This window comes from Helicoverpa armigera, chromosome 5 (genome assembly GCF_030705265.1).
Source record: "Helicoverpa armigera isolate CAAS_96S chromosome 5, ASM3070526v1, whole genome shotgun sequence".
NCBI lineage: Eukaryota > Metazoa > Arthropoda > Insecta > Lepidoptera > Noctuidae > Helicoverpa > Helicoverpa armigera.
This window is the reverse complement of record NC_087124.1, coordinates 1,778,484-1,922,662: the sequence shown is the minus strand read 5'-3', so window position 1 is coordinate 1,922,662 and position 144,179 is coordinate 1,778,484. Positions and strand designations below refer to the sequence as shown.

At 34.6% G+C, this 144,179-nt stretch overlaps 2 protein-coding genes across 3 annotated transcripts; both read right to left on the bottom strand.

Annotated features, from left to right (window-relative positions):
• Nucleotides 1–54,808: 54,808 nt before the first annotated feature.
• On the bottom strand, nucleotides 54,809–138,672 carry LOC110381031 (neuroligin-4, Y-linked). Of its 2 annotated transcripts, none has more exons than XM_049842153.2 (11): nucleotides 138,446–138,672; nucleotides 84,989–85,499; nucleotides 81,113–81,330; nucleotides 70,435–70,587; nucleotides 69,480–69,680; nucleotides 68,045–68,543; nucleotides 65,980–66,070; nucleotides 59,580–59,747; nucleotides 59,012–59,163; nucleotides 57,045–57,163; nucleotides 54,809–56,591 (listed from the first exon to the last, which is right to left on the bottom strand). In XM_049842153.2, exons 2-11 carry the CDS (start codon nucleotides 85,354–85,356, stop codon nucleotides 55,576–55,578), a joined length of 2,985 nt encoding a protein of 994 aa, XP_049698110.2. In that variant the 5' UTR covers nucleotides 85,357–85,499; nucleotides 138,446–138,672; the 3' UTR covers nucleotides 54,809–55,575. The 2 variants fall into 2 exon arrangements, with proteins under 2 accessions (XP_049698110.2, XP_021196885.3); XM_021341210.3 differs by having other exon boundaries at nucleotides 59,586–59,747.
• LOC126055402 (uncharacterized) lies at nucleotides 113,021–119,340 on the bottom strand. The gene is made up of 3 exons (XM_064034964.1): nucleotides 119,264–119,340; nucleotides 114,206–116,952; nucleotides 113,021–113,070 (listed from the first exon to the last, which is right to left on the bottom strand). Exons 1-3 carry the CDS (start codon nucleotides 119,338–119,340, stop codon nucleotides 113,021–113,023), a joined length of 2,874 nt encoding a protein of 957 aa, XP_063891034.1.
• Nucleotides 138,673–144,179: the final 5,507 nt, after the last annotated feature.

Here is a 144,179-nt window from a genome sequence, read left to right as displayed (position 1 = left end):
ACCATAGACACATAACAACAAACCTGCAATATAAATGGTTTCTAACTCAACTAATACTGTAACAAGCATTCACCAGCATCAAACAAGACAGTGCAATCAGTTGTGCCACTTAAAATTCCACCTTACCCCATTAGGAACAAGTAACAAATTGGAGTAATTCGACCGAGGTCGGGTACACCGCGCCATTACGAGATATGTGAGACGAGCGAATTTGTCAAACGTTTTGAGACGACTTTGTTGTATTATTTTAGAGTATTTTGTAAAATGATAAAGATTTGAGAAATATACTCTAATACCTACTTGTAATTAATGATTATTATGAATCCTTCCATTAATTTCCTCTCCAGTTGCACACGACCGGAAAGAGATCAGGCGCAGGACCGACATTTACGTGCCCTCCGATGCACGGGTGAATCAATCACCAACTTCCAGGCTACAGGCTGCTTTGTGAAAGTTCAAGAAAACCCACAAAACAATTTTGGCCCGACCCGGGAATCAAACCCGAGACCCCGAGCCCCGACCTAGTTAACTGCGGAGATGCGTGGAACTGCGGAAAGCATCTAATCATTAAATAAGTTAATTATAACAAAACAATAAAATAGGCAAGTAGCTGTTTGCATTTTTAATTGCAAAAAATTCTGTCAAGTAAATCCTACACCGTAACAAAACCGTGGCATCAAACAGCCAAAATATAATTTTAATCACTCACGATTCTCGTATGACACAGAATTATGTGTAACAAATGTTGCTCATTGTGCGGTCTCGAACATCGCGGCGCTACTGTAATGTGCGGTACAATCGTATTTATCAAACGCCAACTGAATAACTGAATACATGGATCTTTTGGCATGAATTGTTAGGAGTTTATGATTTGTAGTGTGTAAGCAATGTTAAAGTTAGTTCAGGATTGGATGATGAATCAATTTTGACGATCAATTTTTGCAAGTTTTATATAAAAATAGGCAAGGATTTTGTTCAATAAAATGTTAATAGGCGCGATGTTGTTGATTCATTTTTGTAATACCAAAATAGGTAAGAATACTAATAAGATGTAAATTAAAGCATGTAAAATAAAACTATATAGATTCAAAATGTACGTAGCGTGTATATTGGATCCTAAATAACAAACTTGAAAAATGAAATAAAAATATACTGAATAGACGACGTGTCTACCCGAGGCTGGGATTGCCGGACAGCGAAAATCTGACCAGATAAAATGCTAAGAAGATCTGAACATACGTCTTCCATCTTCAGAGTGATAAATAATTGCCCTACTTGACATCACCCCATGCATTATCACCATCACTTACGTTCCCCATTACCAAAATTTCCCAGAAACAAATTGCACTCATTCAAGTGCGGTTAAGAGTACTATACATGTGTACTTTAAGTACGTACATTGTAATGTGCGGTGTGAACGCATTTGTCAAACACGGGCGAGGTTGCCGTTGAGTGGTTCAAAAATGGAACGTTATTTTATGCATTAATTTTTATATTTTCTATACAATTTGATGATGGACATTCTATTGCTTTGAATGTTGTTTTTTATTAAAATTCAAAAGAGGAACAGTGGCGTACCTACATGTGTACTTTAAGTACGTACATTGTAATGTGCGGTGTGAACGCATTTGTCAAACACGAGCGAGGTTGCTGTCGAGTGGTTCAAAAATGGAACGTTATTTTATGCATTAATTTTTGGTGTTTTTTTATTCGAGCTTCTATATACATTTAGAATTGGGTGATTGACCTTCTTTTATTTTGAATATTAGTTCTATGAATATTAAAAAAAGGAGTAGAGTATAAATAAACAAACCCTATTGGCAGTTTTTCAAATCCACATGACTGAATTAGAATTATAAGGACCACTGCTAAGTAGCATTCGAGATTTCGGCATCACGTATCCTTACAGACACAACATATAGCACCGCCCATTTCCAGACTCTGAGCTGCTTTTTGAAAGTTTCTAAAATCATCACAGCCATTTCGGCCCACTCCAGTAATAGAACCCCGTGAACGCAGTTAGTCCACTGGTCAACAAGGCAGTGAAAACAACAAAAGACTACCAATTAAAACAAAATAGTAACGAAAAAAAACAAAACACAAAATATAATTACAACAAAGCATTCATTCATAACACATGTTTCACCACACGAAGATTAGACAGCAAGCCTTTATTTAATATTAATGTAGCTTTGTAAAATGTAATCCTCTGAGCTGGATTAATTTGTACATAACGAAACATCACTGTCGAAATAGCCTGATCCGGAGATGTGTGAGCTAAATCTGGGTGAAACTGCCCATTTGTAATGACTACAGAGTCTTCTACATAAATATGTGTTGCATAGATAGGAATTACAAAAAACAATGCTCAATTCTTCTCTGTGTGAGAGGAGGCCTGTGCCCTGCCCAGCAGTGGGATGACGAAAAGGTTGATAATAAACATGAAACCAAAAAGAAAACTATGTCACGTTAATAAAATAATTGAAATTTCAATGTGTGCATATTTGTAATTTTTTGCATAAATGGATGTTGATGGAAATTCGCAGTAATACTATTATAATAGATGTGATTTCTAGGAAACTGACAGTTTAATAAAAATCATCATTATTGGATTTTTTTGAAACGTTACTTGATATCATAGGCTCGAATGAACTGGGTCTAGGAAATTCTAGGAAACATTTTTTTGCGAAATCACATGGTAGACAATCGCGAACAAACATAACATACGTATGGGTCACTTTGCCCCCTGTCCTTATTTTTTTTTCGTTTGAAAATAATACCAACAGACCAATATTCTAGCCACCCGATGATGGCCAGCCTAAAAAAAAACAAAAACACATCGGCAACGTTTCTACCACATAAACTATCTACATACAAATTCTACTAACTACACAAACCACGTCGTTTACATGACAACTCACGTTTTCCCTAATACTCAATCCTGAAGACTGTGCTTCCTCAATTAAATGTTACGGCCCTTAACATACCATACACAGATTACCCAATCGCATTCGTTTTGGCCAGGGGTGGTCAAACTTTGGCTCGTATAAGAAACATAAGTGGTGAGTTCATAAAATATTATACCTGGGTCGTTTTCAAAAAATTTGTAAAAAACAGATATGAAACAGATAGGAAAGCTATATTGTTATAACGGAGAAGTAACAGAGACGAATTATTAGGGTCAGTATATAACGACGCACTTTTAAAAGAAAATAAGTAGATAGTAGTATTCGAATTGTTCTCTATAATTTCGCTGTCGTCCACCTGGTGGTGGCATATTGCCTGTGAAGAAAAGAAAACCTTAATACATAAATATTAAATATTCTAAAACAAACCCCACAGCAATTCTTATACCCGAACTAAAGCCATTCGTAGGTAGGTAACTATCCCAAACTTATCCCAATATAATACATGATGTTACCTGCAAATATCGATTGTAAAAATGTATATCGATAGAAAACATTTTCGAGTTTTATATTTTATTAGTGGATTGATTTTTATTTACTCTGTTCATGTCGACTTTTCGTAAAGATACCTTTATAAAATTATAAAATAAAAAGAAAAGTGGTAGGTTTGATTAAATACGTTTTTATCTCGGTACGTACACTGTGAACAAACCTTAACCGTTCATATCTGTTACGTCACAGAAAAAAGTAATCGATATGATAACCGAAATGAATAAATTGCTTGTGTCTAATCTAAAAAAATCTCTTTTTCAATGCTAATTCTTACTTTATACGAAACTTGTATAGTACAGTGATAGTGTCAATATACATTTATTCTAAGCTGAGTTATAAAACAGTAAAAGTACTTACCGATACTTTAAAAGTCTCACAGTAATAAGTAACTTTTATCTGTCGAATAATCACTGCACCACAATATTTCGTGCTTGTTGCGCTTAACAAAATTACCGAACATTTTTGATTCGTCGATTCTTTTGACAGTTCAGTTGCTAATGTTTTAGGTAAAATAATTTTGATAACTACTACAAAAATATTAAAATTACTAATGTAACAGACAGGAATAACAGAAATGAAGTGAAATCAAGACTTGCTTTAATTAATTATTCCTGAATTCTGCGTGTTATATTTCATGATAATTTTAGCAAATTCCTTCAGGTTCCACAATGCTCTGCTAAGAAATCAATTATTTGTCAGTTAAAATACTAATATTGAATAATAAAATGTTTTCTAAATGTGGCGCCAAGAATGTGGACATGCATTGCTTATATGAAAACAAATGTTCTACGTTGTAGTTTTCTTTTAAAATTAATCATTCATTGAGGATTATGGGGCGTTATTTTTGTTTTTCATAATGCTGAAATAAATGTTTATTCTGTTTTAAGAGTAATTAGCTAGTAGCTATTCTTTAAAAAAGAATAACTCTGTTGGACGTTTTAATATACAATTTTTTTGAATATGACCCACCTAGGTATGTTTCGACAAAAAAAGATTGTGTTTCTAAACCGTTCACATTTTAATACTTTGGTAAATTGATATTGTTCAGTTCCCCTACTTTAAAATTGCAATATTGAGCTTATATTTTTCCATGATGGTGAATTAAGTATAACTTACCTGTACATAGCCAAAAGGGGTATTTAAAAAATGATCAGTAGTTAGCATTGATATTATGTATATCGATTTGTTCAGTGTTTACAAGTGGTGAGGAAGATATTTATTTTTGCAGACACAGCGTAGGTAATTTATGTGCTTGTTCGGAGCAGGGTACATTTTTTCAACCATCAACGATATGCCTATTATATGCCGATATATGTATTAACTTATTTTTTCATTTTATAAAGCGAAGATATTTACACAATTAAGTACCTACACACAAAACAATTATCATCATTCATTCACAAAAGTTGACCACCCCTAAAACAAGATACACAAACAAACGAAAAAAAAATCTCCTACAATAATACTTGTAAGAGCAATTGGGTCAATGCTCACATTTGGTCAGACACACGCGATTCCACACTAATGCTGACATTATGCTGATTGCTAGCTCTTTCCACGTTGAATAAAAACTTCGTATTTCTAAAGGAATATATATTTTTTTCGTACGTAAAACGGAATGGTGGACAGCTGTTGCCGTAGGGACTGGGATTCGGGTACATATTATTAACTTATTTAAGCTGACCTAGGTTCTGATTTTGATTTTCAGGACGGAAAGATTAAAGATTCATTTTGCCATATACATATGTACATATAGAACGTTAAAAATATGTATCTAATCATACTTTTGCAACTGTATCTGAAAAAATAATTTAAAAATCTTAATTGAGGTCATTAGTAAAATTAATTAAATATAAATATTATACAACGGTTATCTGAAAAATTGTCTCGTAGCATAATACCAAATTATCTTCTATTGAACTAATAAGAGCAAGGTCTCGAAATTGCTAACATTCAAATCTTTTCACCGTGACATTCATTTATATCTCATTTTCAGTAATCAGGTCAAAAATTGTCCTTCAATTATCTAAAGGATTCATCAGTTGACCTTGAAATTATAATCAAAAAATAACTTCTGAATTCCATATTCTGATTAGAAAAATATACCTATTCAATACGAGTGAAATTAGCTTACACAAAAAGTAATCAAACTTGATTATACAGGAAACCAATATTTCAATCACGATCAGAAAACAAAAATAATCATAACATTTATTATATTGTGAATGCCATAGTGATTTTGTTGTGAATGTCAAAGTTGATTTTTGGGTATTTTTCCTTTGCCAAAATGTTTTGTGTAAACATCATTATTAATTAGAATGTTTTTTGTAAACATTTACGCGAAAGGTTGAAGTTACTCCCACATTATTGTTCTTTTCATCAAAAAATATTTATTCAAATCAAAAATTATTTTTCTTTTTTTCTATCAACATATTTATTTATTTGAATCAGGCATCTAAGGCCTACAGAAAAATACAATACTTACATGGTTCTGTCATAACAGAGAGGCTAGAGGAGCTATATTATTAACTTTTAGAGGTTAGTTAATCTCAAGAATTTTGTCATAAAATAACTAAAACGACATTTTTACCGGTTCGTAATTAAATGGTTTCTACAAAAATCTGTAAACAAACTAAGCCGCGTTCCTAATACTTTCCACTTTGATTAACAAAAATTATTCCATCCATTTAATCTGAACATTTCCTAAGAAAACGTGATCCAAATACCAAAATGTTTGATGCCTTGACGACGCTGATATTTAATATCAATGATCAAAGCGTTGATAAGTGCTCGTTAAATGTAAATTGTAATTAATTAGCGTAAGAACGTTCTAGAAGCGGATCGAATGTTCTCCAAGTGGGTAATGTTTGATCAAGCGAGAACTTAAGGCGTGTCAAATGCTGGCTAATTGCTTTGAAGATTAACGTTTAGATAAATTGGTAATTATCAATAAAGGTAATAATGAGTTGAGTATATAGAAGTCGTTTCCCTTATGAATAGATTTCGATTTAAACAGAGTATTTAAGCAAATCTATTTTAATTTGTTGAAAGACATTTTATCGTAGTATTTTACAGTGAAAAATCAATTAATGTTACATTGTATTTTATCTTCAGATATATTTATTTCTGTCCACTCTAATAAATAATCAAATAAACGAATAACAATGCGACCATACAAAGAGACAGATCAATATTTTACTATCACTGAAAAACAAGTTTTTTCATCACATGATTTCATTTCTTTTTCAGAAAATGTAGGTACTACTACAATCCTAATCAAAATGTTGACTTCGGAATTAGAATTCCTTGAAGCTGTGAATGCGAGCGGTTAACTGAGTGTGTGTACCAGGCTCTCAGAAATAGCTAGGAGCAAAACATTTCGTGTCGCTCTAAATGCCTAAGGGCCGCACTATGTTAGCACCATACCGGAGTCAGTCACACCGTATTGTAACATCAGTTTTATAGAGTAAACAGATTTAAAGTGACAAAGTAATAATTTAGTGTTGGTTCACTGAAGATATAACCTGTTACGACTGAGGTAATAGTATTATTGCTGACAAACATATTGGCCAGATTCAGCTAAGATTTAAAATGCAGTGATAAACTTTTAGAAAGTGATAAAAACTCCTAATAATACCAAGAAAGACTTTGTAATTGAAGCGTAAGCTTGTTTCGTACTATCAATTGAAACCACAAGACTGAAGAGACAATCAATTTTAGAATACAGTGAAACTTTATATCTATTTGTTTATTGCTTAACCCCTACACCCAAAAACAAAGTCAGAAGGTCATGACATAAGACGATCAACTAACTAAAAGATTCCTCAGGTTAGACCTTTTTTCGGGAAATCATCAAATGACTCCTCCCGCTGTGGGTTAGCAGCGTGAGGAAGTGTCAGTCTTACTGACTAAAACTCATCATATTCTTTCGTAGGCATTTTATGTACCAGTAACCAGGGCCGCGGTAACTCCGTCAGGTTAGGTCTTAGATGGGTGATCAGCGGGCGACAGGCGCGGGGGCGCCACCGCCTGCATCACAAGGATCAACCCCTGCGCTCCGGCCATTATAAGGATCCATCCCCACTAGGGGGAGGAATGAGGGGCCTGCCGTAAGGCGGGCAATCGCCGGTGGGGGACTGGACGCCATAGATTCCCAGACCCCCTCCACTCAGGCGAGGTCGGAGTGCCGCTGGGCCTTTTTAGTGAGTATACCGAGAACGTTTTTACCGGGGAGTCCCACATACCCCTCTCCTGTCCCCCGACGGGAAGGGATGCGTAATAGCATTTTTAGCCCAGCGACAACAAAAAAAAAGTTAGGTCTTAGATAACAGTGACGATTATTCTTGCTGACAAAAACTCAGTATATTTTCTACATAACAAGAAGTTTTTAATGTTACACTACATTACAAAAGCATCCAAACAGTCCCAGTTTGCGTGGTCGCCATCCGACGCGCGGTGAAAGCGTTTCATTCATTGCTATCGTCTGATGAACGTCATTCCCTTTACTACACTTCTCGCTATCACACAATAGTTTACTAGTTTTCAGTTTTTTTTTTTGTATATCATAAAAGTATGAAAAATATAAAATGTGAAAAACTGTCTTTTTATGACTGCTATGAAATGCTCTGCTTTTAGTTTGTGAAAAATATGAGTTTAAAGTTATGATATTTTTTGTTAAAGAGGTTTTTCAATGTTTAAGGTGTAGACCTATCATGAAAGCTATGTATGTCAGCTCTGCGGCCATTACCATTTTATACCTCTCTTACATGTGGGTGATTGAATTTCTCAAACTGTCAAACTTAAGCAATTATTTTGGCCAACTGCACAAATAGCTTGGTGTGTATATTTGTATTTATGTAATAAATATATCGATAGCGATTGGGAAGATAGTTTACAAACTTCATTATGTTATACAACCTTATGTGCACATTTTGGAAGCACGTTACAGCAAATATTACGAGTAATTTAAAATAATATTTCTGATTGATTTACCAACGATTACATTTAATCTAAATGTTCAAAGTACGTAACAATATATTATTATAAGCCTGTAACACGCCAAACGAAGGTCAAAGTTGAATGAAGCTTAAAATACAATGTGGTAAGTTAAACTAAATTTAGGTGAAACCCTACTCTTGAAGTTGAAGCCAATACGTACTTAACTTAGATTAGAAAATTAATGGTTAAACCTTATATATATTTAGAAACTAGATTTTACACACGGTTCCACCCACATACCGAGGGAACTACTTTCCGCATCAGGATAACACGTAGCCTGGCTTATCGTTTCTGAGGCTCTCTTAACTATTTGTGTACCCATGTAAATCGGTTCAGTAGTTTCGACGTGAAAGCGCGACAGACAGACAGACCTATTGTCGTATTTACAGTATTAATAAATTATTACTACTCTCTTCTGAAATGGACCCAACTTTATTTATTCTACAGCTTCAGTATATAAATTGAAAATATAATATGAAAAACAGAATATAAATGTATCCGCTGGCTATTAATGATTGTCTATTTATAGAATTTCTTATTGAATAAGTTTAATCGCTACTTAACGAAATGCGGTAAAATTGGCCATTAGCGTATCTTTACAAAATTATCCAACAACTTATTGGGAATCCTGTAACACGAATCTTTCTCTTCGTGTGTGGGTAGTAACCCGACACATGACTGCGTGGGTTACTTGACGTCATAGATGTGACAGTCGTTTGAATGTGTGCACTTTTGTGTCTTTTGTCATTTGTTTATCTGTACCTACTTATGTTCTACAGCACTTTGATACTGGTGCATTTTTGTTGTGTGTAGTGAAACCTACTAAAGGTAATGTACTAGACTGGGAGACTGTGTAGACTGGGAGAAAACTCCTAAAGCGTTAAGTCCGCCATTGTACAAACTTGTGCATAAACTTTTAAATAAATAAATATACAAACCGAGCGGTGTTGCGTGTTGCGAAAATCGAGCATAAAATCCGCTAGTGTAAAAGCACTGTTGAGTCGGTGTAAAGAGTTTATGTATTTGTTTTTGTGAATTAATTAGTGTTGAACCTCCTAAGAACTATAGCTAGTTTCCTCACTTATCGAGGAAGATCCAGCTATTTTCCTCTCCTATTGTACTGGTTAATTCAAGATATGTGTCGAAGATAGCACAAAACGTCTAATATTATATGTAGCAGTGTAATAATGATCTCATATCAATAGGCAATCAAAGTTAATAGCACGATCATACAAGTCTAAACTGGGCTAATAACAATGTATTGTTATTGCTATAATTTGATATCGTATCTTAGGTATTAATAATAACCTTGTCCTGATCATCACCTTTAAAATGTGTTAAGTTTTATGAATAGTTATATTTATAGAAAAGTTGAGTATTATTGCTTTTACAGTTAAATAAAGTTAACTTTCCTTGTTTCCCTGCACAATTTAAAGTAGTCAATTTAAATGCATAAAAAGCTAAGCTAATTCACCTGATTCACAAAATTAAGTTCTATGAAATTACTCTAATAAGGCCTCTATTTATCTTTTAATCACCACTATTAAGAGTTAACAGCTATTTTACGTAAATTAAAGTCCTCCAATGGTTGAATAATAAGATTTATTTCATAAAAAAATACGATTCATAAAAACAATGCATTACCAAAGAAAGGTAGAACGAACATTCCCGCTCCTACTTTATAAAAAGGTAGCATTTAATAGACCAATTACGTAATCAACTATTCCTTAATGGACCCTTAGCCCCTTTCAATATTACACCTATAAAACTTTCTCCCAACTTCCTAAAACTAACATTAACTTCTAAAAGATCAACCCACAAATCAATTATAATTACCGATAACAAGACTAACGCCATTGTAAGAAGATCTCTTATATCGTCTTACCAATTATGGAGCAAGGAAACCATGGAGGAAGGAAATATGGCGGAGATGCCTTAAGGAAGGTAGATCAGGCGCTTTCTTGTAGGTCTAGTAACTTACGGTAGGCGTGATGATCAATTAATATCTTTATAATTCTGGAGGGTAGCAATTAGGTAGCAACTCTGGGTGAAAAAAAAAACTCAATACCTTTGTGCCGTTTCTTCACACTGATAAAAGTGACAGTCATCCTGATATCAGAATGGCTGTCACCTTTAGATGCTGAATATCTTCAAAACCACGAGGGTAGCAATTGGTAGGAACTAACGGTAGCTGGTAGCAATTAGGTAGCAACCCTTTATATGTATTTCGAGAGGATTGAAGAGTTGTGAAAGCGATCCTCACGCAGACCGCATTTTGTTGAGCTACTTTCTTAGAAGATTTTGTGTTATGACATGTCCGCCAGTCATTTGTTCTCTATGAGGAAAACTGTCTCAAAAATAATAACAAGTGAAGAACAGTTGGATATACGACTCTCACCAAAGGGAAGATATTAAAAGGAACCCTTGGGTTTTATTGTCACATGTTTGATATAAGGAATGTTGGAGCTTGACGACTTAGAAGGAGATTTTGCTAACCATTTATCAAAGAGATGAGGTGTGCTTTTATAATAATAAAGGGATAAAGCCACATTTAATTAAGGTGTGTTGATTTCGCAGTGAAAACAAAATTATATTCTGTAGAACTTTACCTGCATAAAATTGAGCTTAAATTAGTATAACTTTAAACATCAATTAAAACGAGCAAAAAAGAATATAAAAATACTCGTATGTATATCTCTCGCTGCTTTTTCCAAAATAAAAAAAGCATTATATTAAATAGGTAATAAATTATGCAAACAACAACTATGTATATTATGAGTATAAAATAAATTATCCTCTTTAAAGTGTAAAAGATTTAAAAAATTTTGTTTATTTATATTTTCTATGAACTGCGATTATTTTCCTACTTCACAGACAATCGTTCGTTTACAAACGGCCTTATGGAAGGATAACCCTTCAATCCTTGTACAGTTTTGGGTGTGTGAACGAACATGGAAGATTTCCTTTAATATGTGACGGGTTGAGCCGGGTGTGGGATCATTGTGGATGTTTTCACATGCACAATGTCTTGTTTTGGGTGAAAACATTTTATATTTATGGAAAGTTTTTATGTGAGTCAAATCTATAGATACAGTTACACCTTCAGAATAAGTAAGTATCTATAACTTGTAACTAACACTGACGTGTAGCTATAAGAACAAATCACGGGAAAGCGAGTGGATAGATGGAAATTCTTATATGATCATGGAAGCAAGACTTTATTTGAGACGCAGGTAAATCGGGGAAAAGAGCTAGTATTGAATGAAAACTATACTCATTTGTTTTGAAGTTTGAGAGCACACACAATTTGAAATTCGTCAAAAATGTGTCATTTAATCAGTAAACGCCTAAATTCAAAATACCTTTATTTAGCAACAGCCTCCCAAAACCGGTACTTCAAAGTTATACGCATATAAATATGACTGAGACCCATAAAATTTGACACCAATAACTCTGAGTTAGCCACATCGAATATTTGCCATAAATCTGCCATCAGATGGCGTGTGGTTGCTCCTAAATTATGACTGCGGTCCATGGAGGATTAATTTCACATTTTAAAATTAGATCCTGGGCCTTACTAGGCAGATTCTGCTTTAAGCAAATGAGGTATGTGAGAATGAAAGTGTCGTGGTTTTAGTGACGAAAAGTACATATATGTTAAAATTCATGTCAAGAATTGCAATTATTTTTAACGGCTTTGTTTTGGGCCTTATGATTCGTTCAAGATCAATCATGAAAGTATACATTTCAGAATTGTTAATATGAAAGAAAAACCTTTTTAAAGAAACATATTATGTAGATCGTTAAAGGGGATATTTTTTTAATGAATCGGCTCCTTTCATATTTAACTCAAAAACTTACCTAAATCGATTTCCTAAGTTCTTTCTTCATTACAATACTTAATGCAGTATTCCTCACGAACATAGGCACTTCTATCGGATCGGATGCAGCAAGTAGTTCACACGGAAAGTGGTTGAACTACAACCAGCTTGTTAAAAATAACAGTGATATGAAGACATAATATTACACTCATTTAAACCAACAAAATATAACTTCCAAGTGAAGGGGTATCCGAAGATTTTTTCCAAGAAATTTGACGTTGCCCGTAAAATCGACGACTGATTTATGAACTGTGAAGTTATTGGCAGAAAATGAGGGGTGAAGTGTGTAGAAAACATTAAGTGTCATAAACTTTAGCTTGTTAGTTTTCAAGAAGCTGAGTCAGATTTTCTGTAGTATAGTGTACTTAATTTATATAATGACTAGCCGTTTCCCCACGGTTTTAGACATGTCCTGAGGGAGATACTTTTCATAGGCGCATAAAAGTGGTGTAGAAGTCTTTTAAATCGCTTTAGCAGTTTTAGTATAAAAACGTGACAGACATACATAGTTACTTTCGAGTTTATAATATCAGTAAGAATTATGTACCTACATAAATATTGAACCTCGTCAAAATCTTTGGGAATAAATCTCTCTCGTCATTTTAACTAAAATTATTTCATTTTCAAGGCAATCTGAAACACTAATTAATAAATCTGTAAAATAATTGCGATAACTTAACTTCTAAGTTACAACACTTGTTTCCATTACTGTTAAATTGTTTTAGAAATACGAAACGAGCCTAAATTAATGGACAACTAAGCTGAAATGTATCATACGAATTCAAGTAATCCTAAGATTGTTATACAGTACAATGACAAAACAATGCTTGAATTTAATAAAACGATACAAAATAATCTTTATCCATACAAAATTGAACTTTAAGTTCCATAATATAAGGTTGATATTTCGTTAGGGATGTACCGAAATTCCGCGCATACTCCTTGATCCAGATAATTCTCTAAACTTATTCGAAGTCAGATTAAGGAAGGCGAGAATTCGAAATTCTTAGTGTGGTCTCAGTACAAGTCTTGGGCGTATTTCACACTGTACAAAAGCGGGTTGAGCGCAAACGAGACGTTTTATTACCACCATTCAATTCCCAACTTTATGTTCAAGGAGATAAGGTACAAAATGCAATAGTACTAAGTAATATCCTGTATGATATTGAAGCAGACGCTAGTTACCACGATGTTCGCCGCGGATTTTAATTTTGGAACAGTATTTAAAGTTGAAATGAGTTATGATTTTTAAGCCAGTGTTCGGAAAATGTGTGGAGTTTCAATGCAATTTGAAATGAGTTTGATTTTCGAACGTGGAACTTCATGCATACTTCTACATTTTATTTGGATGAATATGGAAGGTGTCTTGAGGCGTATAAATCGCTTCAAAAATTTTAAAAAATAATGAGGGTATTCAATATGGCTATGGACACAAATAGATATATTGAATCCCTATTGATGAGATTCCATAAGACAAAAGTACACACTGCAACTATTTTTAGCAATAAAGCCCACGTACCTTGAAAATCCACTCATAACCAGGGAGATGGGAAAGGGAGAAAAGAAAAGCAATAACTTTATGAAAGGCTATTTTATAATTCTCTCAATTTCAAATATAATATTGTTAAAAAATTAATCTGCTTTGCTTTAGCCACTATGTAACCACCCTAACCCAGTGGCTGTCTGAAAACTATTAAGGTTTGTAACCGAATCAAGTTTTTGAAAGTTTTGAAGAGGCTCACTACGTGCGAAGTAGTACGGTCTGCGGAAATACCGCGTTAAACGTCAGACGCGACGAGACGAGAAGGAATGCGCTGTTAAATTTTGTGCTACATAGTTTCAATTAGGGAGGAAAGTTGAGGAAAGGAGACTGACACCGACCATCAGTCAGACTTTAAACATAATATATAAGGTCATACTAGACATAGTCTTATCTGTATACATACAACAAAAGCAAATAATGTTACACGTGAGATGATAGCAGGTAAAAGAGTATGGAAGGAGAAAACATAATGCACCGATCCCAAATAAAATAGGGATAATGGCAGGAGGATGACGCAAAAAGCGACAAAAAAAAAGAAATTCCTTGTACGCTTTTACAGACTGATACGACCAATTCGTCACAGTTTATTTTTATCTATGACCACAATTTACAATTTTATATGCATCTAATTTCTATCTACAAGATTGAGCGAAACGATGCTCTCTAGATCTCTAAGCATCGTATCGCCTGAGAATCTCTTTTACCCCCTAACACTACACATGAGTGGGGGGACCACCTAATGTGTATGACTGATCACCGTCATTTGTGGACAAAAATGCAATAAGGAATGCCAAACGCAAGTCGCAGGTGCGTTGCCAAAATAGATTACCTGTGCGGGTCATTATAACTTCATAATAGGCTAGCAACAAGATAAAGAACTGGTATGGTTTACATCATTGTCATTTTTTGCTAATTAATCCGATCTTCTAATGCCATCGTTTGGATAGTAGGTATTTTACAACTATGTGGTGTTTGACGTCTAGTCTAATCAGATGCGTTTGAGTACCAGTGTTTTACATACAGCGACTGTTTGTTCGAACACCTCAAGCCAAATAAAAAATTCAGTCTTCTGAAATATCTTTGCTATATTATAATCTTTATCAAGAACACAGTCATTACTTTCTTCTACAAACAGTCAATAATTGAATTGTATTTTTTAGGTCTCCAGTGCATTTTTCCTTTGAATTTATTTAAATAGTGAACAACCACACCCAATCCAGGTTAAACAAAAACCATTACGAGTAACTTACACAAAATCGCAGCATCCCTTCACCCCATTGGACACATAAATTTTACGATTGAAACGTAAAGCGGAGTTTACGATACACGATCTGACTTTCCTGTACGAACGATCGTAAACAAAGATGGATGTCACCTGGCATGTAAGGTGGGGCGGAGTGGGGCGGTAAGGAAATTAGGTGGGGCGGGAATTTAAATTGGAGAGAATGTTTAGAGGGGAATTTTATAATTAACTTTTAATTAATTGAGATAAAGCGAGGCTAAGTTGTTGGCTGCATGGCGCAGGTTATTTGTTTTAGTATGAGTTCATTTGTTTTTTTTAGTCTTCGTGTCTTGTTTCTGTTTGCATAAAGTATGGTCTAAATGCAAGTTTAATTAAAGACTTGTGCAGACTAGTCTAATGCATTTCGTTATAACTATTGGTATGATATGCTTTATATTTGAGCATAAGCAAACTAAATACAATTCTTAAAAGACTAGGTACTCTTCTTACTAATACCTATTATAAATGCAAAAATAGTTCTGCTTGAATGTTTGAAGATGCTATACAAGTGGCTTAGTAAATAATAATATTTCACTTTTAAGAGCGTGTACGCTCGGCGCGCGATGTCAACTTTAGGTAATTCAACGCAAAAAACCGCGCAGACTAGCGTCGCGGCTGTGTGCGTGCCTATCATACTTCACGTATAGTCACACAAACCATTTTGATCCTTTCGAGTGAAATTGGTGGAACAAAAAATATATTATTTAGTAAATAGTTAATAGCGGGAAAATAGTGTAAGTCTATGGATGTCTAAAATATAAAAGCATGAAAATAAGTCGTTAATACTTACACTCTTTTGCAAAAAAATCGGGCACCTATGAAAACCTTGGTTTTGAGGACTTTCTGTATATTACATACAATTTTCAACAGTACTAAATAGTCGACTGATGATTAATGACAATGTTAAGAGTTTCTGTATTTTAACCGATTTCAAAAAAAGAAAGGAGGAGGTTTCAATTAGATTGTTTTGTGATTGTTCTCAATTTGATTGTTCTCGATTTCTCAAAGACGCCTGGACCGATTTGAAAAATTGATTGTTTATATGAATGGTCCAGTCCATCCAGACCGAAAAATTGTGGTCAAATAACAACAATTGCCGGAAAGCCAAATATTGGTGAAGAGCTTGGGTTTACCATTGCAAATAAAGTTTTAAGTTATCTATCCTATATGCTTCAAAAGTTATTCGAGATCAAAAGTCAAAATTTGGGTACATCCAAAATGAAAAAAGAAAATATAGCTCGATTGGTAACAGACATCTGCAATATGTGATTTCTAGCCTAAGGAGTCCGCCATATTGGATTTAGACTCGCGACACATATTTTTTCGAGTTATTCATAGCAAGCCCTTTCATTTGATACCCATATCGTAGGAATGCATTAAAAACATTTTTTTCTCCATCTTGGGTATACCGCCACATTGGATATAGAATCATACATTGTCATTAAAACTGAACATTCAAACAAAATTTCAACTCAATCGATAAAAAAAATATGCTTCAAAATTGAGCTTTAAATAAAATAGTAATGTATCAAGATTTGTTGGTCGCGCTTGAAATGTACTCTATTCTCGGTATCCACGGCAGAGGTTATTCACCCTACGCGATGTGACGGAGCGACACGTCCTCTCTCTGTGAAGCCTTGCGGCGGTCTGGTTTGAGTTGACTCGCGTGCAGCGTTTTATAGTAGTTTTAAATAATTTATAAAAAATAAAACGAGAGATTAAATTATAATATAAAGTTTATGTTTTAAAGAAAGAGTTATATTACTATAGTAAATAATTGTTATATTAAATTAAGTAAGATAGATAGGTAAAAAAAGCATTTGAAATTCTCAATTTTTCACATTGTTAAAATATTTTTTTCTGAAAGATAGAGACCTAAATCAAAAAATGTTTTCAACTAACTATAGGCATGGGGATTTCGTCTATGAGTAAAAAAATAAATATGATTAGATTTGCCACTGTTTTCACATGAATTTAAGCTTCGAAATAGACGCTGAACGGGCATTTTATAAAACATCTGTTACGTTATAGGGGTTTTAAGTATTTAAACTACACAAATTGAAATTTATGTTCAATTAACTATATAGACAGTGAAATTACCTTGCGTTATTAAAAAATAACATAGTTATAGGATAAGTAGTTACTGAGAAACAGTGGTTTGAAAAGTACCATTTTAGGCCAAATGGCGCGCGGTTGACGTACACGCTCTTAAATCAAAAGTTCAGGTCATTGGTGTCCAATATATGCGCAAATGGTAGCTCTATATATTGGAACCATGATCTGTGTCATATCAAAACTATGACAGATCAAACAAACAACACCTTTTCATATTATTATAAGTGCAGATATAACACTATACTATCATATAGCAAGTGGGCCAATAAAAAACTTTTATTTACAAACGCCATATTGCGAAATAAAACACGAAGGATAAAGTCGTGGTAGTAAAATAAATTTTGTGAAAGTATTTTTACTGAATGGAAAATATACAAGGGCTTTTTTTTCTGTAATGAATATCGGGATACAATTTGTTCCATAGACTATGTGGTCCGGATTTTTCCGGGTAAAATTTATCCGTATGAAAGTTAATTAGTAGCCAATATTGAGGCTGCAAAAGACTTATTACGTATCTTTTTAAGTCGGCTTTCATTTTTATTTTATGTGTTTCCTTGTAACCTCAATGTTTGATACTCATCAAATTGTACAAAAGAATTGTCACGACATTGTTGATTGATATTTCTAGCTAAGATTTCCAATTGGTTGAAAGTTCATAATATAACATGTTTTAAGAGTGACCTACAAATTTTGTTAAAAGTTGACAAAAAAAGTATCAAACAATAATAAAAAAGGAAGTGGTTAGCTATTAACCTGCATGTTTAAAGTCCCCTTAAAATCCCACCAATCTCAATAGAAAAATACTTTAGAACCAAATTGCTTGACAACCCAAAATGCAGTACCGAGAGAATTTCCGAACACGACTCACAAAAGACCCGAACCTTCGTAAAAGTAAATGTCAATCCCAGCAAAGTAAGCAAGGAAAGTAAATAGATCTTATACACGTAAATCCCGAGTAAACCCGGGTCGGTCACCAAGTAAACATGTCTTCGTAATGAAGTAATTACCCTTAACTACTAGGTTAAGAAACTTATAACGAGTAAGAGTAGCCAGACTGAAAACTTTTAGTCGGCCGATAGTTTGTTTGGGGTCATAAATCAGTATGAAGATTTATGGAAGTACGCACGTAACAACGGTCAGGTAACAGACCCACTAAAAACTTTGATTGAATTGAATTTACTATTTTCTTACAAAAAAGATCCAATCAACGTTTTCAGTTGCTCAGATACCGGCTTAATATTCGATATGATCTTGATCGTGCTATCTGTGTAACGTATTCATACTGGTTTTTGAACCTAAAAAAACTATCGGCCGACTAAAAGTTTGCAGTGTGTCTCTAAGGAACTATGAACTGCAACTTTTAGAGTTTGCAACATCGATTAAAGTTAGCTAGCCCTGTTCAGGAAATATTTTCTGAGGCGTGAAAACTCGTTTCGAACGCTGTTTAGGTGAGAAATTTCGTTTGGAGTTCTTAATAGTAGTTATTAAGGTTGCTAATAGATTTTGAGTTGTTCTGACCTGTTTTTGGGAGTACCTAAATATTAATGGGTTATTTGGAGCACTGTAGGTAGGCTACTTCAACTAAAATGTAGACCATAATTTTTAATAACTAGCGGTTTACCAAAGGTTTTTTTGCTTTTTTACTAAGGAAGCGTTATGTCCGGATATAAATTGCTCAGTGTATAAATGGCTGACTATACGCACCGCTCGCAAAAAGTTCGCAAGTGACCCATTACACACAAAAAAACTGTCATTTTCAATAGGTATTGACAAGGATTAGATATGGCGTGCAGTACTGTAAAAAATATAATTGACGCATCCATTTTTATAGTAGGTACTTTTAAATATTTATCGTAAAATGCACTTCATATTTCCCTTTAAAATTTTATTGCTCAGTCATGTGAAAATGGGGCAGAGTATTAATAAAAATACATTGTTAATTGACGCTACAATATTTAAAACAAATTGACTCCTAAATAAGGATTGTAAAATAGTTGTAGTTTTTGCCAACTAAGCAATTAAATCTGCAAATCTGAATAACAGTTAACTTTGAAATTGGGTCGCTGATTTTTATATTGTTAGGTAGGTATATACTGGCTGTTGTGGTGTACCAGCAGCCTAAAGGATCTATGTCACACTCCCAAATTAAAAGGAGCATAAAGCATTTGTCGATAAAAGAGTTGCTCAGACTGTTTACTACGAAATCCCTTCATTCCTACTTTTATTCATCAAAAAATGTGCATCCCCTTTATATTTTATTTGCCCTCAACTCACTCAGCGATCTATATTTTTACGTCAAAAATCTAAATCTGTATCAACCAGAAACGTCATAACATCAACATTTTATGTAAACCGAGACACAAAAGGAGAAACTTCCACGATGTCGTTAAAAACTTCTAGTAGCAGTTCCGTCTCTAGAGAAATAAAAGTAATACACGTTACATTTCTAACTTCTAACTATTCAGTTAAGCGGAGCTTGGTTTTCTTACCTCTCTTGGAAAAAGGCTCATTAAACATTAAATAGATTTTAATGATTTGTTTTCAAAAGGTTGCTTGCCTTAAAATAAATAGCATGTATCTTAAAAGGACAGAAGTATGTTTAAAAAAATAAGGGCTCAAAATCATCATTTCAGCAGCTTGCCCGGCACTGCTGAACGTAGGCCTACACTAATGCGCCTCAACTATCCTGGTTTTGGGAAGCCTGTATCCATCTTCAAATCTTAGGTAGATTGTATGAAGGACAGCCTACACTCGACACTACGTTTGAATAAACGCGATCTCCACTGTAGAACACAATCTGCTCCAGCTGTCTTTTAGCTTTAGCTAAACGCACGGTATTTTGTTGGATTTTTTTGACGGTGAATTTAGAAATTGATGTTCGGAAAGTAAGAGTTGAAAATTGAATGGAACTATGTTTTAAGAAAAAATTATTGAGGAACGCAAGTCTGTCATGTAGGCTACATTTTAGCTCTAAGTAGGTACTACGAGTATGATTATAATAGTGTGATTACAAAAAAAAACATTTGATATTGCCTATAAGACGTTTTTATGGAAAATTAAAACTCTATAAAAATCTTTATCAAACTATTTATACCAAAATTGCTCCCAAAAAATCACTATTACATACAAAACTCACCCACGTGTATGAAAACGCGAAAAAAGCCTAACAACCGTACGTTTCCGAATCCGTATTAGTATTCGATACACGTCGTATTTATGCGGCATTAAAATTGGGGGTGGCTTTTTTGAAAAAAAAAGGATTACTCCCTCCCCCTGGCTGAGCACGTTGCCGACTAGAAATTGAATATTATTATGCCTTTATATACAATTTTTGCTAGATTTGCTTGATAAATTGAAGACGCTAATGTTTATTTCTGCATTTCCATAGGTGCAGATTAGAGTATTAGTAGTTATTGTGAGAAAAGAGAAAAAAATAATTTATATGACTCATTTTCGTGGGTTTTTCTTTACTTTTGACATTATAAGATTTTTTTTAAAATCCTACCTGTAGGTACAAATGAAGATGGAGACACGTAGATAAGTTAGTCTTTGAGTTAACTAAACGTTATTGAAAACTCATATAATATTTATTAATGAGCTCGTTTATATAAAATTCAATTATTAATCTTCCTTCCAGCAATTCCCTATATCTCTGAATTTCTCCATATCAGCTTTTTTTCTCTTTTGAATAAGTTGGTCGCCGGTTCCGAGACAGTTTAGCATTTCCTCAAACTTTTCGTCGCAGTTATTATTTAATGTTTATTGGTCACCATGGAAGATGTTGAATTATTTATATACTAGCTACACCACATCCTAAGGGAACTACTTCCCCCACCAGGATAGCCTTATGTTATTCTAGTATATAAATTATATGATTGCCTAGTTTCATCTAAATCCGTAGAGCTGTTTGTGCCTGAAGAAATAACATTGTGATAGTGTGATTGGCGATTGTATATGAACACATACATATACACATGTACCTACATGTATGTATGTGTGTGTGTTACACATATGCAACATACATAATTATACATATACATGTATGTATACAGACGAAACTTATCTGGACCTCGTAATTTAAGAAGTGCAGTGGATCTTTAAAAGAATGAGGGGGACAAATCCTTTTTTTTTGTTGTTTCATTAGTTTTTACAGCAATTTATTTAACTACAAGTCTCTGCGAAACCTTAGTCAGGTCATTAGATACGTATCATGACGCGGATGGAACTAAAGGAAACAGCTTGTACCTATACCTATAATAATATTATTTTAAACATGAATTATCCTTCCATTAAAGGTACTTCAACAACATCCCATCAAACACATCCAACGTTAAAATTAAACCGCATTTTGCTTCCCCATCCATCCAAAGGGCTTAAGGCATAATCAAATAGCGTTGCTATTCTAACCATTTACAGCCAACGGCTATCATTATCATTCATCATGACTATGTACATAATTCCCTGGGGCTGGAGATAAGCGATCCATTGGATTAGATAATGGGATCTGGTGTACCGGTATTGTTCTAATTGTGTCTTCAAAATTAGTTGGAGGAAGTGTGTTTGTGTAATTTGTGGGTAATAATAATCATTTGAGTATGATTTTGATGTTGATTTCCGTCATGAAATGTATGCGGTTGGCATTTGTAGGGCTTTGAAAGTAGTTACAATTAGCTAGAGGTAAGAGAAAGTCTGACAACCAGTCTGAGGGAAAAGATAGGAGACCTACAAAACTATTGGTGAAATGTGTGTATGTATGTGGTTGAAGAACATACCACTACTGCTTCATCATCGTCATCATCCTTCTGCCCTTATCCCCATTTTATTTGGTGTTGACGCAGCATGTTTTCTTCATCCATACTCTTCTGTCACCCGTATGTATCGTTACTGGTTAACATCTTAAAATATAATTTTCAGAAATTGTTAAAATAAAACTTAAAGTAACTCACCACTCGAAAGGAAAGTAGGTATGTTCATGCTATTAAGACTTTTAATCTCAACAAATGTAACATCTCAAAGTCAGAATTAAAAGTGGCGACCACTGGAAAAGAGCAGAATCAATTAAGCTCAACGGTTCTCGGAGAAAAGATTCAACTGTCTTGAAACTTGCAACAAGATTAATCAGAAAAAGACAACGAAGATATAAAAAGTTATACAGAGGAACTGTCATTGTTTTTTTACATACTGTTTAATTTTAGGCGGGCCAAATTAGTTTTTACGTAAATATACACCTACTAATATTATACAGCTACTTAAAGAGTTTTTTTTGTTTGCTTGAAAGCGCTAAACTCAAAAACTACAAATCCTATCTGATAAAATCTTTTAGATATATCCTATCCGACTATCCGTGAGACTGTAGTAGTTTCGAAGGATCGCGGATGAAACTGCTGACGGAAGTTAGACGATTTATATTTTTGACTATTTTTCATTAATCAATCTGGGTAGGTAAAAACCACATGAACATCTTTTCTGTACTTCTTGATTCTATCGACCGCAAACACAGATACACCGAAACACTTTGTTTTATTATACCGAAGATGTACCAATAGTATGGGCTGATTAACATGTTCTACGAAGCTTATAGGGGTCATAGTGTGTATCGGTCCTTCATCTATCGAATGTCAGCGGCAAGGGCGTCTTAATCTTCGTTATCGATCGCTTTAGCTGTTATCTACAAGTCCCTTAAGAAAGGACTATGGAAAATGTCATCCTACTCGCTCCATTGGATTTTGAGCAAATTGGTTGCTTGCATTAAAGGGACAGATAGGCATATGGCTGTATTTCAGTGTATGACAATATCTTTTAAGGACTGGAAGTTGACGGGGCTATTAGAAAAATGTATAGTTAGTACCATCCCTTTGCAATTGGGTATAAATACATTAGGTTCTCGCTATGTTTTCTATTTTGAAATGTACATAATTGGTTGGTTAGAAGACATGTTTTTCTTATTATGAGGCTCGAACTTTCGTGGCACCTACTTCTGTTGCAATTTTGCTTTGGGAATCAATATTTTACGGATCCTAAATTCCTTTATTTATAACAAACAAGTGTTTACCGGATATTTATCTTCTTGCTACAATTGACATAATAACTAAACACAACACAATAACCTTAAATCAGCACCAACAATTTACTAGAATCACGTACCTCGCATCGGGCGTCAAAATTCTTTGATAGGCAACTCAAACGGCCTCAAAATTAACATTAGAAACGTGATCTACCCGACTATGAATAAATCAGACCTGTTCTATGTTAATGCGTACTCCGCTGTGGTTGAAGATATTAGGAGTAAAGGGCTCTAAATCTGGGAAGGCGGAAATTGTATGTAGGCTCGTGTCTTAGTAATGGTCGTATAGGTTTAGTTTTGGTGTACCTTGAACGGAGTAAGTATGAATATGGTTTGGGGAAGGAAAATTATCAAATAAGTGTGGAGTCAAAGGGAGCGGCGGACTGTTACTCACTGAAACTCACCCATGTCACAAGAGCTTTTTTAAGTTCCAAGGTCGAGAACCTCTTTTGAACACTCTGCCGAAATAAATGCATTTGACATATTTATTTGTCTTCATCACTGAATAAATGCTTTTAGTTAAATCTTCTTTATATTATTTTATTTTCTATGAAATAAAAGCTTTTGAATTTAATCCCTCTTTCTCTCAAATCAAGCTCAAAACAGTTTCTAATAACAGCAATACTCACTCATACCACAAAATCCATAGGCATTGAAATTCTAACCCAATGAAATCCCCTATCCAAACGGTATTTGGTATGCAAATGACTGCCTACTGCATCCTCAGTACAAATCATGCGAGTAACGGGCCCACGGCGAATCAGATCTGTATGTGCTTCGAATAATGTGACGTGTGTTTATTTCTTGGCTTTTTAGGCTTCGTGTACATTGACGACTTATTTGTGGTAATATTTCCAAGTCAAACATTTTATTTGCTTGATTATTTGATTGTAATTTTGGCAGTTTCTAGTAGTATTAACTCGCGCTCCATCAGAATTACTTCGTAAATCTGGATAAAAGTAGCCGATGTTTTTGTCTCATGTTCAGGACTATCTATGTATTTTTCTTTCAAATCGCGTCAGTAGTTTTGACGCAAAAACACGATACACAGACAGACAAAGTTACTATCAGCTTGTAATGATAGCCTACTGCATCCTCAGTACAAATCATGCTAGTAACGGGCCCACGGCGAATCAGATCTGTATGTGCTTCGAATAATGTGACGTGTGTTTATTTCTTGGCTTTTTAGGCTTCGTGTACATTGACGGTTTATATAGATGTCCAAGATGGAATTTTAATTTGTTTTTTTGCTTATATTTTTCTAGTTGTTCCCAGTGGTTTGACTCACGTTTCATGGTAATTACTCCAAAAACCCGCCTACTTTTAAGCCGGTGGTTTTTATCAGATTCTAGACTATTTGTGTACAATTATCATTTGAATGGGGTCTCTAGTTTTGACGCAATAACGCGATACGCAGAATAATAATTGTGAGACAGTATAATGATTCTCAGTTGCAGTTTTGGTATCCAGCTAAGAGAAATCTTCTCAAAATAAAAGCTCTATCAAAACAAGAAATACATTAAAAGTCTTGCAAAAGCTCTGTATCGTTAACAGTCTTACGTCATAACTGACATTTCACTTTCATAAAATAAAAATAAACCTAACAAACTCTCGCATTCAACGACCCTAACGAACTTAATAAGAAAATTCAAGATCCAAGCAGAAGGCATTTACGCGATATGACAAGCAACTAATGTGCTCGGCGTCTCTCAATTACAAATAAGAAACATTTTTACTCGTAACACTCTAGAAATTCAGTTTCCCAACAAAATGTAGGTATATTAAACGAAGCTCCTTCGTGTCATACGAAATTTTCAGCAACATTTTTTATTTATTAAGAGTCTCAATGTGTTCTTATGAGGAAAATGTTATTTTATTAGGGTTCCGTTGTCAGAGGGAAGAACGGATCCTTTTACTAAGACTCCGCTGTCCTTCTGGCCGTCTATCCGTCCGCTTGTTACTAAAGTGTATCTCATGAACCGTGATAGTTAGACAATTTACATTTTCACCGATGATGTCTTATAGATACCACTAATAAATTAAATATTTTAGAAGTCTCCCGTACAACATCCCATACAACGTAATTTTTTTTGATCGATTTTATACGGAACCTCGCGCGCATTTTTCACTCGGCCGTGGCAATTTTTTTTATATTCATATCTTCAAGCTGCGTATAATTATGTGTCTCAATCTTAAAGTAAGGCCGTGAAACGGAATGTAATCAAACAATTTTATTATAACAACAACGGTTGTTATGAGAACGGAATTTGTTCTTATTTTCGCTTGAAATGCTGTTGCTATGTGTCGTATGGGAATATGACAATTTGTGAACGTACTTTAAAAATGTATTTATATTATGATAGACATGTTTATGGAGTGCATAAAAATATATTAATTTCCCTTTCCCTAAAAGAGTGAAGTTAAGACAACTAACTTTTAGTTATACGTAAGTTGGTTAACGAACAATACTTTTATTTTGTGTATCCTCAAAAACTAAGCATGCCTTTAACAAAAAAAAAAATAGGAAAAAAACTGAATCCAAATCAGTTCAGCCATTTAAGAGGTATGGTGCCACTAAGACACAAACACAGGTGTTTCGCTCTTTTTGTGTCGAGAATAAAACAACGAACAATATTGTTGAACTTATTTCTATATGCGTCATGTCTTTCCACTAAGAAAAATAAACTCAATTATTGTTCAAATATCAATCGAATTCAATATAAATATCGTTCCTGTATCCGTTACCGGAAACTTTCAATAAGAGGAATAAATAAAAAGAAATCAAGGCGAATAAAACCAATAGAAGTTCTGCGAGACTCTTGTTGTAATATTGACGAGTTATGCCCGATTCGTCATTTTAGTGATTTGGCATCCATAAAAAACGTGTCCCAGTTGGTCATTCAATAAAATATTTTATTTTGCTTAGTCCCAATTGGTCATCCGTACTTTATTTTGTAAAAAGTACTGTCAACAAGATAAGCTTTACAATATTGTAATATGTTTTTTTTTTATTTATTTTGGTTATGTTTTTTCCGAATATGGCAAGACGCTATTAATAAAAGCGTCACACACCGCACGGCCAAAACCAAAATACCAGGATCGCATAAATCAGATGAGTAATATACCAATCAACGAGTGTCCATGGAACTGCCCACCGTGTACTAGGACCGCATAACTTAAAGGAGTATAGCAGTCAAGAGTGTCAGGATTTTACGTTTTTTTCCTAATTGTAGATAAACATACCAATTTACACCATCATTCATCATTTTTATGTATACAATCTCTTTGCTAGTTATGGGCCCCTGGTACTTTTGTTACCGACACAAAAAGTATCGAGTCACATTTTCGGGTTTATAAAATGCCCAAGTTGTGTTCACCTGTGTTTTAATGTAAATTTTATTATATTTATATGAGAGCTATACCTTTACCTACATCGAAGCTTTTCATTTAAAATTTCTTCTAACACTTTTATTTCTGACGGTACTCTGATACGTGAAATTTTATGCGGGGGACGAATCGGAACTCAAAATTTAAATATTAAATTATTTATTTTGCTCGAATGGCCAATTGGGACTTGGTGTATGGAAAAAATAGTTGGTGACCAATCGGTACCAATGACAAATTGGGAATAACTCATATTGACAGTTTTTGTACTTTCTATTTATTGTACATTTCGAAGTAATCACTATGATATTTTACTTCTACATCTTTAGTAGACTTTGGAGTGTTTATTTTGCCAGTACCTATATCATTAAAAATGATGCTAAAAGATAAGATAAAGATAAAAAGTCATTTATTCAAAGTAGGCTGAAAATCAGCACTTTTTGAAGGTCTTTACAAAAGACAGCCCCAAAACGCCCACCCTTCACCACTTCCTATGTGTTTTTGCTAGGAAAAAGAAGTGGTGGCACCCCAGCAACACAATTCTGTCTGTATGCTTTTAAGAACCGTTTACAAAATATTAAAATATCATTATACAAAATGGTATACATAAATTTGGAATATATATTAAAAAAAAACAAATGAACAGTTGATCATGTTGATATAGTACCTTATTTATACCTATTATTCAAGCAGCTACAAAAAAAATGCTGTAAATAAAAATAAGTAAGTAAGACTTAAGTATCTTGTGTTTATTGGAGATCTTTGGTTCTTAGAGGCTTTAGCTTTTCCACCAGAGGACGGCAATTATCGAGGATTATGGAGAATTTCGCATCATCCTCCCGCCCTGTTGCCATTTTACCTTTTTCACTTTCGTTTGGGAGCGTCATAGTAAATTTTTTTTTTACATACTTTTCTGTTAACTTCGCTTCTAAAGTTGGCATTATTTCTAGCCTCTCATTTCTAGCCAGAGGATCTTAAAACTGGGTATAATTAATCCGGAGACCACCACTTACAATTTTGAAGAATCGATACGTATCTCTGTTCGTTCGGTTGCAGTTTAACCAACTATTCAATAGCTTTCAGACTAAAACTAGTATGTATTCAGTTCTAGCTTTCAATCACCATTTCCAGCCAAAATCTCTTCCCCTTTATTAAAATATCCTTTGTAAACAAAATAACAAAAATCCTATACACCAAAAAGCAAGCGACAGGCCTATTTACACACACCAAGCGGCGCCATTGTGAAAGTTGTTCGGATCTCCACAATCGTGAAGTTCGAACAAAAGAGAACAGGCCGACACGACAGAACTTATTCGTTGGCAGAACTAAATGCGAGAATCCTTCTAAAAGTTGTGCATTATCATAATGTTGGGGGATGTTGGGTACAGGGGGGGTCTTGTGTTTGGTCGGGTTTTAGACGGTTTTTGTATTTTTTAAGATCGCGGCGGTGGTTTGTTTTGTAAATGCTTACAAGGCCAAAACATAAACAATAGAGGACAGGGTACGTTGAAACATGGGGTAACTTGAATCACTTTGTAAAATGCTGATGGAACAAAATTATAAAAGATTCTATATTACAAGAAAATGATCATAAAAACAGATAAAAATAATTTGCCTAACACTGGCAGATTTAAATGAAAATATACAGGTCTTGCTCTGTCGTTTAAACCCTATACGATATCACACTCAGTCAGATTATTTTTTTTTTGTTGTCAGTGAAAAAAATAACCATAAACCAAAAGGAACCATATTGTTGTTTATTCAGTTAATATTGTTTTTCTCTCAATTCATTTGTTTTAATTCAGCCTGTATCTCTCAGCCTATTGACCTTTGTCAGATCTTCAGTGTAATGAGCGGTATTGTTCCAAAATCAACTTGTTCAACTCATTATTTGTATAACTCTTTGCTCAAGTTTTTGAGTTCAAGATAAGCGTATCGGCTTTGTTGGTCTTTTAATAGATTTTGGAAATAGTATTATATGTTAGGGCCATTGTATAAGCCGGGAAATCTAGATTCCTCATGCTTTCGGATATATCCTCATGTAAGTCTAGCGATTTTTTGTGGATTAGGAATGATATGTTCTGTTTTTCATTTTATTTGATTGACATATTTCTAGGCTTTCATATTAGTTTTGCCCTGTTCTGTTAAGATATGCAATCTATTTTTTTTTCATAGTTACAGTTTTCGCCATAGGTTAAAGTCGTCTAAAGTTTAACTAAAGGGAGACCATCAAATATTATTTAAAGCCATATTTTAGAATAATTAACTTCTGAATTATTTTAAGTAAATTCTTACGATGAAAGCGTCTAAGTTTCGTGTTGGCTCAGTTTTTTTTTTTCCATTTCACCTATAAATACTTTTTTATGAAATCCGTATGTGATCCCAACAAACGACATCACAAGCAAAAGCTAACAGCACTTACCCCTTTTTGTAAATATTACGGTAAGTATATCGTTGGCAATTTTAGAAAGGGCTCCCATATACCAAGAAACTACACATCAAATAATCGTAAAATGAAATCAGACGGAATAAATAAGTTTTGATCAGATATTTTACGAGCTTTCTTTACTATTATAGCGTAGTTTTATATTGCGTTTGTATGTAATAACGGAATGTATGGATGAGCAGAATTCTCGTATATTTGTCGTCATGTTAACCTTTGGATGTAAACCTGGTTTTTGCGTTTTACTGTTAGTGAGCAGTAAGAATGAGTGCAGATAAAATATATGTTTTAGCAAAGATAACGTAAGTTGTTACAGCTATATATTTAAAAGCTACTGAACTTGTTGTTTCTATATTAAATCCGCTTATATGTGTAGAACACTGTTTTCTGTGGTTTCACCAGTGTCTCGGCGAAACTCCTTCCCGTATGTGGATAAAATATGGATGTCTCCAAGATGTCTTTTAAGAAGATTATTTAACAATCGTTCTATTAAGTATGTTTTCACGACACTCTTCGATTTAGGATCCTCTCACTTATCCACAGTTGGTTAAACTTATATCGATTGAGATAAAATAGTAATAAATGGCTTCAGAACAATACTCAGTAAGCTGATTTCGCAATGTGCAATTTGCAACCATCTCACAAACAAATAGGTCACATTTTTCTATGTATTGACCAATAACCAGTCCTCGTTCAAAACTAGAATTACATTTACTACCTAAAGGTACAAGTACAGTAATCATTTAGCTTTCACAACTTAAGTACATACTTGGGACATGGACGGTATAAAATAGTCATACATTACAGTTTGTGACGTAGAAATACGTATTGGTCGTATTTATTTTGTATAGATTAAGTTTTGTGTTACAGAATTGACAGTTATAATGCGACTCAATTTTTGCCTAATCTAAGAAGAAAATCTTGGACAGAAACAGTAACGTAATTGAAAAATTAAAAGAACTTCATACCTAGGTTTTTATTATTCACTTACTCTCATGAACTTTGAAGTTTGTTTGTGTGCTTCAACGCGCTAACCTCAATAACTACTGAACTGATTTGAAAAATTATTTCAGTATCAGATAGCCCATTTATCGGGAAATGCCTCAGGTTAATTTTTATCCGGTTGCGAGCTACTCGCTCCCCACAGGATATATGTAAAACCTCTAGCAGAAATTACTAATTTACAAATTGTCCTTTCTTCGAAATCATAAATATTCTATGTTCACACCTTCGTTAGATTATATCTGAGATATAGCCACTCGGTCTGATTGCAATCGAGTTCACATTTCTGTCTTGGCTTGTGTCCAGTAATTTTGCATTCAGTTAATTTTCTTCTATGTTATAGGACACGATAGCGATCTAGCATTTGAGGTTATATTCAGCCATTCTTTATGCTTAATAATAGTTTGGTTAAAGTTGTTAACCCTATTGAGGCTACTAGCATAAAAAAAATTGTATGTGTGATTCTATATGATTATACTAGGAAACTTGAATCTTTTAAATAAACAACTTAAGAGCTTTTAAGAACGATATTTTATATATTTCCTAGAGTCGAAAGTTTAACGTTTTTAATTAGATTTTGCTGTACCTATCCAATTTTTAAATCCTGATACTTTATTCAAGTCCAGCTTAACGCATCGATTAATTTCAATTCTTGTCGCATCTATCAATTAATCTATGTCCACATGCTGTTAGAATATCTGACGAATGTTTCCACGAATGGGTATGATTGCGTTTACAATTCTCTTTTGGCTTTCGTCCAGTCTAAGACATCCATATTTGTTTGATTGCTTAGCTCATATCCGATTACTGATAACTTGTATGCAAGATCCGTTCAGTAATCTATGACATGGTTTTTCCTCTTGAAACTATATCTTTAGCAAAGAATTTGAAATTCCAAGTGTGAGTACTGTATGTACATGCATGAATAGGTTAACACATTGGATCTCGCAATGTTTCGCGATAATAAAAAAAAATTGCCAGTGGGAACTATCTGCATTAAAACTTACAAAAAGATATTTATTAAAACAGAGAACATTAACATTTTTCCAAGATTTTCTTTGGAAAGTTCCGAGACATTAGTGCGAAGACTTAATGGGAAAGTTGTAACTTCATAACTTAGATGGAACTTATGTGACCGACTTGAAAACTGTTTTGCTTTTAGCTAATCATATCTAACGATCTAGGAAGATTAGTTCTATTCCACTTACGCTTAACAGGAAACCCTGATTTATATGAAAGTTTGGAAATACTGAATGTTTTTGATGGTAATACTAATTATAACATAAATGAGAAAAATATTAAAAATTATTTATACAATGTGTCCCGGGGATAAGTGACCGCCCGAAATGTTTTGAATATTTGTACAAAATTAAGGATAATTTCTTTTATATTTTTGAAAAAATAATTAAAAAAAAATATTGTCAGGCCTGTTAATAACAGGCTTTGCTCTTTTTTTACCGAGTAGGAGTCAAATTTCAACTGACTGTATTTTTGCATTTGTTTGAAATAGCAGCAAACATTGTTCTGAGCTATTGTAGGAAATATCACGTAGTTTATTAATAAATTAAAAGAAAGTGATATTAAGGGGGCATTTATTGGACTTATTTTGGAAAAACTGAAAAAAGGCGTTATTTTCTTTGAATTTTTATTTTCTTTTTTTTCTAATAAATGTTTTATTACATTTTTGTTATGTTTGATAATTTTAATTGATAAACTATGATGTCGGCTAGTCAATAAAGAAAAAATAATTTAAAAAGATGTAAAAACTTAGGAAATATCTTAAAAAAACTGCAGCACGTCACAGTATTTACTAAAAAAAATAAAAAAATCATTAAAAAAAAAACCAAAGGCGGTAAGTCCCAAATATAAAGGAAATTATCCTTAATTTTGTACAAATATTCAAAACATTTCGGGCGGTCACTTATCCCCGGGACACATTGTATATGTCCAAGTCCGATTTCGGCCACGGCGGCTGTTCTCATATATGGAGATCAGCCAGCTGTGCAGGACATATTGTAGGGCACAATCATTTGCGTAGACGCAAGTGCACTCACTATTCCTTCACTCCAATAGCCCAATGGGACGGTAATCCGACATGACCGGATGGAGATCTGACGCAGGACCGACATTTACGTGCTCTCCGATGTACGGAATAATTATTGTAAACTTACTATTTACCTACGGTTTCAACTGAATTCCGAGGGAACTATGTCCTGAACTAGGGTAAAGAGTAGCTGTTTCCTTTCTCCGGTTTTAGGTTCTCTGTGTAGGTACTAAATTCAACGTAAATGTATCTATCATTAGATTGATAATTATGTAACTTTTATCTTTAACCAATGTTTTATAATGCTGTAGGTATAAACACACACAAAGCAAATACCCTCGTCAAAATAAAACAAACATACTTACTAATTAAACAATTTCATACACATCAAAAATTTAAAATAAAGAGTTAATCAGAACATTTAAATAAATGTTTAATAATCCGAATGCTGTAAAGGGTTAAAATCAACCCGTTCCAGTGAACTAATTAATTTTTGTTGACACAACTTGACCTCAAATCGAATTTGTGATCCCGGCTTTTTGAAGTCGTATTTAAAAGGAAGTTTCGACTTTCGAAGCAATGACCCCATATATTTGCTTATTTCCTAAACCTTTTAGTAACACACTGCAGACTAAACAGTCCCCCGAAAGTTGACCCGATGCGATGGTAGGCAATTTTTTTGTTAAAGAAAATTTTGATTCCATTCAAATCAGTCGGTCTGATGCCGGCTAAATTCCTGATCGTTGTAATGTGCGTACTGCCATTCATCTTCATACTGATTTACGAGCCCAAAAAAGCTATCGGCCGACTAAAAGTTTGCAGTGTGTGGGTATTCTTAATCATTCCAGTCTTTAAATTTTCGTACTTTTGACATAGTTTCCATTTTCAGCCTTACAGGCTTTCCTAATTAAATATTGGATTGGGAAGCGTTTTAGAATTGTTAATTAATCCATTGAAATCTACAAATACGGGCTACAGAATATTTCATTTAAGAATTTTACAGAGTACCTATGAGAGTTTGATGTTAAAGTTTTTAAAAGATTTTCAATTTTCTCCCAACTTCTTCAAAAACTAGAAAAAAGTTGTCTATATTCCGATAGTTATAAATTCATTAATTTACAAGTTTATGTGTAAGAGAAAACGAAAAACCTACATTTCTAAATATACATGACATGTGTGGTTGTGAATATAAAAGCTTATTGGTACAGTTGTCACTTCATTAGCATTTTTGTCTGTACTTTGAACTTATGTACAAAATAAGATTTTTATTTATTTTCTAAACAATACTCAAAGTTTACTATTTTGGCAGACCAACAAGAAGTTATCCGTTATCGAAAATGAGCTAAGCAATCAAACAATATGGAGATATAAAAACCTTGGGTATTTGCCAGAAGAAGTTTGCTACTAGTATATAAGCGAAGAATCTTATCTATCAGGATCCTTTATTAAAATATTTTCGAAGTTCTCGAATAAGAAACTTTCAAGTTCCTTCGATGAATTGAGGAAATCAGTGTAAAGTGAATATTATGTAATCATTATTACATGGAAATGAATTGTTTTCTTGAAGCCTTTATTATTATCAGTTAATGTTAAAAGGGCTTAGGAAAACTGGAAGAAGTAAAAGGAAAAATTACAGCTAGGATTAGGTTTCTTTAATTGCACTACTTGAGATTCAGCACTTTCAATTTCGGTGGTTTTTGAACTACATAGTAATTTTTATTACCTACAGGATTTTTGATCATTATTATTGGATTTGACAATAAGCAAATCTTGATAAATTAAAAAAGGAAATATCAGCAACTTCATATATTTACTCACAACTCACATACATTATTTCGCATTACAACACAAAGCTAGCTTCCACTACTCTTGATGACGTAACAAATTACCCAAGAGATTTGAACACAAGACTAAATATTTGAACGAACACAACTTTTACAAAGCTAAAAGGCTTTTAAACAATACGTATATCTGTCCATTAGCCGCTGAATGCCGTAAAAGCGAATAGAAGAAAAAATAAAACTTGTTTTTACGCCTGGCGTGGGCTGCAGATCGATTTGGCAGCCTGAAACAAATGTGTAGCTGAAATAGAATTGTGCAGGTGGTGGATTTAGCAAATCCTCCGTGCATATTTCAGGTGTTTTTAAGTGAAAATTAAAAACCTGCATGGAATAAAAACCTTTTAAAAATGGTCTACAAAGCTTCAGAGATATTTAAATTCAAATCATGCTCGAGTTCATGTAAAATTAAAGGTCAAATTGACGTTAGCTTCTAAAAATAGCTTACAATATCACATTTCAAACGTACCAAAGCAGCCGACATGTTATTCTTTTACCACATCATTAAAAATTTCTGCGTTATTCCACCTAAAAGCTAATAGGCTAGCGAAAACAGGCAACATCATGACCTGGCATTTAAATTCATGCAAATAATGATATGAACCGCAGCTCTACACAACTCTTAGAGCACTCAACTAACTGGAACCACCGTAGGTAGAAATCTATATTGAAAAAAGTCTGCCAATATACGCGCAGGGGTGTGGCAATGCAACAAATACTGATAGCTCACTCACGCACACGACAATATTGGTAACCACTCATTACATAGGTATCGTATCTTTAGCAAAAGGGAATGCATGGCGTGTCCAGTTGATTGAATATTCTAAGATAGGACCTAAACAAAAACCGTATATTCATTTGATAAAATAATTACTTACAATGGTGGGTTTCACGCTTGCGGCTTTAATGAACTTCAAAGAGGAATAATTTTAATAGAAATAATATTTTAATGTGTGGAGTTAAAAATAAATGATTATTTTTGATCCTCATTAAATAATTAGTAACGAGTAAGTAATTTAATTTCATATCCAGCTTCTTCCATGACGTTTACCGGAGTTTGTTGTAAAATTCGAACTCAATTGTTTTACTTCTAAAAGTAATGGGTTGTTGTATGTGAACTATGGCAATACCCCTGAAATAAAATTATATGTTCTAGTCATACAAACAGTGTATAGTTATCGGCACGGATATTGAGCTCTCGGCGGAAGAGTGGGGATCGCTTTGCGCACTGTACACTTAAGGCAATAAAATAATAAATCACTTCTGCGCAGGTGAAGGTCAGGGCTCAATATCCTTGCCGATGATTATACTTCGTAATAGTTGAGTTACAGTACTATCATTGTGATGCAGCTGTTTGGCAAGAGTTCACCATTTTTTTTTAATTTAGTTATTAAAAGCTATTAACAAATCTTACACACATTATTTTTACCATAATATGCTAACAGTTAAAGCTACAGATCAGACTTAATTAAGTTAGGAATAGATTTCCACAGAAACATGCTCAATTCTATAATTTCAACTTTCTAAAAACACTTCATTTACTTTTTATAATCTTCTCACGAGTTCCTAACTTCGAGAAAATTACATTTCTCGCCTAAAATGTTCGTACACAAGTTAATAATTCTCTGTAATGTAATACAATTAATTATTAAATTCAGACTTTTTCCAGTGATGTAGGAAATTGCTAATTATTTCATGTTTGAAGGCGATTTCGGCCATCTGTTTCTTGAAACTCGTGTTTAAATTAGAGTAGTCGCACACTGCAAACTTTTAGTCGGCCGATAGTTTTTTTGGGCTCGTAAATCAGTATGAAGATGAATAGTAGTAGACGCACATTACAATTATTGACTGACAATTTTGATAGGAAACAAGACTTAATTTTTTTGAAATTTGCCACCTATCGGGTCAACGTCATTTTTTTTAAATTTCATTTGGCCTTCACAAGCACTTATTCATATGAACGTCAAAAATATAAACTGCATATTTACTCTTTTTAAAAATAGTAGGTATAACAGTTGTCTAGTAAGTATTAATCATACAAAAATGGCATGCAAAGATCATATAGGTACAATTACAATTAAAGAAATCTATACATATAATAAAATGATAGGAAAGTCAAAACTGTACATTGAATATTTTTTTAAAAGAATACTTGGGGGGTGATCTATTATCGATTCTGAACCCAAATATATAGTTTTTAGAATTTTTGTCTGTTTGTCTGTTTGTCTGTATGTCTGTTTGTCTGTTTGTCTGTTTGTCTGTATGTTTGGTCTCACTGAACTCGAAAAGTACTGCATAGATTTAAATCAAATTTTGCATGAATATTACCTGGGGGCCGGTTCAACATATAGGATATATATTATCACGCTATCACCTACGGGGGATGAGCAATGAACGATAATTTCTGTTAACGTTTCTGCAACAGCGGGTGCAATAATGACACATATTTGAATGTTGAACTTTGTAAGTTTATCGGCCTATTATCAATCTTTACATAGAAAATAACGCTTTTATAAGTAACTTGAGCAAAAAACTGAATTTAAAGAAATGATATCCTAAAATTATAGATGAAGAAAATCATGCAGAAACAGATGTGCCATAAAACTGGTAGTAGGTAAAATATCAATGAAAACAGACTTCACTTTGTCATGGTATGTTCTTACTTTCAAGAAAAAATTATATGACAACGTGTGTATTTCGCTACTATAAAAACACTACAAGAAATATCAGCGCATCATCAGGGACATTTTCATAATTCTTTCACTATTAGAAAGCTACATTATCTGCGAGTAACATAGGGTATATTTTATCCCGGTGCGGGCAGTAGTTCCCATGGGAAGCGGCACCCACGTCCCGAAGAAATTATGAACTTCCCCACATTCTTAAAAAGTCTACATATGTTGTTCTGACATAATATAAGCTATACCTCTCATAAACATGAATATCCATTCATTTCATCCAATAACAAACATGCATCACACTGAAAGTGCATTGCGAGTCTAAGATTTTATTATTATAAAAAAAAAATTGAAATTAATATTCAAACATCCTTAAAAATAAGTTCCTGGTTTTAATATATTACATTACTAGCTGTTGCCCGCAACTTCGTCTGCGTGGGCAATTTGGAATTGTTAAAATACTACTTATGCCGTAGCGTAGGTGTATTCTTTTACATAACAATATAATTAGGATTACCACTTAGCAGCAGCACGGGTTGATCAATCAAGGTGGTGTCGACGATGTGTGACTATTTATCTAAACAAAGAAGTAAAGTTTGTGACGTTGAGGAAATCTCTGGATCTAGTCAACCGATTTGGAAAATTATTACGTAATTCTCACATAAAACAAAGGTCTGACAAAGTTGTCATTTGTACATTTTCTGCAGCAGCTGCGACAAATCAGGAGCCAGAAAGTCTGTCAAACAGTTTTACTTACCATGGATAACGCGGTGTCTAGTTCACTGGGTTGAAGAGATCAGATAGGCACTCCAAGTAAACATTGGTACTCAAAAAGATTCGGTTTGACTGGAAGCCAACACCACACAATTGAGGAATAGCTGGGTGGATGATGACTGAGTCATCAGGCAAGCGCATAGTTTCACTACTTGTATTTCGGGGATTTCTGTGCACTCACTCACTATGTTATGTTGGAATTCCACCGAAATGTTTGCATTAGTTCACGATCAGGTAAAGTATACGTCCGAGAGAGTAAGTCCAATTCGTGTGTTGGCACTTGAAGCTGCAGTTCTTCCAAGATTTTCAAAATGTACGCTCGCAATTTGTCATTTCTTGGTGGAGCCAGCAGATCAGAAGAAACATAAGTGCTGTGTATACTGTGCGTCACTACTGCACAACGGTAAAATTTCGTTCGCTCTCTTGCGGAGGACGTTTAAATACCATATAATGTGTCACACGTAGGTAAACAGGACAACAGTATATTATCATCGAACCGCTTTCAAAGATCTGATGAGCGAACAGACCAGAACTGACTTGATCCTACTGTTATTGTGGTTTCTGAAAATGTATTCAATTAACCAACGCTGAATATAATTCTTAGCTGGCCGACTATTTTGACTTCTCGAAAATCATAACGTTGGTTTTTGTGCAATGCACAAACGGAAATTCGATACATTACACTTTCGATATTCACACTTCTACAGAATTGATATTAAAGGTTTGACAACGGGCTATAGTAGCGTAGTTAAACTAACTGAAACAATTTTAGTGATCCTTCAATAAAGTTAGAGAAGCGGGTGTGCATGATGAACATTAAGAGTTGGTAAATACGTGATGAAGATGACCTAATTCATTACTATTCTAATTTGTTCATGTACCACAAAACTCAAGTTAAGGTGGAGAAAAGGATTACCAAGCTCCCGAAGGCATTTGCAACACGTTGCAAGGCATCCTGGAAAGTTACGAAATTCTCAGCCATCAGTTTGAGCAGCGTGAGGGAGTGTCAGGCTTTGGCCCTAGTGGGCCTCACAGGCGCGTGAAATAACAGGTCCCCCAGAAGCCGGAAGGTCGATGACCCACTCAAAACTAATCGCTCACGCCTACGGTGGCCGGGAGTCGTCTCTCGACATCCGGCTTTCGTGGTGTCTTACCGCAGTGGCTGGGATGAGAGTTGGGAATTTTCAGTCGCTCCGCCGCCTCATTCTTTGTCATCCCATTTCTTCTTGCTCCAGATCATGGTTTAAACCGGGGCCAGGTGCGATAGGTCGCACAGTCCGCACAGTGGTGACACCCGGGCGCCACCTCCATGAGATCAGAGTTGGAAATGTATGTTTGCAAAAACTAATAGAACATTTAGCGAAAACACGTTTGATAGTAATTCTGCCTTTGTAACTGAATAATATAAATGATATAAACGTAGCTATATAAAAGGTGTTTTTTTAGACTCAGTCCGTGGGTCTGACAGTGACTGTTCGTAATTGTAAATGGTGTATTTGTGATATAATTCTTAGCTCGATGATTTGTGATCAGAAGTTGAAAGCGAGTAGGTATGTCTCTAGCCTGCGACGCGTAATTTGTACGTTTTCAGAACGAACGAACTCTTGTCTTCTGTTGACATCTTGTTGACGTATTGTGACAGGTAGTTATTCCCATTGATGTTAATTTTAGAAGTGACACAATGTTTTCGGTCGTATTTTGCCTACATTCTTCATTACTCAAAAAGTATATTAATAAGGACCTTCTATTTATATGTAAGTGAATTCAAAATAATGTAATATATTAAAACCAGGAACTTATTTTTAAGGATGTTTGAATATTAATTTCAATTTTTTTTTTATAATAATAAAATCTTAGACTCGCAATGCACTTTCAGTGTGATGCATGTTTGTTATTGGATGAAATGAATGGATATTCATGTTTATGAGAGGTATAGCTTATATTATGTCAGAACAACATATGTAGACTTTTTAAGAATGTGGGGAAGTTCATAATTTCTTCGGGACGTGGGTGCCGCTTCCCATGGGAACTACTGCCCGCACCGGGATAAAATATACCCTATGTTACTCGCAGATAATGTAGCTTTCTAATAGTGAAAGAATTATGAAAATGTCCCTGATGATGCGCTGATATTTCTTGTAGTGTTTTTATAGTAGCGAAATACACACGTTGTCATATAATTTTTTCTTGAAAGTAAGAACATACCATGACAAAGTGAAGTCTGTTTTCATTGATATTTTACCTACTACCAGTTTTATGGCACATCTGTTTCTGCATGATTTTCTTCATCTATAATTTTAGGATATCATTTCTTTAAATTCAGTTTTTTGCTCAAGTTACTTATAAAAGCGTTATTTTCTATGTAAAGATTGATAATAGGCCGATAAACTTACAAAGTTCAACATTCAAATATGTGTCATTATTGCACCCGCTGTTGCAGAAACGTTAACAGAAATTATCGTTCATTGCTCATCCCCCGTAGGTGATAGCGTGATAATATATATCCTATATGTTGAACCGGCCCCCAGGTAATATTCATGCAAAATTTGATTTAAATCTATGCAGTACTTTTCGAGTTCAGTGAGACCAAACATACAGACAAACAGACAAACAGACAAACAGACATACAGACAAACAGACAAACAGACAAAAATTCTAAAAACTATATATTTGGGTTCAGAATCGATAATAGATCACCCCCCAAGTATTCTTTTAAAAAAATATTCAATGTACAGTTTTGACTTTCCTATCATTTTATTATATGTATAGATTTTGAATTCACTTACATATAAATAGAAGGTCCTTATTAATATACTTTTTGAGTAATGAAGAATGTAGGCAAAATACGACCGAAAACATTGTGTCACTTCTAAAATTAACATCAATGGGAATAACTACCTGTCACAATACGTCAACAAGATGTCAACAGAAGACAAGAGTTCGTTCGTTCTGAAAACGTACAAATTACGCGTCGCAGGCTAGAGACATACCTACTCGCTTTCAACTTCTGATCACAAATCATCGAGCTAAGAATTATATCACAAATACACCATTTACAATTACGAACAGTCACTGTCAGACCCACGGACTGAGTCTAAAAAAACACCTTTTATATAGCTACGTTTATATCATTTATATTATTCAGTTACAAAGGCAGAATTACTATCAAACGTGTTTTCGCTAAATGTTCTATTAGTTTTTGCAAACATACATTTCCAACTCTGATCTCATGGAGGTGGCGCCCGGGTGTCACCACTGTGCGGACTGTGCGACCTATCGCACCTGGCCCCGGTTTAAACCATGATCTGGAGCAAGAAGAAATGGGATGACAAAGAATGAGGCGGCGGAGCGACTGAAAATTCCCAACTCTCATCCCAGCCACTGCGGTAAGACACCACGAAAGCCGGATGTCGAGAGACGACTCCCGGCCACCGTAGGCGTGAGCGATTAGTTTTGAGTGGGTCATCGACCTTCCGGCTTCTGGGGGACCTGTTATTTCACGCGCCTGTGAGGCCCACTAGGGCCAAAGCCTGACACTCCCTCACGCTGCTCAAACTGATGGCTGAGAATTTCGTAACTTTCCAGGATGCCTTGCAACGTGTTGCAAATGCCTTCGGGAGCTTGGTAATCCTTTTCTCCACCTTAACTTGAGTTTTGTGGTACATGAACAAATTAGAATAGTAATGAATTAGGTCATCTTCATCACGTATTTACCAACTCTTAATGTTCATCATGCACACCCGCTTCTCTAACTTTATTGAAGGATCACTAAAATTGTTTCAGTTAGTTTAACTACGCTACTATAGCCCGTTGTCAAACCTTTTAATATCAATTCTGTAGAAGTGTGAATATCGAAAGTGTAATGTATCGAATTTCCGTTTGTGCATTGCACAAAAACCAACGTTATGATTTTCGAGAAGTCAAAATAGTCGGCCAGCTAAGAATTATATTCAGCGTTGGTTAATTGAATACATTTTCAGAAACCACAATAACAGTAGGATCAAGTCAGTTCTGGTCTGTTCGCTCATCAGATCTTTGAAAGCGGTTCGATGATAATATACTGTTGTCCTGTTTACCTACGTGTGACACATTATATGGTATTTAAACGTCCTCCGCAAGAGAGCGAACGAAATTTTACCGTTGTGCAGTAGTGACGCACAGTATACACAGCACTTATGTTTCTTCTGATCTGCTGGCTCCACCAAGAAATGACAAATTGCGAGCGTACATTTTGAAAATCTTGGAAGAACTGCAGCTTCAAGTGCCAACACACGAATTGGACTTACTCTCTCGGACGTATACTTTACCTGATCGTGAACTAATGCAAACATTTCGGTGGAATTCCAACATAACATAGTGAGTGAGTGCACAGAAATCCCCGAAATACAAGTAGTGAAACTATGCGCTTGCCTGATGACTCAGTCATCATCCACCCAGCTATTCCTCAATTGTGTGGGTGTTGGCTTCCAGTCAAACCGAATCTTTTTGAGTACCAATGTTTACTTGGAGTGCCTATCTGATCTCTTCAACCCAGTGAACTAGACACCGCGTTATCCATGGTAAGTAAAACTGTTTGACAGACTTTCTGGCTCCTGATTTGTCGCAGCTGCTGCAGAAAATGTACAAATGACAACTTTGTCAGACCTTTGTTTTATGTGAGAATTACGTAATAATTTTCCAAATCGGTTGACTAGATCCAGAGATTTCCTCAACGTCACAAACTTTACTTCTTTTGTTTAGATAAATAGTCACACATCGTCGACACCACCTTGATTGATCAACCCGTGCTGCTGCTAAGTGGTAATCCTAATTATATTGTTATGTAAAAGAATACACCTACGCTACGGCATAAGTAGTATTTTAACAATTCCAAATTGCCCACGCAGACGAAGTTGCGGGCAACAGCTAGTATGAGAATAAAATGACAGAATAAAAATTCTAATGGTATTCGCATTCAACTGTCAGTCGACTGTTTAATCTGTAGTGTGCGTATATTCTTAGAGAAGGGGAGACTTAAAATGTCATTACTACTATTGTAAGGAGAATGGGGAACAAGAATTGATTCGACATAAATATGTAAGTCAAATTATAAAAGCAATTATGATAAAGTCCAATTTATAAGTGGGTTATGGATTTGTAATTAAAACTGTGATTGGGTTGATGTTTAATTTGAATCGATTTTATGACGAAAGTTTTGAAAGAAATCGCATTTTTCTTGAATACACTCACGTTCAAATTGCCTTTTTTATATTATTTTCCTCAAAATATGTTTTTATCTTTTTGCCTGTCCCAGTAAAAATCAATTTATGTATGGTGTACATACATCTATGCTATGTTTAATTTTTTATACAGCGTGGTGGCATTACTAAAAATAATTTCATATAAAAAGCTATATTATCTTGTTTTATTTTACCGTCACATACATTGATAAGCTACACATTAACGTCCACAACTCAATTAAAAGTAAAATATAAACAGGTAGGTATGCTCAAACTTTATATTATATGAGTGTAATATATTTATTCAGGATTTTAACTCGCCAAAACAATGCCAGTATAAGTAAATATTAACAAGCTTGTTAATTATCTTGTTTAGTATAATCAGCATATTGTTATTAATATTATAAATGTGAACATTCAAAACTACTGAACCGTTTTAAATGTTTTCATTCACAAAGATAGGCTAAAGCTTGAGAAAATACATTTTTTTTGAGATTTAGACAGTTTAGCCTAGTTATCGAGAAAGTCTTGCTGCTTTTTATCCAGTTTTGAGAAGTAGTTCTCTAATCCTAATTGTAAAAACCAGCAAAACCAACCGAGAAAAATATAATATTCTGTAAACCCAAAAGAATATTAATTTTCCCGTTTTAATATTACACTTTTTAAACAAATGTTCGTCCTAATCTTCTCATTACTTAAAGCGTAATAAAAATATTCTCAGAGTTCAGTTACTTTGTATAAAAATTCATTCTGACCGTTTCATTAAGAAATTTTGTAAGACCTTAAGTAAATTAAGGTGCGGTGTACTGAGTGACCTTAAATACTAAGAACATAGATATGAATAATTGCTTGGTTTGTTTGTGTGTAGAGGTCATCTTTGGAAGAACTTTAATAGTTTAATTCACTGCATTAGTTTCATAAATATATTACTTATGATGATGTACTGCTTTCTGCTTCAGATAATGTTTGTTCTATTCAATGTCACTGTTATCTATATTTTTGTATCATTTGATTTAGTTCATGATATGGAATGGATCTTCAATAGTGTCAATTTTAATACAAAGATGTTTGCTCTTGGTAAGAAGACTCAGCTTCATATGGTCCGGCTGGTATTCTGCATGCTTTTAACAGTACCATAAAAACGCACTTAAGCCCAAAAAATATTAATCAAATTCTTAAAGCCAAAACCGCGGTAACAGCCATACAAAGTGATAAAACAAGAAATTGGAGCAAGGAGGTTTACTACCCCATAACGCTGGATGGATCGTATTTTTTATTCCTGAACATTGAATAGAACAATTTTGTTCTGCCCACCATTGCTACCTTGGATTTGTATGAAGCTATAACATTTTGTCCTGGCTTCACGTGTGAAGGATTTATGCTATTACTAAGATTGTATAAACTGGGTACATAAAACTAGCGAATTGGTCGTAGGTTTCCTTATGAGCAAGTGCCCTCTGAGTTTTAGTGCGCACAGATTTTTGGGGATATAATCTTGTAATATTATTAGGTGTACTTATGAGTGTACTTTTCTTACAGCATAAATGCAGGATATGTACTAACATGACGTAGTATTGTATCACTAGTGCCGGCTCTAGACTGTTACAGCTAGAGACTCAGACTACTTTTTATCTAGCTGCGGAAAATAGTTACCTCGGGAAGCGGCAGAAACCGTGGGAAACAGCCAGCATTAGTATGGATTACGAATGTTGTGGTTTGATAGATACTCGAACTAGCTTTAAGAAATCAACTATTAACATTTTAGGAGGCTTTTACGAGCATTCCACCATTTTAAATGTCAATGTAATTAGTCCAATTAAAATAATTATCTTTAAAAACAAAATATAAAAAAGTCCAAGTGTTGTGACCTCAAATAGTCAGAAGTACACTCAAATGTCAACATGACCCAATAGTGTCGAGCCTACTTTTTACAACTCAAGCTCCACGAAAAAGTTAAAAATAAAATTTCACATTTCGTTTTCCAGTCCCTAATTAGGCTGCTACTTAAGCTTTACTTTCTTCCATTGGCAAACTGTCTCAACGAAAAAAAAAATGCCTAGACACAGAATTTGGAGCAAACTAAAAAAAACACGACGGGTAAGTTTTTAAGAGTAGGAACGACGGAGTAGTACAGGAACAGAGATAGAGAACGTTAGGAGGCACATGAATCACAAATACATAAATATAACGATGTCATGCCTACATTACGTATATTCAAATAGTTATAGGTAGACATGTCGTGAATAGGCAAGATTTTTGTGAATTTATACACATAACAATATTTTTTTCATGCTTATTGAAAGTTACTGCATCTTAGTTTACCAATTTCTAACTGAGATTCCTTTAAGCCATTTTAGGGATCTCGGTTGCAATTGCATCACAGCTCCCCAAATCATTATACCAATGATTTGCCATCCCTAGCCTAGAGGAGAGAGATAGGGACGTTGACATAAGTTAGTCAGATGTTTTTATTTTATTACTCAAATAGTTAGTTCAGTGTTTGTGAAACTGTAATGAGCGTAACTCAGTTGAGACTCTAATGAATTTTACTTGGACATTGTAGTGTACTTTGCTATTACTAGCATAAGACCAGTACATAAAGGGAGTATATACAACCCTTAAACAATCCCTACGGTAGTAGGTACATAGAAATTATTAAACTATGGACTTCCTTATATACTGCCACTGACTCCGAATTTCGGAAGGCACGTTAAATTGATCTCATTTTAACATCTTTGGCAGTCAGCAGAGAAGCCAGAAAGTCTGACAATCATTCTTACCAAGGGGTGTCGATTTCCCCAGCTACCCTCAAGTCACATAATACCTAAATAGGCCTTACTGCAAATACATTTTATCCCAAAACCTACTACAAACAGAATACATAAATTAATCACTAAACACTAAACTACCGGTACAAATTTATGATAATGTCGGGCAAGTCGCTAATGTCCTATGTGGGCTATGTGTGACGAATTGCCGACTGAACGTTAGACACGGTAAGTGCTGAAATGACTCTTGCAGACCCCTTTCATATTCTTAGGGTTGGCAGAACATTTTAGGGTTAATAAGCTTTTATGAAATTTATTAAATGTTTTAGGAAAGAGTGGTTGGTGAAAAGTAGTAGATGAAGAGTACAGGGAATACAAAAGTGTGTCTTATTTGAAAAAGTCACATATTGTGCCTATTTTTAAACAAAAAAAAACAGCCGATCATTAAATCAAAATATATTTAAAGCTGAGTCAGTAACCATGGAAACCGGAATTTATATAAAATGTTGATATACGTTGACACAGAACATTTAGCGAAAACAGTTAAGAAAGTCAGAAATAAAAAAGCCAAAAGAAAAATGCTTTCTCTAGCAAACGTCTCATACCTTTATAGTACGCGATATATTATCGCGATTAGATCCTGGTTATGTATAAATATATCTTACCAAAACACGTAGTAATCCTTTCACACGAACCATATACACAAGTAATAACAAGTTAATTGCTTGTATATGATAATATTGTTGGTTTATTACTTCCTTCCCGGCTTTCTAGTAACAATTATGGCGGCGAGCCGATGTGGCTGGAAGTCTTATTATGATTAGTCAAGATTGTTGGTAGATGTTTCGGATCGTTTGTAGAAGTGTTTTGTTTTTTGCAGTAGAAGAAATAGGTGGGATTACTTTGTGTACCATTATTCTTATAGGTTATTTGAAGCCCTCTCCAGTAGCACCCTAAATAATGTTGGTAGATAGACCTAAGATATTTTCATGAATCACTGCATTAATTGGTGAAAATTACATAAAAATGCAGTTTTTGATTTTAAAGTTTATAGGGATGGTTTATAAGCGGCAGTGAACTTTATATTACAAACTATCTGATTCCGTAAACTTTGTGTGATACTAAAATAAGCAAAATCGGTTAAGCCACTCTCGAGTTTTAGTGAGACTAAAGAACAACAATTCATTTATATACATAAAAAGATTTTAGCGACTGCATTAAAAAGATCCAGAACAGTAGGTTATCCAAAATACAGAAAACAATACTAATTTCACAATCTGCAAATTACTGCAAGCAAAAATATTTCCCTCACAATATCCCAACAATTTTATTCAAAGTCCTTCATCCACAAAAAGCCTAAGATCGGCTTACACGAAGCTATTTTCGCTGACCTTTTCTTCGCCTCGTATTTAATAAGTCTTTGGTGCAACCCGATCCTTAGCCAGCCCTATCGGATGTTGCATACGCTGTGGCGATGGTAAGGGCCCTTCATGCGCCCTCGGGGCCCGTAATTTGGGTCAGCAGACGCAAAAGTTTCTGTCTAGCGAAATTTTTAATTTGATTAGGCTCCATTTTTGGTGTTTTTTAGTTAGTTAGTGCTGTTGTGATTGGGGTTAAGAGGTTTGAAGATGAGATGTTTTTAGTTTTGTACTATTGTTGATTGTAAGATACATTTTTTTCTTGTAAAAAGCTCTCATATTTTTTGATAGTTTTATTTAAAAAATCACAATAACTAAAAAAAATATATTGAGAACAAAATGGTGCCTAATAATAAAGAAAGCAATTTAAAGCTAAAGTAAGTGAAAGTCTTATAATAATTTTTATCGTGAAAATTCAACGTCTAAACTGAATCATTATCATTTTGAACACAACATTGACAGCGCAAAAATTCATAGTTTGCTAGATACGAGTTACAAAAAAACGCTATTAAATTTTAAAATGGTGGCCATAAAGATAAGTTTGAAAATCATAACTCTGTACGATGACAGTTTAGTAGCCTATCACTTAAAGGCTATGACCCATTTCTTCAGAAGCTATCCTAGTTTGCAGATTTTTATCGGCCATTAAAATCTTTAGCGAGCTTTTTCACTATGCGAGTAACATACACTTAACTTACTTATTAAAAGAGTGTAGTATGAATACTTGCTTAGTCAAAATATATTATTTTATTATCGTGAACTACTAGTATAGACTATTTTGTAAATGATGGCACTAAGCACCACCTATCATATGCTTCGGTTTTTGATATGTTTTCGTAGAGCAACCGATTGCCATGTAGACAATTGATGATTTAGGGAGGGAATATATGAGATTTTATGATTCAAGTCAAACTCTCTATAAAAGCCTTATATATTTTATGTTTTATAATCAACATTAGCATTTCTACTCATACGTAGCAAAAATCTATTTCTATACCAAAATTTATTTGACTCTAAAAACATCACACATTCTACTTCACATTTCTATACAACATTATTCTTTATCCAAGGCATACTTCCTAAATACTCTACTCAACAAAGCATCCATAAACACAGGCACGTGTCGATCCATATCTGAGTCGATCATAAGGAAATGCATCCGATGCGACCTAAATAAGTCGGATAAATATCGTCGGCATGCAACCGGCCTTACTCCCTCCCATCAAAGTCGGTATGACCTAAATTTCTCTCATCAACGAAATGTACGAGCCGTTTTCGCGTCACCATGCAAAAAATTAACACCACATTTCACATAACGTTATAAAAATAAAAGGGGAAAATGGTGCCGGTATATTCCTCGCCAAAACCATGGTAGGGGTAGTATTATGTGAACCATGAAAAAGATGACTGGAGATAACTTTGTCAAAGGCGCTTTATGGAGATACGTAGGTATCCTTTGCTGCTAAAAAGCATCAGAGTGCCTTTCAAAAGAAAATGGCTACTCGCTTTTAGTCGACCTTTTACATTTTTACAACGGTTAGTAAGTGTTCTAACTAATGTTTTGGGTATTTCTCAAAGTGCTTTCGGATTTTTTGGGCTGGTCTCGAATATGTCTTTTGTAATGGCAGTTTGGGGGTTAAGTGGTCGAATCTTGTTTTGTCATTGTCTGACCTTGTCATTGCGATACATATGTAGGTACAGTTTAAATATTAAAATATTACTTATATGTTGAGCCAACAATGCTTTGGCTTTTCAAGCTATTATTCGTCTGTACATTGGATTGGTAATAAAAAAAAACAGATAAAGACGTAAAATAATGACCACTAAACGAACGGTACAGCTGCTTATCATGCATTACGTATTCTTAGTGGCAGAAGTTTATATTCTTACTATACATTAGGAAAACATTACAGTTCCGAGTTTCATTTCACTTCAATTTAGAACATCAGAGCCATCATAAACATATCAACTGCAAGATGCATTATATTCTACCTTAACGTTCAAGGCAGCTCACACATTACCACGCAGCAGTGCTGGTCTACTCGTGTTTTACTATATATGAAAGTCTTATATTATAATGTTTTGGCTATTTAGCTGTTCTGAGAGGTTTTAATTGAAAGTATGACAACCCAACTCACACTCTAATTAATTTGTATCCGTTTTGTTTTTATTGCATCTTATGCCTATGTTGGTATTGGCGGTCATAATGATACCATACACATTTTTTGTCAAGAATCGTTCCAGCTCAAGGCTTCTCGTGGGTCACGAGAAACTTTTTCCTGAACTCAAATAAAGTAGGCATTGTTATTATGTTGTATGATGTAACAGCAATATTTTTACATACTACTTCTGTAGTAAAATTAAGCATATAGGTACTTGCAAATACTCGCGATGTACCCGTTAGTGTGAAAGCGTTCTTAACATGAGAACTATCAAACTTCGTTTTAAAATATGTGATACACACAACTGTGTTGTGACGCTACCCTAATCGACTTTTAAGCTTGTCTAGTTTACTTTCATATATAATTTTAGTAGGTATAGTTGTACAAAATTACATTATGTTTTCCTTTTTAAACTATTTACCTTTCCATGTTGTGTTTTAGGACACCGGCCGCTGTTTCTGATGAACTTCAAAATACTGCTGACAAAAGAAGGCAGACGGCTTCAGAACATAATGTTTATATTGAATACTGCTGACAACTTTTCTAAGAATTATAAAGGTCATAGTAACGGACTAATATTTTATTTCATAGCAACAGTAACATCACAGATTTCTTAGTATCAACCCACACTAAAAATACCAAAGAAATGAGATCCATCAACTATAATAAATAACACTGCTCTTAAACCACTCAAAAATATTTAGGTCCCACAAAAACATTTGGAATTTCAATACACATTACTTGTAGTACTTTCACTAATAAAATAGAATGACAAGCAGTATGTTTGTATATTTGGGACTATCTTTTATACCTAGTAGATATTGTACTGTTACTATTTGTTAAAGTATTGTGTTGGGGTCTGGATATCTGTAGAAGTTATCGAAAGGTCTAGAAGGGATCGGTATCGATATGAAACTATTTGTGTAATGTTTGGAATATAAATGGATTGGTGTACTTAAGTTTTGGTTAGTATTTGAAAATAAATGTTGGAATTGTCTTGTTCAAATATAGATTCTTTGTATTATGTAGCGAAATATAGAAAAATCTTGATAAATTAATCTATGGCTCTCAGTTTCGTAATAAAACCACAACATACTCACCAACATCCCCCATAAGTACTAAGCGTATTTGATCTAATACTTGCACAACTTTACTCTGCATTGCAATTTGAATACTATCATACCAGCAATAAAGTTCACTTTGCAATCAGAAAATAACACCAATATTCGACGCCAATACGCCAACTTGGCACAAGCTTCAACCTCATTTAGTATTGAAAATCATAAAACAAATGAGCGTCATATTTTTACGGGCTCTGAGTGAAAATCGACTGGGTTCACGGTCGGTCATCGGGCAAATCGATCCTAAACGGTTAAGAGTACCTAGACTGCAGAATAAAACGTCGGCCAACAGTTGACCTGAATGTTAGCAAAAATCTTTTCCTAAAGAAAACTTTGATTCTAATTAAAGTTTTCAGTCGGTCTGAGATCGGCTCAAAACCTGATCTTTGTAATGTGCGTACTGCCATTCATATTCATACTGAATTATGAGCCCGAACAAACTATCGGCCGACTAAAAGTTTGCAGTGTGTGGGTACTTATACGGTTATGGGTTTCTAACAATGCCGATTATGCATAGTGCATAACTGGCTTTTTACAACTGGTGATTACCTACTAGTAGTAGGTATGCAGTTGTTTTTGGTGTTTATTTATACCCAGAAGATTTTTTCTACGCCTTTTTTTATTGAGGTTATTTTACTCACATTAATTTATGATAACAAAGAACATACAGAGTGCTGATTCCGAGTTTTGTGACTTAACCACTCGATCCGTAATTATAACTCAGCTGAAATAAAAAGTCATAGGCTACTTCACATGATTTAAATATTTAATTTTTCCGGATAATAAGGTTTACTATTTCGTGAGTGAGCGCGTTTATAATACGACCAAGATTCGATAATAGTTCTATTGAATAAAGAGTTCTAAAGCCAATTAAGTTGTATGATAATTTTCCCATCGAGAATCTTAACTGGCAAAACTCAGATTAGGCACTCTGACTGGTAGCCAATTTCACAGTTCATACAGAACATAAAACACTTACCTTATTTCAAATACACACACCACTGAGCACTAATTACACCTTAATGATAGTCATTGTTCGGTCTACTTGACTTCCGTACGTCATTGTAGGGATCCTACCTGACACATGCTGAGCTGGACATTCGGTGCAAACTTAAGACACACTGAATCGCGTTTCCTTCTACCTCACTACCCGTCTGATATGTAATTTCATATCTGTATTTAATGTCGTGGTAATTTGTATTGTGTACTCACTTACTTTTTTTATTTTTGGTCTGTTATTGTTTCTGCTGAATAAATGTATTCTCTATCTATCTATCAGTTCAAGCTCCAGAAATGCTACCAATATAAACAGAGAACTTTAGAAGAAACATGGTGGGTTTTAGTCAGTAAGAATCTTACATTTGATGATTGCCCAGCAGAATAAAATATCAGTTCTAGGTATATAACCTATGAAACATTTCGTTGAAAATAAATCCAAAAACGCCTATGCAGTTAGAATTCCGAAAAACTATTGCAGAAATTCAGCAAAATCTCACTATTTTTGACATACCGTTTTTGATGAGTACGCAATCCACGCGTGTGTTCTAGCCAGTTGGCAGACATGGATATTTTTTTTTGTTTCTTTATTTTTGCCAGTTACAAATTCAGTGGCGAGAGAATCTCTTACATTGCAGTTCTGTTAAAAGGTAGTGGTCCGAAAGCTTATACCTCGTTACCTTCGTTGAAAAAGCATAGGTCACGTCAATTTTTAAATTGAAAATGTTAAGTTTAAAAATTTATTCTTAACAAATGTTTTTTTATCTATGTTTATCACTATCAACATACTCTTACTCTGCAGGTAAAGATAAGATTGATACCGAAATAAAAATAATGTATTGTTTTTCTTTTCAGTTTACTTACCAATAAGACTTTTCGAGCGTTTACCCTAATCAACAGCTTCACACCCCCACATTTGACAAGTTTGACGCTTACAGCCTTCTTTACAAAATATTTGATTTAATTCCAAAGAGGTTTCCCAAATAAACAAACCTTTTTTCCCTCACTCTCTTCCTCTCATCAATTTTTGTTTTGTAAAAGATTCAAAGAATTGTTAACAAGACAATCAGGCCGTCAAGGAAAAATAAATTAAAACGACAACAAAAAGGTTTTCTCACGAATTTTATTCTGTCTTATTTTTTTAAATTTTGATACTTGTCATAAGATTTCATAGTAACGGTTAGATAACTTGTTATCTTATAAATTTCCAACATATTAATGATAATTACCAAGTTAATAATAATAATTAATAATGATTTTTACACAAATAATTATTTTGATGAAAACATTCGATACAAAACTTACAGTTAACAGAAATTGAGGTTACTGCATCCTTGCCTATTAAGATTAATAACTTCTTGGAAAAAAAAATACAACACTTAAGTTTGACGAAGACCTCAAATAAAATAAGTCCAACATTATAGGGTTAGGTATTTACTCAAATTTTGAAATCTTAATAGGCAAGGAGCCAGTAACCCGCGAGACGCATGATATTATAGTACAAGAGACCAACAGTCACACATCATAAAAACACATCAATATAAAAATGTACGGAACACGACTTTAAAATAACACGACTATTTTGAGACCATATGACACAGATTAATAAAAAAAATATTTACGTAGAAAAATGCAACGTCAGAAAAGTTATTATGAATATTTTTTGGGAACAAAAACGGTGTGAGTACATACATAATTTTTTTTTGAGTTCGTATACTGGTTTTAAAATGTTTAATTATTTTATAATACCGGTCAAAATAATCCTGAGTATGTTTCAAACAAAAGACTATTGACCCCTCCCGCTGTGAGTGCAGCGTGAGGGAGTGTCAGACTCTTACTTAGTAAAACCCACCATGTTCCTTCTGAAGCTTTTTATGTACCAGGGCCGTCGTATTTTTTTCGAACAATCCTGCAGCCTTTCAAACAAAAGATTTGACTATTCAATTTTCATTTTACACTAAGTATGCAATAAAACCAATTAATAGATTATTGAAAAAGTCTTTGTAGTATTATCCGAAGAGCGCTTTCTCTTGTTTTATATTTTGTTGAAATATTCTGTATTTACAAACATTTTAGTTTATTACAAAGGTTCTCCTCTATATTTAATTTATTTTGATGAGCGTTGCAATTTGTTCAGCAACAAAGTAAGTATTTAGGTACGTAGTATTGTAACATTTTTACTTTTCCCAATTTAAATTAATCACAATTTAAAACTGGTATGTAGTGAAAACTAGCTGAGTTTCTACAAAGTAATTTCGGGGAATGAGCAAGGAAAAAGCTGGTTATTTTACCATAAACATTCATTTTACAAAATAGAACATAATGTAGATCAAAACGAATAGGAGCATGGCTGATAAGTAAGTATGCGAAGTTAAGAGAATCAATAATAATATCAAGCCTTAAGCCAACCACATATAACAAAACACTGACCAAACACAACATTCGTGACAAAGTAAAATTTTACAATAACATGGAAGCAGTAACTCAACCAAAAATTGGTCGTGCGTAAGCCCTAAATCGCTCGAATGTATGTAGCATGTACATACGACCTCGAACCTCACACTCTCCCCCATTCAACGGGCTCCACGAAGCTAGTTTATAGCTAGATTTCCTGACCTCATAAACCCAGCGTGTTGATATTAAAGCCTCTCTGATTCGCAGCACAAAATATTTTTTCATATATTTTTTCACTGATCCGGGTATGTATGAAAATGTGTTCAGGTTTTTTGCTGAAAATACTGGTGAGCGTACTAATATTCGTGTTAAGCCTGCGTACACTGATTTGGTTGTGATAGTAGATTTGACGCAGTTTGTATGAAAAGTTAAATTACTTTTCCGTAGCCTATCAGGGAAGCTGCATATAGGGGGTAACTAGTGACAGAATTAATTGCATTAACATGTTGAAGTGAATTATGGTGTCAAATCTGCTGAATTTGAGGACAAAATTGCTGATAGAGATTCTAAAAAGCTTTTGGCTCGATGAGAATGACTATCAAAAACTATCGTTATTTAGAAAGTTCTTCCTAACACTAAGCTCATTATATAGAAACCAATTTGTTTCCTAATCTGCACAAAATCTATCACATAATTGCGTCAAAATTTCGTAAGCCGCTGCACACGAGAAAAACAAAATGGCTGCCAACTCTCAGACTTGCGAACACTTTTACATTGATGACAATAATACTGATGTACTTTTCCCGTTTGACGATTTTCTTTTATTCGAAATTGTAAATACGTTTCAGAGACATTTTAATCATGTATTGTTTGAGAACGATTCTTTTAAAGAGAATGCGAATGTTATAAATGGGGATTGTACTTTGAGAGATTTTATTTATGCATGAATTGAAGGACTCTTGTGTTCGTTGTAAGTAGATGTTACTTATTGATTTTGTTGTTATTTTGTGGTACATAAAACATGTGGGTTTAAGAATGTGCTTGATTTTATACGAAATGTTTTTAACATAAAATAAGAACAGCGCGTAGGTTTGAAGTAATAAATGTTTGCTTGGACAAAGCTAATACTAAACATTCATAAAAAGAAAGAACTAAATACATTTTAGCGTCTTCAACAAATTCAAGAATGATATCCTTCAAACATTCTCCTTTGTGTTTTATTATACCTTTTTTTCTAGGCCCTCAATTTAATACTCTGTTAGGTTCGTCGTATAAATGAAATAAAATTCCTTTTTTACTCAAGAAAGTTCCAAGCACGTACTTAGACAGGAAAATAAGGATAATTCGCCGTTTTAAAAACTTCCTAATGCTGACACTTTGGCATTCTAAAGAAAGTACGCAAAAAACGAAGTTAATGGTCTGTGTCACATGGCCCTTTAAACTGAGATTATCTTATTGTAAGTATACAGTCTTTAAGATTCTAATTTATTTACAATAGTCATTTTCAATGACGGTACTAAGTGAAGTAACAATATGTATGTTATTTTTGCTGCATGATTTGATTTGCCCAACACACAGTTCGTGATTAGAACTCATTTCAAAATTTTCATATTTAATTGCATTGTTATCCATAATGAGATTGAAGACTTTATCATTTTTTTCTCCTCTGTCATCCATTTTGAATGGCGATGATATTACAATAATTATATTTACATGATCAACGAAAATGACAAAATTTACAGATTCGTTTATTTCGATTTCTGAAAAATTGGATTATCCTTTTAAAAAAATTACAATTTATTCAGAAACCTATAATTACAATAATTACACCTATGAATACTTAAAACGTTACCTGTATTACATAATTATTACATAAAGTTAACATCGTATATACACTGCTTTAGTTCGATATTTACAACCATGGCTTGTCCCGTGACACTCACTCAATGTTCCGATCGTCACTTTACACATAATTGTAAATATCTTCCATGTCTCATACGTTCATTTCAGACATCGCCGCCTGCGGAACCCGAGACTGCGAGAAGTGCTGGGAGGGGGGCGAAGACGGCGGGGGGAGCACGGACCCGTTGCCGGGCCCTTGAGACTGCCCCGTCTGAGCTTGCACGTCAGGCAAATTCCCCGCACTGCTCATAAAAGTCGCGTTCTTAGGTAGCGTCATACAATTGGACGCATTACATATCTGATTCTGCTGATAACTGAACCCCACTTTCCTCGGCAACGTCGTACATTGTCCCCTATTTGTTGGCGGGCTCGATTTCTGCGACAAATTCGACATTTGTATCCCGGTGTGACAAACGTTCGGGCAGTTCGCTGTAGTGAAGTGGGGAACTCGATTTGTCATTGCGATTATCGCGTTTTTGTCCTGATGATCGATGTCTACAATCGTGCTCGAGCTTTGCGAGTGTCCGACGAAGTAATGGGGATGCTTCGACGATACGCTATCGAACGTTGAGTTATGGTTCCTTTTCTGTTGTTGCTGGAGTGCTTTTACTTGCAGTCTTGTTTTATCTCTTTGGTAGTAGACACCGGCGAATATTAGGACGTTTAGAATAAGAAGTGAGCATCCTATAGCTATGGTGACGCTTAGAGCTGTGGAGTATGCGGTGTAGCCCGCCACCTCTAAGTTAGAGACGTCTTGCGTGTGTGTGTTGTTGGGTACTTGGCTCTGTGTGACAGCGGACCCTGGTCGCGCGGACATCACACTAATGCAGGTCGTGACGTAAGTGTCCATCGTAGTGGACGGTATGTCTAATGTGAGGTTGTAGGTCGGTTTGCGGTACAGCTCCATCGTAGGGTCGAAGTAGTTCGCCCGTGTGAGTGGGTCCGGCCTCACGAGCCCGTCGTACAACTCAGGGTCGTTGTGGTTCCTAAAAAGGTTGTGTTTAGCGACCACGTCTTTCATCCCGGCGCGGTGGATTTCCGGGATCAAGCGTAACCACACGGACAGCTGATGTGCCCTATAATGGTTTTTCATCCGCGGTTTCATACCTGCAATGGAATTTTTGATTGTGTAACGGGTTAAGGTATTTGTAGGGTCAAATTCGTGTGGCGGATTAATGAAAAAGGTCGACGTAATTAACTTTCGGAATTGATATTACCGCGCGTGAGGTGAGCGAGATTAAATTCAGTGTTTTGTAGATTAATTTAATGATAACGTTCTGTTTTTTACAAGTACGTTTCTACCTTCACTTAATTAAATTAAAATTAGAAACTGAATTTGCAATTCAATTTGCACCTAGGTACAGAAAAAAAACTTTATTAGTTTCTAGAATACAATTTACAATAAAGTATCAATTTAATTAAAACTTGCATAGTGCTCGAAGTTTGTAATTACTTTTAAATTAAGTTTAAACTTCTGCGAATATAATAATATCGTGTATTTTCTGGAAATTGAAAAGCATAATGAGTATACGCCACGCGAATGACGTCACAGTTTCTTACCGATTTCCAAATACTTTTGGTAAAGTGTGTCATACTCGTCCCACAGTATGCTCTTGTACTTATTCCTCTCCCGTGATATTGGCAGCACTGATTCTTGCCGATGAACTTCATTTGGGTTCCTAAAGGAAAAAAACATAGTTTGTAAATAATTTTACCTCAAAATACTTCAACATACTGAGTAAATGTTAAGCATTTACGTCAGTTAACTGCAAGTTCCAAGAACGAAAACATTATCACATTATAAAATAAACATGATCATGGAATTAAATAATTTTTTCTATCAAATATATCGACAATAAGTATTGAAAGCTTAAGCTATATCTTTGTATAAAATACTCTTCGAATAAAAACTCATTAAAGCTAACCTCGCTGCAATTCACAATAACAGCATAATCCTCTTTATCATAACTATCAACTTTGCTCAAAATTTAAATTAATTATTCTACAAAAACATGAAGCATGGACTATAAGTTTTAAAATTTTCAACCGTCTGTCTCGAAATAGTGAAAACAATAAAATTATTTCAGCAAAAACTTTGTTGACTGACTAGTTGAGAACTAAAACTGTTATTTCAATTAAAATTGAAAACTAACAAATGGCACTGACAACAAACTTTCGTGCGGTAGAATATTTGAAATAAACTGAGTGTTTTTTGAAATGTAAATCTCGTGACATTTTTAATTTGATCACTATCTAAGTGGCATTAGAATCCTTTATTTTGTCAGATCTAGCTAAATGTTTAATAGCTAGAAAGAGACTATGACCCTTGAGTTTTTTTCGGCGTTTGTTCTCAGAGATCAGTCAGTTAGGAAATGCCGACCCCAGCGTTCTTAAAATGACGTGTAAAAGTGATGTAATATCCAACTTGCAAAGTAAACGATTTAATTTAATTTCAGCATTTGCTCCCAATAAAAAAACTATATTTAGCTCATAAATCCAAGATTACTATAGAATAAATTATGTCAAAAGAACTATACAACATTTTTCACTCATAATGAACAAAAATGGCAACACTCCCCATAATGTTGCCACCTAAAAAGATACACGTGCCACCTTCATAATATTTTCTCTAGGTCAAAGGAAAGTACCTTAGTCCCCTACTCATAAACTGATTCGAGAAAATAATGATACGCCATTTTGTTTTACCTCTGATTAATGCGCCGTCGTGAGAAATAATGTTCACGCTTAAGTGGTGCGACGGATATGAATTTGTTACACACGCAATTCTGATTTACGTGGCGTAAGCTAAAGATGTTATTGATTTTCTTTTAAGTGGGTAAATGGTTGGTTTAAGAGATTTGGTTTAATTGTTCGAGGCGAATCACGTTGTAATTTTTAAGTTTCGGCAATACAATTTATCAGTTAAACATACCGATAGATAGTCTTGAATTGCAACGTTTTTAATTACAAACTGTACTCTTATGACAAAAAGTGTTGAAACAGAAATAATCTTTTGAAGTCTGCTGTGTTATTATTTTGATTGTCTACTATCTATTCTATAGTAGCAGAGTATGGTCACATTACCTACTTAGGAGGCAGTAACCGCTGTGACTGACAGTCCATTAAGTGCATACTGACTAAATAGCCACTCTGTTATATTATCTACCAGTTTGTAGACTAATCGACTAACTAGTTTAGTGAAAAATCCTTTGCTTCTTACTCCCTAAGTTCCGTATAGTTTTCTTAATTTTAAGATAACTTCAAGACGTCGAAGAGATTTATTTATTTCAATTTTCTTACTTTATTTTTCTGAGCAACTATTCCCTATTTACGAACTATCTATGAGGTAACAAATAGGTAATAAAAAGAAGCTAACACCATTTACTCCTAAATTATAAATTGTCAATACTCAGAATCTACACTGTTCAACACTAAACTAGAAAAGGCATCCAAAAACAAGAAACAACTGACACTCAAACATAGCTCAAACAAGAACAATAAATTGAACAGAACATTTGACCACTCACCCGGTCCTCGCAAAATTAGCCATATACAGTATGAAAGCCTCAGACAGGGCCACTTCAGATTTCGTATAGTTCCTTGGAAAATGGCCTAAACCCTCCACTAATGGGGCCCCGAATAAGTACGGTAACTCTTCGCCGTGTACTGATCCCATACGCTGCAAAGGAAAATGGTATTAGTATCAATGAGCATAAGGTTGAAGATAGATAGAAGATATTTCTTGTCATATCTACTTATTTTTTGATACTTTCTAAAGCAAAAACTACTAAAGATTTTATTGGGAACGATCAATTCAATTGTTGCTGTAGTAAAATTTTGACCAAGCGATGATGTACTAAACTCCATAATAACTAAGATCAAGAGATTGAAAATGGAGCAATACTACAAATATCTCAAAATAATCTAATATCATTAACGCGAAAGATTGTATGTGAATGGATATTTGTTCCTCTTTCACACAAAAACTATTCAATAGATCAAACTTCGCAATAATATAGCTCTCAAAATTGAAATAACATAAGAGTTTTTTTATATGTTCGGCTAGTACTAGTAGGTAATAAAAAATATTCTAACCCTCACCTGAGGATAATCCCCATCTTTGGTCTGGTAGTCGAACACGTAGAAGAAGGTCCTGGGCGAGGTGTCTGGCGAGCTGAGGAAGTCTCCTGTCTGGACCAGAGGAGCCACGTATTGAGCATCTGAGAGAGCTAATACTGCTGCGTCTCTGGTGTTTATTGGATGCTGGTGGACAAAAGAAATTGAAGCTTGGGTAAGTATTGTGTTTCTCGGAATTTGGATTGTATTCGTAAAAGCTAAAAAAATGGGAAAAGGGTAAGTTGGTAATAAAGGAAGCGAACCTGTTGTGTAACTGAAACTAATGTCTTTTGGTTTATATTATGTAAATTGTTGGTAAATATATTGAACAAAGGCTCAAAATGACCATGGTTTTAACTTATGACTGTGAATAGATAATGATGACTAATGATAAACCTAAGTATTACAAATTACGCTTCCAAAGGGTATTTACATGAAACCACGCTGATGTACTTTTATCTTTGAAAACTAGAACATCGTAAGCAAATTCATGTGAAGACAAGCCTTTAAACAAGATCAAGTTTTCCACCAAAGCTTTACTACAATAAATGCTAACAAAACTCGAACTTATCTCGTATACGTGATGTGTGTCTGAAATTACATTCAGACAAGTTAAACTATGAGCAAAGTCTAACGGGTTTCACTGGTCGGCGAAGCTTTAGCCAATCCTACAACTCGTCGGAGCAAAAATCAATATTAACGAGGTCCATTATTAAAATTCCTTTGGAATACTTCAGCTAGATGTTTGCCAGACTGCCACAATCATTAACAGGGTTGTATTTGAACCGGTGACCTTTCGATAGCGGTCAGCACCCCACCGTTTGTGCTATATTTATAATTCATTCACTCGTTATGATGGGCCTTTGGACATGTTGAAAGGGTTTCAACAATGACTGTTTGAAAGCCAGCGATTAGGTCTAGCAATAGAGAAATTTGTTGATGAACTATTTACTAAATAAGCTCTATTTTAGGTATTTGATTAGCTACTTATTCCATGTATAGCTTACGATAATTTCACGTTGCATTGACATCATTGTTTTAGTATAACCAATTAGATGTTATATTTGACTAAGATTGAAATCATATGACTTTAATGGGCCAAAATAATATTAAGCAACTTGATATAATATTCCTTTCTGATGGTAATGATGAAATAAAACTAGCACAAGGAATTAAAGCAACAACAATAAACAATGTAGCAATCAAACATGAAAACTACAATATTAAAGCGAAGCATGCAAATGAAATCGCAGTAACACGAGCAGAAGAATTCCGGCAAACAATAGCAGACGAAAATCATAATGAAAATGAAACGCCATAAATCGTTGAGTATTCAGCAAACTACAAACTTATCCTATAAAATATATCCGGGACACTCGATACGAAGTTGGAGTCGAAAACAGTGGGATTTTGGCAGCGGCAGGAATTTAGAGGCAAGTGCCAAATGGTCCTTTTGGTGCTCCTGCCAAGTCGTCATAAACGTGTGTCGTAGGAACGTGGGATTTGGGTCAAGTTGATGCTAGTTTGGCTAATGTATCATGGAGTTCGATGTTCGAAAATGTATTAGGAGGGTAAGTGCACTTCAAAATCTGAGCAACAATTAATCACCTCCATGGCACCGGTGTCTCAACCGGTTGACACTCTCCCATGTAATCCTCCAACATCTGAGTTGCAGTTAGTCACCAGCATGGCTCCAGTGTGTCAAGTAGTAGATTCCATTGCAAATATTAATTTAAATAATAATAAAAATATTAATTACATATTTTCAGATCATTTTGGTCAAGGTTTTGGTAGCATTTTTAATCAGTGTTCGCATCATAAGGTAATTAATCATTGTGTACCTGGTGCCAGTTTTAGCCACTTAATTAGAAATATTAAATCATCACAGCTTAATCCCATTTCAACTGTTATATTGCTTTATGGGGATAGCCTGGCTGTTACAAAGAAAGACATATTAGAATGTGTTTCCTTGATGACACATTTAAATGAAACTAAAAAAATCAAATTCATACTGTGTGCTTTGCCTTATTCTGACAGTTTATCAATGGAACAAAATAGGCACATATTTGATTTAAATATGTTAATTTATAATAGGACATGTCGTCTTGATAATGCGATTTTATTTTTTGATATAAACCAATTTACAAGTAGATTTAAATTAACTGAATACTCAATGTATTTGCCACCTAGCTGTAGAAGACACATTGCTAATCTTTTAGCATATAATATACACATTGACACTGGTACTTATTACATACCTACGGATACTGTTAGTAGTACTACTAACATAATTATTGATTCGCCCAGTAGTTTAAACTATTAGGCGCGACAAAGGATGGACCGCATGTATTGAATGTTGTACATCAAAACATGCAGGGCCTGTCTGGCAAAGAATTAGAATTAAGTTTATTTATGGAAACCCACAATGTTCATGTTTTGTGTTTAACTGAACATTGGTTAAAAGAGCATGAGTTATTGTTTATTAATGATAACAATTACACAATACAAAGTGCGTTTGTAAGAAATAAGGCTATTCGAGGCGGCTCCTTGATTCTAGTTTCAAATAATTTAAAATGTAAACAACGCCTGGATATAGTTAAACTTTCTATCGAGCGCACTATAGAGTTGTCCTGTGTGGAACTTGAGCGTTATATTATAATCTGCGTTTACCGCCCCCCCCAAGGAGATTTCAATATATTCGAATCGGTAATTGAAGATTCACTTAATAAATTAAAATCAAGTCACAAACGTAAAATTGTATGTGGTGATTTCAATGTTAATATCTTGGAGGCCTCGCCATTAACTACTAGAATTTTGAACTTATTTAAGTCTTTCAATTTAGTGAATTTATTTTATGAACCAACGAGAATAACGGCTTCTTCTTCTACTTGTCTCGATAATATATTTACCGATTCCGATGAATCAAATAATAATTTAGTCTTCAACGCCCTCACGTCTGACCACTGTGGCCAAAAAGTGAGTTTTCCCATGATTATCCATACGAGTCCACTAAAAATTGAATGCAGGCCCCATTCAGCTAGTCGTTGTAACAGATTTAAATGTAATGTAGCTAAAAAAATTAATCCCAAAATTATTAACAACGAGGATCCTAATGCCATCTATGGATCACTTTTCAGTATTGTTCAGAATGAATTTGATTCTACATTTAAAACTAAAACTTTGGAAATTAAAAGTACCTCGGCTAACTTTAATCAATGGGCCACGACAGGTATTTATAAAAGTAGAGCGAGGCTGTATGAGCTATATGAAATAAAAACGTATCAATTTGATGATGCGTTTGTTAGTTATGTTAAGCAATATTCAAAATTATTCAAAAAGGTTTGTAATATGGCAAAATCTAAATTCATAAGCGATACAATTAAAAAGTCTAATAATAAAGTTAAAACTACATGGAAAATAATAAATAACGAAACTGGTAAATCGGTCAGTCATGAAAAGAAGTTTGAAATCCTAGTCGATAACAAACTTGTTAGTCATGCGGACGACGTAGCAAAAGCCTTTAACGAGTTCTTTGCCGATATACCCATAGCTACAACTCGCTCCTTAAATTCTTCTTCGACTGATGCTGAGAAGCTTTTGCGTAGTAGTGTACCCAAGTGTGACTTCTTGTTCAAGTTTAAGCATGTAACGCCGCATGACGTCATCAATGTCTTCAAAACTCTTAAGTCAAAAAACACCGGTGATTACTGGGGTATTTCCACTAAACTTTTAAGTAATATCATTGACATTGTTGCTCCCTATCTAGCTGTTACATTCAATAAATGCGTTGATGCGGGTGTATTTCCGGACCTCATGAAACAAAGTAAAGTCGTTCCCTTGTTTAAATCAGGAACCAAGTCGGATATTGGTAACTTTAGACCAATTTCAATTCTACCTGCGTTTAGTAAAATATTTGAAAAGTTAATACTCAAGCAGTTGCTCAGTTATTTTAATGTAAATTGCCTCCTCCATAGCGAACAATATGGCTTTACTAGAGGCCGTTCGACTACTGATGCTGGTGTTGCTCTTTTAAAACATATTTTTAATGCATGGGAAAACTCTCAAAACGCAATTGGAGTCTTTGCGACCTCTCCAAAGCATTTGATTGCGTTCAACATGACACACTTTTACGCAAGTTACGTTATTACGGCGTTCAAAACGGAGCTTTAAACGTCATAGAATCATATTTAAATCATAGATTGCAATGCGTAGACATCAACGGTGTCAAATCTTCAGGCCTACCAGTTCAATTAGGCGTGCCGCAGGGTTCTATTCTAGGTCCTTTCTTATTCTTAGTGTATATAAATGATTTACCATTCCATTTAAAAAATATATGTGATGTAGTATTATTTGCAGATGATACATCTCTCATTTTCAAAGTTGATAGGAATAGGCAGCAGTTTGATGACGTGAACAATGCACTCTCCTTAGTTACGCACTGGTTTACAGCAAATAATTTAGTTCTTAATGCTAAAAAAACCAAATGTGTTAAGTTCACTTTGCCTAATGTAAAACACTTAGGACCTAAGATAATCCTAAATAATGAAGTTCTTGAAACTGTGAAGTCAACAGTGTTTCTGGGAATAACAGTTGATGCAAAGCTACAGTGGGGCTCACATATATCTAGCCTCGCGGGTAGACTTAGTTCTGCTGCCTACGCCGTCAGAAAAGTAAGACAATTCACTGACGTAGACACAGCTCGACTAGTCTATTTTAGTTATTTTCATTGCGTTATGTCCTACGGTATTCTACTGTGGGGCAAAGCTGCAGATATAGAAAACATTTTCGTATTACAGAAACGAGCTGTTCGTGCAATATATAAGTTAGGTAGCAAGCATTCCTTAAGGGAACTTTTTAAAGAAATAGGTATCCTTACTGTGGCATCGCAATTCATCCTTGCTAACATATTATACATTAGGCAGAATATTCATCACTACACCAAGAAAAGTGATGTCCACAGTATCAACACTAGGAACAAGCATAAACTGTGCGTACCCATTCACAGGCTTCACAAGGTGCATGGAACATTTATGGGGCTTGGTATTCGATTTTATAATAAACTTCCTCAGTCGTTTTTAGAATTGCCTTTTGATAAATTTAAAGTGCAGGTCAAATCTATTCTGTCGAAGAAAGCTTATTATACAGTTAATGACTACATAAACGATAAAAATAGTTGGTCCTCATGTTAAACACTGGACAGCTTCAAAAGTTATCATTATGAGTTAATGTGATTTATATTATTTTATACGTGACATTTTTTATTTTTATGTATACTGACTAATTACCATCATCGTTCTGTTTTTACGATGAGTTGTTCCTTAATTTTGTAAATGGTCTACTAGCGACTGCGAATCTATTAGTATTAACTGTTTTCTTGTCGTGTAGCTGCAAGTCGTCATGCTCCCTTTGACGGTATTGCTTGCGGTAGCGTCGGTGGTCGGGTTGCCTCCCTCCCTCAAAAATGTGCGAGGGGGGCGATGGCTGATCCTCGCGTTATGCTCGTGAACGGGTGCTGCTTGTGGTACCAGGTCGTCTTGCTGACTACATATTTGTACACCCGTAATTTACCTAATGTATATGATTTTGGTGTGAACGGTAGTCCTAGTTCACCGTTTTCATTGTTTATGTTGTTATTTTATTTTTATTTTAATTTTTCATAAAAACTGTTTGACATGTCGGTGGGTGCACCCTAAACTATATCTATCTTCACTGAATGGAGGCTTTATATTTTTTATATATTTCACTCTTTTTTTAATAGATTTCTTTTGTAACTGCTTGAGTAATAGGTATGGGTAAGGTGTGTACTAGCCAACATGATTAACTATTTGAATTGATTTTATATACAAATTTATGTACACAATGTTGTATAGTGATATTTAAATATTTGTATACGGTTCTTCAAACCATACAGACAGAATTGTGTTGCTGGGGAGTTTGTTCCACCACTTCTTCTTCCCAGCAAAAACACATAGGAAGTGGTGAAGGGCGGGCGTTTTGGGGGCTGTCTTTTGTATTGACGTTCGAAAAGTGCTGATTTTCAGCCTACTTTGAATAAATGACTTTTGATTTTTTTTTTTTTTAGTGTTTTAAGAGTATAGTGTTTCAATAGTGGTTTTAGCATTTTTTTCTGTTTTTTTTTTTATTCGGTGGTATTATTGATTCCTAACTAACTTAACTTAGCACATCGTTTTCTTTCGTTTTTATCGTCATCTGCTGAACTGCCAAAATATTCTACCCACAGAATATTTGATAGATAAATATTGAATTATTTACCCACCAAATATAGAACATTCACAAATAAATTGAACAATAATGAGGATGAACAAGCAATAAAGTTCGCGGTGAATAAATTATTGAAGCAATAAATTATTATTATTACCTGAACGGTCCTCTCCCAGTCCGTGTACTCGTTCACGATTGTGAAGAATATTTCACTCAAATGATATGTGTATGCGTTCCTGACGTATGTCCTGAAATTATTCAAGTATTTAATTGACAGATTTATGGATTTATTTCAAATATTAAATCACTATTTATTATGTCGCCAGCTGTATGTATGGAAGTTGTAGCAGGAATTTCATTCCATATGGAGTCATTTCCCAATGATACATGGATTTTTCTAACATCAAACTATAGTAGGATGTCGTCAAAAATTGCTTCTTCAATACTACAGAACCTGTTTATGATACAAGCTTGATATATACGGTAGGTACCATATTACATTACTAAGTAGAATACCTTTTCAAGTACCAGTGATTCCGTACCTGTTATTGAACGAAATACCTGAACCAAACAGTTATTAAGTTCACGTGAAATCGGCTTAGAAGTCTATACTTCAAGCCACTTGAACGTAATGGAGCTATAACCAGTCACTGTTCATTCGTATTACTGACCCTTATACGAATCGTATCGAAATATTAGGTACATTCACAAGCAATAATATAGCAAAGTTCAATAGAGATTTTCTCGTGATGTATTGATTTACATTTTAGGTTCACTGTATTATAAAATAGGTCTCAAGTCAAAGTCTCAAATCCTCCTGCCCTTATCCATTTTCATTTGGGGTCAGCGCAGCAAGTTTTCTGGTCTCAATCCAAAGTAAGATTTCACGAAAACATCGCTTTAGAATTTAGCTAAGTGAATACGTGTTATTCTACGTGACTCAAGTTCTTGGAACAATCCTAAATATCAGACGTATAATGATATCGTTAGTCTGGTATTTTCCTCGTCATTATAATAATATATGTTTAGGTAAAATAATATTTAATATCTTGTATGTAAAATCTTTTTTTTTTTCAATATAATTTTTTTATTTCATATCTGATATATTTTTCAGCTTTTTTCGCCTCATGTAATATTTTACCCATTTCTCAGTATTTTTTACTGAAAGTAACTTTTGGGTATCGGCTTCATTAAGCCCAGTATTATTTTACAACGCACTTTTAATAACTTAAAACGGAATATTACGAGCTCATTTTTATAAAAAATTCAGAACGATACCAATAAAAAATCGAGCCGTAGGAAAACGATTGCTATCAGAAATAATATTTCAGCAAAAAAATTAAAGGAATAATTTTATTTTTGTTTAAAAAATGCGAACAAAGTGATGTCACAGAAATACATGCATTCGAAATAATTTAATTCGTCATACAAACGCCAGACGAGTTTCCATCAAAAGACTGTTTTTAATATTTTTTTTTTCAGTTTTTATATAAAAAACCTCTTTTCGCTTATGCTACGAATAAGCTAGTAATTGGCGTTTCTGTAAAAAATCAAAGGGAAAACTTGTGTTGGCGTGACATTCACGTTGAAATGAGGATTTTTAAATGTTCGTATTTTTTTAATACGCCTACAGCTTTTATGAATAATACTAGATATTTTTATGCTGTTGTGTTTTGTTTAAATTATGACCTTGCTAATTGGGTTCTATTTATAAATTGGGATATTTTAATAAACGAAAAAATACTATCGATCTTTTAACTTGTAGATGAAGTTTTAAAAAAAAAACGTGTATTTGTTATTAATAAACAAAGAATATAAATTCTCCACTCAGACATTTTCATAACAAATAAACGCCAATTTGGGTTTCATTATATTCCTCTCCATTTAAAGAAAATAAAAATAAATTTCAATTCATAAAACATGAATTCAATTATTATTTTAAAAACTGGTCTCTACCTGGACAAATATTGTAATACTTTTCATGTATTATACAATGTTTTAAATAAAGCAGTTTTTACGCAAGCAAACCATCAATTTATCAACCTTCATATCTTATAAAACAGTCATTATTTAAAAATATTGAATTGAATGCTACTAGAAGATACTTCTAGTTCATTTTCCAATACGTAAGTATATCCAATCGTCTGATTACCGCCCGTTCTCACTGAGACGTCTTATGACCGCAGTTCAAACACCAATTTGCTGAATAAACATCGACTCACCTTATTATTCTATCCCTTCTTTCACCTTCGAACCCGTTTTGTATGTCCTGAGCCGAAAATTTCCAAAGGGCTTCGCTAGTTACGACTCCGAAGAGAAGATCATACTTGTTTTGTCCTCCCCTTATGCCAAACATTCTTTCTCCGCTCCTTTTATCAGCTTTAAGGTTATTTACTCCTGATACGCTCGAAAAACCTTGAAGGTCATTTGGTATGAAGAATGTAAGAAGCTCTTTTGCATAATCGGTTTTGACTACCACACCGTCTACTGAAGGTCCAAAGGCAGTCAAGTAACTTGGGGTACTAATTTCTGCAGACATTAGTTCATCTAAGGGTACTTCTCTAAGGCAGTCTACTATGAGCTCGTGGTCTTTTACAATGTCTTCTGGAAGCGTGCAGTTAGCCTGTTTTGCTAATTGGACGGAAAAACTGACAGGGTCTTCGACTAGTGCCCAAGAACTGAGTGCTGAGCCTGATAGAAGAATTGAGCGATGGAATAGTCCTGTAAGAAATTCATACATTAATGGTCCTAAAAGCAAAGGTTTCTAAGAATTACTACTGTATCTGGTTATCAAGGTGTGTTGTTCTTAAATATTTACTTGACTTGGCAGATATTCTCAACTCCATGTTAAAAAGTTCCGTGGAAACTTGATACTTCAGTCGAAAGATGAAGTTTCAAGAATATTAAAAATGCTTTGAGAGGTATATTTTAACTACCTGGAGATTTAATTACAACATCGTTTAGTTTACATTTAGCAGCTCTTTTGATGAAGGTTTTGAGTTTTATTGCAAAGAAGAAGTTAAGCGTTGAGATTCTTTAATATAATATGAATTATGAGTCTACAGATACGCCTTCATAGTTTCCAAAAATGGCGTATTAATCACATCTCATTGAAAATTCTAGTTTGCACGTCGGAATAAATTTGGAATCCCTGAAGAGCTCTAATTGTGAAAGTACGGGAATAAATTCCGGGTTCAATTTTGCAAATTGTACACGGCAAAGCGACTGATGATTACTTTGGGAAAATGGGCAGCTCGTTGTTTAGTCTAAATCAGCATGTATCAATTTCAAATTAGAAACTTTTAGTTGATGAATAATTTTGTTCTACTATACCTGATGAATTAATAACTTTTTTATATTTCAAGAGAATTGCAAACATCGTGAAACTGATTCAAGAGCCCTTTGCATTTATGAATTTATCGTTTCATTTTATTCCTCTTCTATTTGGAATAATATTGGAATAAGATTTTTTGTACGTTTCATTTTTCTCGGAACTGTTTTCCTCCTTATTTTTATATAAGCCGATTTTGCAACGTCCCAACTATTGTGTAAAACCTTTCATACATCCTCAGAAAAATAACATATGAATTGTGAAAATTCTTTTTCAACTCAGATGTTTTAATGTTTGCTAAACTACATACATCAAAATTAACTTACCAGGCATAACAGTAGGCGAAATCATCAGAAAATTAATACAGGCGGCCCCAGAGCCATGTCCTAACATAGTGACATTGCCAGCATCACCGCCGAACAGGGCAATATTCTGTTGCACCCAATGCAAGGCTGCTATCTGATCCATCAGGCCGTAGTTCGCCACTCGAGCTTTTAGGTGAGGTATTGGATTCGCGTTTAAGAAACCTGTTGGAGAAATGTTTGTGTTATTGTTGAAGTCTTGTTTTACAGCCTGGTACATCTTAAGCACTATTTGAAAGTATATTTTCATCTTAGATCATCGACTAGGTTGTTAACTTTTGTAATACGTGGGTAGTAGGTGGTAGTAACAACCCTTCAAAAATAAGTTCCTACATTATAGTAGATAGTGTTAAATCAATTTAAAAAATCACACAATTACCAAAATAATTGTCTCAAAAGCAAACAGCAGCTTATGTCGTCAATATTAACGCTCATAATTCAATGAGGCAATCGCTGCGGTAACTTCCACGGCCAATGTTTAATTAGGAAGAGTGGTACGTGACGAAAGCTAAACTTTGGAGCTAGTCCTATAATTAGATTGTATGGACACAAAACTAGCTCCAAACAAGGAAAAATATGTTCTCTGCTCAATGAAATAGAGTCCATAAATGAACATTGCAATATTAAGTATTAATAAGAAGTATTAGAGAACTCGAGTTGTTTATGAGAACTCTTTGTAGTCGAAGAGGCTAGAGAAAAGATCAAAGAAAGATGTTTTTGCTTGAATATTTTCCTTTTGGCAGATATCATGAATAGTAAATAGCGTCCAATATAAAAGAAACGAACTAATTAATATTACATAAGGCATTAATGATAATGAACATAAAAGCGTTTCTGAAGTTGACTTGGACAAATATTTAGGCGTACTCTATGAAAGTTATAAAGTCTATGAAATAGATTATAATGAAGAAATGCTTACCCAAAATACCAAGCCTGTAATTAATTGTGATGACAACCATGCCGCCGTAACTGGCTAAGACAGAACCGTCGTACACGTTGCCAGAGTTCCACTCGAAAGATTCACCATGGATGAAGATGACTACTGGATACTTCGCTTGGAGTGTAGGGCCAACTGAAACAAAAGTTTATATTAGTGATCGATTTGAGGAATACTTTCATAACTGGATGTTTTTTTAGAAATATTATCTTCATGTCTATTTTCAAGACCCTGTACCGTAAATATTGACTGCATACAGTTGAAATGTTTTAAATATTTTTTTATCTTCTTTTCGAGCACAAATACAATTATATTTTTTTTTTGCTTTTTAGTGCCTTTAACCTTTATGCTTCCAAGTCAAATTAAAGCTGATTCAAATAATATTTAATAAAATCATTTACAGACCACGACGCTAAAAAAGCAACAAAATTCAAATCGTTTCTCAAAAGGCTTTCTTTTCCGCTACTTTTGTTTATGTTATCTAGTTTTCGCATGACGGCCCGTTGTGCACGGTAGATAAAGTCGGAACATTGGATATGTGCCAGCGTATATGAATTATACTTTTTTATCAATAGCGCTATGAATATTATAAACGTATTGTTTTCTAAATAAATTGCTGCCAGTTGGGTTTTTTGGACCGATGTTTGGATTATTGTGATTGGTGAACTATATGATACATTTTTAATGGGGATTTTTTTAAGCCGGCTGTTAGGGATGGTTTTTGGATATTGTACGTTTGATTTCAATAGTGGTAAGAGAAATCACAGAGTGGATCAATATTTCAATGAAGTTACTAAAACTGTTGAAAAATAAATAGTGAATTTTATAGAAATAATAAGAACTCAATCTCAATATTAGTCCACAATTATTCCAGTAGTTAAACGAGGTGAGGATACGATCTAACCTCCGCACTCCTTACGGAAACAAATTATCATAGCATGAATACAAATATGCTGCATAATTCATCGTGCATAACTTTGCCATTCAATGTTGCCGTAAGACTACCGCGAATTCCCTTTACCTAGGTAAGTGTTTCACCCGTTTTCACCATATTTTCAGAGAGCTACTGATCTTTGTAATTCTCCTAATAAGTTTTAATATCCTGCATCAAAAGCCTATGGCAAACGCAGCATAGGAAAACTACTAATGAGGTGGTCAAATGATGTGATAAAGATCACAGGCAGGTGTAAATGCAAACCGCTTCAAACCGGTCCTTTTTGAAATCAATGGGGGAAGTTTATGTTTAGTAGTGGACATCCTAATACTGGCTAAGGTAGTATTAAAATTAGCTAGTGCTAGAAATCATAAAGGATATGGCGGATTTCTGGCTTTGAAATGCTCGTATTGTGAGACAGTAAACATCCTTATTCATTTTCATTCTTAGAATCAGCTTTTGCTTAGTAAACATTTTTATAAAAGAGCTAATAACCAAGCACTTGAAACAAACTACATTCCAGTGACATCATTAAACCTTACAGCTACAACTAAAAACAAAATCACGAACCTCAATGCATTTCCAACTTAGTAACATTATACGGAGAATCGATATCAATTCGAGTTCCTCCCTATATCCTCTCGTGTTCGATTCCCGAATAACTAGTATTTTCGTATCGAATTCACAAGTCACTGGAGTAATAACATCTATAACATTTCGCTGTAACGGTCGTGCTGGATTTACAAGGTACGGAATTTATTTTATCGTGCTTAGTATTAATAAAATTGAGGAATGAACGTTTGGTAGTAATTTGAGGTTTGTGGGTATTGCAATCGATTGGGGTTAGGTCGACGAATCGGTAATTGACAATCATTTAGAAATTAAAGTTGTGATTTAAGTTAAATTAGGAATGGAAATGGTTATGACGAAAATAACACAACACGACATCTGTTGAATCAAAAGGAATTCGTGAACAGAGGTTTCAAAACATAACTAAATTTTGTTCAATCTTATCTGTCATCAAGTTACGGCTACTAAAGAAGCATAAATCTGTGGCTAAAATCGTTATCGAGATAAAGTTTTAACGAGCAAAAATCTGCCTGACATCGGATACTAGCCAATATCAGGCAGACTTTAGTAAGACATTTTGCTTAGTAGTCGAAGCAGCGGCTACCATAGCGAAAAAGGGAGTAGAGTTACTTATCCTACCATTCAACAAGAACTTTACTGCCGAAGAATATGTAAACTTTGTATAACTAAACTGCTTTGCTCATTGAAAAATGCTGCACGAATTTGTTCTACATTTCTCCGAACTCCGAATCTATTCTAAGTTAACTTTACCCAACATTTTACATCTTCAGGAAACATGCCAATACTGCTATTTATACCAAGATTGCGATTCAGACCGCACCTTCGCGTACAAATACTTACCTACATTCATTTCAGAGTATAGAAGGTTCGGGTAAAAATATTCCAGTTTAAAATAACATTATACCCATTTCACCCACTCCAAGGGTTATGGAATGCATTCAATTTTGGAATACATTAGTATAAGGTATTCAGTCGACATTCAATGGAAAGAATTTGCATTTCGCTTCCCAATATGTCAGTCGCATTGCTTCAATGAATGTTCTGAACAAATATTTGTTTTGCATTGGCTTTGGCGTTCAGCACGTTAATATGGTTAGACTGAAGTAATGTAATTTGTGAAAATATTTTCCTGTTTATAAGGTTAAAGAAAATCGTTGCTCTGTTTCCCTTTATCCCCCGCTCTTGCTGACATGCTTTCACAAAAATACACAATATTATTTGAATTCAATTTCTTGTACATCGGAGTCACACTCGAATGAAAAGTATTTGCATGGCACCGTGTCTAGCATCCGCATCGCCTTGTCTTCCAAGAAATGTATTGTACAAACATTTGGTGAACAGCCACCGATGTTACTGCGGAACTCTTTGAAACGGGGTTATATATTTTCAAACATGGCGGCTGTATTTTGTTTGGGCTATTTATCTTGGATGTCGTGGATGCAGTAAATCATCGTTTTCATGGTAAAATATTGAAGATATGTGCCGTAGACGATAAAAGAATATAAGAAAGGAATAAATGAAGTAAGCCATTATGATGCGTTTGAGTAATAAATTAAAATGTTTTTTTGGCTCAAAATAATGTTATTTTTTTCTAACATAATTCGAATTATAGGGACTCATTAAATTCATGTTTTACGGTGGGCATTTACAATTTTCCCATATTTATGTATTTCAATGTCAATTGTTAGAATTGTTGGCCGGCTTAACATGTCGCATGTTACAAAGTCATCGATATAAACTAACACCAGGTTACTTTTAATGAACTTTCTTCAATGCGTGACTTTTTTATAAAACCTAATATTACATAATTTCCATCTTAATCTCCCAAGCAATATTTCTCAAACTCTAAAGTGGAATTTCCAATAAGTTTTCGAAATTAATTTGAATACCAGGAATTTGATGGTAGTACAACGACTGCTCATAACCATAAAGTTAAACAATTTGTTATTTAACTGGCAGATAACGGAAGATAATGAACATTTGAGACAGTTTGGTGTTGAATTACTGGTAATTTGTCTGAAGTTTGAGGAATTTAGTCGATATATGAACACTTTTGAACTATTAAGGGATCTTACAATGGTTGTCGTTTCTAGCCTATCTGGAATATGCACCTCGATTTCAGTCCTAATATAAAAATCTTTGTGTGTGTATGTTGTGTCTCAAATAAGCATGACTGCCTTGTGGAGGAAAACATGATTTGGCATTAAATCGCCAATCCGCGTAAAACAAGCGGTTACAATTGCTCATGTCATAATATATCAGTATTGGAAGCATCTTGAAACAAAAACAGGATTTCTAAACCACCAAAAAAACATTCTCAAAATTTAAGTCCAAAAACAGTACACAAACCTAATTTTCCAGTAACACTCATCTTTATAACTCAATAACATTTAGAGCATCGTTTAAACTTTACTTTCATGAAGTGTATGAAAAGATAGAAGTTCCTAACTTCGGATAAAAGATAGCCTGTTTCACGTCGGCACACTTTACAAAAGGTGTATTATCTTCTTTATTTTATGAAAACTAAAAGTTAGAATAGCCGTATTGTTCGCCCTGTTGCTATCTTTGCTAATTTTATTCTTGAAATTGAATTCTTATTTATTTAGTTTGAAGTTCTTGGAGTTAGTATTTACGTATTTTTTCTTATTATTGCCCCATCAATAGATACATTTTCAATATCAAATTACTTCTGTATCATTTCGATTCAAAATCTTATATCAATATCTGCAAAACAAAAATTGTTAAGTTGTTTTTTGTAGTAGCGTTTCAACAAAATTCACTAACACGATTATACGATTCCATATTTGGGGGATATAAAATTATACTCAATTTTATTTCTGGGTTATATTGTTATATTCTTGAATGTTATAAGGAAAACGGAACAGAGATATAATAAAAAGAAAACAAACGTGCCAAACGCGATGATATGAACACAAAGGAAAGAGATTGAACAAATAAAAAAAAAGATAGCGATATCAGAATTAAATTAAGAGAGAAACAGAAAGGAATTCGGATACTGTTAACGTCAAGAATGAAATTCTATTGAAGACATTCAACCAGTGCTTTCGATGTAGCTATTATTGAAATAATCAAAATTCTTGAGTCTATATTTCAATGTCTTATGTTTGGCTTCCAGCGTAACTGGATGTTGCTGAGACTAGTTATTTAGAAATATCTTTATGAAATTGAAATAGGGTTTGGATAAGACTATTTATAGTACGAATTTTTGGCTTCTGTCCGAACAATACTAAATTAGAGTAGATAATAATGAGCTCGATAAGAAGTGTATAGAAATCCTAGAAATTAAATTGTCTGCAAATATGATTACGAAAAACAAAACCATTGATACACAAGTAATAAAATAAGCCCTTAGATAATTACATACTAAATATTTTTATGACGCTAGATAGTAAAAAGCAGAACCGTTTACAGCATTTTATCATAACCCACAAGTTGTAAATATTAACTGTGGGAAACGGTCTACTGTGTCGGTCGTAAACGATAGGTTAGTAACCCTTTTAGTACTAAAATAGTATAAACAGTATCATTTAAAATATTGCTTAGCTTAGAGGCTATATTAATATAGAGGTATTTGTAGTTGACTGGCACTTATTCATGTTCTTATTCAAACCCATGTGTGCATATCGTGAGATGTCATATAATTTGAAATATCGGATAACCCGAGAAACTGTTGTCTCAATTTAGATGACATCGGCCAACTACTGATAAATCTTTATTTGGATTTTGTGAAAAACTCTGGCATATGTACTTGTAACTGTGGATAACGCAGTGAGTTGCACACTGATGTACACTTCTTAACCATTTTGTTTGATTTCAATAAGTGTGTAATTGTTTGTTTTCCCTAATAAATAAAATAAAATAAAAACTAGAAGATATTTAAAGTACAATTAATAAGGTATCAATTAACCATTTTTCATAATGTAAATGGTAAAACTAGAAATCCATACACAGCCATCATCATAGCTTTTATTACCATAGCAGCATAAATGTGGATCGTTGAACATCGGCCCCAATCATAAACCGCTGCAATTAACAATTTTGGTAGAATATTGGTATAATGAATACGTTTTACCGCATACGACGGTATTATTATAGTGATTATTAATTTATATGCAGCTGTATTTGCTATGAAATTCACTAATTTTACTATTGTAACAGCTTTTTATGCGATTGCTGTGTTCGTTTTAATTTGTGTAAATTGTTTCTTTATATAACTAATTTTTGGTGTTAATTACGTTAGTATGAGAATCCATCAACATCATTATTAAGAGTTTTGTCGCTATAGGTTTCGCTGTCAACATTATTTTTACAATATTCAGCAAATATGCGATAGTTATTTACATATTAGGTTCATTCTTGTACCATAGAGTTTACACCAACACCTAATTTTATTACAGCCACACCTTCAAACAAGACCTCAAATAAATACCCTTTATCTTTCCTTCACCACAATCAAAAACATTCGATATCTCATTAAATTCCTAAAGCCATTCCTATATTTGTTCCGAATCTTTTATCAATATCCACAAAAGCGCAACCCGGTCTGACGTTAATAATTTCTTCAGAAATACTTTCCTTTCTCACGTGACTATTGTTGTTTGAACAAAGGACTATCGTTACAAACTATCCAGATGAAAGAGGACAAACCATCGCAAGCCGTGATTAAAATGTTCAAGTAAAACTTGAGCTTCGGTTTCGTTCGTGGTTATTGATGCAAACTGGTCTCTTGGTATCACAATGGCTTCTTTATGCTTCGGAATTTGGACTGAATGTGCTCTTTGAAATGTTAAGGCGAGATTCAACCGGTGTGTTTCGCAAAAATGTTTCTTCTGGTCTACACGCTTTAGGAAACAAAAAAGCAACATGAATTTAAAACCGAACACCGTTAAATTTTTATCGTCTCTTATTCAATTTAAAATAACCCGTGAGTCACATTACGAAACCATTGAATACAATAATATTGTGAACTCTTTCAACATGCCGCGAATGCACTTTGTGAACAAATTGCATGAAAATATGAAGTCAAACATTTTCTTTTAAAACGTGGCTCAACGTTATTGCATTTTCCTTTCATACTGGCAGAAATTCGTGGAATCAAACAGTAATTGAATGCTTGTGATTTTAAGGTCTCGTATCGTTTAAACCCACTTTTATTAAATAACGATCATTTGCATAATACATTCACCCATATTGGTTTCAAGGATAATATCTGTAGAATTTTGCTTTGCTGTTTTAATTTTGATTTTATCTGTGTCTTTAAATCATTCGAGGCTAAACTTATTAATCTGATTGAAGCGATGGCGTGGTTTTGCCGACTGCGTGAATTCAACTATCTTACAATAGAAAATAATTCTTGGTTAACGTTAAATATCAAAGACTTTTTAAGAAAGGTCTTGAAAACTATGTGCCTAGTCTTTGTATCAATCTTTGAAAAAAATTATTTCTACTACTAAAACACTCGTACATTTTCGTATATACCAAGCTATAGAGAAAGCGGTTTGGCATATCTGGTCAACTATGCGTAAGGATCGAAGCTTACATTTAGGTGCAATGAACCGATGTATAGGTGCATTGCGCGGAAATTGATTTATGACCCTCCGTGAATCCGTGATTAGTTCGCCGAGCAAGCCCGAAGATTTGATTTTAGAAGATGGACGATATGTTATTTAACTTGATTTTGTGGGAGTACAAAATTGGACCTTAATCGTAAAGCTTTTGGGTTAAGAATACAATTTTCTATGAAGGTAAGGAAAAAAATCTTTTAAAAGTCGTTCGTGTTTGGTACAGGAAGTAAAACCATGGAATTTCTTGCCCGCTCTTCTCCATAGGTAGGGCTGCCATCTCGAATTTCGCCAAACCCGGACAAAGATTAAAAAAAAAACCCGGACATTTGACGTAAATCGCATTTTTTCCCCGTACGGGTACTCTTACACTGATTGAAGTTAGTGTTTTGTATCATAATGCCGATGGATACGTAAATACAGTAAGTTGCTTTCTTACATGAAAAGTGTCCGGGTTTTCCCCGGACGCTTCTTGAAACCCCGCCCGGACGTCCCCCGGACGGGGTCAAAACGAGGACAAAACCGGGGAAACCCGGACGGATGGCAGCCCTATCCATAGGAAGCTACTTTTCAAGTGATCAAATAGAATCAAACCTATTTATAATTTTTGACGTTCATAAGTGCTTGTAAAGGCCTAAATGAAATGAATGATTTGACTTTGACTTTGAAATCCCTTTTTGCTTTTATCACAAAACATTTTACTATAATAAGACAGATTCTTCATCAGTATTCAAATCAGAGAAAAGTCGTAAATGCAGCAACCAAGGAAGATGGACTAGTTTACTTCGTAAGAGTTAACCAGTCAGCCGTAACAATTTATGTATAGTGTTGAACTTCGGAACCTATTGTACGTGAAACTTCAATCAACGGTAATGCATTCTATAGAGATGAAATGTGTTCAGGTGTGGATAAACAAAGCCAACATAAATAAGGAAATCACATAAACTTTACTGTACGTATTTTCTTGAAAGATTGAGGTAGAGATGATTACGATTTAAGCTGTGTTTAAGATACCTATTGACTGTGCAAATACATAAGGTATATAACTGTACCTACTAAGGTAGTATATAAGACAGGATCATAACATTATGGTCTTCTACAAGCAAACTTTTTTTTAAGTTCTTTTTTAAACACGACAGTGTCAAACGTCGATTTAACATTGCACATATTCTAAATAAAGTATTTTGTATTTAGAAGACCCAATAAAAGTTCACCAATCTATTTTTATTTTCAAGTACTTATTAGTAAGTAATGCGTACATAATCCAAAATTCGAGGAATGTAAATAATCCATTAACAACAGGCACTCCTAAAATATTCCTCCAATAAGCCAAATTCCTAAAGATTTTGTAGTTCATTGACTCGAGTTAAATTTTGAAACTAATCAATTTTCAGTACTTGTGTTAAATAGATTTTCAATTAATTGCTCATTTTCTATTACGCGGGATTTGCCGCGTAATTGATAAACAGTTACAAATATGTAAAACCGCTATTTTAATAACGAAATTAAATTTCATTAGCATGGAATTCTGTTCGGTAGTTTCATAATCAAAACCAGCTTTTATTTATAGATCATGCGAAACGTTATGATACTCTAATTAATAATGTTAATGAATACATTAATTGCTGTGGTCCCGATTTCATTTACAATAAGCGACGAATTTTTTCGCAAAATAATAGTTACATTAATAAAATCCTTTTTTGAGTTCGAAGTTCTAAAACTCGTAAATGGACTTCCGTTCCAAAACACGATTACAGAAATTTAGTTCAACGATAAAAATAAAACTAAAGATGTCGAACACAATTTACCGAACCTCATTGGCCACAGAACTTTCTACAATCAAATAACAATCTTAAATTATCTCAGACATTACGAAAAAAGCTTTTGTCAACGGCATTACATAAGCAATAAAGGGGAAATTGGGTCAAAACAGCGACGAACGTGATCCGAGTACTAAACATCCTTTTGGTCACATCCTCACACAAGCATGACAAAGCATTTGCACGGATGCAAGAGGAATCGTAACCAAAGGAAATTAGAACGTATGAATGGGCCTTTAAAGACGAAGATCTTGGCTCCTGAGGATTATTGCAAGAATTGTGGTAGGTCTGATGTGATATTTCCTTGTTATGCCGACTATTTCCTTTGACACAAAAAATAAATTATGCTTGCGGGAAATAGAATTGTAAGCTAGCAAAAGCCTTTTTTAGCAACGTTTTTATTTCTCAAAGGGATGTTGATAGATTTGAACCTTTTATGTTGGTGATGGCATTAGTCATCATTAATTTTATCACGTTTATTTCAAAAGTAAATAAACTCAGTATATGGGACAAAAGTAACAAAACTAACAATTCTACAATACCGTCTGGTCACTTCTACTAAAAGTATAATTTTACCGCAAATTCTAAGAAGTGCCCCACTTTAATCTTGAAATGGAAGGAAACAGAGCATATCGACCACTTACCTGCTCATGCAATTTGTAAAAGTCAACTGAGCTAAAGTTGCAGAGACGTTGACTTAGCGTAAGGATTTTACCAGCTATCTCTAGTTTGATTTGATTTCAAAGTAATCATTATTAGACAGAATAGTTAAAGTCAATCGATGAGAATAGTTAGTAAATAAAAAATAAATACGAAAATTTTTAGCATGAGAAGCAAAAAGTAATAACTTAACCTATTTTATTCAGTGGGTATACTTAGACGACCTACTAATATTCCTAAAATCGACAAGTAACAGAATCGAAATATTTACATCCAGTCGTCTAAGGCTTTCGAGAGAACTTAGTTTAAGCCATTTCCTACAGTAAGAGCTAGAAATGCAACCGACAAAGAAAAATATTACTTTTCCTTTCAAAGGACTTCCTTACAAAGTTAGTTCTGGCTGAACTGGCGTCGAACGATTGACGACAAATACGCCGTCTGGGTACCATCAATGGATATTTTCTATGATTTCCTCGAAAAAATATTTCCGTATCTAGCCGCAAGGGATCCGGTATCCGATGTTGTAATGCGATGCCGTAAACCAGGATAAAATTGGGAAAATAAGCGAAATGAAAATACCTATAGTAGGTCGTGTAGGTGGATGATTACCTCTGGTTCGGCTGTCTGAGAAATGTTAACCTTTGGGTCGAGAGATAAGCTTTTGATCTAAAGGTTACAAGATAGAAGCTTTGATAACAAATTATAACTTACAAAAGCGCGGTGAGTAATTAAAATTTTGTGAAGTACGTTTGTATTGGTACGACGTTTTTGATTAAAGTGACGGAAATGGATTTATTATGAGCTACCTTGGTATTGTTTGTGGTCAAAAACAGATGATTATAAACATGAAGTAGACAGAGATAATGCTTTTCATCTTAACAATATTAATTTAGCCTCATAGCCTTAGGGAAAACGCTTTATCACTGAAGCTTTTGCGGGACTACGACTTTTTATCACTCTCGTTTATGACAGTATTCTTAACATTTCACATCTTTTGACATCTTGCCATTTTACAGTCAGTTACAGTACCTACTTGACACAGGAAAATCTAAGAAAAAAGGTTCTAAACTTACCTTGAACTGGCGTATAGATGTTCATATACAGGCAGTCTTCACTCTGATTCTTTAGCCTGGGCAGCAGTCTTCTCAAGTACTCCAGCCTGCCTTTAGGCATCCTCTCCAAAGCCAGCGTCTCGTTGGAGATATCAGGCAGTCTTTGAGGACAGACCGGACCCATTTGGTCCACAGTCTTTACGTCATCCCAGGGAGCTGGTGCTCGCGTTGGCGCAAACCTGGTGATAAAACTTGGGTCAAATGTTTGGTCAAATGGAAAAAGTCGGATCCAATATTTGGTATTGCAATTTCAAAAAGTTTTCGGATGTAAATGGAAAATTTACTAAGTAAGATAAATCTAGTTTTATAGGATCATTTAAAAGAGAACAAAGGCGTTAAATTATAGCAAATATGAAAAGTTTTGAGTTAATTATGTACATAAATTAATACGCCACAACGCCGAATTCATAATTACTCAATTCATAAAATTATATTGTCCCGAAAATTTCATACAATAAAGGATGCCGCCTATTTGATGTTATAACAGTCTAATAATTCATGAATAACAGCTTTAAAATTAACTTATTTGCCACGTTATGTACGTCATATCATGGTTTAGCTGGAAAATAATAAATTTATTTACTAATTCACCTTGTATTTTTGCAATTAAATAGATTTTTCCTTAAATCTGAGGGCACGGCAGTGCCCCAGCCAAGACTCGAGCAAAGCGGGCACGGCCGTACCATCTTTTCTCGAAGCGTTTCGCGGCTATTTCAGCCCCCTGTATCTTCCATGTGAACAAAGCTAGGAGTTTAGGTTTTCGATGACCAAGAGTAAGTATTAGAACAAGCTCAGTCCCAAAATTACAAGAAATTTGAATAAATAATTTACGAGTTATGAGCGATCAAAGTTACACCATTTTGTCACTGACTCACTCACTGACCGATCATCAAAAGTCTAAGGTACTTCTAGCAAACTTAGAACCTCCAAATTTGGCACCAAGATAGGTTATTGGCTACATATAAAGGGAAAATTATAAAAACCTTAAAACTTAATAAAAAAATAGGAAACAAATTTATATTTGCGGTTTTTCAAGAACATTGTGTATACATTTTGACTGCATTGATAACTTTGTTATTTATTTATGTACAAAATGTTACTATTTGTTATATTGTTATTATGTATTAAATATACATACATATGAATAAAAAAGCTAGGTTAAAATAAAATGAATAATGATAAAATCTTTGTGTGCGATAAATACTGCATGCTCGCTCAATAGATGGCGTTTTCCTGGTCTAAATCGCGCTACGGTTTTTAGTTAAAAAAAAAAAACAAATAATTTCATGTGATAGCGCCATCTACCTCTGAAATAAATCTCTTTTATTCTAAAAGATATTCGATTAAAAAATTCGACAATTTCGAAATTGTTTAATTTATTTAAAAAAAAATGTTGTTTACGTGCTAATTTAGGTCTACATATTTAGTTTGTTATATATTTAGTTAGTTGCATGTAAGTTAATTTAATTTGTTATATACTTAGAGAAGAAGGAGACCTACAAAAAATAAATTAGATCCCACCAAAAACATTAAATGTAAAAAAAGCCAATCCTCTACGCAATTCCTCCACCGTAAAAAGTTTTGAGATCGCATAGAAGCCAAGTCCTGTTCAACTTTATTTGTAATAATAAATCAATATTTTGTGACTATATCAATAGTTTTGTTCACATTACAATAATATTGTCTTGGCCATGAGCACAAGTTAATAGTCGCTCCCTGAAATAATGTGTAAATACCATTGAATTGATACATTCTATATGGACATGATTTTACGATTGGACTGATTGGAATTTGAGATCACCATGGACCAAACATGCGCCATAGTAAATGTGCAGTTCATGATTTTGGATGATACTGACTGTCGGTCATTTAGTAACAATTGAAAAAACTAAAAGTATTTAATTCTGTGATATTAAACTTCATGATTGACTTTCACCTCTCCAAGATATGCTGTATTATATTTGTAGTTTATTGTGCTCATGGCCAAGTCAATATTATTGTAAAGTTAACGAAACTATTGATATGGTCACAAAATATTGATTTATTATTACAAATAAAGTTGAACAGGACTTGGCTTCTATGCGATCTCAAAACTTTTTACGGTGGAGGAATTGCGTAGAGGATTGGCTTTTTTTTACATTTAATGTTTTTGGTGGGATAAGGATATTAAGGCAACTGTTTTTAAAGGACATCAAGGCTTCCTTAAAAAGAACAGATGACCAAGCCCAAATATCTGCCTTCGTCACATTCTTAGAGACAGTGTAAAATTATCTTCAACTAACAAAATAGTACTTTACGAATCATCGCAACAGTTATTAATTTTTCAATCAGCTTTCAGATTTGCATACAATTTTCATACCAAATAAAATACACAACGAAATAAAAGATGATATTAATGCAGAGTCATTAAAATGATAATATCTTTCACTTCCGATCGGGTAATATATGAATATCCAATCCTTGTTACTGCATCAAGCTAACTAACTTTTACCAATGACGATAGAGATAGGGTTATTATATGTGTAAACAAGACCTTTGATAAAAAGTTTACAAAATACATAGTTAGAAGTAGTTTGAACAAATATAATGTTAACAAAATAGTTTGTCATCCCAAAATAACAGCAGCTAATAATTTCGTTAAGCATGACTGAGATATTGGTGTATAGATATAGACAAAATGGTGAAAATGAAAGGAGTTGTAAAAATATTTCATAAGAATCGAAATCAAATTACATAACCCTAGCTTCAAACAATTTGAGAAACAATAGACAGTAACAACACAACAACCATAAATCGTAATTTGTTTCATCTGATAATCAAACGTAAGCAATTAAAATATCATTACTGCCCTCCTTAATTGCTTTAATAGCTACACTTATAACATTTACGATGACAAAGGAAAAAACCACAGCACGTTTTTGTTTTCAAAGTTATTTAAAATCTCAACAGAATCTCACTTCGTTAATGAGTTTTCTGTTTCGACTGTGTCCCCGAAAGCTGCAACTGAAAGAAGGAGCTGTTTCCTCAAATTAATTTCCACTAATTGGACATTCGGAGTGTAATTTGAAATAGCTGTGACGTATTCAAATACGTTTTGAATAAAAATAAACGAATTAACTTGTTTTGTGATAGAGTAGTCAGTAGCACTAATAATAATGTGAAGTAACCTGAAAACAACTCGTTTTGGTTATTCATTTTTTGTTCCAATATTTTTACTGCTCATTAATAAATTCCTGGGTATGAACTTTTTTTGGCATACGTAAAGCCTATATTCGGTTTTATTATATTAACATATAAGTTTGTTTGCTAATAATTCCAGTTTACGTTGCCTCAGGGTATGTTTGCGTTTTATGTTGCTGTATTTACATATGATACAAATACACAGTTAATACCCACTACAAAAACGTATTCTATTCTCCCCTATTTACGAAAAGCTTTCTATTTATATATATAAGCATTTGCTAATTATATGAGTTACTGCCATTGCTTATATGATGCAGTCATTTAATTGAAACAACTCAACTCGCGTCTTTGAACAAATGGAATACAATATAGAATTATGTGAAACACAACAAAGCAGAATTGCAATAACATTTCTCTACGAGATCACAAAGGGACAATATAACTCCAACTATTCTAACTTCAACTACTGAAATAATAATATTCTAAACTTGTCTCATTTCCACGTAAGAGCTACATACCGCTCCCTCGTCTCCGCAAATACATTCGTTCTAAGAAACCGATCCGTACTTCGACATTTCCACTTTAGCGACACGTCGGAACCTAGCCAAGCGTTTAATAAGATGTAGTTGACCGACCATATAATAGAGAACATACCTGTTTGACCCCGTTGGTGGCGTCGCATATGGAACGCCAAGATACGCCTCCACCGGTTTCAAGTATTTATGTTGATCCATAGGTAAAATTATTCCTTGAAGCTTCCCGTAACGAGTTCCAATCACCCTTGTTCTTAGCATAGAATTTCGGCCACCAAAACCGTTGCAATCTGAATTTTGTGACATCAGTAAAATTAGTAGCACTATTATCTTTAACTTCTCCTGTAGTCCGATTTGTATCGCTAACTTTCTCTTCTGTTGGTTTATCTTTAGGAAGTGAATCTTTACTATTCTCGAAATTACATCTATGTTTACCATATACTGTTTTATTGAATTGCAAATGTGTAGTGGCAGTTTATGGGTGTCCATTTTCTGTGAATATCACCTTTGTACACCCATGTCTTTATTATGTTTCCCTTTTATTTTCTTGTGAATTCATTTGATTTGTTGTTATGACATCCTTGGTTAGGGTTTATTTTGTGGGTCTTGCGTTATAGCGGCCATTTTGGTAACTGAAACAAAAGGCATTGTTTTATTCACAACATTCACCAAACATACAGTTATAGCAGTAATGTAGATAGTAATTAGCAGGGATTTAATTAACACGTTTAATGGAAACCAATTCAGTAAAAATAAATGAGCCGATTGAACTTTTCAATATCGGTGTCGGATAAATATTTAGAGGCTTTTCTGTATAACCTTAAAAGTCAATACCATTTTCAATGATTCAAAAATATTGTTAAATTAATAACCACAGAGCATTATGTTATATGGTTCTATATTAATCTCCTCGATATTTGAAACATCAAAAGACCTAAGTAGACTAAAATCTAGGACTTAAGACATAATAAAACTTAAGACCTCAAAGTAAACGTTGGCATCAGATCTTAAACATATTTCTTCCAGACTTTATAGCACATAACTTGATTATTCTTAGAAAAGTATTCAGGCTTAAAGGCAGTACTTAACGAACTTCTGTTTTTCTGGCGAAAGAAAATATTTTTATTACCTAAACTAAGTTTCGTTTTATTTGTATTCATTAGTATTTTTCTTGGTAAAATTTCTCGTTAGGTATAGAAAATATTATAGATCCTTTAAGAGGGCTAATTGTATAGCTTTTATTTCTGAGTCATTTATTGAGCGTATTATAATTCTAATATTATAATATTATAATTCTATAGTTATAAGCATACTATAAAAGGTAATTAGTTTATTCACATAAAATAAGCATAAAAAAGAAGACTGATTAAATTCCACGGCACGGTTCAGTGTTACGAGTAAAAAATTCCAAGTTCGTGCAGTCGTTACACACAGCGATGATATTTGACCATTTTCATCCACCCGGATACACCGGATACCCTCTGCCCTACGTCTCGTTAATATGAATTAATAATACCGTCCGGAAAAATGTTACCTCTTTTCCTCTGTAGGTATAGATATTGAATATGTAGAAGGTCATTTTTTCGCATAAGACTTATGTTTACAAAACGTAATTTATATTTTTTTAGGGTTCAGTACCCAAAGGGTAAAAACGGGACCCTATTGTTTTCGCCCCTGTCCGTCCATCCGTCTGTCACCAGGCTGTATCTCAGGAACCGTGTTAGTTAGAGAGTTGAAATTCTCACAGATGAAAACTAGAATTACATAAATATTTTGGAGGTCTCCCATACAGCAAACGTAATTTTTTTGTCTGTTTTATAAATAATGGTACGGAATCCATTCGTGCGCGAGTCCGACTCGCACTTGGCCGTTTTTTTTTTGTTTGTTTGTAAGGGAATTAATTTTTCAGCCGTGAAAAATATGTTTAGTACCTTTTCATGTGCAAATGGTGTACAAATTGTTTTGTCTGTTTATAATTGGGGTGATGTCAGGAGGCAGGCCTTGTATTGTGTAGGAGAAAGGTTTCAAAGGACAGAAGACAACATGTTTAGGTTATTTGTTGTGGATGAATTAACATATTAACATATTGTATTATTTTTCCTTTCTCTTTTGGAAGTAAATTGAGGATTTGGTCATTACGTATTCAAGTCATATAATATGTAGACAATACGCTTTTGGCTATTTTAGCATACATTGTTATAGCCTTACTGGAGACGGCTTTGGGTAATTTTGGACTAACTGTAGTCTGCCTGACAATTCACGTCAAGCTGAGCGGTTAACAAACAATTTTCACGCTTCCCACTTCGGCCTAGTTTCGCAAAAACTAAAAAACACCGGTGCCCAAGCATCGTTTGACAGAAACGATAGTTTCAATATCAAAAGCACTTAAGCGCTAAAAACTGGCGTCCACAAAGCTGAATAACAAAGTACTGGATGGCGTACATTCAAGCATAAAACGATTTAGCGCTTTAACTTGCACTTGATTAGACGTCTTTATTTTCTCATCAGTACTTTAATGGTAGATTTATTGATTTATGGCAAGCATTTGCAAGGAATATGTATGTAGAATAAGTCATTTGTCATTTTTTAACGTGTCCCGAGCTTCGTTCGTTTTGATTGGAGGCTGCAGTTTGTATGTAAATTTTTGCGTATCTGGAGCGCGTTCTTCGTGAGGATTTATGGGGATGTAGGCAAAAATAGAAAGAGCCAATTAGCTTTGCCATCTGGATTTTGTAAGGATCAGGGATCACGGCTGACCCTTTTAACGAAATGACTTAGTTCTCTCTTTGGAAAATGTCATACACAATATTTAGTGCTGAGCTAGATACTTCTGTTTGTTAACAATTTCTAAATGGAATTCGAATTCGTTCGTCAATGAATTTGAATATCGAATGTGGGTATAACCTTTTGTTTCACATTTTCTTCTCATCTCAAAACAAATATGTTTACAAGATTACCTCCCATATTGATTCATACCTATATCAAGTTTTTATGTATTCAACCAATCTATATCGGTATTTGAAAAATGAGGTCTTCAAAGGTCCGTGATGTCATGAAATATTAACTGAAGGGTATAGGCTGGATGAAAAGTAGCTTTATGTATCATGTGAATATTTTATCCATGTAATTTTATATCTTGTAAAACACGATTTTTTATGCTAAACATGACCTGGTTTAGAATTTTATTTGCTTTAGTGACCGCTGAAGAATTTTGGGTTCATAATTTGTGAATAAATTATGAATCAGGTTGCTGGCATCGGTTATGGGTACCCTAATAACCTATTTTTTTCGGTCCCTTGGTGCGGACGTTGAATGATAAGTACGGCTAACAGGGTAAAGGGCTTTCTGAACACTTGTGGCTTATTGCTAAGACATGGATATTTTGCCCTTTTTATTTCTAAAAATATTGGCAAATTGGGGCGGAATTCAGAATGTAATTTTCATAAAAAACAATATAAACAACTTTGAAGCTAAAGGCAAACCAATAAAGCCAATCCATGAATCGAAAAAAATAAATAGAAAAGATTAACACCTTGATCACCGTTGTAAAATCATTCCTTTTTCATCCACCATTTACCTCACAAGACCTACACGATTTCTCACACAAAAACCTTCGAACATCACAGAAACGAAAACCAAAATGGCGTTTAATATTTGACTTATCTATTCAGGCAGCATTCATAATAGCCCGACTATATGAAAGAAACATTTACATTTCTATCGGTTTTGCATACAAAACACTGGGTACGGAATACTATGGAACGCTCAATGGATCACGTTTTGCTCATAAATCTGTAGCGAACTTATATCGGAGGGAACTATTGGAGACTAAGTTTCGCCTGCTGTGTTGCTTACTGTTTTAGAGTTTGTACTTGTAAGTACTTAAGATGTGGTTGTGGAATATTCTGGAGGCGTTATGTTCATTTGGTGCAGTTTTGAAGGGGTTTAAGATAATAGAGTGTTTGTTTCTTGCGTTAGTTCAGAAGCGTAGTGTGTTTTAGTCGACCAGTGTACAGGTGATTTTGAACGTAAGCCAGGGAAGAATTGGCATAAAGTTGAGAGAGGATTAGAAAGGATGATAGATGTATAAGAGTTTTTAAGAATTAGTCAGAATCATCAATAATCTTTAATTTATTTAATATTGTAATGTCGTTTAGTTTTGATAAAATATTCCATAAATACTCACGTCATATATTTCATAATAAACGTTGGTAGAGAAAGCAAATAAAAGAATACCATTATTTTTGTCGACTGCAAAAGCTCGTTACAATAAAATTGCTTTTAAATTCAATTCGACGTTTTTTACATTTTCGTCCGCAGGTGCAATCCTGAAAATGACTACGGACATAGCTGTATATGTGTTTATATTGTCCATTATGTAAAGTAACTGTTAGGACCATTATATTTCACCCTTTTGTCATGATAAAACGAAGTATTGCTTAAATACATTAGGAACAAGCCAAGCCAAGATAAAATATAGCAAGTAGCTTGAAAAACTGAATGAAAAAAATTGAACCAATTAGGAGAATAATTAAGTAGAAATCTTTTTCAGTTACTAATTTTTCGACTAATGTCCCAACTAACGTTCTAACCCACGCATTCGGTGTAAAAATCAATGCAAGTTTACAGCTAAAAATAGGTAGGTAAACGACATCTACACTGTTAAAAATAGAACGAAAAAACGACTTTGTGACTTAAATAATATAGTCTAAAATCACTCAGAGATCTTATTTCGAAAAGCCACGGATTCATGAATATCAAGGAATTTAATAATGTCGTTTGCAACTACTTCGGAAGTTGCTGGCTTAACTCGCGACCCTATTAGTCTAATGGATTAGCTTTCCTTAGCCGCTGATTCTGTTTCCAGATAAATGAGCACAAAAGATGAAGAAAAAATTGAACTAAATTAACGAACGAAGCAATTATCAAGAAATAGTATAACAGTATATTTATTTTAATTTAAGAAGTCTAAAAATAAATACAGTAATATCGGCACTATAAGTACTGTTATGTAGAACATGGATTCTCACTATGCGGTCAGCAGTCGACAGAAAAAGCAAGCTGTTATGATGAATTTCATCATATGCCGAGCCTTTTCCCAACTATGTTAGGGTCGGCTGATATGATGAAGTTGCACATACAAAATAGTTGACCTTGAACCAGTGACCATTTCAAGGTCGAAATAGCTCCAAATTGCATAACTAGTTCAAGTTCAACAGCTGTAAATAAGATAATACCGTTCTGTTAGATCTATGTTTAAAGGTAGATATTGAGTTTATAGTCCATTGAATTGGAATATAACTAATTTCGTCTGAAATCCGAAGCCAAGATTCCCAGTGAACAGATGAAGTGTTGCCTATTCAAGTGACATAATTATTGAATTTGGTTCGATAGGCAGCGTTATGGAAACATTCCTGAACTGTCGCTAATCAGAATCATAGAAGATAGTAGGAATTTCTACGAGTATTTATATTTACATCTGCGGTTTTTTTTTCGAGGTTTTCTTAAAATAAAATAAAAATCTTTTAAAAGACTAATTATATCATTAATATAAGAGAAAAGTTAATTTAAAGTTAAGTTTTAATACGTAATTATTTTCAGTACGTTATTGGACATGTTGATCCACGTGCCATCGCAGGTAATAAAAATAAAAATTCAATTCTGTAACGTAACGTATGGGGTTTAACGAGGGACTGCGGTCAATTAGCAACTTCGTGTATTGGCGAGGAAATATTATGTTACCTTATTGATCGATCCTCTGAGGTTAACCGCAGAGAAGGTATTGCCGTAGGAACACGGTCATTAAAATATATTTTACCTTAGCATTTCAAATAAATAATTTGGAGTTTTAATTTGTGGCTTTTGACTTGAATATGACAGCAATAAAACTTATTACATTATAAGAGACTAAAGATACAGAAAAAAAATTCAACAATTAAGTTAATTTCTTTTTGTTGAGTCTTTTGTACCTAATTTGATAAAAGTTCGAAACAACAAGGTAATAAATTACTATAAAAATAAAAATGACAAAATGTAAATACGATAGGTGTTTTATGTTAATAATTATAATCCTACCAAATCGGTGTACAAATATTGGGCTTATTATCTACTTATAATTATATAGCACTATGACTGTACTGATATCTACTTATCCATATTATGCTTATACATATATCAACAAACCTTATACACACATATAGTGGTTATACGATACACTGATTACATATGCATGTCATGTAACATTATTATTTTACGAATAGTTATACCAGTGGTTATACCCGCGGGTATTTATTATCCCTTCATAATTCAGTTGCGGCAATCAGATTACAGTTCCCTTGTTTGAATTTTTGATAACCAAACATGTAAGGGTTTGTTTTGGACCTTCATTATACGTAAGTCAGAATTAAACTTGTTACAGGATTTGATTTTTATATTCGACTGGTAAACTAGATGATTGTCGTTTCTTAGTAGGTACAAATATATCACTCGGAAGGATTGTAGTAATAATTATTGCTTAATACGCTACATGTTTGTAAAGATCGTACTGAGCATATACCTTTTTCTTATCTTGAATTACAATAAACCAAAACCTATCAAAATCAATGAGAAAGAATCCAAACCCAATTCCAAGTCCAAGATCCATTTCAACAAAATTAACTAAAGGTTAGTCGTGAAACCTTTGTCAAACTTCAAATTGCTACTTAGAACATGTCTATTGAATTGTTCATATATATACGTCAACCCTTTGTACTATATACACTCCTTATATGAGTATATACCCAAGTACTTGTGTTCCCAGATCCAATATGATAAAATTGGTCTACATACGACACAACTTCTGAGATGGGATGAAACTTTTATCGCGGAAAGGGGCGCGGAATGAGAATGGAGGGTAGGATGAAAAACAACATCTAGGGCATACACAAAGTTTCAAATACATGTTCGAAACAAATTTTAATGAACAACTCATCGTGAAATTGAGTCACGAGGACGATACATGTTTTATGAGCGGTATTGTTTTACGAAGTACTAATTTTCAACTTTGCGGAGGTAGAATTAGACAAATAACAAAATCTGGAGTTGAATCCGGGCAGTTGTTGCTTTAAATGGCACAAATATTATACACTTCACATCGATCGTATTATTAAGTCATAAACCTTTCAGATGTAATAAGAACCATTTATTTTGAACCATGCGTTAACTCATTCATACGAACCTCTTACGTAAAAAGATAAAGTTTTCCTTAAAGAAAGAATATGTTCTAAACGAAAGAACAAGAGCGTTCAGAAACTAAAATAACTTACCTGAAAGGTACATTTGCGGCAAAATTGTGAAACTTCGGAATTTAAATTAAAGTTTTTTTATAAGAAAAGAATATTACAGATGAACGATTTATTGCCAAGAGGGGCCAAATTAATGTCATTTTGAAACCGACCTTCTGAACGAGGCAGGTCACGTTTATGGACTAGTCCGTCGGGATAGAACATTACAGGTATAAAATTACACGTCCCTATTACACAGGTAATATGAGTTTCGAAGATGACCTTGACCTTTATGTCGAGTTTTATTTCAAGGTCAAATTTATTGATTCTTTGTTTTATGATGCAGTAAAATGACAAAAAAATATATAATTATTATCAATGGGTATTTTCAGTGCTCTTAAATTGTTAGTTTTACACTAAACAAAGTATATTCATACAACTGAAAATAATACATACACAATCCCAAATATACTACGTAAGTTAGATAGACCAATTGCAAATCAAGAAGCTACCCACACATGTGGGTATTCAATTTCAGTATCGTATTTCAAACGGGCAACAAGCAAACAACTCCCAACTTGCTTGTTGTTATTTGTTGTTGAAATTGACCACTGTTCCCTCGGTTTTTGGTACCTCACAAGTTTAAGGGTACTTCGGATAACTCGGGACATACACGCGATCAATTTGTCTTATTACTGAATAGTATACAACTGTGTTTTGGACACTGTTCTTCATAGGGACCGTGCGGAGTTGATATAAAACATTTTAGTGCAATTTTCTATCTTTCATAACATACAGTCTTTTCTTTTAAACATTGGGTTCGGTTGCTTTTTTCTTAAAGGTTTTTTTAATAACGAGAATTGTTGATATTGAGATGGGATTAAAAGTTTAAATGATAATATATATTCGCTCAGGCTATGCTTTAACAGCACATCGCGGGAAAATCCGCTGGTATGAAAGCGGCTTTCCCACTAGCAGTTTTTCCGCTCTAAACAACACCACACGTAAAATCTGCCAGTATGAAAGGGTTAACTGCCTTTTTTGACTGTTTTAATGTCAATTTTCTTCTTTGAATCTAAATGGCCATTAAAAATAACATTTTAACGTACATTATCTATGTATTTTAAATGCAGTATGAAATAAAAGACACGGCTTGTATTGTTTCAAAGGTATTCACAATCTTTTTATAATAGAAAGGTAAAATATATTTAATTAACTAGAAGTTCTGAGCATACAATAACCTTTTAAATATTTAGTTAATATTAGTCTTCACTTAATTGTACGATAACTTTTGGAATCTATTAGCAACTATAATAATGTCTGATAGAATTTAAATACTGAGTTCATTCTTTAACAAAATCTTGCTTGTTTAAATTAAATCATTGTTAAGTAAATTACTCTAAAGATTTTAACGAGAACTTAAGAAGTTAGGGTTTATTTAAATAATATCAGCGATCGATGATTTTATAGCTGCTGTATTTTAATTTCTTTACCTACTATAATATTTCTTCTCTTATACAAAGTTTTTACAACGCAAATACCTAGTAGCTTACTCGCTTTTCTATAGGTACTAATTTAATAAAGAAGAAACATTTTTTTGTTTGTAACCTTTAGCTCCGAAACTACTGAACTGATTTGAAAAAAAAAATCACTGTTGCCGAAAAAAGCTACACTCTTCCCGAGTAACATAGGCTATACTTTCAATATTCCGGTACGGTCAATAGTTTCCACAAAACGGGGTAAAGTCGCTTGAAAACAGCTAGTGTGAGATAAAACATGACTGTCTAGTGCAATGCACTGAGAACGCGCGTCAGCGTCTACGTGCTTATACATGCGTTACTCTTCGTACCAGACCGTGACGCACGATCGCTTTTGATCCTCTAACACTTAAAGCCTTAAGTCCTTAATGGTCATATAACATTGTCTGACACTATAACCTTTGCGCGTTCTATTCATACAACTTGAAATTGAACGCCAACTAATGGATCGATGTAATACGTCTTAGCTGAATCTTTAGCTAATGTTCGCGTGACATTTGTATTAATGGGAACTGTAATTGAGACGATTGGAATTCGAATGTGTTTAAGTTCGAGGCTTTGAGTTTAAACTATTGAGGGTTAAGCTGAAATATTGCTTAGACTTAGTTTTATCGCTAGTAAATGTTTTTATTCAGTGCAGTGACCTGTTAAACATGTGGCAATGAATTTAAGTAATAGTGTTGAGTGTTAAGCTAACTTTTTATTTTACGTTGACACCGATAGCAGATTATCCACATGATAGCAGATTTTTCCACACCTCGAACTACCATCAATACCAAGTTAGAGCGTAGCCTATTTCTACTTCCAAGGTACTTGTCACCTATCCCACATCCAAAACAGTTCAGCTGTTTTTGATTGAAGGCGTAACATACAAACCAACAAAGAAACTTACTGTCGCGTTTATAATAATATTCGTAAATGAAGTACTTAACTAAAACATTACTAATACAAGTTAGGTCAACCACCAGCGCACTAAGTCCTTGTTCCTATAATTACGATTCTATCAACACTATCCTTAGGGATGGGACACAATGCATAATATAGAGTCTGGAATGTACTAGTTTATTCTAGCCCAAAGCGTCCCCAGCGGTCAAGACCTGACTTCGTAAATAATTTCTAGGTTTAGTTCTATACTTTGTATACAAGGATGTATGAGTAAGTGTATACTAAGCTTAACTTTTTAATATGAGTGTGTTTTTGGTACAATGGCTGAGGACATCACTGGTGTCAGTTGAATTTAGTGATTTTTTTCAAATGGCCGTATGCAAAATCAAAGATTTTAACTGAAAACCACAACTACTTACAGCCAAATTTTTTATTTATTAAAAATAATTTAAATATTTTTGGTAATTATTAAACAGAGGCTTTCAAACCAAAACACTGTAGCATTTCATCAGTTTATTCTAGCCCAAAGCATCCCCAGTGGTCAGAAGTGACCTAGCTTCGTAAATTATTTCTAAGTTTAGTTCTATACCTTGTGTGCAGAGATGTGTAAACTTTTTAGTACGAAAGTGAGTGTTTCGGTATAATGGATAAGGATATTACTGGCGACAGTAATAAGTAGATTTCATCATCATCATCAGCCTATCGCAGTCCACTGCTGGACATAGGCCTCTCCAAGTGCACGCCACTGAGATCGATTTTCGGCTTCTCGCATCCAGATAAAATATATAAGTATAAGTAGATTTAGAACGATATAAAGGACTGCTAGGTGTCCGAGAGCGATGTCATAGATAGAGAGAAGTGGAGAATAAAAATAAGGAACGATGACCTTTCCATTATGAGCGATACGCAGCAGCAAAGAAAAAGAGCTATATGTAGATTTAGCGTTATTTTTTCCAAAATAAAGTGGATTTGTGTAAAATCGAAGAAAAAGCTTTTCCAATACTGCAATCGAAATTACCAAAACAGTATATTTTTGGCCATCTTGATACCAAGCCTTTCAATCCAAAACACAGTGACATTTCATCAAGGAAAATGGTCCCTCCGAAAAAAAACAACGTAAGTACCTGTCAACGTGACTTGGAAGTACAGGTGAAGTAAATTAAAAGCGATATTTTTTCCGCTATTTTACTTGGAGACGAGAAACACCGAAAGGACGAGGTTGAAGCAATCAATTGTTTTGAAGTTTTTAATTTTCCTACAGTTTTTTTTCCTTGACACCTTCCTTATAGCAACGTTCCCTCGCATTTCTAAGTTCGTCACGTTTTAATCTACTTTGAAGGAAATTTTTAAGGTAAAGGTGTACCCTGGTAAGTGTTTAATTAAGGACCCTTAAGATTTTTTATGCTTCATCGTAAAAATACTCAAATCTACTAGCGGATTTTACTTAATAAAAATTATATTCATTTGACTTATCAAAGCCTCGAAAAATAGCAATACTCTATTTCCACATTTCATTACGTTTCCACTAAAAGAAGCCAGATTTCTAATAAAAATATTCCAATAGCACAATCAAACCAAACACGAATATTAAATTCCAACCAAAAACAGAATTTTAAAAGTCCCGAAATCCTTTATTATTAACATGCACAAAGTAAAAAATGTTTCCGAAAATTCAGTTACACGGTAAATGAAATACAAGGTGCAATAACAAAAGCGAACAGAACAAAATGGTGGATACGTACATAAAACCTATCACCCTGTATTTGAGAGCAAGGGGGAATAAAAAACCTGACACCATTCCATATTTCTGTGCCTTCAAGATATATGAGTAATTGGATCGATGCATGGAATTTGGATGGTGCTATGGAAGACGATGAGCGGGAAATGAAAGCGATTGTGAGTTGAGAATAAAGATTTACTGGTTTTAGATGCCTTTAGTGGTATAAAAGAAGAATTTGGTGACGTATATGATGCTAATGACATTAATGATATAAAGGTGGTTCAAATGGTAAATGTAGCCAATGACAGTGAGAATAAAATTGCTTTAAGGAATAAAGATGGCCATCCAAAATGTGTGATCAATACTACCTAAGTTTCGTGCCACAACGTTAAAATGAATATTACCTAAAACGTTCAAAATCCGTCTAAACGCCTACCAAAAGTTCAATTTTCTTGTAAGTGGATATTAATCTTACTTATCTACCGTAATTTATGCCTTGTTCTGCTTTTCCCTCGCTTTGAGTTCGCTACCAGGCACCGTGTCCTCACCCGATCATCTATGATGTATGGAAGCAATTCTGTTTAAACGCCTTTTGTGAGCCTCCGCACCGTAAGGTATGGGAATTGTTGTGAAATTACCGAATAATTTGTTTATAGAGCTTACATGGGGATAGAAATTTAATTTGGCGATGCTCAAACAGCTATGTTTAATGACGTTGGTAACTTTGATGAAGGCAATATAATGTATGCGTCTATTATGTCTAAACTTGATTATATTGTTGTCTTCAGTTATGGATGACTTGCTGAAAGGGTCTTAAATTTATTCGAGTTTATCCAAGACTTTATTGAGGCGTTACTCCTTGGAGACAAGTGATCCAGTATCCTGTCATCTTTCTATTATAGTGGAAAAGTATTACCGTCCTATTTCAGAGTGACAAGGGTAGCTGAATTCTAAATTAGGTAAAGAATAAAGCCAAACATAATTCTGCCTTCCTTTCGAATACTATGAAAATAAAGACAAGCCCGTACACCTGAAAGTATTCCTCATTAATTAACCGTACATTTTCCTGCGGTTCCTGAAACATTTATTGAAATTGGTGAAGAAACGGACTGCGTTCAAATAACATCAACGTCAGAAACTTACATAACAGAGCATTACATTTACAACGCAGCTAAACAACCAGCGAAAATTACGTAATTCCACCCGTTTGTAAATTTATTGCGTCACAAACATCACTGAGTAACAACGACAATAAAACAAAAGCAGCATTGTAAGAAAAACAAATTCAAATCCCACAGCGTTGAACCCCTAACCTTCAAAATTTACACGCACTAGAATATTTTACGCTTCACGCACACATGGATACGGGGTCGCTGATTGGTTCGCTCACGAGGTAGTTGCCACTAAAATATTCAAACACACACAAAGCATTTTAAACTGCAATGTTCCCCGAGAGACGGGCCGTAATTTGAGGTTTGAAGCATAGTGTTAAAAGTGGTCAAGTGCGTGTCGTTACGACCGCGATTAAAATTTAATTGGAGGTATTTTATGCTGTGAATGAAATGGTGAAATATGACTGTGAGGTGTTGTTTGTTCTGTAATAGATGTATTTATGTGACCTATTTATCTATAGTAATATTATAAAGCTGAAGAATTTATTTGTTTGGTTACTGAGCTAGTTTCAGGAACTTTTGAAACGAAGAACATGTCAGTGTTAGATAGCTTTCCTCCCGAGGTGGGCTATAATCTTTTTGCACGTGCGAGCAAAACCACGAGAAACAGCCAGTTGATAGTACCTACAGTTTTTACCTACATTACTACACTACTTACTTACCTACTTACTTGATAGAAACATAATGTGGTTGTCTTTATATAATGCAATTTGAGGTACCTTTAGGTGAAGTTTAGTAGACATTAAACTTTTTATCATGTCAAACTAAGCCTCTTTATCAATCCCAAAGCCTCAGATTAACACAATGCACTAATGTATACTGCAAATGAAAATTAAACAACATTTTGGTTAATCTAAATTTCATTACTATGAAAATGAATGATTAGTCGGCAGGTCATTAGTGTGCCGTTAGGCTGGTTGCAAACTCGCGGTTGGAACGCTCGCTCCTAAATTAAATGATAGAGAACTATGGAACTATGAATATTGTTATTGTTAGTATAACGAGGACTCCGCTCCGAATTAATGCTCGGAGGATTATATTCGGACGTTTTGTTATTTTTCTTCATTGTTTTTGATGTGCGGTTTCGTGAAATTGTTTGTGCTGCGGACGGTTGTCATGGATTTTTATTTTTAGTTGGGTGCACGTTTTTTTTTTGTTCTTTTGTAGTTTACCTGCAGGTGAAACTGTAGGTTTGTGTTCAAACGTGCATGGATTAAAGAGTTTTCAGGCAGAAATATTAGTAGCAAACTTACTATGGGAAATACTGTAAATCTGATAAATGCACTCCATTTTGGACTAATTATTTTCAAAATGAAACTTTTGAACATGTGTATAAAAAATATGTTTTCTAAAAAAGGAGTTTTTACTATTATAGCCTGCTAATAATTTCATTTCAATAAACTGACTGCTTACTGCAATAACACATCATGATACAAATCTAGAAGTAATCATATACCAGTCTGGTTTCGGTTCAGAATTAATTATTGACAATAACATTTATTAATCCTCATCAATACGCGACAATTCTTCCCCAAAGCAATGAGCTAATTACACACTCGAATAAGCAAGGGAGAAGGTATAATTGCTTTGTCTCCAAAGACAATTTCCAGTAATATGTTTGGATTAAAATTGTTAACATTTTGGGAACGTAATACCTTTAGCGTGGGCACACACTGCAGACTAAAAGTCGGTCTACTATCGGGCCAATGGTAGGAAAAACGAGTGTTTTTAGTAAATCGTGTTTTTAGTAATTCACACGGAGGGTTGACGTCAGGCATAGAAATACAGCCAAATCCAGTTGCAATAATATGTCCAGAATAATAGATATGAGCGGTCGTGGTATGGGCATGTGATGAGACGGTGTGATACGCATGCTACAAAGAGTGTGCTAAGTATGAATGGGGAAGAATGGAGAGGTAGAGGTAGACCGAGGAAAGATGGATTGATTGTCTGAAAGAGGACATGACGCAGAAGGGAGTAGATGTAAGTGTGACGTCTGACAGAGAGGAATTCAAGAAAAAGACATGTTGCACCGATCCCAAATGAGTTGGGAACAGGGCAGGAAAGATGATGATGATAGGTATCGTGAATTCAATCAAAGTTTTTAGTAGGTCTGATACCGAATAAATAGCTGATCGTTGTTACGTGTGTGCTTTTATTCATCTTCACACTGATTTATGAGCCCAAATCAACTATCGGACAACTAAAAGTTTGTAGTGTGTGCGCGCTCTTATTATTGAACGTTTGAAACGTAATACCTTTATTATTGAACTGAAACCCTTTAGAGAATTAGGTACCTACCTATATAAGCGTAGATTTGTTTGTTCCCGTATATTGTAATGTTTCGTAATTTATTGTAAAGATTATGTTTTGGGTGTGTCAATGTTGAGATAAAATCTATGGGTGAATTAGTAATTTGTGTTATCTTGTTTGATTTATTATTAGAAAATATGGTTGTGATGTAAAATAGGATGATAAATTATAGGTATTTTGTGTATATTGTGTAACGTAATGTAAAGTTTTGTAACATATTTTTTTTTTCAATCGGTCGAAGTAATAAAGCTTAAATCTAACCTAATTTTGTTCGCAACAATTCTAAATTCGACTTCTTTATCAAAAGATTATATCAGTGTTTTGTTCTTAATTCATAATTATAAGCCTTAAAATAAATATAACAATGAACTTGAACCGTCAATCTGTAAGCGGCCTTAGCAATTATACAGAACATTTTTCGACAAACGTTATTGAAACTTCAGTCACGAAGCCTAATGTTTCGTAACATTCCATTTTTGTGCTTAGCTTTAGCTTACAAACTGAAATCATTCTTAGAAAAACGTTAGTAATTTTTCGCTAAACGATCGTTAATTTCATCAGAGATTGACACGAAAGCTTTTGGATTAGTCAACCTATAGGTCACACAATAAAAATAATTTTCTTAAATAGATTAACGTTAATATTTTTAAAAACTTCTTTGATTAAAAGGTAATACGGACCTAAGGTATATACAAAAGCAAATAGCAAAAATGTATTTTCTATAAGCTTAAAACTGTTGAACTGAAAATACATACGCAAAGCCATGCTCGGTGGCTGTTACAAAAAGGTCCTAGATTTCAGTCTCCAAAATAAATTAGCCATCTTCTGCAAACACATTAAAGATGCAATTACCTACCCAAAACTACTTACAACATCCAAATAATAGATGTAACCTAAGAGACGAAAATAGGACCGTTATTACCACCTACGTGGTCGTTTTATTACTACTTCTGTCCCATTACTCGCAAAGGTATCGCCTAACGTGCGTTTTTCACGTCGCGTTTCCGTCATGTAGGTAATAAAAGTAAGGTTTTGTCGACCGCACGTGTGACTCACGACTTTTGCGAAAATCGATGGTAGCTACCATTTTCGTGGATATTGGATAAGTTTTTGACTGTCGTGGGATTAGGGACTATGGAGCTGTTTCAAGTTGTTTAAAGCCAAATGTAGGAAGATTATTTGTTCTGCTGGATTTGAGGCGCAATCTGCAATCTTATACAACTTGTAACGTAATTAACGTACACCCTCAAACACCCCAATAAGAATATTATGTTATAATTATAATACATACACTGAATTTTTATTGTTGTTATTTACTAAATTAGTTATACCAATTCTTGGAGAACTTTTTGGTCACACTACTACGCACGCAAATATCGCGCCGCGCGCCGCTCGACTCGACACAACATAACGAAACTACGGAAAAAGCCGACAATACACGAAGTCTTATTACTTTGAGTAACGGTCTATTTGAATTTGTTTTGACTGTACAGGGTTAATATGACAATAATTTCCGTAGTTTTAATTATTTTTGGGATAAAAAATTACCTATATTAAAAATGATATAAATCGATTCAGTAAACGATTCTGAACAAACTAATTTCAGGATGTGCGTTAGTTAAGTTACATGTTGTATAGGCCAACGGCCTTTGCTGTCTTTAAAATTGCAGATATCCAGTCATATGGTTAATTTCATTTCTTCTAAAAAATATATATTATTTATACATATATTTAACGCTAACTAACGATCCCAGTTTCAATCAGATTTGCAAAAATACACATACTAAGATGACTTGTGTTGTCTGCGTGCAATATAATACTAACAGTTGATACTTAGTGAAATTCTTAAATAAAAGTACCTACAGATCCCAAAATACCACAATATAAATAAAACACCATCAATTTATTGATATATTATTCACAAGAGTCCATCTTTGTGCGTGTTTAATAGACGTCAAAGTTTTCAATAGGAGCCTATCAGTCAAACGATTTATATAAAAGCAGTGATTATTACCGAAAGGTCCTTCAGAAAGTTACTGAAACTGTAAGTACATATGTCCTTAGGCGTGTTATATAAAATGTAGTCAATTTAAAATTTGGTTATTGTACTCTTTGATTGCACCTCAAAATTCTAAATACTTCAACGTCATTTTGCACGCAGCATTCATAAGTGGGGCCGAGATAAAAATATGTTCGAGTAGTCGTTAACGTTTGAGTGGCATTTAAGTATTCAGTCTATAGTCTTCTGAAATCATTAGAATACTATTTTGTAAGCTTAAGTGTCCTTAAAAGGTCAAAAAACTCGAGGTCCCTGAACAAAATCTATATACTTAGGTACTAAAACAATATCACTTCAAAATTTCTCTTCAACCATTAATCAATTTCAAAACTTTCTCAATATTCTCCGACATTAAAAACTATTGTCACTTCATCGGTGATTCAGCAAGTTTTCAACTTTAATATCTGGGGAGAAAAACTCGTTGGCAGTTGTCAAGCGGCAAAAATCTGCAAAGTAATGCCTCCTCATTCTCAGCTTAAAACAGGTCAAGATGCAGACTCTAGGGCCAGAAAAAGTGAATACACTATTGAAGTGAAAGTCCCTTTCAAATGTAGCGAGAAATCTTCAAATTGACTTTTTGATGTGCGTTTTTATTTTTAGCCTAAAGGGTTGTAAAGGAATGCTGTTATCGCCCTTTCTTTTCCGGAAATAGCATCAATGAACTATCTCTTTCATTGTTTTGAGCATTTAAATGCATCCGATGAAAATGTTCAACTATGCTTAAAAATCGGGTTTATTTCGTTGTACCAATATTTTTCTACTCAAGTTGAAATCTCTACGAAATACGACTCTATATAAAACTGCTTTTAAATTATTCTCTAGATTTTTATTACTAGAAAACCAATAAAGCAATTCCTCTTAAAAGCAACACACAATAGAGAATGACGTCACTCACACATATCTTTAGAGATTATAGTCTCACTCACCCATGTGTGAGTGAGTAGTGAGTGAGTATGTGTATGTGAGTACGTGAGTGTGGGATTAACACACACTCACTCACAATGTCTCTTAAGAGAAACAAGACACGTGCAATACAAACACGTTATGCATTGTAAAGTATGTTCCATTAAACAGGCAGCTATCATATTGCTAAGAGTCCATTAGTGAACAAAGGACGTCTTTCATACTTCATGAAAAGCGGTTTTAATTGTATGTATGTATGTTATTATTATGTGCACATTATATTTGTTGTGATGATGTGAGTGTTGTATTTTCTAATGTAAATGCCTTGTAAGATTTTTTTAAGTTTTATGATGATGAATTAAAATCACATCTGAACAAAATAATTTACATAAAACATGTAAGATTAATTACATTGTTTGATATTGCAATTTTTAATTCATTGAAAAAAATGTTTATTAACAACGTAGTCTTTTTGCATAATAATTCAATCACATTGTGATAAATTCACAGGTATTTTAATCATCATCTTAATATTTATTTTTATTTTTAGCCACCATTCGTCTTCATTAAAATCAAGAATCGGTAAGAAAACCCTATATTCAATCAAACAGTAACAAAACATAAAACGTTCTACAAAGTCAAAGGTACAAAAATATTCTATCACACAGGTAATAGTAGACACAAAGGAAGAAAACCGAACACCTCTTTATATCAATCATCATTACGCATTTCGTCACGAACCGCCCCGAATTCTTCCGAACAAAAAAACCTTTAATTTAGGCGTGCCCAAGAAACTCGTAAAGAAAACGCGGCGACATTCTACGATTCTATCTTGACTGTAAAAAAGTTTGTTAAGAACGTATTATGTTGGTGTAACATGGGTTCTGTATGTTGAAAAATATAGTGTGGATGAGAATATAAACTTTTTTAAGTTTATTTGTATTCTGAAGGCTCCGAAACTAATAAACCGATTTGGAAAAATGTTTCACTCTTAGAAAGCTGTACTCTTCCCGAGTAACAAACTTTATCCCGTCATGGGCACTAATGCCCACGGGACACGGGTGATACCGCGGGAAATCGGCTAGTTACCTAATTTATCTGGTCGTGACCACAAAATAGGATAAAAACGTGAGAAATTTAAAATTAATCATTTAGTTAATATAACATTTTAAAATTGAAAAAAAAAGTAAGATTGTGTAGAATGTCGGAAATTACTTTTATACCACCACTTCAGGACCATCAAAAAATCAAGATCTTGTCTTTACAGACAGCACTATTGCCATTATATATGATTTGTGATACCTAAGGATCTCTAAAAAAGTTTTTTACACATAAAAAGCCGGCAGATCCATATCGGATGTTCTCTTTAACAAAATTGTTCTAGTTGATTGAGTTAAATTTAACTTTTCTAAGGCTCGAGCACATTAAGCTGCCTTGTTTAGCGGAATTTGTGGCTTTAAACACAGAAGGAATTTATTAGACTTTAATGGTCGAGATTAGGGGAGTTTCGTAAAAGTTTTTTTTTTCGGATAAATTATTGATGAATTATGGTTTATTTTTAGAAGGCTACTTACTATGTAGGATTTAAGGCAACATTTTCAAAAATATTACACATACATAATTTTAAAAACTTTTAATTGCAGTAAGACTTAGATTAAAACACATATCGCCTTTTTAGATTTGCAATATTTTTTCCATGATTCGAATTTAAAGATAGTGTGAAATCAAACAGTATTCAAATATAAAATAGACACAGCTACTTTGAGACTGGACTACAATCAAAGCAATTCAGTAATAACAGCTGAAACTACTTACACAAAATTTTCTTTAAAAATTATTATAACAAAAATTTCTCACATCACTTAATCTATAATAACCACAAAAAAATACTTTTACAATATTCGCTTCTACTCTAGTTTTCAAGTAAAAAATATACTCTTATTACCGTCAAATTGTTATTATACTGAAACTCTTGAATTGCCGAAACCATTACTTTGATTGACATAAGCTTTTGTTATTGGAAATATTTTTTCAAAACTGGGTAATATTTTGTGATGGCCCGTTAAAAGTTAGAGACAATCATTTGGGAATACAGGCTTTAAGTAAAATAGAAAAAATATTGAGTACTGATAAATCAAACATTTTTTATAGAGTATGATGAATGTAATATTGTAGGAATGTGTTTTTTTGTGAAGATTTTAGATGATATGAAAGGTTTATTACTAAAAATAAGTTGTTATAGACACTTTCTCAAATGAAATGTTACTTTTTATATGACAGTCATTTTCAAGTGATAACCATTGAGGGAGACCTCTTTCATTGCCCAGGCATCTAATTCTAAATTATAAAAAAACTGTATCAAAAAATGTCTACCTTTATATAAAAACTATACACGTAGATTATTTCACATAACAAAGAATTTCAGCAAAGAATTTTGGCGAGAACAAATTCTTATCTACCACATCATTCTTCGGTGAAGGTCGGAGTAAATGTCCCATTTATATTTTTGCACAACCCTTAAAACATCCCTACTATGTGACAGCTTCTCACAAATATCTCGCCTGTGTTTTATGCGAGCAAAAACGAGCTTTAGTCAAGTCCGTACAAGGGATCTGTTTTTACCTTTAAGCAGGAAAGGGTTGAGAAATGGGGTATTTTCGGCTTAATTATACGGGACTTGACCTTAATTAAAGAGTTTATTAAAATGTCAAAAAGGACTGTAGCAAAAAGTACAAATAAGATACGTGACTTTTTATAAATGTAAAGTAGGTACCCATTATATGCATAATACATTTTTCAGGTGATATAGAGTCGAGAGATATTTCCTAATGTTGACTAGATGGCCCGTGTCAAACTTTACTTGTCTCCCGATTATCATCGCTATAGGTAGGTACCTATTCAAATTCTTACCTAGGTATCTGACTATAGAATTTACAGGCTACCAGAATAACTCATAATTTTTACAACATTGGTATCAAAAATTTTATCCATCACTCAAGTACTTGGCATTTTACTCTTATAACATAAAGCAGTTTTTGGCACCACCCCAAATAAAGTCCATACCATTTTCATTGGAGAATGACTGCGAATCGTAAAAATAAAACAAAAGCCTACGTAAGCAGCAAAATTCAAAATGGCGTCATAAATTCGAGTACTCATAGTAAATTCTAAAACGTAAGAGATCCATTTTCTTTTAGCTACACAACTGAACCGCGGCAATTTTGAATGAAAAACCGCCAGCTTTTACATTGGTTAATTTATTGCTGAATTTTATCTGAACAAAGAACCAAGTGTGGACAGAAAAAAAGTAAGTACTTGTTGTGAACCAAAATGTTTTGGGATCATGTGATAGTAGGAGTGGTAATACTTGTAGGTAAAGTTAAACACATGCATGTTAATAAGTATCTCAACTTTGGTTTTGATGGATAACCAGATGATGGATAACCAGATTTAGGAGTTTCCTAAATCTGGTTGTACGGTCTGGATAGTTTACAAGATTTTTTTGACGTGTAGTATTTTGATAGGTACGGTAAAAACTACTGGTAATAAATAGGTCGATCAGTATTATATAACAATTTGACTTAAAAATCAACATTGCTTGTACACTTACTTTCTAAAATGTCAAACCAATAAACCCCAATTTCACAAGTAAACGAGCTTCATAACTTAATCCAACAACCAATCACAAATATTGCTTATTTTCCATCGAGGTCAAAAGACCTTAAATATTTTCCTATAAAAAACTATTTCCTTAAGCTTGCGTGTTACATGGTTCACGTCTAGATAATAATGTTTGTTTCTTATGGTGTTCATTTTTGTATCACGAATAGGGTCGGTTATGGGAAATCGATATGGTATGAGTGTTATGGTATATTTTGTATGGGAATTCTAGTGTGGGAGATATGGGGGTAAATTGCTTTAAAGTGCTGCATTGCTGTAAGGTAAGCCAAATTGAGTGTCGTTAACTTTTTAAATTGAGCACATACACATTATTTTTTCAAGACTTAGAACTAAAATAATTGGTAGTGTGTTTTTAAGTAAATTGACAATTCTTACTTTTTCAGTCAAATTGATTTTTCGGTACCTATATTTTACATTCACCTTTTTATTTTGTGTTTTTTTGGTACCAAAATAATGACTTTAAAGAACATATCAAATTCTAAGTTTTAGATCATCGCCATAGAAGTCGGTATTTTCAGGTTACGAGCTGTGTTTCTCTTCACAGATGTGTTTAACTTCTTGACATGAAACCTCATTATAACGCAAACTACGGAATTTTCATCCAAATTGTACACAATGTATAACTAGACATGTCACATCACTACTCCATCCCCCAAAGTCCCTTTTATCCCATGTACAGTAACGTCTTTATGGCGTAACGTGAGTGAATGGTTAACATCCTTCGTGCCTAGTAACAGCGATAAACTGGCTTTGTACGAAGAAATAGAGTATTTTGTGACTCCATCTTGTCGGTGAAGTTGAGTTCAATTGAACGTACATCACTAAATATAATGTACATATAGGCGTATGAAACTTCACACGTCAGCGACTACTTCAAAGGGTAACTATTGAACGGATTTCTATGAGGTTTTTACCAATCTGAGTCCAAAAAAGCCCACTACATTTCGCTTCTTTATATCCGGTGTATTTTTCATTAGCAATATCTAGCAACATAATAAAAATCTTTCATGCCTAAAAGAATCTGCGAAATAATTGAATTACGTTATCTGTAAGACGGATCACTTTTAATTTCGACTACGAAAAGAAAAACAAAAGGCATCGGGTACAAATTTAAATAAAAAAAAACACATCTAAAAGACATTAGCCTGTTTTCGAATAAACAAAAAAGAGATCCTTTAGACTTTTCCCTTTCATTTCTCCAAATAATCGCAGACTTGTTTTGTCAGCCAATCTTTTCTCACAAAGGTATGATTATTTGTCACGATTATTCATTCAAAGTGGAAGGATTAAAAGCATGGAAAAAGAATGGCGGAGCGAAAAGCAAAAGTGAGAAAAAAATCCTAATTTGACGATAAAAATCGACAGTGAATTTATAAGAGAATGCTTGGAAGTGAAGAAAAAAGGGGAGGGGAGGGGAGATAGACGCTTAATGGCTTCTGGATGAGTAATTGTTTTGATGCGTATTGTGAGCTAACAACTGGCATAAAAATATATTTATAAATATGCAAATTTTTGTGTCTGAAGACTAGTGGACACGAGTAAGATTAAGCACCTACTGGTACTTATAAGTACACCTACGATTTCATATGTAAACTGGAATCACAGGAATATATCAACAGCTAAGTTCCTAACACGAAATCTTAGAACTACAAAAAGAAAACTATAACTATCAGCTTAGTTTAAAGGAAATACTGAGTGACATCAAAAGTGCCTTTATACACACTACCTAAACATCTGCACTATATAGCGATTTTCATCTTGATTTAATTGTTATATTTTTACTGTAAGTGGATAGTCTAAATCCTTTCATACAGCATTACAATTAGCGTTCAAAAATTTTGTACCAGCATTTAAGCTTAAAAATCCTTCATAGGTATAAGTATGAACACAAAGCTTTCTAGAAACAAAACAATATTATAATAGAAAAACATAATCCACTAGTTTAGGTTAGTGGTCACATAACGGCGCGTCCTTGGGTACGCAGATCGCATCAATTGGACCCCTGCCAAGCGACCCTTGGTACTACTTCCCTGATGGCATGCGTGACCCCTGGATCTTGGTTATCCTATCTGATAGGTGTAAGGATAACATTATGAAATAGTTTCATTTTTAAAACAAATTAATTAAAATGCTGCTTATATTTTTGTAAGAATCTTGGCAAATTTATTTTTAGTTGTAAGCGGTTATTTTAATTCAACTATGCTGCTATTAAAACGTATTGAAATTTGAAAATATTTCATGATCTTAGAGGTACAAAATTATAGAAAAACTTGAAACAAATAACCACTTTTATTATTTGGAATAATTTGGTGTGAGTAAAATAAAAATGTTATGTAATAAAATCAATTACCAACGAATCCGAGTAAACTTGAAGTCGAAATTCCTATCTAGACACACGGCAGTGTGTCCGCCAAGTTCGAGCAAAAAAAGCGACACACCGGCCGTGGGTTATATTACACGAACCATTTCGGGCCAAATTCGAACACCCTATAACTCAAAATCTATTTTGTTCACGCATATCAAATTTCAAGTATCTGTTGAGACCCCCTCACTTATCTAAAATACAAAATTTCATTAATATACCTATTGTAGGTCTTGAGATATTGACGTCAGAAAATCGCTATTTTTACTATACACTCACTGACTGACTGACTGACTGACTGACTGACTGACTCACTCATCAAAAACCTAGACCACTTCCAATGGTCGTATTGACTTGAAATTTGGCATGGAGGTAGGTCTTTATGTCAAGGTAAAGGGAAAAATCTGAAAATGGTCAAGTGTGAGTCGGTTTTAAAATAATGAAGGTGTTTTATACCCCTAAGGAACTAAAACGAACTAAATTTATCTATATTTATATAATGTATCTTCGAATGGTCGTACCGATCTGAAATTCGTTACAAAGGTTTGTATTTAGTCAAAGTAAAGTAAAAATCTGAAAACGGCCAAGTGTGAGTCACTTTCGAAAATAACGAATGTGTAACTTTGATCCACAAACATAATATATGATAACATGTCATGTCAGTCAGTTGGTAAATCTAGTTCATTTCTTTGTAAGAAGCGTGCATATTAAAAAATCTGAAAGATAGAATAAATGAGTCATTTCCTTAACTAACTTAGTCATATGAAAAAAACCATTGTCTGTAAAGTCGTTTTACTGACGATAGTTGAACGTGACAACGTGAGTAGCTGCCGATTGTGCCTCTTTGTCGCTCGCTGCGTGCTCTCGCTTGCACTTCAAGCCTTAAACGGAACGCCTCAGAGCGAGGTAACGCCGCATGAGTCATGTTTTTTCGTGCGTGCAGCCGGCTCAAATCGATGGAGCCGGCTGCACGCACGAAAAAAAGTTTTAATAGAAAGTTTTAATAGAAAATTAAATACTTGATTCATTGCATTTAGTAGGTTTATAACAAGGTGTGTGAAAACTTGCCAAGTAGCATCATTAAAAAGTAACTATTTTTAACTGAGGTATGTGTATGGAACTTGGTACTTATTCAGATCTCACTTCTTTTATAGGCGAAGCGTTCCCATATTATCGAACTTGGCAGTCTTTCACATTTATGTTTTGGGTGGGATTAGATAAACAGTGCAATTGTCAACCTCTACAAACAAATTAAATGAACTAACTTTGCTTATACGGAATTATAGAACACGCATTACTAATTGAATCTAACAACATTAAAATAGTTCCCTAATTTTCAAACAGGATATTTTAATTACATAATCATAGCAGTACTGTTGCTATCTGGTTTTACTAAAGGATAACCTAGTTAAGACAATTATTACATTAGTATGAAAATTTGGAGTTGAGGGTGAAACTACTGGAAAGTTTAATGCTATGATTAGCCAATTAATAAATGCATGTACGGAAGTTATTTGCAAGCTGCCATTGAATTAAGCAAGCAATTTATATAGCATTTGTGACTTATGTCAGGTTCAATACTTTAGCAAAGATATGATGATAAAGCTCCTAAAGGCCAAGTTCAACTACAGTATAACGTCTGTTTTTCTTAAAACAACTTTACTCTGAAAGTTGAACGTAAATATTTATAGTAAACAGTTGTTTTTAAGAAAACTGATGTTTATGTTGTCGATGAACAAAAGACATTAATAAAAAAATATGACAACGAATAAAGACGCTTGATACTGTTACAGCCTTTTTACCGTCCCACTGCTGGGCACAGGCCTCCTCTCACACGTAGAAAGATTGAGCGTTAATCACCACTCTTGCTCAACGCGGGTTGGTGATTTCAGACTTTATAGTCCAGGTTTCCTCTAAATGTTTTCCTTCACCTTTTTATCAGCCATTGGAGTCAAAGATATACTTCGAGAGTACATACAAACTTAGAAAAGTTGCCAGAACTGGAATCGAACCCACACCCTCCTACTCGAGAGATAGATTCCTTACCCACACGGCCACCACGACTTTACTTGATACGAACTTTACAACCGTAATATAATTTCACAACAAATATGTAAATTACAACGACAAAATCACCGATCAACACAAATTAATGTTTCACCTTTCAACTCCCATATTTGGGATATACTAATCCACTTAGCAAGCATGTCCAACGATTATAGATCGCTATAATAATGTCCTGTTAATCTGTCCGGTAATAATTTACGCGGCTATACGTAGCTGCGTACATATTTGCGGTATTACCGAACTATAACTTGCGGTAATACCGCACGGTAACTTGCGGTAAACCGCGGCGCGTCCCGCCTAAACGTTATGCATTAATACAAGCATTGTTCGGTGTAATTGTAAATGTGTGATTTTGTTAGTGTTGAGATTTGTAGAGAATTTGTATGTAAAAACAGGCTAAGTTTGAGTTACTCAGGCAAGAGGGGTAGCCCTATAAATAAAAAAAAACTGATCTGAAAAAAGATTACATTCTCGGATCATTTTATTTATAGTGTACCTAATTATATCCTTTTCTAAGTATTTCTACACAATTGTTATACTGTAGTTGTGACGAATTTAACTTCGAACGACAAAATGGTTCGGATAATTACATGCTATTAAAACTACGTCAAAATATAACATTGAAATGATAGCCTCAAAATAACCTACAGGCAAAGTCGTGAGCTAAATTTAGTCTTACTCACCTCAAAACATTAGTAAGGTTACCGAATGTATTAATTGTTAGTCACTCAGGTTCCTTTTAGAAATTATAATTTGCGTTATAACTACGTGTTTCGTGGTTTTTTAAATAATATTTTGTCCACGATTTTCCAGGCTGAGGGTTTATTAAAAGTCGTGACGCACGAAAGCGTATTGTCGTCACGTGAGGCGGGAAAATCCATTACCGGCAAATGCGGTTTGTTTTGTGCGACTGATTTAGAAGCTTTAGCGGGGTTACATCGCATAGTTTTAGTCTTGAATAGATAATGAACATAATATTTTTTTTTGCTTATTTGAACTTCTCCCAGTACTGGGCTTAAAAGTAGCCCATGTCGGTCTCGTGGACACCACTTATTGCGCAAAATTTCATCTCAAACGGATAAGCTATTTTGACGGAATGTCGTAAAGCACCAAGATAATAATTTTTGCACCTATAATTTGAGTGTGATGTGTGTAGTAAAAAATATGATATTTTGGTTATGTAAAATTTTTAAGTGCTATAATTTGTTGAACCTTGAATTTTATATACTTTGTGAAAAAGCACTTTATAAAAATTTTGCAGACGACTGCAAATACAACAAAATTACCATTGGTTTGGAAATAAACGCAAAATAGTAAAAGATTTTAAGTGGACTGTATTTGGTTGGAGGATGGCTGGTTATCGCCAAGAAGAGAACGAGCGATGTGTAGGCAATTAAGGATATGCACGCGTACCTGGCTCTCCAACGTTGGGCTTCACAAGATGGCGGCAGGCGGCGGTCTTCCCGATCACAACACAATAGTCACGTTCACACCCGCGGGCGGATTTTCACAGTAGTTCGCTATCCTACAGTAGGACATGCGACACGGGAGAAGCACGAGTACTTCTTCTCGGCGATTGCGTTTACTTCCAGGCGGTTATAGCAATATGGAGCCACGGAGCGCGAGCGCGTCACTCTCACTCGCCAGGCGTGCGGAACAGAACAGTAGCGGGAAACAGGGGAGGGGGTAGCATCGCTCGTTTTGAATTTAGTCAAACGCAGTACTATTACATTATTTGGATGCGTGGACGTAGTCCGTGAGATAATAGATAGATGGCGCTACCATTTCCCCCGGCCTTAAAGGGTTGCCTTTAAGAGAAATATAACCTAGCTATGTAAGGTGTACTACCGCATAACCTATACACAGTCTAAAACAGCGTTATAACATTTTAAATTAATATGCGTTCGCGGAAGCGGAAAACTATTATAAATTAAACTAAGTACCTAAACCTAAGAGAGAGATCCAACTTCAAGCTAGATCTCACTGAGTCGGCAGCGGACAGAGACGTACAACAGGGCGCACGTAGCTACCCTTCGCGGTTTTCACCGTGACAACACGAGTTGTGCCGTCCTTTGAGGTATGTAACTTTTCAATAATACCAAGTGGCCATGAAAGCGGCGCGGAATTTTCATTTATAATAATGACCAACGTACCCTCCTGTATAGGGGATGCAGGACTATTCCATTTAGATCTAGCCTGAAGTTGGTGAAGGTATTCTGAGCGCCAGCGCCGCCAAAACGACTGCACGAGTTTATCAAGAAGAGTATGTCTCTGAAGCAAGCTAGAAGAGTCTGCTTCAGGCGCGGGAAGTGACGACAATGGCACAGTATTTAAGAAATGCGCAGGAGTTAACGCGGACGGTTCAGCAGGATCACTACTCAAGGCTGTGAGCGGGCGCGAGTTAACTAATGCCTCGATTTGAGCAAGAATAGTTAAAAGCTCTTCATAAGAAAGGATTTGTTGACCTATAACTCTGAAGAGATGCGTTTTAATTACTTTGACCATGCTTTCCCAACATCCACCGAAATGTGGTGAAGCAGGCGGAATAAACTTCCAATCAATGCGATTAATAGAAAGTTCCTGCTGAAGGCGTGAACTATACTCTTTATTGAGAAATTTATAGAGATCGCGTAGATAAGAGCTAGCACCCACGAAACAAGTGCCGTTATCCGTGTATAAACACTGTATAGGACCACGTCGCGAAAGAAATCGTTTTAGAGCAGCGAGAAATGAAACTGTGCTTAAATCCGTCGCAACCTCAATGTGCGTAGCGCGCGTTGTTAGGCATGTGAAAATACATAGCCAAGCTTTACGGGCTTCACCCCTCGACCACGAACTGGTGTATACTGCAACGGTCCTGCGTAATCACAACCGGTGTGTGTAAACGCTTTATTTACCTGATTGACACGTTGAGTAGGAAGATCAGCCATTGGAGGAAAGACCGGACGCGGACGGTATTTAAAACATGTGTTACATTTATGAATTATGTGGCGTATTATCCGCCGTGCAGCAAGTATCCAGTAATTTTGCCTAAGTAAGGACATTAGCAACTCTGGACCTGCGTGGAGATGTTTCTTGTGATAGAAATCAACAAGAAGGTTAACTACGTGATCGTGACGCGGCAAGATGCAAGGATGCTTATAGTTGTAAGGTACGTCCGAATTTGACAAACGACCGCCAACACGTAAGATGCCGTGCTCATCGAGAAACGGCTTGAGCTTAAGAACAGCGGGAGAACAAGGTGTGTTATTTCTCAAATTATGCACATCTTTGCTAAAATGAACAGCCTGTAAGGCTCGCAATAATGTATACTCTGCGACTTCAAGATCAGAGCTTGAGACACAAGTTCCACGAGGCAATTTCTTAATAAACTTACAGACATAAACGATGACACGTAGTAACTTAGACCACGATGACATGCGTAGTGCGAGTGCATAAATAGGAGATACCGGAACATCAATAGTCACGGGATGAGATACAGACTTCCGTTCAGGTATGTCTTCGATCTCTGCATTATGCGAGGGCTGTATAGGCCACTCTGATGGATCACGGGAAATCCAAGAAGGCCCATGATACCACAAAGGATGATGCGGAAGATTAGCTGGAGTAACACCACGAGACAGGCAATCAGCGGGATTCTCAATACCCGCAACGTGATGGAAACAAGCAGCAGGAATAAGTTCTATTATTTTAGTAACGCGATTGGCGACAAAGGTCTGCCAGCGGTGAGGAGAAGAATTAATCCAAGCGAGCACTACTTTGGAGTCCGTAAATGCGTATACTTTATTGATGGAGTATCGGGACGCAATTGTGTCTTGAACCTTGCGAAGCAATCGAGACAGCAACAGAGCCGCACACAGCTCCAGTCTCGCAACTGAAATGGTTTTGACCGGCGAGACTTTAGACTTGGCACAAACTAGCTGCACAGAGTAGTTAGATCCAATGCGGACTTGCAGATATATGACTCCGCCATAAGCACGTTCACTGGCATCAGCGAAACCTATTAAGTTAATAGTACATCCATCGACTAAACCTAGATGGCGCGGCACAGTTATTTGATTGAGTGCGGAAAGCTCAATACAAAACTGTCTCCAAGCAGCGACGATATGATCCGGAGGAGTGTCATCCCACTCGCACTTTGCTAACCAAAGGTCTTTAATTAAGAGCTTGGCGTACAAAATTGTAGGAGCCACAAACCCCATTATGTCCCATAAGCGAGCCACTGTGGATAGCATAATGCGTTTGGTACACTTACCATCTGGTGATGAAACGTCAAAGCGAAAGTTATCACAATGTCTGTCCCAGCGTAAGCCAAGAACCTTGTGAGGTATGGACTTCTCGAACTCAATGTCCGGAGAAGCCTTATGCGAATCAGGTATGTGCGCGAGAACCTCTTTGGAATTGCTAGTCCATTTGACTAAATCAAATTGGCCTCGTTTGAAAAGCTGAATTAGCTCTTCACAAAGCGAAACTGCTTGCGGGGCGGAGGGGACACTATAGACTATGTCATCCATATAAAGAGCGGAAGCAGCAGCAGCTGCAGCAGCGGGAAAATTGTCACCTTCATCAGCAATCAACTGGCGGACAACTCGTAAAGCATGATAAGGACTGGACTTGAGTCCAAAACAAACGCGATTAAACTGATACACAGATAAAGGTTCACTATTATCAAAACGATATAAAATTCGTTGAAACTTACGGTCAGATTCACAAACGCTAATATTAAGAAACATTTGACGGCAATCAGCTGACAAAGCAATTTTGAAAAGTCGAAACTTTATTAAAATGTTAAATAAATCACCCTGTAGATCAGGACCGGCATGCAAAATATCATTGATCGACTGACCCGATGTAGTTCGGCAACTAGCATCTAAAACCACACGAAGTTTAGTGGAGGTCTTATCTTCGCGAATCACGCCGTGATGCGGAATATAATACGCGGGAAGAGAATTGTTACCCTCGTCGTTTACAACCGGGCTTAAAAAACCTTTATTTATGTAATCACGCATGACGTCATTATAAGCGCCGCGTAATTTAAGCGACGCGTCGAGTTTGCGTTCTAAACAGTAAAAACGCCTAAGCGCAGCGGCATACGAGTCGCCTAAAGAATATGGGTCGCCACAAAACGGCAACGCCACAACATATCTACCACTGTCGTCGCGAACAGTGGTAGCGCGGAAATGTTCTTCACACTCGAGATCCTTACGGCTCAGCGAGGGCGGTGCGGAGACCTCTTCAAGCTCCCAAAATAGCTTGAGAAGAGAATTAATATTATTTTCTTGAAGAACAGAACAACAAGAGGTAGTGTAATTTGTATTATGCAGCGTAGGTACGGCACCCATAACTACATATCCAAACACCGTCTCAATAGCGGGAGGTATATTATATTGCTTACTACGTACAATATTAGGTAGTAGTAAGTGCGGAAAAACTGAAGCCCCGATCAAGACGTCGATATTACCCGGCTGAGCAAAGTGAGCATCAGCGAGCGGCAACGACTCGAGGTGCGCGAGTAAAGACACGTCCACGTGAGCGTTCGGCAGCGTGTCCGTAATACGTTCCACGATAAGCGAGGAAACGGTGAAATTAACATCTTTATTGAAACGCGAATATATTTTAATATCTACGGAACCCTTACACGATTTTTCTGAACCACCAATCCCTTTAACTACTAAGTTAGTATTTTTAAAGTTATTAAATAATCCAAGACGTTTAAAACAGTCAGAAGTAATAAAACTACTTTGCGATGCACTATCAAGTAAACAGCGAACCACGCGCGGCGTGTTGTTAACATCATAAATAATAACTTCCGCGGTCGCTAACAATATCGTTGTGGACGCGGTACATTGACGCTCGGCTTCGCGAGTATGATAAGTGCGCGCGCACTGCCTGCGAGCGGGCGCAATGGACGTCGTACACAAAGAAATCTCGGACTGAGACGCGGAGGGAGTGGGCGCAGTGGTACGTGCGGCCTGTGCCTGCGCCGGCGGTAAAGAAGACGAAACAGCTGGACTACGATTTATGTTTACGTTAAGGTCACCGGGGTCACTCAATACCGGAGACTTTTTCTCAAAATGCAATAACGTATGGTGGTGTTGATTGCATGAACGACATTTAGTTTTACTGGAACAATCGCTTGTTTTATGTTTTATACTCAAGCAATTGACACAACATTTATTTTCTTTAACACAATTAAACCGAGCGGTTGGAGTTAAATTATTAAAAGCGGGACATTTAAATAGGTGATCGTGTACAATGTTATCGCACAGACACTTGTGTGAGTTATAGGTAGATTCCGAACGAGTTACGTAAGATTGCGGGTTAGGTGCCGATTTATTGTTATTGTTGTTTCGCGATTTATCAAACTTTTGTTTATTTATGTTATTACTAGACGAGCTAGATGAACTAGGCTGCGTATTTACGAATATCCGACACTGATCTTTGATAAACGAAAGAAAACTATCGAGTGTAGGTATTTTATTATGACGTTCGGTCATTTCGAACGCACGAATAGTTTCCGTGTCAAACTTTTTTAATGCGAGTTGCAATAACATAAAGTCGGCTAGATTTTCTAATTTAAGGTTTTTAAGGGAATTAACTGCGGTAACAAAGTTATCTATAAACAGTTGGAAATTCGAAACTGACGCGGTACCGGACAATTTAAGATTTAAAGCTTGATCAAAGTAAGTAGACGCGAGTACACGAGTATCCTGATATCTATCAAGGAGTGACTGGAATATGACCTGATAATTCTCAGCACTTGGTGTGACACCTGCGAATGTAGACTGCGCTTTCGGCGACAGCTTACCTATTAAATAGTACAACCTGTCAGCATCCGTCAGCGAGGCGTTATCGTGCACTGTAGACTTGAAACTTGCATAAAATAATGGCCAGTTTCGTATATCGCCATCGAATGACACGAGTTCAATACTGGGCAGTTTCGGTGCTCGGACAGCCGGACCGGCAGCGCTGGGCTTGGCGGACTGTCTACCTTCAAACTGCGATTGTATACGTTTTATGATACAATAAAGATCTTCGAACGAGGTGTACGCCTTATAATTTGGTTTAGAATTAGGATTGATAGAAAGTAATTGTGCGTTATAAGCGTCTAATAATTTATGAAAGTCGGTTCGAATATCGTCTACTGTCATACAATAACTAAGAAATGATTCTTTGTTTACTTCGGAAACGTGGGCGGTTTTTGAACGCTCGTAAATATCTTGTATACGCTCAAACAAAATATTACGTTTAGCTTCTAAGATTGTCAACTCTGTCTCGGCAGAAGTACACAATGTCTTTGTTTCCGGCATTTTTATTTAATGTATGTAGGTATAAGTAAATAACCTATAATAAAGCGGTAGTTGTTCCTAACAAGGCAACGACTTTAAAGGCGGTGGAACTAAAAGGCGCTTGAAATATGGAATTTACAAAACGACTATGATAGTTCGAATAGGTAGTTATAATTTTAAGTCAGTAGGTAGCTACGTAAGAGTATATTACCTACCGGGGTGCGGGAAATAACCACGTAATGGGTATATTTATGAACTAGGAGTGCAGCTAGGTGCTACAACTGCCTAGGTAGGCACTTCTAGAAGATACCTACGCGAAAAGTCGAGAATACGGATATAGGTATCCGGGTCGACGAACCAAAAAATGGTTTGGAAATAAACGCAAAATAGTAAAAGATTTTAAGTGGACTGTATTTGGTTGGAGGATGGCTGGTTATCGCCAAGAAGAGAACGAGCGATGTGTAGGCAATTAAGGATATGCACGCGTACCTGGCTCTCCAACGTTGGGCTTCACAAGATGGCGGCAGGCGGCGGTCTTCCCGATCACAACACAATAGTCACGTTCACACCCGCGGGCGGATTTTCACAGTAGTTCGCTATCCTACAGTAGGACATGCGACACGGGAGAAGCACGAGTACTTCTTCTCGGCGATTGCGTTTACTTCCAGGCGGTTATAGCAATATGGAGCCACGGAGCGCGAGCGCGTCACTCTCACTCGCCAGGCGTGCGGAACAGAACAGTAGCGGGAAACAGGGGAGGGGGTAGCATCGCTCGTTTTGAATTTAGTCAAACGCAGTACTATTACATTATTTGGATGCGTGGACGTAGTCCGTGAGATAATAGATAGATGGCGCTACCAACCATAAACATCACTAATCGTCCAAGTTCAATTGAAATTCACCAATTTAATAAAATTAAACCCCCGCTACCTCTCATAAATTACAACGTCATTTAACACGCCGAACACGAATTGAAACTGGTAACGAAATTCGCCCAGGGAACTGGGAGCATCACCTAACTTGAAACTACGAAACCAAGTTAAACCTATGTAATAGTTTCCACGTTTTATCTCCGCCTAAGTTTTCTGTAAGAAACATGGAGAAGAAAATTACTAGCAGAGGTGCCATAACGGAAAATCTCTTACGAAAGTAGCGTGCTAAAATGCGTGGGGCGAGTAACGTTACTCTCTTCGTCCTTATTCGCTTCTATGGACCCGATCATTTTTTTAATACCAAAAATCGTTGACAGATGTCTCTAAGAATCCGAATGCCTTGTTAGTTCACTCATTACTGATCGTTTTTGGGCGTGCCCACCGTACGAATTTGACCTACAAGAAGGCGCCTGGCCTACATGCATTATGACATCTCTGCTCATCTTTCATTACTCCATGTCTTAGCCTAAGTTTTCTGTTAGAAAATGTTCGTGTTTTAGTTTGTTAGTAGAGATTTTATTGCTGAGTCTAGCCGCAAAAACATGGTTGAAGATGTAGTTTTTTCTTAGAGGCTATGTTTTATCTTGTTCGGAGTTTTTGATCGAATAAGGCTTATGTTAGACGACACTATTTCTTAGGGACAGTTTGTTAGAAGTCTGTATTCCATTTGTCTGGGTTCTTCGAGAAAACTTTTCGAGATTTCCGATATACGTACTAATAGAAGCTGAAAAAATGTGATCATCTAATACATTTAAAAAGTGAAAATCCTAAATACCTGATAATTTGCACCAGTTTTCCAAGGATATTTAATTTAAAGTTTCTGTGTTTAAAAAATTAATTATCAACGTTAATTCAGTCATCATCACGATTGGCCTTTTAACATCTATAAAAGATGGCTAAGTTGCATGTTGTGTGTCAAGTTGCTTGGTTTTGGCATTTATGCTGATGACTAACAAGACATATATGGGAGCGAATACAATTGTACCTATTAAAGTATTTAATCAAAAACCAGTAAAAACCGCTTCCCAAAACCAAATCAGTAGGTAAAACGTTTTAATTACTTGCTATCAATATCCAGCAAATAGCAATGACCATTAGCGAGAGTACACACCTACAGTTATCAGCTTAATCATTGATGCACAAAGCAATTATCCGCCTTGGTAAATACATTAATGAGTCATGGTCCTACTGATATATTGAAGCGGGTCGTAAGGCAAATAGTTCACTGAAATATTTATTGTTTGTGATAATTAAGATACTCTTGATCTGTTCTGCCTGCTGGGAAACCACACAGATGAAGCTAGTTAATTAGATTTTGAAAATATTTGATATGGAAATCGATTTGTATTAAAAACCTTACCTAAGGCGGAAAAGAGGTGAATACGATGATCAATTTAAAATGTATGTATTTTTCAAGAACTTGTAAGGATATTAAGAGTCAGAATAAGAATATTTGTTTGTTAAAGATAAGTGTATCACATGAGCATCGTAATATTATCCTAAGTGCGCTATGTGTTGCCGGGAAGTCGATTTAACATAGTTAAATACTACAAGACAGGTACAAAATAACACTCAAATAAATAATACATAAAGCAACGAAATATAGCTTTATAATTCAATATTTATCACAATGAGATTTAATCAACGTTTAATATTTGGCGCTGACACACAATTGGAGGCAAGATTCGTCTCTTCACAAACAAAATGGTGATTTTAAATACCCTGTTATGTCTTGCTACGAATATTATAATCAGGCTGTTGAAAATTCAATTTGAATTTTGAGGCTTGCTTCAAATCGAAGTTATTATATTTTCGTTTAAAATGTTATTCTATTTTTTGTGCCATCATAATGGCTACTTATCACGGTTCTATTTTCATCATCGCGCGTTTTAAAATCTATTTTAAATATTCTCCTGTAGAGCTTAATTTTCACTATCACCATTATTTTAAATCTAATAACAATGGAAAACTAAAGGCTGGATTAGAATTAATAGGGGTTGCGTTGCTTCTAATTTTGGTTTTAATTTTCATGCTTATTTCAAAAGCACGGCGACAACCATTGGACGCAAATTAACTGCAATTTCGTGCAAATGTTGCAAAGTTTAACCCAATTATGACCTTTATTGGAGCATTTCGTCTGAATTTCATACCTAAGTTTTTTCAGTTACCTTTTCTAATAATGTCATACTGGTAGATAATGTTATATAACATTGTCTATGAAAAAAATATGTTAAGTCTAACGTAGGATCCCATATTATGTTTGTTCCAGAAATACTGTAAATTTAAGGCTTATTATATTCCTGGTGACTAATAAATTAAAAGTCGACAAGTGTTGGCAACAAATAAAATAACTTGCCAGCGATTAAATATTTTCGCGACTATTATAGTATGTAAGGTTCAAAATTAAGGGTGTTACAAAAATTAAAAACTAGCAGCTGCGTTTGGGTAGCAAATAAACTATACTATACTATAATCTCGCATGGGACCGCCGGAGCCCCGCAGCGCCGGAGCCGTGACAGAAGCCATGCTTGCTGCATGTTGCATGCTTACTTCCATGCTATTCACCTATAATTTTGAAAATAACAGCCGCAAAATATTTTTTCTTCATGCCATTTTAGACTTTATTTAAAGCTATTAAAAAGTCGCACAATATATTTATAATATGAGCTAGTCTATATTTATTCTTCATCCAAACAATTTTAAATAAAACCTGATTTGTATTATTTATGAATGCCCATTTTCTATTTTATTGTCATCATTAAGTTTTCGCTTAAATATTAATTCAGTTGCCAAAAGAAAAACTTGATGCTAGTTTAAATTAAAACGGACCTCATAACTGATATATTAATATGCTACCTTTGACTTATTATGATACTCCTTTTTAGCTGCCAACCCATTATAAATGGTACCCACTCTATTATTTTTTGAAACTTATATTCGTTTTACTTAGTCGCCGCGTTAAATACATGCCTAAATTTAACAACCAGCTAAAAAATAAAAAAATACAATCGAAAAAAAAACATTGCTTTTTTTCGTCTTTTCTTCCGTGACCCAGTAAAAATCACAAATAGATTCACGAATGAGTTGCTCTTTGAAATTCAGACCTTTTGCTTTATTCATAGAATGATTTTATTTGTACAACAGAATAATTGAAGACGAAGTAATTCAATGACTATGGAACAAAGAAATTACTAAAAGCACCTCTTGTCGGGACGAGACTTATCGCCTACGGATTCTTCAGAGAACCTTTGAAAATAATTTAAAGTACTTTCGAGAACATTTTAAATAAAATAAGGTCACTTATTCAGCGATGAAGCCTGTTTACGAGATTATATCATTGCTAAAAAAAGGGAATTAAAGAAAAAGGTAATTTTGTTCCTAATTTAGCACATACCTTCCGAGGGTTTTATTAACACCTAAATTAAAATACTTAACTTCAAGGCAACCCTTTGCATTAAGTTCGCTCACCTATGAAATTAAAACCCACAAAATATAGAAGGAATAACAAAACGCAAGGGACAGGTCTTTCGTCATTACCCTGGCTTCTGTCATTACACTGGCTTTTGTCATTACATTGGCTGGTGTCATTACCCTGGCACAGTAAATTAACTTTATAATGGACTATTTTGACAACTGTAATAAAACGTCAATCCTCCAGCTAGTCTTTGATGTAAGCAATTAAAATGTTTTCAAGAATATCCTTTAGCAAGATATTTTAGGCTTAAAATAAACGAATTTGTTTTAATACCGTATAAATGGTAATTTAATACGTTCACATAAAAGAGCGTATAAAAATATGTGGGCTATATTAACCTCTACCTTTTAAGGGTTATGTATTTTTTTATGTGTCCAGTTCGGGTATCCCTTATCAAATACATGAAATGGACTATTTTTTATTTGTCTGATATTTTTAAAGGCGATATAAAAAGGGTTATCAAATATGACGTATTTTGGGACCAATTTTTTGTTCCGTTAATGGATATTGACCAATAAGACCTATATTTTTGTCTGATCGACAAAGAAACGTTTACTTTTGACCCCTCAGCTAAAAAGGGTTATGTTTGAGATGTATGGTGACTTAGATATATTATTTCAGCATACATTACAATAATGGGGAAATCATAATTATATTCCTAACCCAAAAAACTTCTAATTCAGAAACTAAAACAAAATAATAATTTCTTCAATCTTTCTTCATTACTTACACGAACTAAATCGAAGCGAAAACCGTCGAAAGCTATCAGCCAACTAAATCATATACGGTAAAACTTCCCCATGTCTCTGTATTAAGGTTTAACACAGTTACAAAAACTTTCCCTATAGAACCTACTTGGAGAACATATTTTTTTCTGGTCACGACATAGTATGCCAAACATGGGGTCATGGTAGCCGATTTCTGCGAAACTTTTCGATATGAAACGGGGAAAACTAAATGACTGTTGTAAGATTGGTACGGGTATACCTTTCTTTATTTGTGATCATGGGCTTAGTATGTATGATATGTAAAGACAGTTTCATCAAATGCATCGTTTTATCTATGTGTGATATAGGTATCCTGTGTGTCCCTTTCAATGCAAATGCAATAAGAAAGACAGAAGTAATGAGGTATTCAGTTCCTAGTCTTTACTTTTAGATTTTTTAGCTTAATTGTTTGCACTCAAAAGCCTTCAAAACGACTGAACCAATTTGGGAAATTCATTCACTGTTAGAAAGCTACACTCTCTCCAGGTGACATAAGCTGTATTTTATCCGGGTACGGGTAACAGTTTTTTCAGGACATGGGTAAAACCGCGATAAACAGCAAGTAATTATCAAAATATGTATATACATGGAAATTGTATGAAATACTCGTTGCTCTTATGTCATATGTATCTTATGTCATAAAGCACGAGCCTTTGTGAATTAAATTCATTCTTATTTCTGAATATTATTTGAGAAAATACATTGTTTTCGTTAAAAGCTTGTAAGCTTTGAAAGAACATAAAATAAAAGGCCTCGATAATAAGCTCTACTTAACGAGATACATTTAATATGCTCTTTGATATACATATTTAGATAAAATAATGAATTACCATTCTATGAATATTTTGTTGGTTTGATAGAATGAACTATTGACTTGTCAGGATCATCATTTATACGCAACAGGATCATAGAACTGTGTAATTTAAACTAAGATCGAAGAAACTTAGATCGTTTGAAAATAAAATTATTAGACCTGGGCTTTCGATTAGAGACATTATAAAGAATTCCATTTTCCAGAAGGTATAACCTAACATTTTTGTCTTACAAAGTTCTAGACCATCAAATAAATGACGAAACATGTCGCTTGTATCATATCGTCCCAACAACGTATGTACTGGCAAAATAAAACAAAAGACAACACGAGCTAGCCCGAAGCCGTTTCTTCCTAGAATTTACAGTATATAAACTTCACTAACTAAATATCAGACATTGTCGTTACAAAAATACACACCTTCCCCTTACACTCGCTTCGGAACATTTTCTCAGAATCAATAATGGAGTGCTCTTATTGAAAGTTCTTGTAATTTTCTAGTCTTCGAAGAGTTACGTCAATTATTTGTTACTATGGCGTAAAATTGTTACTCTAGATCCTTGTTAGGTAAGATTTTCCTTGAAGCTTTTTTTTCTTTACGCGTAGAGATTATATTTATAAGGCAAATTGTGATAAAAATAAATTATACGAGGACACCTATAGACTGAGAGTATGGTTCCATAGGACATGAAGACCAATAATGGACTAAACAGAAGTGATAGTAAAGATAAATAACGTAGAAAGCATACAAAATATCACCACAGACTTAAGATTCTACTGATCCTGTGTTGCACCACGATTCGGAATCCAGTCCTATCTGAGCAGTATTGAGCTTCGCATGTTGCAAGCGACATGATTATAGAATTACATGGTCATACTACTTAACACTATGACATCTGAGATCAAGACAATCCACCAATGGATACACCTATCTATAATAATCTATTGTCACGTATTCATAGTGATATCACCAATTAATTGATTGATCAGCTGCACTATTAATTAGACACGATCCTTTTGATTCCATCAAATGTTTTTGCAATAACTGTATTTGGGTAACCAAAACTACTTATGACTTTGGTCAAAAATCGGGATACAAATAACTCTATGTAATAGTTCAGAAGTTGGTATAACTACGTGCCAAGTTTTATCCGAATCCGTTAAGTAGTTTTTACGTGTAAGAGTAACAAACTTATGTCAGAAACTTTCATGTTAATAATATTTGTAGGATTAAGAATCAGTAGAGATGTCAACATTCGAATTTCTCGAGGTACCTAAAAATTCAAAATGGCTGCCACTTTTGTCAGTCGAGCGACACGAGGAAAAACCAAAGTGTAACCCAGTGAACCGAATGTAGCATTAACTTTTCTTGCGAAATTGATGATATCCTGAGATTTAGGGTCATCAGTTGTTACGCTACATTGACCCGGGACCACAAATTAATTTACTGACTCGGAAAATACAGCGCTTTTGTTTTAAATGTAGAAGATATTGGCCGAATGGGGGAGGAATTTTTATCTATTAGACGTAATAGACGGAAAAAATGACTCCGCTGCCTCTGAATGGGGCCTATTTGTTTCATTTCAGAGACTTAGGATGTCTGTTGTTTGGCGAATCAGCGTTTTGCTGAAGAATTTTCTTATTATGAGACTCAACGGAACTTGTGATTGTAGGTAATAGACGTCATAAATTTTTATGATGCCGTCTCCATTGGGAGTTTAGGTCTTAAATTGTGGTAAATTAAAATTTTATAAGAAGACGAGTACATAGGTATGTATTCTGCACTTTAATAATTACTTTAATCTCGCAAATTATAAATCATCACCATGGAAATGACGCTCCACATTTATGACATAATACATTGAACGTTATGGCCGTTAATTAAAAATTATCTATTGTTTAAAAACCATCCTTGGTTAATGTGCTTCGTTCGCTAATGGATTTTGTGACGTCACTGAGATGGTTTTTCGTGGTACCGTTAATTAAGCGATGTATATTGGATGTTCTATTTTTGAGAATTTCGAATTTTGAGACTTGAGTGTACATTGATAAGGTTTAAATTTTAATGTAGAAATACGTGGAAAGGGTATAAAGTGAGCAACGTTAAATATAGTATATGTGGTGCAGGGGAATGAGGATCAGGTTATGAGGAATGTTTTAAACAAGAAAATTGATGGTTATAAAAGAGGGGTATCTAAAGAAACAATGGATAGATTTGGAAAAGATGTTAAGGCTGGAAAGAATGTTACTTGTGAGATGACGTCAGATAGAAGAGTATGGAAGAAGAAAAAGGGGCCACGTCAAATAAAGTTTGGTTAGAGCAGGAAGATGATCATTATATGAGTAGAGACGAACGATGATTTACAACAAGCTACGTTAGGATTGGAGAAGCCGAAAATCGATCTCAGTGGCGTGCATTTGGAGAGGCCTATGTCCAGCAGTGGACTGCGATAGGCTGATGATGATGATGATGGTGACGTTAGGATTTAGATGTCTTTATAAATACTATTTACCTCGACTATTCACCTATTACAAAACAAAGCAATACCCTCAAAAGGCATAACTGTCGATGCTATATTACATGCTACATATGTATGTGGCATGTACTAATTATGTGTAATTAAGTAAGCAGAACGTAATAATGATAATTAATAGACATTATTATTCATAGTATTATTGTATGTTTTTACAACGCTGTTAATGATAACAATAACAAAAATGGCTATCTTGGACAATTGCCAAGCTTATACTGTGAAATGTTATTATGTCCATAGTAAATACTTGATGTTTGTTAATATTAATATTTGTATGTAGTATGCCGAATAATGCCATATATTCATGTATTATTCTCATTAGTAAAAGTACAACGTAATAACACTGGTAATTAGTAAATATTTATTGTAAGAAATATATGTTTCGCCCAAACCAACAGAAAAAGCTGGAACCCACCAAATTACTAAATTATCTGTATTATAAAAAAAAACTGATTATTAACTTTATTCTTGTGTAGATAGAATTCAATGATTTCCAGTAACTATGATTTTAAACGATAATACATACAATCTACTGACCACATTGGGTTTCGAAAATACTAGAAAAATCCAAATCAATTTCAAAAGGTCAGAATAAGCCAAATACTAGCTTCCAAAGTACCAATTCTAAAATATAAATAAATGAAATACCTAATTATCATTTTACCATCAGTCAAAATTGTTCACAACCCAACAAGAGCATTCAACAAACACAACTATTGTTAAAATACCGATACTTACAAATAACTTTGTAATTGAATTAGTGAGTGTGCCAAACAAATAACAAATGAGTAGAGCAACCACGCAATTATAAGTTTCAAGGAGTTACGCTAACTAGGGTGAGTTTAGAATATGTTGGAACTGCATTTTATGTAGGCCTTAGGTACTTACAGGTAAAATAGGTACCTATTTGAATACTTACTTAACATACTGTTGCGATAAATGTGACAGTTTTGTATGTTTGTTTCTCAATTATTGCTTTAATAACTGATGTGGATAGAAAATTGCCAGTGATATAGGTCATCTTTCATTTTATTTGGGTGCTGGAAGTCGTTCCCTAAGGATGCGGGTGGAACTGTGGGCAGAAGTGAGATCTTTTAAAATATTTGCTACACTTGCCAAAGGTTTCAAGAAAGATGATAAAGTTTGGAGAGGGGCTAAACAGGTTCAATTCATGAAAGAAAGAAATACATTATTTACTGTTACGTGTAGTCAAGAGTCAGAAGGCCTGACAGACATTCATCAATATAAGACATACCAGCAGCATACATTCTCAGGAAAAGAGTAGACATAGGTATAGATAGATAAATACCACAATTCAACAAGACCACCTAAAATACGAACTGATTATTATTCCACAGAAACAAGTAACATCTGACCTAATTCCCATCTTAAAGTACGTGTACCCACAAAGTTTCTTTGCATGACATATTCCACGATGTCAGGTTTTACAGCGGAATAAATTTCGGTGAAATTCCACCATATTGTATTTGGCAGACATATTGTTTTAGGGGCACGTTTAAAATTTTTCGTTATGCAACATGTATGAAGGTAATCGGTTATGAATTACTTTGCCTAGGTACCTGTTTATAAAAAGAAAGTCATGTTAGTTACTATAACTCAAGAATAGGTGAAAAGTTGAATCTGAAAATTAGAGGCGAGGTAGTTTAGACGAAAGACGGAGAAGGACATATGATAGCTTTTGCAACCATTTGGCTACCGTTATCTCCGGACGCGAGTGGGACCGCAGGAGAAATCTACTTAGATAAACATAGATATTAAAGTATGTTTTTTTGTTACACTTTCACGCAAAATCGGCTGAAATCATCGACGTAATATTTTGCACAGAGATAGTGTATTAGAGACAGACGTAGATTTCTTGTCCGTTGGGTACTAATTCCATTTTTTCAAATTTTGGTCCATTTGTGTTTTTTGGTGATGGGAGCAATTTCCCCTGAGCTACGAGTGAAACCTCGTGTGAAAGTTTTTAAATCAGTAGAAACACCCACAGAATTGGAATATTAAAGTCAACACAAACGCCCACATTGTTTTTAAATATGAATGGATATTTACCTATAATTATCGACAGCCAACATAGGTAATTTACGATGTTATGATTGGAGTTATTTCTAGTTTTCAATATTGTTTTGTATGTGTGTGTATTAACATAAGTTAAGGTTATGTGGTGTCTTTAACCGACACATAACAGCTGCCTACAAAGATGAATGTTTACGCTGCCTGGACTTTGCGTAGGCTTAGTATGTGTATTAATACAAAGGTATTTAGACACAGCCATAATTAAAATACAAAAACATACCTAAAGACCGGTTAACACGGCTGCACATACAAAAGAGATTATAATATTTTTCAACAACGCCACAAAGAAAGCCTTTACACTCACGCACACAGACACAGATATACTAATATATTAAACACTATGGTTATAAGCGTGAGGGATGCACATAAAGCCTTGTAAGTTTCAACCATGCAGAACAAAATGACTAGCGGAGGTGCCATAACGGAAAATCTCCTAAGAACGTAGCGCGCCAAAATGCAGGTGTACGGAGGACTAGGAACGTTCCTGTTTTCGCCTTCTTTGGGCCCGACCATTTCTTGTAAAACCAAAAATCAGGTTCAAAGAATCCGAACACCTCGTCAGTTTATTCGTAACTGTTCATTTTGATCTCACCCTCCGTACATATTTGACCTAAGAAGAGGGCGCCTGACCTACCTGCCTTATGGCAACTCTGCTCATCTTTCCTCACTCCGTGTTTTCAACCCTGCAGCGCTCGGTCGGTCCAAAGGACCGCGTGCGTGACTTTAATTATGTGCGTGTCACTAACTAGTTATACCCTACCTTACACGGCAAGGGTTATGTGCTATAATTTCTCGTACAAAACCTTAGTGTTTAATGATAGTCTTAGATTGGATAATTGTTGTTATTATATCCAGTTAAATCAATTTGAAGTGTTTAAGGATGTTATTAAGGTAAATTTGTTTGTTGAGTGAAAATGATGATTCAAAGTTGTTTAAAGTTGTTTATAGAGTGGAAATAGTATTTTTTGAGTTTATCCAAAATTGACGAGCCAGAAGACTTTGATGTACCTATAATTGTATAATAATAGTGAAGTGATTAATACTTCTAGAATGAACATCGATACCAAATGTATCAAACCATGAATCATTCGATAGCACACAAATATCTGACCTATATTTGACCTTTTCCAAACATGAAAGAGAAATTGTTCCCTAAAAACTCAGAACAGTCAAAGAAAAAATTTCACGAAGTTGGGCCACTTCACTAAGCTTTATATAGCTTCGGGGATCTTCAAAAGAACTGTAGCAAAGAGTTGCGATCTTAACAAAAACAAAACTACTACAACAAAAGTTCTTCAGAGCGAAAAACAAAAGAATAATAAAAAAGAACATCTAATTAAAATAAACAATAACAGTGAAGCAAGCTGTCTTAAGGACGGTTGTAAAAAAGACGACTAGTCAATTAGAATCTTCATTGATGAACTATCTGAAGAAAGTGCCTTTATAGAGGCAAATACTCTTTAAGATTGTAAAACGAATGGTACAAGGCAGAAATGGAATAGGGCGGTTCTCAATTTTTATTGAGTACGTACATGTGATGGCAAAGAATGAGGATCATATCTTGAGGAAGGTCCAGAATATTAATAAGGATGGGTAAAAAGTAAATATTCAAAGCGAGGAAGACCACATAACTGGAAAGAATATAATTTTTGAGTTGAAGTCAAGCAGAGAAGTGTTGAAGAATAAGACAAGCCCGTAATTAAAATTAGGAATTTTATAAAGAAATGATGATACTGGTATGATTCATCAACGTTGAACTACGCCATTTTTGAAAGCCCACGTCATTTTCAATAACGATTTTTAAACAAATAACGTTATACAATATTCAGAGCACGTAGGACTACACGCACATATTTTGTGACAGTTTTAAAAACAATAACTGCGAGTTATTGAACAAAATTTTGCATCCACGTAACATCCATTATAATAAAAATTGGTTGAAAAAAATATCGGATGATATTCGCATGTTTACTGTCCCAAATGGTTTTGAAAAGTGTGAATTCCAATATAGAAGTGTGCTTAGGGAAATTGGAATAAAAACTTTGATAGTTTGTTTAAAAAAATGTGGAAATGTACCGTTTTCATACTAACGTCGGTGTTACAAAACAATTTTAACATGAGTTTTAGTGGATTTTTCTATCTTTTGAAAACTGTTTGTAATAACGTTATTTAACTATTTTTTTTGTTCCTGAATTGTTTTATCACAGTGATCAATAGCGTTCAAGTGAGAGAACCTTTGCCCGGTTCCTACAAACAGTTGGTTTCAGGTTTATTCGATCTGTCATTTGAACATTTTTGCCAAACCCGACATAGGAAAAGAGTGGCTAGATGAACTACCGAAGTCATTTTAATAATATTATAAAGGGCTTGACGGAAGCGATCGCCTCTTCCATTTTAAACTACCCACTTTAAAAAATGATCGTTTATCACCCATGGTGGCCGGAAAATTGACTATTGCACTCGATGACACAGTCCAAATTGAAAATGATTTGATTTGTCGCCAGTGAACAAATATTAGCTTAGTCTATAGATAGTTCTGCGTTTGATTGTTTTATGCAAATGACATTTGAGCTGTGAACGCACCTACGCAGCGAATCGAGAATCGATGAATGAGAGGAACCAGTTAGATCCAAATTTATACAAGATAATAATTTAGATCCGAATATGTACAAGCATATAAAATCTTCTGGAAAGTTAAGTTATGACTATACAAAATACAATGGGATATACCATAGTAGGTATATCTACCATTTAATATATTTCTAATCCTACTATTTGTGGTACAGGACATTTTGTATGTTTGTTCCTCAATCACGCTTTAACGGCTGAACAAAATAAGCTGACATTTCGCACACACATAGATTAGTATCCAACTAAACATATAAGACTCGAATCTACATAAGTTATCTTTGAACCTAGCAGAACAAAGGCAGGTTTTATTCCAAATTCATGCTACAACACCAATTTTGTTCCGAATTAGGCTTCCAAAACTCGCGCAAAATTCAAAATTCTTGTTAATTCTCTTCGAAGTGTCTACTTTAAAGCAAGGTATTAAGAGACTGCAGATATCTCGCGCAACTTTGCATACTGATTCGAGAATGAAGGAGTACTGTGGATCAATCTCTTATCGTTTGCGCAATTTGTTTGAGTCGACTTGAAGGGGTTACGAAGTTATTTCTGATTGGACTTGAGACGTGTTTTTGTGGATCGTACTTTAGAAGTACTTATAGCAATATTATTTTTTTCCACTTTTTAAATATTTAGTTGTTATAGTGGATGGATGCGAACTGCCCAAGACCGGGATGGTTGGCGTTCGTTGGGCAAGGCTTACACCATCATCATCATCTGCCTAGCCTTTTCTCAACTATGTTGGGGTTTGCTTACAGTCTGACCGGATGCAGCAGTAAACGGCAAATAATTAACCTGATGATGATGACTCCGATTAAAAAAACTTATCTATTTCGATAACAAAGTACATGTAAAGGCAGTTTTAGTGATAAATGATTATCTAACCCCACACACCAGCGTACAAATATTCAACCAAAAATAACAATGACCATAGGTAACAATTATAAATTCAAATTATTTTCTCGAATGTTATCCTAATTTTGCGTTTGAACAATTTCATTTATTCACCGCTTTCCATTGAAATAGTAACTAAATATCGACAAACCAGTACATTTCTAAGAACTTATTTATTCAGGTACCTATAAAATGTTCGTTTTCTACAAAGTTTTGAAAGTTCAACCTGTTATTTGAATAATTTTATTAATTATTATATTTGGTAAATGAGAAACGATTTTCAATGCAAAGTAAATTATTGCGACAGTTGGAATTTAGAACTATACCTTATTTAATTTTCAGAAGGTCTTAAATCACTTTTAGTAATATTCATTTAGGCAGTATTTTCTGTAAAAATAATGTGTGCTCAGTCCAAAATAGTTTTATATTATAACATTTTCTCTCTCTCTAATTATGACGGATGCATGATATATCGTATTTAAAAAGCTTATACAAATATTTCCAAAGATCGCATAGTAACATAACAATTTCGAAGTAATTTCATAAGAGACCCTTCAAATAAAAAATAAACACCAAACAAAAATAATGAAATAACAATTCACGAAAACAATTATCAATAAAAATCAAGGTCTCGATATCAAAAACATTTAAAATAATTTCAGATTTCAATGTGCGCATTATTTCGGAGGTTAAGGTTGTACAAAAGGTCTATTCGACCCAATTAGAGACTTCTAGTGTTACGAAATGACGGTAGCAGCAAACGGGTTACATGGTAGACTTACATGTTCGAACGGTTTTGGTTGGACAAATTAATTTGCGGTTTTAGTAGGTATGTGTACGAGTGTGTATTTGAAAATAGTACATAAGATCAACATGATTGTGTGTGGGATAACTTGAAATTGATATGTATGTACCATATGTACCTAGGTATAGGTTGTCACAATATTAAAGAACGATTTGGATATACCTTTCGATTTTGATTTAAAAGTCGATAGGTACAAAACAACTTGTGTTGTACAAGTAAAAATGTTACTACATAATATTTACATATTTAGATGGTAACGATGTAACTTAAAATGTTAACAATTCGAAATTTACATTTCTAACAAATATTTTTATTCCAAAGAAAGCAACGAATAAATTCACATATCCATGGCTACTAAACTCTTAGTCGACCTTGAAAGAGCTTATACATCTATAATAAAGTATATTTGTATTGACGTCTAGCGCCAAAGAATTATTTTATTAATCTCATATTATTACTTGAAGCCGAGACAGTCTAGAAAATTCGTCTTATCCTAATAAAACTAAATGATCTTGTTCGATAGAATAGAATATTGGATTTTACTTAATATTCTTTAAGTATTCACATTAAAGAAAATAATAGGCGTCAATATTCCTCTCCATCATAAAATTAAGTAACCTTTCAACAAACAATAAACGACCAAAAAGTAGTTTATAACCTTCTGAAAATAAGTAAAAAATCAGTTTTAAAAAACTATCTCAATTTTCATGAGCCCGAAATATCCATTATGCCAATTTGGATAATCCATTCGACTGAAGTTGAAAATTTAAACTCACTTTCGAGGAATTTTAAGTATTTTTGTAAAACCACCATGTTCGCGCTGGAATTGAACTTGCCTGCCACAAAATAAAATTAAATGTTCTTTAAGACTTTTTATTTACTTTATAGAAAAAAGAACAGCAAAAATCATACGTTAATAGATGTGTATGGCAAAGATAGGCATCGACTATGTTTAAACTATGATTCTCAATTTTGAATTCGGAATCATAAAGATATTTTTAAACACAAATTATCATCTCTGATTGACATGAAAAAGTTTATAATTCAACACGTTTCCAAATTCAAATTTTTGCGTTTACATAAAATCCTCCTTTTAATAGGCCTCCTTATTTAGAGGTTCCTTCTTGGGCCCATTTCTCTAAGTTTTTATGAGCGCTTTATATAGGTTTTTGATTGCTTCTGGGCCTGCGTTAATTTATTCTTTACAGCGCCACTTTGAGTTCTCGTTTTTAGAGAGAAATTAAAATATTTTCTGTAATGACACGTGCCCGGTTGGGTGTCGTAAAATTCAGATGACTTTTGGTTCAAACAGGGAATACATTTTGTGTTACATCTACATAAAATAGTGCCTACAAAATCACCAGTTACTGTATTTCTCAACGACAAAACAATCAAGTAGGTATTCCTGTACACATTTCTAGGGCAAGTCAACATTTTCTTTCCTAACTTGTATGCTCACTATATTTCTCAGAGACCGTAATAATCAATACCACTAAAACACCCAAACCAATAAGACAAAAGGACATAATTTAGCACATAACACAAAGCCAGACCCTTACTTCGCAAATCCAAGACATTTATCATGTCATCCCTAAAGTAAGGAATTCCATTATCCAAGAAGACATACGTTCATTTGATTACGCCCAATTGAAAATCGGGAACGCACGTTTCAATTTCCTATGGGAGACATCATCGGCAAACATACGACATCTCGATTGAATGGGAGTGCTTTGAACTCCTAAATGTTCTTGAAGTTGGTTTGGACAGTGTATTTGGATGTTAATTAGTGGTAAGTAGTTCTTGTGTTTGCAAAAGTAGCTGTTGCCTACCTACCTTTTGATCCTGGTCTTAATTTTCAAGCAAGAGAATGTTGCATAATTTGAGGAGAGCAATTTTTGAGCAGACTGATCGGAACGTAAGTTTCCAACGTATTACGGACTTAACTATCCTTTTAGCAAGCTTATCGACTACTTTCAAACTTGTATTCAAAGAGAGTCATCACTATTCAGAAACACATTATACATGTGAATAGCTATCCTATTGACTGGCTAATCTTTTGATCAAGACAGCTACATATATAATTTGTACTACATGACAATAAGATAGAAGAAAATGGAAACCTTATACATAGATCAATCGGCTTAGTCGGCCACAAGACCCAAAGCCTAGCTGATAATGATTCAGTTATATATATAACGCAGCTTAAGATATCTCAAGGGAAATTTGGAGAAGTCTTAATAGCCGTGAACGCATGGCAGGTTTTCGAGGTATAACGTATTACGCACAAATTTTCCTTAATCGCTTGTTTCTAACAATAAATTTTGGCCGTGTAGACCCAAGCTTAGCTGAAGATATCCCGGTTTATCCTTTGGTGTCATAAGAAACAAGTTGGGGATTATTTGAAGCGGATTGGTGGAAAATAACGACAATATACTGGTGATGGTGGGTGATATTGTTAACACGAATGTATGTGTAGGCTAAATATAACCACGAACCATTATTACAGTTAAGTATAAAAATAATATGTACGTTGACGATGTTACATTTTGGTAACAGCCACACCCTCAAGCCGTGTGTAATTGTGTACTGTCATGTTCCATGGGTAGAACAAGACCATCATTTAGAAGTTTTTAGAAGACCGAAGAACTGACAGACCGTTTTGCATGAATATCGTACCTATCGTTACCTCACGTGCCAAATCAAAAAGGCAAAAATAAGTCCACACAATTATATCGATACCCCAGTATATCGATAGAAATGGCATGCGTGTCACCACAACATCGCGTTCCAACACACCTCAGCGATTGGCTTACAAAAACTAACATTAACTTTTATTTCCCCTTTATAGTTCAGCTTTTATTTTTCTAACTTTTCTGGTCACGGATCGGCTGTAAACGGTACAATACTGCAAAAGGCTCAAGGGAAAATAAAACTGAAAGTCTTGCTGAGAAATCTTAAATTAGATTTGTTTCTTAAGATGGTGTTAAAGGCTATCTGGATCTTAGCTTTCGTATTGCAGCGAGGAATCATAAAGTCGATGTAGACGGGTAGATATTGTAAAGTGTACTTATAACTGAAGATAATTGCTGATCCATGCCATCGTCCGCATTATTTGATGAATTCATTTTAATTGGAAATGTTGAAGTTATTACAATTGTCCGGCTGATGCCCACACCTAAAATATCTGATACACAAAGATGACAAGAGTTTTAATAACATACCTGATTAACCGAACTGATAGTTGAAAATTTAGAAGACTGCTGTTTCGTGCACATATGCACATTCCATCTCACACTAATGGGCCATGAATCGAGTACACCAAATGCAGCCTAACTTTAATTTGATCGAATGATTAGTGTACTTAACTGTGACCTCCTGGTACCCGCAGTTTTGAAACCTTGAGGTCAAAGCAATAGCGGCATCAATAATGATAACAACTCTAGTAGATTTCGTCACATTGTTACATAAATACTTTATCTGTATCTGCATTATCAAAGACTTTTTAGGACATATGATTCATTAGTATTGAAACAAACGCAAAAACTAGATCCAGAATTCAATAAAAAATGTTGTTAATACGCCATACCAGAGCCATTGCTAGGAAAACTCGAGCTAGCTTAGTGTAATTAAGTATTTCTTTCAATTAAAATCGATTAAATTACCCCATTAACTGCTATAAGCTTTGCTTTTTTGCTGTTTCATATTTAAATTCTATCGAAATACATACGTTTGTTGTAGTCGTAGAATTTATTTGTGAAATCTCACCATCCCGTATAAAAGGTGTTGAGCTTGAATGTGGATGTATGCGAAGAAGATGACCAAAGAAACGATAGATATATTGTGTAAAACACGGCATAAAGCTGCTAAGAACGTTACTTTGGAGCTAGTGTCAAATAGGTGGGTTTGAAAGAAGACGGCATGTTAAGCCGACCCCAAAAAACGTGATAAGGAATGATGAGTAGCGGCCATCATAGCATGGCGGACTCCATTTAATGAATTCATCATTCATCCAATTAATTTTTATAATTAACACGGCACGCAGCAATTGAGATGATTTTAGAGCCCTCGCAGAGGGTAGAATAAACTATAGAACAAATATCTGATCGTTCATGATGTGCGCACTCCCGTTCATTCCCAAACCTAAAAACCTGATCAAACTATCAGCTGACTAAATTTTGTAGTGAGTCTTAGATTTCCTCAGATCTCAACCTCAAAGTCACAATTATTCTCATCATGATGTTCTTCTGCGTGGGATCGATTCCAGGTCCGGCAAATACCAATGCTACTTTTCTAAGTTTGTATGTACTTTTTAAGTGTATCTTAGACACCAATGGCTGATATAAAGGTGAAGGAAAACATCTTGAGGAAACCTGAACTATAAAGTCTGAAATCACCAACCCGCATTGAGCAAGCGCGGTGACTAGCGCTCAATCCTTCTCCGCGTGAGAGGAGGCCTATGCCCAGCAGTTGGACGATACAATGGCTGTAACAGATGTTCTTCATACCATTTATTTTATTTATATTGTGCAACCAACAATACCCGATGAGCATTATGTTAAAAGGTCTTCAAAAACTGAATAGGTAAGTTGTAGTGCTCCTTGGTAAGGATGGGCAAAACTCAGTTAAAGTTTAGGCATCTTCATAGAAGAAAACCACTTCTGCTGACTACAAAGTATGTACACCTTCATAGTATGAATGCAAAAGATACGCTCGGAGGTCCTAATATATTAGTTTTTGTAGATTATAGTATTTTTGCCTACGCTGTGGTAATAATCTCGGCTATGTATTTATTTTTAATCTGAAGTACATTTAATATTTTGGAAAAAAAAATTGAAAAATTTTAGCAGTTTTCGCAAAAATGTCGGTACTATTAAAATATTCACTATTTGTGTTTAAAGCAAAAAGAAGGTTTTATTTGAAACTAATATAAATAAGAACGAATTCATGTGTGATTATTATGTATGTACCTGAACATCATGATAACTTTATTATATCCTATTTAATTAACAAATCCTCATTAAATACTCTAAAATATTTATGGAAATTATTAAGTTCTATTAATGGCAATCATATTAATTTTGCAGTTTCATATAAATATTTATTTATTTATTTGAATTTTTGATTAAAGTACGCTAGTATTTAATCACTAGCAATAAATAATGTAAAACACACATGCTTTATCACCATTTCTCTCAATTTGTGCTCTCTTTTTATAAATACTCTCTTATTTTTGACGTTTTCAACCGAATCCGTCAACACAGCTACAAATACGTCAAAAATTTAAGATGAGAAAATTCTCTTCAGATACAGATTCTAAATCAAACATTTAACGACATACATCGATGTCACAGCAAAAATCTTTACGAAAAATCCTGGAAATTACTCACATATAGTAAGCCCCGCGGGAACGAACAAATCACTGGAACACTGTTCACAAAACACTAGTTTAAACACACTAAATCAACTGTAACACTGCACTGGACTGTTTGTCCGTCACAACGATCACTATGTCTATATTTTGGCAATTTTTTCCCTCACGCACGTGCTTTTTGGGAGAAATTGCGCCGAACCGAGGGTCTCAAACGTTCGGTGTACACTGAACGGGCCGGGCCGTGCTCGACTACACCCATCTCCTTCTTACTCGTACGTTCGACGGTTTGGATAGTCCTCTTTCTCTGTCCCACAGCCTGAAAGTGTACGGAGAGTACTCGTAATACGTATAGGTCAATATGAAAGCTCCTCGGTACTGGAGGCTGCAACTAGGGTGGATATGTTTTGAGATTTTGTGAGATGTGTCAAGTTATGTCATAGGAGTTTGAGGTTCGGGGATTAGAGTAGGAATCGTGTGCTGTAGTTCCGTATATAGTTTTGGGTTAGTTCCGATATTTTAATATTTTTATTTTTTGATGTGATTGATATTACTGTGTTGTGAATTAGGAAAGATCTGATAGATTGGAACGTCATAATTTTCATTGTCAGTTTAACATTAAGCATTACTCGGTGAAATGTTTCAGTATATAAACTTCAATACGAATGTATCAATGTATTTTAACCTACTTGAGTAAAGCTACTTCTGAAGCTCTGTGATGGTGCACAGCCTACGTCAGAAATACAAACTTATACATAAAACATACACATATTTTTTATTAAACTCAAATAAAAATATAAGACATTTTATCTACATTCTCGTTTCTGAGTATCCCAACACATTTGCACAGTCCCAACCAAACAGTCCCACAAACGCCTCTCAATTTGCCCACCCTACTCAATCCGGCTGGTATCAACGGCTCTACGCATGCGCAGAACAGACATTGCCTCACGGAGGTTCGTCACACACCCCTGAAAATTAATTATTTCAAACACTAAACTGTAACAGTTTCGATGATACATTCTTCGACTGTTTATTTATTCTTTGGCAGTTTTGTAACACATTTTTTTACTATTGGTACGGTTGTAATTTTCTCACATGGCATCATTATTGTCTGCCAACATTTCCTGTCGTACTTCCAGATTTGGAGCTGTAAGTTTCCTATGTTTTAATAATTATTGCAGCTTAAAAAACCGGCCAAGTGCGAGTCGGGTTTGCGTACGAAGGGTTTCGTACAATTCTAATATAAAATATGTTTTTTTTTTCAATTTTTGATCGGCATTCTTTTGACTACTATCAATTTCCAGGTGCCAGTACCTCAGCCATTGCACAATTGCTACTGTTAACACACAGTTGCTTCCTTAAAATATTTCGTGGCATCCCATAACTAGGGACCTCACTCCGTTATAAGGATGCGTTTAGACCAAACGTGCGAACTCTCGCTCTATACGCAATTAGCTATCAATTTTATTTTAGAGACAACCACGAAATAACGCTCTGCGTCTGTTTCCATTTGTTAGTGATAAAAACTCTAAGCGCACTCTAGGATCCAATGAAAAAGCTTCTAATCCTGACTTGTCTTGAATCCTAGGCAATTATCCAATATTACATTTTGTCACCGTGAAATTCCCATTGTTATCCAAATACCGGGAATCTTCAAAGCGTTCCTTAAACTCTGTAAAGGTAAATGGACCATGGTAAGTACTGTATCTTTGATCGAAATAATGTTGCCAACATTGAAATGTCCAAAGTCCCTTTTATACTAATTGAAAACAAAATTGGTTCAGACGCTTCTTGTGTAAAGTTAATTCTTTGTTGTTTATTTTATTGATGTGGAGATTGTAAACTAGTGATATTAGGTGTTTATCAATTATTATTAGCCCTAATTTGGGTATCTAGGGTCAATCGATCATACAGTTTAGGAAGGCTTGATGCGGTCAGTCTATCGATGGGTGCCCATCTTTTCATGACTTTCATTCCCAAATAAGTGTCGATTCTTTATTGTATTCCTCAAAACAATCACATCACTGTATTTCTATAATGACTCGTTGTTGCCAATATAATTAAAGCCCATGGATTCTTCCAATTTCCATGCCAGCCCATGGATTCTATGTATCAGTAATCTATCATATTCGGCCCTTTCTGATTTGTTGTTATTATATTACACGTGGAATGTTTTCAGGTAAATTGTATTCCTAGACGAGATCAAAAAACTGAAAACAAGTTTCTCAGTATTTTGCAAATTAAATTACAATTTATTGTTGTATATTTTTGTATCCAAACTTGTAATAATTTTGATGCTACCTGATCATTGCTTAGGTATTGTACGATGTATTATTTTCTAGTATTCATATTTGATCAGTAGGTGTAGCTGCTCTTCGTCTAGCGACTAGTTATTGTAAGGGTGACTGTCGTACCCAAGGTCTCGGGTTCGATTACTAGGTCGGAGTAAAATCGCTTTGTGGGCTTTTCATAAAGCTATACGGAGTCTGGAAGTTAGTACCTAAGAGGGAACATAAAGCTCGTTTACCTGTTACCTAGTGGCAAGCGTATATTAATTCTGCGTCAGAGGCCGTCAGGTGGATTTGAAAAAAGTCTGACACCAGTAGTTTTTGCTCTATAAAAATGATCAGATCAGCTGACTTTTTGTCTGGGATTTTCTTTCTTGTTTGTATTATTTTATAACTTTTTCCGTTGATGTTATCTTATGTGGGCATTTTTATGTAAATAAATGGTTTTCCTTTCTTTCTCTGTTTGATTCCCAAATTGAATCGATTCGTGGTTTCACCAGACAAGATTTCGTCAGTATCAGCACAGTGATTTCACTAGTCAAAATATACAAAACCATATTTAATTTTTTAGTTCATCAAATAACGAAATATTTTTTCTACAGTGTGCGTGGGCTCTAACAAGGAGCAAACTCATAACACAAGACACACTTTTCGGATATCTATTTTTATAAGTAAGCCGTATAATAGCAAAGTATAAAGACGGCCAAATTAATAATGATCTTCAAACCTTGACATCGATAACGTTAACTTGTTAAACATAAAAATTGGTCTTATTTATTAAGATTTCCTTATTTTTACCTTGACTTGCGAACAAGAAACATTGATTGATCATATTTTCACCCCCATCAAATATTTGAATGGTAGCAGTATTTCTTATTTACCTCATTTAAATGATATAATAATGAGCAGGTTGGGGATGATTGATTTAAGGTGCTTAGAGAAATTTCAGGGAAATGTCAATGGGGTTTGTTTTGGCAATTCCCTTAATATTGTTTTAATGGTGTCATTTTTGTTGCTGTCTGTTTGATGCAATGGAAAATTAATTTAATGGTAGAATAAAAGTAATCAATCGTTTGTACAAAGCAGTCCAGATCTCTGTCTAGCATTTTCCCAAATATCTTGGAGTTTAATTACAGTCTAAGTAGATGCAGTTGAATACCAGTATCATACATGAAGTGTCTACCTATGAGAGCTCCTTAACCTAATTGTCTGAGCAACCCGATATCTTAGCAAGACCATTTCAGATATTCAATGAAAATAAGATCAAAATCAAAATGTAAATTGTATTCAAGCTTAAAATGAGTTATAATATTATAGTCTTAGCAGCTATAAATCAGTGAACAAGCCAAAGCACTCCACGTTCCTTTGTTCACAACAAAACTGCAAACGAGGCATCATCTTATCTCCAGTTACTTTACGACGCAACCAAAATAGCTCTTATCATTGAAAATTCAACGCCAAGATAATATAATATTTGGTAAATAAAACCGAGAATGATTTAATTTTGGAGGCAACGGCGCGGAATACTAATTTTCTTGGCGAAAAACAGGTATAAAGAAGGCGCATTGATGTTAAGTAAGGAACACTGAGTTATTATGCTTCCTTTAGTACTTGTTTAGAATTAGGAATTTTGAGGTAAGGAATTTTTGTTTTATGAAGAAGGTCTTGTGGGATTCTGGGTGTAAAGATCATCTCTTAACTTTTATATTGTACTAGTAGTGATGCGAGACTGGCATTCAGCAAAGTATCTATGGACAATTAGCAACAGAGATGAAACAACATTCTACTAAGAGTGTTTTAATCATGATTATAGTAAATGAACATCATTGACCTCTATTTTTCAAAATTAGGTTAACTTCAGAACAATCCCAACTTTACACAGATTAAATCTTTCAAATAAAGCCCTTGATTAATAAAACCCTACAGACTTAAATCTTTGTTTACATTATCAAAGGGAAATTTAAATTCAATAAGAATACCTTACAATTACCTTTAATATTCCGAACAAATATCGTAAATCTGGTTTTATTTTCTGTAAAGGTTGCTTATTATTCCGCTCGGGTGATACCCGGGACTAGTAATTAGACTTTCTTGAGGAGTATTGTCCGTGATTGTCATTGTTTCAGTTTGTATTATTTCTTTTGCCTATAAGTTATACAGGCCTTTTTATCCAGGTGCCCGAAGTAATTTGTTCCCGTAAGTGAGAACTAGTTAACATACTATAATTTAGTGAAGAGGAAATATTTTCTTGTTTGTTTGTTTGTACCCTAAAGGATACGAAACTACTGAACCGATTTGAAAAAAATCTTTTACTGTTGGAAAGCTACACCTTTCCTGAGTAACATAGGCTATTATTTTATCCCGATACGGGTAGTAGTTCCAATGGGATACGGGTGAAACCGCTAGAAATTGGATAGTTTTATCAAAAAGTTCCTTCATCTCTCAAGAAACACCATCAAATCTGACCCATAATCCCTCAAACATGGAGAGAAAAAAAAAACAAAAGTCATTCACACTCTGTTACGCAAACAAAACTGTCCTAGTTTCCAGCAAAGAGATTCAAAGTGTAGCTTTGAATGGATAGCCAAGTTTCAAAGCTAAACACGATATGATAATCTTTGATATAGACTGGATTTACAAGCTTCAGTTTTTTGTAGGATTATCATGTTCCATCAGAATGTAATCCTAGACATTTGCCACTAGTTTTAGCCTGATCTTTTTATTCATAAAAACTTTAGAGCTAGCTACAGGCTTCACACACAGGCAAAGTAGTATTTTGATGAAGATAAGCTATCCTAACGTCAAATTACATTGAAAGTCGAACTGTAGTTTTTGTGTGAAGGAGTAAGAGACACCAGACGGACACCACATCATCATCATTATCTCCCGAGCCTTTTTCCCAACTATGTTGGGGTCGGCTTCCAGTGTAACCGGATTCAGCTGAGTACCAGTGCTTTACAAGAAGCGACTGCGCCTATCTGACCACCTCAACCCAGTTACCCAAGTTAGTTAGGGCAACCCGATACCCCTTGGTTAGACTGGTGTCAGACTTACTGGCTTCTGACTACCCGTAACGACTGCCAAGGATGTTCAATGACAGCCGGGACCTACAGTTTAACGTGCCATCCGAAACACAGTCCATGGTGTCTAAGATATACTTAGAAAGTACATACAAACTTAGAAAAGTTGCATTGGTACTTGCATGACCTGGGATTGAACCCGCACCCTCTTACTTGAGAGGTTGGTCCTTTACCCACTAGACCACCACGACTTTTTACTAGATCCTAAATGTAAGATCCTAATTGTTCTTCGAAAATTACTTATTCCGTCTAGAGCCTATCATTTACATTAGGAACCGTTAAAACTTGGTCTTCATAAAAAATCGCAGATATTCTCACCATCATTCAGATTGCCTCGGAAAGAATAGACAATTTGAATATAAAATCATTCAAATACCCTCTT

Bases quoted from the DNA above. Each gene is read 5' to 3' on its own strand.
- LOC110381031 (XM_049842153.2), bottom strand. From the start codon at position 85,356: ATGGACACCCATAAACTGCCACTACACATTTGCAATTCAATAAAACAG. The intron at 69,681-70,434 runs GTAAGCATTTCT...TTTCTCCAACAG, and splicing joins TTACAGGCTTGGTATTTTGG to GTTTCTTAAACGCGAATCCA. The intron at 59,748-65,979 runs GTAATAATAATA...TTTGTCCACCAG, and splicing joins ACTGGGAGAGGACCGTTCAG to CATCCAATAAACACCAGAGA.
- LOC126055402 (XM_064034964.1), bottom strand. From the start codon at position 119,340: ATGATCGGGTCCATAGAAGCGAATAAGGACGAAGAGAGTAACGTTACT. The intron at 116,953-119,263 runs GTAAGAGATTTT...CGATTGTTCCAG, and splicing joins CATTTTAGCACGCTACTTTC to TAAAACTAAATGTCGTTCAT. The intron at 113,071-114,205 runs GTAAGTTTATTA...AAACTCGTGCAG, and splicing joins ACGTGTCATCGTTTATGTCT to TCGTTTTGGCGGCGCTGGCG.